At 37.2% G+C, this 144179-nt stretch overlaps 2 protein-coding genes across 2 annotated transcripts; one reads left to right on the forward strand and one right to left on the reverse strand.

Annotated features, from left to right (window-relative positions):
• The first annotated feature begins 30167 nt into the window (after window positions 1–30167).
• On the forward strand, window positions 30168–46382 carry CSRP2 (cysteine and glycine-rich protein 2). The gene is made up of 6 exons (XM_004675865.2): window positions 30168–30284; window positions 39949–40061; window positions 42541–42709; window positions 44785–44914; window positions 45528–45621; window positions 46082–46382. The coding sequence occupies exons 2-6, from the start codon at window positions 39950–39952 to the stop codon at window positions 46156–46158; spliced, it is 582 nt and encodes a 193-aa protein (XP_004675922.1). The 5' UTR covers window positions 30168–30284; window position 39949; the 3' UTR covers window positions 46159–46382.
• A 2381-nt stretch (window positions 46383–48763) lies between these two features.
• ZDHHC17 (zinc finger, DHHC-type containing 17) lies at window positions 48764–105681 on the reverse strand. The gene is made up of 17 exons (XM_004675866.2): window positions 104971–105681; window positions 84663–84766; window positions 82563–82685; window positions 76807–76884; window positions 76164–76308; window positions 71479–71543; window positions 70690–70852; window positions 65668–65793; window positions 63396–63538; window positions 62439–62539; window positions 58573–58697; window positions 57476–57538; window positions 56449–56542; window positions 55281–55364; window positions 53102–53259; window positions 52509–52603; window positions 48764–51521 (listed from the first exon to the last, which is right to left on the reverse strand). Exons 1-17 carry the CDS (start codon window positions 105061–105063, stop codon window positions 51383–51385), a joined length of 1899 nt encoding a protein of 632 aa, XP_004675923.1. The 5' UTR covers window positions 105064–105681; the 3' UTR covers window positions 48764–51382.
• Between the last annotated feature and the right edge of the window lie 38498 nt (window positions 105682–144179).

Here is a 144179-nt window from a genome sequence, read left to right on the forward strand (position 1 = left end):
AATTTATTGCTAAATGTCTCCCTATACATCAAAATAGACAGTCTGTTGCATGGAATGATCCAGCACTATCCAGTCCACCTGAATGCTACAGATCATTCACCTGAATGCTACAGATCCTTTGCCAGAAGTGACTCTTTAGTTTGCAACAAATTTGGTACCTGTTTGCTCTTTATAACAGTTATTCTCCAATAGTCAACAACTTCTCAGTGTGGTCCCCTAAGTAAAGTCAACTTTGTTTTTTGACTTAAAAATACCACAATACAAAAAAAAAAACCCATAATACTCTGAATAACTTTTGATCTTTTTTTATTTATTGGAGAATATTTATCATGTGCTGACCATATTGCAGGGCATTTCACTACCTACTAAGAAAATGAGAGCAAACAGTAGAGGTGTAGAGGTCCCAAGCTCTGCCTTCATGGAGTTGACTGTAGTGAACTTAAGAGCAGAATAAATTTTCAAGTGCTACTTAGCACTATAATTGTTCATGAGTTACTTTTACACCCTGGTTGAAGCATTTTGTACTGCAGATTTCACAGGTCATTAATCTGGTCAAGCGAGGAGAACATTTTGTTCTTGTGGAAAAGTTCTCAGGGGAAGGTATCACTAGGGTTCAGACAGGGCTTTTAGTGGAAGGACAAGTTGAGTTGGAACTATTACAGGGCAGGGACAGGTCATCCTGAACCCCCAAACCTGCCCAGTCTGAATAGGTTCTGCCATCTGCTGCATCAAGACAAAATTTGTAAGACATTTAATGGAAAGGAACTTTAATACAGTTAGTGTGCAATACAGACAAGACAAAGAATATAGTTTCTAAATCAAACACCCAAAGTTACCCATCCCCTCAAGGGTAAAAGTTCACCCAAAGGGATTGGCCCAAAGTAAGGCCTAAAAGCGCCTGCCAAACACCTAACGCACTTCTGGTGGGGAACCATAGAAATGGGTCAGAAATGGCTAGACAAGTCTGGGAGGAAAAGAACAAAATTCAAAAATCAAGATAAATGCTACCACAGTTAAGCTCCCCTCGGGTCTGTTTCAACCAGTCCAGGGCCAAGAAACAAGAGCCACTTCTTCACATGTCTCTCTGCTCCATGTGCCTCCTTCGGGTCTCCTTCTGGCTCTCCACCCTGCTTTCCTCTTCAGTCTCCTCTCCAGCTTCTTCTCCTCCCTGCTCAGCTCCTCCCTCCTTTGGGTGGGGCAAGGAACTTAGAACCTCCCCTTTTCCTGGGGACCACCCTGCTACAGAACAATTTGTTCAATTGTTCAGCCTGTAATCTAAACTGCAGGCCCCTACCAACCACAATTTGGTGGACTTTTAAGGATGTGTGATTTGAAGGAAGGGCACAGAGTATAAGGAAAGATCAGCTACATAAAAAGAAAAACAAGGCCCTTCCTGGTGGGAGGGCATTGGCAGTTAAATGCCCCAGTTAAATGCTGCAACCAGTTAAAGTGCAGCATTATGAAGCTAGCCACAGTGACTGTAGTGCGAGTTCAATCCCCAGCCAGGGAAGTGACCCACATGGCGCGGCAGACCTCTCCTGTCGCACCCACTGCTCCCCTCAGCAGAGTATTTCAGTCAATCTGCCCATTCTGCTCCCCACTCTGTCACTGGTGAATCTTCTCACCTCCTGTACACCAACTCTTGTATGTATTAATAAATAAATCTTTAAAAAAAAAAGTTAGGATAGGCCCTCCCTGGTGGCGCAGCGGGTTAAAGCATTGCACTGAGAAGCTAAAGCAACTTCCGCATGAGTTCGATTCCTGCCTGCCCCAGAGGTGACCACATGGCGCAGGCAGACCTCTCCTGACCCGCCCGCTGCTCCCCTCAGCAGTGTACCTCGTCGATCTGCCTGTTCTGTTCCCCACTCTGTCTCGGGTGAAGCCTCTCACCGCCCCTGAGCCTCTGGCCTGTACCCCAGTTCTGTATGCACAAATAAGTAAATCTTAAAACAACAACAACAATAAAAAGTTTGGATAAGTGTTGGTAGGAATGCAGGTGATACAGGTTGAACTGTGTCTTCTGGGCCACAGATAGGTATCTGCCAGTTGTTTGTTATCAGCACTTATTTAAAAGTTCTGGAAAGATGCCTCCTCTGAATAACTCAGTGACTTTATTTCCAATGATCTTCAAGACTTTGAACAAAAACACTATTGACTAAAGACCCAAAAAAGCCTAGTTTTATACTATCCTGACTTAATTATAGCTGAGAATTGATTCCATATCAAATTTCATGTTATATTTATGTCATACTTCTTAGCTCAGACAGTTCAGTTTAAATTTCACTTACATACTTGGATAAAATGAAACTGATAATGCAAAATGAAGAAAATAAAAATGCAAATTCAACTGGGTGGAACCTATGCATTTTCCAGCAAGAATAATTATGTGCACAGCATCATTAACTAGTCTTCAAAGAATGTAGGCAGTGATTGATGTAAAGTGTTTTACCAGTAAACAAAAGATTTCTTTCAAATAAAGACAATAGCACATGCAATTTACATTTGCTGGGGGGAAAATTTTTCAAAAGTATTTTTAGTTAAGAAATCAGAGTACCATACCAACATTAAATGTTTAAAATCTTAACAAGTAAAAAATGTACAGAGTTCTCTTTAAAATTACTTGAAAATTGAAAAAGAATAATAGGAAAAGTTAGCTGAGTTTGTAGGTACCCATTTGGGAAGGCTTTTCCTATGGCAGACTGTTGCGTCTGGAAATCAGATACCTATGAGAGATATCACTCTGGCAGAAAATTTGAAATTATTTCCTTTGCAACAATGATTTAACAATCCACAAAAGGGGGGAGGGGAGGGTCAGATAAGACTTTTCCAATGCTGGTCAGCATAGTAATATGGAACAAAGGCTAATAGCAATCTCATAGGCCTCAGGAGAAATGATTATCGTTCCTTTAAAGAATAAAGATTAGCCAGATTTAGGGATGGCTCCTGGAACAAGCTTTTTATAGGAGAAAGCTGCCTTAAGGCAAGGAAAACATTCAAAGGAAAGCTTTTGGCATATGAAGAAACTCCTCCTCTCTCCTGACTTTTCTGGTTTCCTCATTTTACTTCAGAATTTACAGCTAAGTAAATTCTCCATATGCATATTATTAAATTTGGTCCTTTTTCTCCTCTAGTCTATCTGATACTAATCTGTACATTCACGGAGCCTTAGAAGAACCCAAAGAGGTAGAAGAATTTCCCTCAAGTCCTGACAACATCAAATCTTCACTGTCCTACTCCATTTGGCTTTGCTTCTCTAATTGTGGCCATCCAGCCCTGCCAGCTCCTCTTTACTTCCAATCAAGCACTTTGGGATTTCACATTTGCCTTTGCCTTTGATTAAAATGCACTTCTCACAGACTTCTACATGGCTCCCTCCATCCTTTCCATCATCTGTTCAGTGAGGCCATTCCTAACATCCTATCTAAAAACATCAAGCCCCCTTCCCTTCTTTTCTCTATAACACTACCAATGTAAGCACCACAAAGCCCAGAGATTTGTGTTTTGTTTCATATTATAACACATATTGTATTGGGCACAGAATAAATTTCCAGTGAATATTTGTTGAGTGAATAATTGGGTTCTTGAATGATCTGGTTAATAATTCAGTAAAATTAACCCCATCAACTAGATTAAAAAGATGTGGGGTGTATACACAATGGAATATTACTCAGCAATCAAAAAAGATAAACACGTGCCTTTTGTAACAACATGGATGGAGCTGGAAGGGATCATGCTTAGTGAAATATGCCAGAAAAAAAAGCAAAAAATACCAGATGGTTTTACTAATAGCTGGAACATAAAGGACTTGGGGGGAGGGGAATTATATGCCAGAGACATTTTACCAGGGGTAGAGTGGGGAATGGGATCAAAAATGGGGGGGAGGTGTTCATGGGACTATGGTGATGGCACATGGATGAACTGGTGATGGAAAGTCCATGAGGATTACAACTGGGATGGAAAAAGGCACAAATTGATGTAAAAATAAACTATAAAAAGAATAAGAATAAAGTAACCCCATCAAAAGTCTCATGTCCAAGCTCTGTGTTGTTTGTCTCAAGCTGTTTTCAAGAGAGCCCATATTCTAAGACATGCATGCAGATGATATCAGGCAATAGGAATGAAGGGCAAGGAGGTGTGAGATAAACAAGAGTTTGTGAAATGGATAAGGGAGGAAAATCAAAACCCAGGACTAATAAACTAACTAATAAAATAACTAATAAAGGGAGGAGGGCGGGGGCAATGCCCTCAAACCAAGCAGTGTCAATAGATAGCGGAAGGCAGTGGTATCCCAAAGTGGAGCCAATAAACCTTGTTGTGGCAAGTCTGAAAAAGATTGGGCAGGGTTGATGTTAGACAGGGTCACAAGCCAGGCAGAGCTTCTGACTAGATTGAGTAATCTCTGATTTGGGGATCAGAACAATTGCTCAAAAAGGCATGACAGTCAGGGCTGACTTCATAGGCATGTACCTAGTATTGTGCACAGAGGCACACATAGTTGAATGTTCTTTTCTGCACTCGTAAAATTCTTAGTATTTTATTTTTGGTTTGTTTTGTTTTATAAGATTTATTTACGCTTACAGGCCAGAAGTGCAGTGGCAGTGAGAGGATTCCTCAGAGACAGAGTGGGGAGCAGAACAGGCAGACTGATGAAGTACACAGCTGAGGGGAGCAGTGGCCAGGTCAGGAAAGGTCTGCTATGCCATGTGGGTCAGCTCCCTGGGTGGGCACTGAATTAGTGCTGAAGTGATTGTGGCTAGATTCGCAGTGCTTTAACTTGTTGCACCACAGGGAGGGCCCAGTATTTTATTTTTGAATTTGGTTAAGTGTGGCAGGGTCATGGAGCATGGACACAAATAAAGGAGAAGCCTGAGTGAGTGGATGTAACTCTGGCCCAGCAGCAGCCCAGGTACTCATGGGCTCAGAGCCACAGCCAGGCTGAGAGCAGGTCAGCGTCATCCAGGAGGCTGCAGGGCGTGGGGAACCTGGAGTAGGACCTTGCTTAGACTGACAGTGGCCACTTCAGCGATACCTGAAGTGGCAGGAGCGGCAGCAGCATCCACAAGACACAGAGGGGGTTTGGGATGGGGCAAGCACCAGGACCTCCCATGGAAGTCATCTTGTCGGTCGGCCCCTGGAGTCTGTCCTTGTGTTATCTTCAAAACTACTAACTCTCCTCTGGTTGGGGCAATGGAATCATAATTGCTGGCACTCAGGTGGTAACTTTGTCAGTAAAATATTATAAAGTGAAAATATACACACAAATAGGAGAATAAAGTATAACAAGAAATTATAATTCTTCAGAGACTAGAATCTCTGGTTTCAAAAACTGTCACAAGACTGCAAAGCCAATTATATATACGCTGAGATATGAAATTAAAATTAAAATTATCACATGCAGTTAAGAGAGAACACAGCCTCCTCTGATCTGCTCTCTGCCTTGCTGGGCTCTTTTCTTGTAATTGAAGCTACACAATGAATTGCATTTGTAAATGGTTATTTGCATTATAAGTATATAATGCAAAAGTCTCTTTTGGTATCTTTGTATGCCCCCTACAAGTTACAGGAAATTGCAGAGAGGAAATTTAAATACCATTGTATAAATTCAGCTAGTGCAGACTTACTCAAAACTGATGTGTATGAAAGTTTAGAAAATTTATTCTCCAGGAATTAGTCACTTCAGATGTACTGAAATTTATATATCAAAAAGTAATTTGTCATATATGTAACTCAGTATTGTCACATTTCATAAAATACTCTTAGCATCTCCAGTAGCAGCTATATCCATAGAAATTTCCTTCTGAAAACAATAGTCAAAAATTATTTGCAATCTAAAATCTGCCAAGAGTCACTGATGTCACTTTTAAATACATTGATGGAAAAGTAAATCTTAATGATTTAATGAATTTGCAGAAAAGGTAGGCAGAAAAGCTATATGATCAAGGTTTCACATTAATAATGTATTATTTATTAATTATATAGCATATGATGCAAAATAGAATTTTTTAGTTTATAATTTGTTGTTTTTGAACTATTAACCTGATTATATTTTAAAATATTTTAAAATAAAGGTTTGTATTTTAGTAACTTTACTGTCACTTTTATTTCTTTTTTTAAAATGAGTCCCATATTTTCATTTTTACATTAGACTATAAAAGTTGATAAACAGATCCTGATGAGTCATTTGAAACTTCATTTGAATCTGGACATTTATTTGTGATAAAGGACAATCCTTTCACTGGAAAAAAAAAAAAAAGCCCTGCATCAGGCAGTGTTCCTTTCTGATTGTTTTATCTGTAGAAGCTGACTAATTAAAAAGAAGATGGGTGTGGGAGAAGTTCCCTTTTAATACACAGCTTATAAAGTCAAACCCAAGACACGTTGAGGAAAAAAATAAAACAAATAGTTGAATTCAAGAATCCACCTGGAAAATTTATCAGTCCCTACCTATAAAAATCATGTTACATTGGCAAGACTAGATAAAATGGCATAGCAGAGAGTTAAATATAAACCAAGTGGCAGAATATATATTACACATAGTATGAAAACCATGTTATGTTGGCAAGACTTGCTGAAATCTGATTTTCATCTGACTTTTAAAATCAGATGAAATTGCATGCTAGAGAGTTAAATATAAACCAAGTTCAGGATATATGTTACAGATAATGAGGTAACATGAAAGCAACCCATGTTTAAAATCAAAAAGAGGGTTCCAAAATCTAAAATTCCAGAACTTTTAAAACGTGGACAAAGATTATAAAAGGAGCTGGTAGCTGTGGCCTAGAACAGAGGGGGAAAATGCAAACTTATTTTTCTCAAATATTAACACTCTGGCTGTTTGACCACAACCATTGCTGTGTTAGCGTCAACATGTAGAAAGCTTGGAAAGGCAAACTGGGGGCAGGGTTCTTGGGCTGCTGCTAATTACCAATATGATATTGAGCACATTTAGTTCCTTTCCTAATCTGAAAATGGAGGGATTATACATAATCTTCCCACACAGAATTTGTGGAGATAACATTTGTGAAAGTGTGTTGGAAAAATAAGCAGTAGTCAATAGCTTAAATGACGTACTTCATCACTTAGAAGAGCTGTTTTATGTTTAAAAAAAAAAAAATGGTTTTCCTGGGCTCTCCCGGGTGGTTAAAAGAGCAGCACTATGAGTCTACTGCAGCCACTGCCGCATGAGTTGGGTCCCTGGCCGGGGAGGTGATCCACATGGCACAGCAGTCCTCTCCTGACTCTCCTGACTCACCCGCTGCTCCCCTCAGCAGTGTATTTCAGTCTATCTGCCTGTTCTGCTCTCCACTCTGTCTCGAGTGAAGCCTCTCATAGCCCCTGCACCTCTGTCCTGTACCCCAGTTCTGTATGTATAAATAAATAAATCTTTTAAAAAAAAAAAATGACGAGCCCTCCCTGGTGGCGCAGCGGGTTAAAGCACTGCACTAAGAAGCTAAAGCCACTTCCGCATGAGTTCGATCCCTGCCTGCCCCGGAGGTGACCACATGGTGTGGCAGACCTCTCCTGACCCGCCTGCTGCTCCCCTCAGCAGTGTACTTCATGGATCTGCCTGTTCTGCTCCCCATTCTGTTTCTGGTGAATCCTCTCACCCTCCGCATCTCTGGCCTGTGCCCCATTCTGTATAAATAAATAAAACTTTTTTTTTTAAAAAAAATGACTATCTCTGATCAGTGCTTTATTAGAGTGAAAAGGGGAAATTAGGAAATACTTGGGGGGGGGGGTAAGAATCCCTTGTCTTCCTGTGCAATTACTCTTTATCTTCTTCCTGGTCTATTTTCTTCATACCACTGATTACTTATCTCAAACTAGCTTGTTTATTTGCTTCCCTGTTTGTCTTTTTCTCTCTACTAGACTCTAAGGCCAATATAAGTAGGGCCTTCTGGGTTTTGTTCAGCTCTGTTGTCCAAGATCAGGAGTCTAAGTGCCAGACAGCTATTTTTGGAAAGGGAAGGAAGGAGAAGCAGGCAAAAGGAGAGAGGGCTGGTTACCATATCTGGGGTAAGATTTGATTGACTTCTTTGAGAAGGAAGTTGGCAGTGGTGCCTTTATACTGAATCAAAAACAGGTGAGGCAGCCAAGGATAATTAGCAATTACTTTCCCACCCAAACCCCTCCATTCACACCCAATATCTCTGCCAATTCCTACCCCTACTCATAACTACATTCTCTGAGAAATGCACTCAATCTTAAAGTATTATGCAAATGCAGCTAAAGGCCAGGGTCCCAGCTGGTGCTGACCTTTCTCTTTAGACATTTTGGAGCTGCTAAAGGAACCTGAAGTTTTTAATGTTTTATTTTGGCAAATGCTTTGGTAACTGAGGAAAAATGGTCCCAAATCTATTTGTATCTTTCCCTCCTCCCCATCTAGCTCGTTGGCTCCCTCCTGCAAGGTCAGGGATCATCCATAAGGAGAAAATAACCTGACCCTCCTATTTCCTAAGTCTGGTGAGTTCTTACATGGAGTAATCTTTGAGGGTAGGGATCATGTTAAAAAGAGATAGTCTGTTAACTGTGAACATTTAAATGTTATCCTGATAATGTGTAAAGGTATTGGGAGTCTTAAAATTGGACCCAGCTTGAGCACTGTTGACCTCTACTGAAGTTCTGAAAATGAGAAACTCTGATTTCTAGTTACTTGACCTTAGAATATATTTCCAGATAATAAATCCTACACTGCCTATTGAAGGGGGCTATTAAAAGGACCAAATATGGATATACCTTGTAAACTGGGATGAACTTCATAGTCAGATGAAATCCAAAACATGTAGTTTAGGGTCTAGTCCCTCTGTTACCGGGCAACCCAATGTGAACTGGGTTGCCTGTCTGTGGGTCTTCACCTGTGTGCTTAAAATTCAATTGTACTTCAGGCCCACACAAAAAGGGTCAATAATGGATTTATTTACAAAGGGGAAAGGGAAAGTTACAACCCAGGGAAAGAGAGAAAAAGAGAGAGATACAAGTTAACTAGAGCATCCTACCAGTTCCGCTGACTTGGAACTCCAATAACACACTGATAGCTCAAGAGCCAAGCGACCAGACACCAGCCACATGGTCCAGAGAGAGCCACAGGGCCCAAAGAATGGGAGCAAGCATCTAACATGGCTCCCTTATATACCTTCAAAAGTCCCAGAATGCCTGCTTAGCTCTGCCCTTGGGTCCTTGCAGTTCTCTCCATGGTATTGCTGGAAGTTGTAGTTTAATGGAGTAAGGGAGTGGAGTCCACAAAACTCTGCAGAGTTCCTCCAGGATATCCTTTCTCCCTAACACCTCCACTGGCCAGCTGTGTGACCTTGGCCTAATCACTCACCACATAGTATAAAGAAGGCCTCACCCAGCCATGTCCTTAATCCCTCTCAGCTATCCGATCCTATGATGGGTAAAAATTCAATCATCCACCACCATTTCCTTTTCATCTGTGGTAGCTGCTGATATATTTACAAAGAAGGGACTACCATAAACTGTCATTTTGGGTACTACTATGTGGTTTTAAGGTTTTCCTGTAAAATAACCTTCCAGAAACCTACAGAGAATAGACTGAAAGCAAAATAGAAGCAGTTTTATTGAGAAATCACATATTTGCACATCAATGGCTAAGCAAAAAAAATTTAAAGATTCTGTATGCGTCTAGCCACTGTGGATTGATTATCGGTGACTCCTCTTAACACTTCACAGTAATCAACTGTAGTCATCTGTATTAAAGCATCTAACAAAATGGAAATTAAAGTTGAAAGGGGGGTAGGGAAAGAATGTTCAAGAAACAGTAAATTTGGTCTAATCAGGCTTTGTAAATAATAAACCAACCAAAAAGAAGTGTCTGCTTTGAGTTTGATAAAGACTAGAATAAAATGAGATCAAATTATAAAAAACAGAATTATCAAAACCTATTTTAAGTAAATAATTTCACCATTTTCCCTCACAGTTGTAAATTCAGTTTTCCTGGGTTCTCAGCCCTTTTCTCACTCTAATACACTGTCCTCAACAATTTTTCTATCTTAGAAACCACTGTTATTAGAATCCATAAGGTCTTCTGGTCTAGATTAGTCACAACTCCCTAATTAATTGATAATGTGATTAAACAATCTGTTAGTTATAAAGAACATATACCATATTCTAGGCAATTATACTAACTATACAGAATTTTCTAGTATTATGATAGCTTCCCTAGTCATAACATCAAACATTTATGTTTCAGAAAATGTGTATTCTCTCTTGCTCTAACAGAGTTCAGATGATCTTTGTTCATATCACAAATGTCCTAGAGAAATAAGAGAAAACATCTTATCTCTGGGGTAAAAAAGAAAATAAAAGCCAAGATTGTACCATCTCCTATCATTCCAATCAAGGCTGAATTCCAAGCAGATTCACTTGAGTGAGGATACTTACCTCTGAATATCCACCACCATTCTAAACTAAAAATTTTGCAAATGGGAGGTCAGAGGGCTGAGTCCCAAGCAAAAGCAGGCTTGTTTGAATGGCACTGTGCTTAAAAAATTTTTGAGTAAACATTTAAAAAGAAAAGACCTGACTTCTGATTTCCTTTAACCAATTGAAAGATCTGGCAACAACAGCTGCATTTCTACTCCCTATCTCCCACTTGCCCTCTCAATTCTCTCCTTAAAAACACTGGTCCATTTCATTTATTTAGATTTCCTGCCTGGCCCCACTGGGATAGGAATTTTCAACCCCAGATCACAAGCGTAGTGGTGTCTTTGTGTAGATTTCCTTTATTTACAGTACATTTTAAAAGGTTTTCCTGCTTCTGTGTTCTTGTCTTAATGTCAATATAGTAAGACCATCTTAACAGTAAAAATAAATTATATGAAGAGAGACTTTATAGCACCATAACATGTTTAAATAAGGTACAGAAAAGTTAAGGCATTAGAAGAATAGTGACTGAAAAAAATGCAAGAAAATACTTTGGGAATTTCACCAACAGAGTCAGAAACCCAAAACCCATTAAATGAATCTGTAGTTTAAGGAAACCCAAGTCTCATTAAGCTTCTAAGCCCAAAAAACTAAGTTTACTGTGAAACCTCAAAATAAACTGATTTTAAAAATATGCTCTTATAACTGAAAGTTTCACACTGAAAAAAACAAAAAAAAACTTAAATACTGGGGCTATAACTACCCCAAAGGAAGGAGTCTCCTAAAAGTGTATGCTGTCATTAAAGTAGGGACTTGAGAGACTACGAGACAAGAGCGCAAATTTTCAACCCAAAGGAAAATTATCTGATCCATCAGGGGATTTCTTCAGACCTCCTTAAACTTGGACAACTGAGACTTGATATCCTCATTTGTTAAATGAAGACGGTAGTTCCTCCCTTTGAAATAGTTCTAAAGATTAAAAAAGATAATGTGTATGAAGCAATAATTAGTATTTAATAAATGGTAACAATTTCTTAACCCAATATCCAGTAATTATAGTTTTTCTTCAAAGTCATAGCCAGTAACTCCAATGATCTTAATCTCGCTCCTCCCTTCCATTAGCAGCAACTCCAAAAGTTTTATTCTGTATTGTTCTATAATTGTTCGCAGATGTGGTCTTACTGGATAGACAAGAGTTACTTGAGAAAGGGAAATTAAAGAGATCATTTATCAGCTTGTTTCTCATACAATTTAATGCAACTTTTTTTCAATGCAACATTTTAAGTTGGGACACTTGATCCTATTTAAGTTTTTTTTTTTCCAGTGTGAAAAAACTTTCAGTTATAAAAGCATAGTTTTAAAATCAGTTTATTTTGAGGTTTCACAGTAAACTTAGTTCTTTGGGCTTAGAAGCTTAATGTGACTCGGGTTTTCTTAAACTACAGATTCACTTAATGGGTTTTGGATTTCTGACTCTGATGGTGAAATTCCCTAAGTATTTTCTTGCATTTTTTTCAGTCACTATTCTTCTAATGCCTTAACTTTTCTGTACTTTATTTAAATATGGTCTAGAAACAGAAAATCAACAAGTCAACATTTGGGTAGAGGGTTGTAAAATAGTATTTTCCTCTTTCATGTTTTACACTCATTTGGAAATGCATTTTTTAAATTGAGGTGACATTGATTTAGAATAGACCCTCAGCTATAAGCCTGCCTGGGTTTCAATAGAGAGCAGGTCACAATGCCCGTATGTGGGGACAGGAACAAATCTTCATACAGCAACAGGAGATACACAGGTAGCAACAGCACAATGTGGCAGGCAGACCTGGCGGGAACAGCCCAGCTCAGTGGCTTCAGTGGCAGCAACCCTGTGCCACCTCAAGTAGTAACAGGTACCATCAGGCCCCTTGGAGCAGTCTCAGACACTCTCGCCATGCCCCTTGGTCCTGGCAGCGGCAGCAGCAAAAGTAGCAGCAGTGGTGGCAACAGTAGTTACAGCATCAGTGGCAGCCCCGGGGCTCAGTGAGAGGCCAGTGAGGGGCTGTGAGAGACACCCCTGGAGGGGTGGGAGGTCAGGCAAAACAGTCTGAGAAACTGAGAAAACTCTGTCTTCCCGTGGGTTCTACAACTGTAAATGGTTTAGGAATATAGGTTCATGCCTCTTCAGATGTAGGTATGTTGCTACATCATACTCACCACCAAAGCTGGGCCCTTTTCCCCCTTTTGTTCCCCACCTCACCCTCCCCTTCTAACAGCCTTAATTCTGCAGGAAAAGACAAAGTACTAGGTGATTTCACTCATATGTAGAATATGAAGAAATAAAAAAGTACAGACAAAACTAAATCAAGCAAACTTTGAAATCTAACTAACTGCAGATTTAAGTATTTTCCTCTTTAAAAGTAGAAGAATCCTATTTTGTATAGTACTATTCCATTGCAGCTGTAACAAATTACAGCAAATTTTGATGACTTAAACAACACAAATTTTGTATTTCACAGTTCTCTTTGCTTTGAAAGTAGGTAGAATATACCTTCCGCCACATATGCCACTTTGGCATATTGGTTATTAGGAGCTGTAGGCACTTGAAAACAGCAAATACAAGGAGACATTTTATCTGAACTGCCTTTATCTGCCCCAAGATAGATGCTCCACAAGAAACTCTGTTGTTATATATCCCTTCCTGAGAAGTTTCATCAACCAGTGAAAACTGACTCTTGTCACTGAAGAACAGAAGTTAACCAGACAAACTCTGCCAGACTATCATTCATCCAACTATTCCTCTAAAGACCCATTCATCTTTCCTAAAAATCATTTACTCTCCCCTAAGAGCATTACATTCCCTTCTTCTCTGTTAAGATGGTATATTATCCTGAATTCCAAAGCTCCCTCAAAGATTTAGTCATTTTTCCTGGTTTTCTCCTATGAGCGCATGAGATATATGGGTAAATGACCTGTTTTTCTTTTGTTAATCTCTCAGAGAAGAGAGATAGAAACATAGAGGGAAAGTGTTTTTCTTTCCCTGATGTTGTAAGTAGAACAGTACTGGGTTCAAAGTAAGGTACTGGCAGGTTGCTTACCTTTCTGGGGACTTGGAGGAAGAATCCTTTCCCTTAACCTTCCAGCTCCTATAGTCTGTTTCCTTGACTCTTGAGTCCCCTCTTCCGTCTTCAAAGTCAGCCATGTCAAGCAGAATCCTTCTATAATGTACCTACTCTCTGATTTCTCCTTTCCACGGTCATAACTCCATTTCACTGTCTCTTCTGCTTCCTCTGTCCACTTCGAAGGACACTTGTGATTAAAATAGACCTGTCTGAATAATCCAGAATGTAGTTCCTACTTGAAGGTTAGCTGATTAGCAATTGACTCCATCTGCTACCTGATTCCCTTTTACTATGTTGCAAAACAAACTCTCAGCAACCAACTATGGAAAGAGAAGTCAAGTAAAGCTGATAACACCAATAGTTATCGCTGGGCTCAGCCAAGGTTGACTCACCCCAATTCTAATTGTTAAGATGTGACTATCTATGGGGACCTTTATTCTGCCTACCACATTTTGAATTCACCCAGAAGATAATTAGGAGCAGGAATTTGTAAAGAGGTAGGGCCTGATACTAGAAGAATAAGATAACAGGAACTGACCAAGTCATGTACTTACAAAGCAATTTCAAAAGACAATTTTGCCATCTATCCTCTGCACCTGATCCAGACATTGCATATCAGCCAGGCACAATGGTAACATTAAGCTCCTTCTTGCTTTATACTGTGTAATCACCAATATTGTGTTAGAATTGGTGCACAACTGAAATCTATTTTCCATCCTAACCTTAACAACTGTAGTGGCAAGAGATTATCTCTCATGGACATTTTTTTAAAAAGATTTATTAATTTATGCATACAAAGCTGGGATACAGGCCAGAGGCTCAGGGGCGGTGAAAGGCTTCACCAGAGACAGAGTGGGGAGCAGAACAGGCAGACTGAGAAGTACACTGCTGAGGGGGTCAGTGGGCTGGTCAGGAGAGGTCTGCCGCACCACGTGGGTCACCTCAGGGGTGGGATCAAATTCATGTTGAAGTGGCTTTAACTTCTTAGTGTTGTGCTTTAACCCCCTGTGCCACCAGGGAGTGCCACCAGGGAGGGCCCTCTCATGGACTTTTATGGAAAAGATGAGGAGCTAGTGTTTTTTAATGATCAGGCGAAAGGAATGACAGTTGTGCTAAATATAGAGCTGATAGGACAGAAGATAAATAAAAGTTAATTCAACCCTTGACAGATCTATTTCTGTGATACAGAATATTCTAATGGTAGTTGAGAAAATCTTCAAATCATAGGCTCTCTCTGACCATCCAACATGAAGCACTTTTTATTCCTAAAGATATTTTGCTTAGAAATATTTGAATATATGTTTAGAGGTAGGCATTTGAAAACTAGTATCATTCTAAAATAAAAGTCACCTCTAATAGGTGTTATACACATGTAATCCATGACCATTACAGAGAATTCAGAGAAATAAGAACAAAAGAACTAATCATAATTCTGTCTCTGGTAAAAATAAATTTTGGTGTTTATTCTGCCAGATGTGTTTTCATTCACTCTGTTATTTAACATATTTTTATTGAGTCTATGTATGCCTTGCATTATTTGAGAATAATACAGCAGTCTAAGAAAAAATTCTATACCCTTACTTAGCTCAGTTATATACACACAAAATATTTTTTACACAAAAGTGATACCCTTTTGCTTTTATTCAATCATTTGCAATTGGTTTTTTCTGAATGTTATTTTTATACCTATTCCTCTAATTTTGTCAGAATTTTGTGTTTTTTCTTGTAGACTTGACTGAACTGCGTACCAGTATAATCACTGATTGCTACATAATTGGTGGTTCAGCCTGACTTCTCATTCTATCATGTGATGCTGTGACCAGAAGGAAACCTTTCTTCTTCCAAAAAATAGAGAATACTGTGAAATATTTGGACAGCGAAAAGCTACCCAGGAAATCAATAAAACTTCATGTCTATCTTGTTCCAGTGATCTTTTGGCATAAAACCACAATTATTTTGTTACTATTAACTCTCACTTGAAGATTTACTTACTCAGTTGAAGAGGGTCATTCTCTCTTGGAAATTTTTTTTCTCATGCAGTCTGACAATTTTTGTTATTGCAATCATCTTGAAGGTTTCTTTATTCACATAGCCAGTGATTCTGGCCACTGACTGGAACATCAGTCAAAGTTAATCTCTCTATGTGGCCTGGGCAACTTTAGGACATGGTGGTTGACATTCAAGATAACATGTCTTGAAATCAGAAACTGTATCATCTTTTTGACCTTAGCTTGGAAATCACATAGAGTCACTTTCAACCATAGTCTCAGGCCCGTCAGAGTCAAAAGGAGGAAGCATAGATGCCACATCTTGATAAGAAGAATACCAGCATTGTCAGAGGGTGGGATATAGTATGGTTATCATCTTTGAAAAATGCAAACTGCTGTGTATATGATCTCCATTCACTCAAATGGATAAAATCAGAGACAGCAAAATTTCAGTGTCACTGTTAGAGAAAACATCTACCACTGCCAAGCCTCTCTAGAATTGACATGTGGCTAGGTGGTAGATGTGGTGTGTACACTTAGGCCACTGAATCATAAACAGTGTTGTAGACCAATGTTACCTTGTTACCTTGTTTCATAAAAATAAGATAACACATCTCAAAGATTTATTTTAGTTTATGTAGCTTCTCCCAGTGATTCACATTTTAAATTATTTGTTGGTAATAAAACAACTTGTTCCTTTTTTTTCCTCTTTAACTTGCAAAATCCTCCCAGAGAAAGTGACATCGACTGAAACAATCTTTCCTATGTATGAAGCCTGGGAAGACCCATGGGTATGTGAGTTTATTAAAATTATCATGTAAATTAATCAGTACTTCAATGTAAGAAGACTGTTAAGTGGGGTCCAGACATCTGTGGGATCTCATCAGGAAGTGATAAACACATTAAATTACAGGTTACTCTTACCAAAAATGCTACATAAAATTTAGAAAAAGTATTTAATAAATACTTGCTAAAACAAATCAATAGTTGGTCCTCTTATTTCAACACCTAATGAGCACCTATAACATATCTGGTAAAAAACAATTACTAAGTACTCATACTATACCAGCTATTTAGGGTCTGTATAATGTAATATTAAAATGATTGATGCTTATCATGTTAATAATTCAAATAAAATCCTATTACAGGAAATACCATTAAGAAGGATTCTGTGGAGCAGATACATAAATATCAGGGCAGAGTACCCACAGCATCGGTACACTATTGATCTGACTGCAATACATACATCTCTTATACAGTAAATGCCCGTTCATATCTCTCTTTTTTAAAAGAAATATTCTACAGATTCATAATTGTTTCTGTAGGGGAGAAAGTAAAATTGGGTGGTACCCTTAAAACATATTTCTTTTGCCTGGATGTCAAAGAAGCACTCATTTCTTACTAGGTGGTAGAAATTCACAATTCTCACTCTAGAAGTTAACATATATAAATAAATGTTAACTATTTTATCCAGACCTGTTTTCTAACTATGAGCTCATTAAAGCTAAAGTTCTTGTTTTAATTTTCTTTATATTGTCTAGAGCTCTCTTGACTCTCATCACAGCCCACAATATCAAGCATTAATTAATCCCTAAAATCAACCTAAGAAATCTGATATTCCTATACAAGACATGCTCAGCTTTGTGAACTTAGTGGGTCTTTTCATTTAAAAGGGCAATGAGTTGGAACAGGTGAGTAAGGGTGACCACAAACTGGCAGGTGGAAGTCCTGTTTTTATTTCTCTGTTTGTTTTTTGTTTCTCAGGTTTGTGTCTGGTCAGAAGTCAGCTCACTAACTCACTATCCTGAGAAGAGACATAGTCTTGAGTAAACCACATTTCCTGAAACCACAATATTTTCTCTGAAGTTCTGAAGATGATTTGGAGAACTTAACATCCAGTTATTTTCCAGAAAATACTATTTTCTTTGTTGAATCACATACAATTCTTAAATAGGGAAAGGAAATGATGACAAAATTATCTTCCTGTTCTCAGAATAGATTTATTGCTTTCATTGGTCCATGAGTGGGGATGATAATCACTTGTGGATTTTTTAGGGACATCACTGGAATATTTTTAATTTATAAGTTAGAGTTTTAAATAAAAATAAAGTTTATGTAGTTTGAATTTTTTCCTTTTGATATTCCTTAGCTTTTTGATTTTTCCTTAGCTTTTGATAAAGATATGTAAACCACTACTCCTATTTTTAAGTATTATACACATGTTTGAGGTCTTCTTAGTCCAAAGAATTATGAGAATCTATTAGTAAAATCTTATAAGACCCTTTGATGATATAAAATAGTGGAGAAGAAAGAATAGTAGTTATAAATAATACATATATGGTATAATATAAAATATATATAATATATAATATGTATATATATATATACACACACACACACATACATACACAGAGAATATATATAATAGTAGTCTGATTCATTCTCAGCTTTTCAACTCTGTCCTAAGACAGAGGTTGTACTTCAAAGGTATTAAATAGGTTTAACTGGGAAATCATAAAAACTAAGTCCATTGGCCTTTTTATAATGGACACCATAATCTGTTGCTCTGCTTTGATTTGACTTTTTTCGAAAGTATTTGTTGTATTTGCTTATTCATTGTGCTCAAAATTTATGAATCACCTAATATAGGCCAAGTCTGGTGAATTAGATAGTATGCACAAGATGAGTGAATCCAAAAAATTATGCACCTTAAAAAATTTAAAACCTAGAAGAGAAACAAATAATAGTCACAAAACAATGTGCTTATATACCTTTAATCACTTACCCAAAAAATATTCTAGATATCATACAAGATGGAGGAGGTACAGAAGAGAATAAAAATGGCATAGGACTCTTACTTCATGGAGTTTAATTATAGTGACAGACCTTTTTAAATAGAACATAGATATGAGGTGGGTGATCTATAATTTAGATCTCTTTTGAGTTCTGTGTGGTGAAAACTCAACCCATACTGGAACAAAGAAAAAAAAGTACTTGTTGGCTTATGTGGCTAACTAAAAAGTTAAGGGTTAGTTGAAGAATAGATAGTAGGAGTTCAGACAGGTCACCCTTTCCTCATTTCAGTCCTGTTCACTTACACATTCCTTTCATCGCCATGTTCAAATCCAGTAGTAAAAGAAGAGTGTTTTTCTTTTCCTAGCAATTACCCTGGGGGGGGGGGGAATCATCATTAGGCCAAAAAAGATCAAATACTCACTTTCTAGACTAGTTCTAGGGGTTCATGGGACTCTTCACACCAGGCCTCAGTCACATACTCATCCTTAGTGTTGGGAATGGAACAATTCCAGGCGAGGCTTGTGAGTTGATAGTGGGGATGATCGTTGGTTCCCAGAAGAAACTGGGGATGCTTTACCAAAGGAGGGGGAATGGGCATTAGCAGCCAGAGTTCACTAATCTCTACCACTGCATTGCCCCACGTGGTCTGTCTCTGCACCCGCCTACTCCTGGAGACAAACACAGCAAATAAACTCGGCTGCAGGCAACTTCTACCCTTGTTGTGCCCCTCACAGACTGTCAAAGGGGATTCAATGCAGAGCCCACAGACACACATTTCAATAGTTTCTTTTTCCTCTCTCTCATTCTCACTATGATATATTCCATATCGTCCTAGGTCCTTTCTGCACTGGACCCTATTATCCAATCAAGATCAAAATTCCTTCCACCTCTGCTTCACTCATTTATTTTCAGGGTTCACTTTTCCATTACTTCTAGCTGCTCCGATGTGGATTTTCTAGGCTTACCTGTTTCTCCAGTTCTCCTTCCAATGATTACCCCAACCTGCATAATAAAGTCCAGAAGTTCCCTTAAAAGGTGATAGTGGTGGGTGGAGGGTGGAAGAGACCAGGATTGAACTATTTTAAATTTCAGAGAGTAAAAAACACAAGCCCTGATAACGTCTTTTCTTCTATCTCAGCTATCCAGGTGATCACACTTCATAGTATATAATTTACAGATGGGATAAGAGCCTAGAGTGGGGGTAGGGAGTACAGTGCACTTTTGAATTAAGTTCCAAGAATGAACAAGAATGAACTAAATGAATGGGTTTGGCAGGCGAAAAACTTTGGGAGGAAAGACTAACCCTGGAGTAAGGCAGTAACTGGAAAAGAGGGAAGTGTATTTAGAACAAGGGGAGCTGACACAGGTTGACCAGTAGGCCCTGTGATCTTCAAGCAATGGACAGGGAACAAGCAGACACCAAAGTGTAAATAAAAGAGCTCAGTCCAAAAGCTCGACTGCGTTTCAGGAAGGTGAAGGAAAGTCCTTTTAACAAGGTTCCTAAACTTCAGCCTTGTGAGAAAGAAATGCCTTTCAAATGCTCCATGCCTGGGTTATTACACTACAGCAATCTGAGTTATGTAAGCGTTCTGTGGAGAAATGAAAAGTGCCTTCAGCGCGGTGTCTCTTGGCTGAACCTCTTAGACATCTTTCTGTGATATGCTTATGTCAGAAAAGGAACCACTGCCAAGATCATTTTGCTGTTAAAATCATGATTAGTTCAAGTTTCTAAGCTTTCACTGCACAACTTTTTAAGTGAAATTTAGTGCTGACAGAAGATAAAAATTAACTTACTGGCCTAAGAGTATGGGTTAAAAATACAACCTTTGTTTATTTTACCACATCTTTACTGATATCATTGGGGTTAAAGCCACCATTTTGCCATTTGTTTCTATTTCACCCATCTGTTCTTTGTTCTAATTTTTATGCTTTTCTGTACTAAGCATTTGGATTAAGTATTGTGCATTGGGGGCGGGGGGGTTGAGTTGTTTTTGTTTTTTTAACCACACTAGCCAAGTGCAGGATTGAAGGCTAAACACAAGGGAAAAGGTTCCCTCTGCCCATGCTGCTGAATGCAGGAACTAAATTCACTGATAGAACCTTATTGCTTTTGTTTTTTTTAAGATTTATTTATTTATGCTTACAAAACTGGGGTACAGGCCAGAGGTGTAGGGGTGAGAGGATTCACCAGAGACAGAGTGGGGAGCAGAACTGGCAGAATGACAAAATACACTACTGAGGGGAGCTGCAGCAGGTGAGGAGAGGTCTGCTGCACCATATGGGTCACCTCCCTGGCTGGGGATTGAACTTGTGCTGAAGCAACTGTGGCTATGCGTTTCAACCCTTTGAGTCACCAGGGAGGGCCTAGGACTTGTAGGTTGTTTCCATAACTTGGTGCAATGAACACTGGAGTGCGTATCTCTTTGAATCAGTGTTTTTGTATCCTTCAGATAGATAGTGATCTATGGAACTGCTATATCATACAGTAGATCTATTTTTAATAATTTGAGAAACCTTCACATTGTTTTCCATAGCAGCTGGACTGATCTACAGCTCCCAAAACAGTCATGAGGAAGCCACCATCATAACCTGCTTAACCTACTTACTTCCTGAAGACCCATCTTCTCATACCATCACATTGAGAGTTAAGACTTCAACACATGAATCTTGGAGGGATGCAACATTCAGTCTACAGTATCATTGAATTAGCACCTTAACAATTCTGCTCCATAGCTGGGATAATTCTGAGGTTGTGCACTTTTTATCGCACAATTTCCTCATGAATTAAGCTCCAGTTACCCACAGTAGTGGCTAGCATAATAATGCATCTTCCACTGGCCACCTTCTCTTATATGTATCACTTCCCTATTTATCTTCTTTCCTCTACCTCCCAAAGAAAACTCCCAGTTCTTGTAAGAGTGTCTGCTCCCCATCTGGACCCTTTTGTTGACATATTGCAATGTGTCTCACATTATGTTCTATATTGCAGGGATTTGTGAATAACTTGGGTATTGTAACTAAACCATAAATTCTTTGAGAACAGAAACTTGCTTAAAGGCTATATCCCCAAAGTCTAACAAAGTAGCTTGCATACTGCAGGTATATTTAAAAAAACTAGATTAATTAACTACATTAATCACATTGAGGACTTTTAGAATAAAAACACTATAGAAATCTATTACCTCTATAGTTCATAGCACTTTTCTATGACATTAAATAAATCACATTATTTAAGTAAAATTTCATGAATGAAAACTGAAGAATCTCATAAGCTAATTGCCCAGGTTCAAAAAACTTTAAGTTAAAAATATATTTTAATATGTTTTTAACATCTTCTAATTGAACAAAATCAGCATCCACTGAGGACAAGATCTAAATTGAGTCCATATTTCCTAACATGCTAAGAAAGACTTACATAGTCTAGACCTCACCTACCTTCCAGTTTTCTCTTCCATCTAGTTCACAATTGCTATTTATACAGTTGTGTGATTTTCATGCACCGATTTTTCCATGCACTGATTGCATTTGTAATTCTAGTTGTAGTTGAAGTTTTCGTTTGTTAACAAGACTACAAATACTACAGATCTCACTTCATAAGAAAAAATACTATGTTTTTAAAAAGGGCAATGAGAGGCATGATAAAAAGAAAACAACTCATGGCTTTTCATGCTTCTTCAAATCCCATTTTTGCTTCCCTGTTATAACTATACTATCTATGAGTCTCATGAAGAAGTTGACTCAAATATTGAAAAATTTGGTAACATGATCTGAGTTGAAACAATGATTTACATGCCCTTCAGAATTATTTCTAACATCTAATTCTGTAACTTGAAAACAGATACCTAAAAGACACAAAGGGGCAGGAAAACCTCCAGTATGCCATGTAGAATCAGAAACACATAAACGGTAAGCATCATTCTTTTAAGAAATTTAATAGGTAAAACTCATTCAAGGTAGACATATCAGTCAATATAGAAAAATGAAAAGATAACAAAAATACTTCTGATCAAAGCAAAACAGTACTAAAATTTCGGTGTCAACCATTTCAGAATTGTTTAAATACATAGTATCACATATTTATGTACATACATATATATGGTCACTGTGTACATAGTTAACCCCACCACACACTAACAGTAAGTAGCAGTCACTACACACAAACTCAACACACACTCACTCTTGTAACACGGTTTCCTGTATGCCAGAGATGAGAAAGTTAAACATTTCCATGACTCCGTTTGAAGCTTAAATTCTGTATGTAACCTAGTCTCCAGTAATCCCTGATGGAAGATACAGAGCACGTGCCAGATTCCGAAGGCAGGTGAGTAATATGAGGTGATGGCCATGGTCAAGGATAGCCTGCATTCTCAGGCCCTCTGTGGTGGTGCAAGGGGTAAAAGCATAGCACTATGAAGCTATCAGCAGCCACTGCTACACGAATTTGGTCCTCGGTCCAGGAGGTGACCCACATGGTGGCCAGGGAGCTTACCCATGTGGTGCAGCAGATCTCTCCTGTCTCACTTGCTGCTCCCCTCAGTAGTGTATTTTGGTGGATCTGCCTGTTCGACTCCCCACTACCTCTGGTGACTCCTCTTATCCCCTGCACCTCTGGCCTGTACCCCAGTTCTTGTATACAAAAATAAATAAATCTTAAAAAAAAAAACATTCTCAGGTCAAAGCAACATATGTTCAAGAGGTGGCATTGGCAGCAGTGGGGTCTTCTTTGAAAATGTGTCATAGTTGCTCAAGCATTGATCCTGGTTTTACAGCATCACTTGCTTTCCTGCCCTTCCCAATTATGCTATTATCTGTTCCTAAGGACCTTCATAAATGTGAACATCTTTCTATGTCATAAAATAATGACTATTGACTATATGACTATTATATCATACAATTGCTACTAGTGATTCATAGAACTGTATAACTAGATGGAACCTCAGCAATCACCTAAAATTAGGAAAATTAAGTGCAAAGAAGTTAAATAACTGAACTGTTTCCTCAGACACCAGTGTAGGGAAGACCACAGGCAGGTTTCTTAATAACCACTGTATATGGAATTTATTCCACTCTGGTGTCCAAAGTAGAGATTGAACAAATATGGCTGTGCTATGTCCTTAGTTCAACTTTGGTGGTTTTGTGTTGCATATTATGTTCATTCAACTTTTGGCAGGCTCTAGCCCTAAGAAGATACTAGTCAGAGTCTGATGCCTTTTAAGTGTATTTGCTTCCTCTTCATGTCCCATCCATTTCTACACCCTTCCTCCCTAGTACAGCCAGTTCCCTGGACATGCTTCTCTGGAGCTCCTAGAAGACCAATTTAGGTCTCCCCAAGGCACCACTACCTGTCCTGACATCAGTCTGGTCATCTAGTGTGAGGAGCATCTCCTCAAACTCAAAGGTTTTTTGTTTGGTTTGCCCAAAGACTTCTCATGGCGTCAGTAGTCTTTAGTATCATCCAACAAGGGTATTATTATTATTATTTTTACTTTTCTAATATGACAGGAAGAAATAATTGTTCGAAGGCCCCATTTGGTAGTGGAAACTCAATGAAATCTGGATCCAGATTGAATCTGCATCCCAGCTCTGACACTTACTAGCCACGTGGCAGTGGGACAAAGTGCTTTCCCTGAATCTCATTTTAATCCTTTACGAAATGGAAAGACAGTGACCTTACAAGGCTATTGTATGGACCACAAGAAATATTCTTATAATGTTTGACATATAAGGGATGTTCGATAACTTGTTATTGGTTTGTGACGTAAGCTGCTAGTTGAAAGAACAGTGTTGCGTACTTTGGTCACATCATTTATGTTCTTAGAACTGAATTTGGTCAGGAGAGAAAGGTCATTCCCGGGTAGCCAAATGCCCATTCACAGAGGACTCAGATGTCTTTGCAAGTCTATGTAAACATCTATATTTGAGTTCAAACCCAGCCATTAGCAGGTCAGTGGATTTGGGACCTGCTGCAGTTCTCCAGTCTGCTTATTGAAGTGAACACAAATAAATCAAAAGCTTGAGTCTCTGAACACATGATGTTATTTAAGAATCAAGGGTGGGAATTAGGTGTTCTCAAAATCTTTTTGGAACAGTGTAAACCAATAATGTTTAAAGTAAAATCTAAGCCAGCTCACCTTATAAACATATAAATATAGAATTTATAGGAGCTATTATTTTTTTAGAAAACTATTAACCTTTTTTAAATTGCTCCACACTTTTCTTATGAGGTGAGAGTTGCAGAAACATGACAGCTTTTATTTTCTTTTACAAGAAAAGTTTCATTTTATAAATGCCTTTTAATCCCATATGTAAGGATTACACAAAAAACCTGGCAGGCATATACCATAAATAATTAAGCACCTATCAATTATAGCATTGTGTATTGTTTCTAAAATCCTGTTAATCCTTCTTACATCATTTCTCTGAGAACAAAGCTCCACGTGTTTTTTTTTTCACATACAGATTTAATATATGTAATCCATATGTAATGGTTGTGTCAAGTGGGCTTTTTTATGAGGTTTTCTCTGAAGTTTTGTTCAATGATCAAATTGCAGATGAAAATCTTACACTTCAGGTGAAATCTACACCTAAATGTTAATTTTAAACTTCAAACTAGATTAATTTTCTACTTAATTCTTACTGAACTGGGTAAAGAATGAAAATTCTTTAATAAGCCCCACTGAAAATTCTAATTTTTTTTTCTTGAAACTTGGTGGAAAGTGTATAATATTTTTATATAATCTTTAGCAAGGAAAAAAATTCTATGCAGGGCCCTCCCTGGTGGCGCAGCGGGTTAAAGCACAGCACTAAGCAGCTAAAGCCACTTCCGCATGAGTTCGATTCCCGCCTGCCCGGGAGGTGTCCACATGGTGTGGCAGACCTCTCCTGACCCGCCCACTGCTCCCCTCAGCAGTGTACTTCGTTGATCTGCCTGTTCTGCTCCCTGCTCCGTCTCTGGTGAATCCTCTCACCCTCCACATCTCTGGCCTGTACCCCAGTTCTATATGAATAAATAAATCTTTAAAAAAAAAATTCTATGCAAAGGTTAAAGTCTATATATATATTTCTTTTTTTTTTCTGGAAGTGTCTGGAATTTAAAAATTATTTGATACTGTAATAAAAAGTATTTAATGTAGATTCTTGAATGCACTACTCCTCATTATATCAGAACAGCATCTTAAGACAGAATATTTGTGTGAAACTTTAGAAGCATGATCTTAGAAGATTCCATTTTGTACCTGTATACTTAGTCATGTATTTATTCAATGCTGACCCATAACAAGAGATCCAGTAGGGGCCTCTCTAGTGGCTTAGTGGGTAAGCCTCAATGCTACCAACATGAAGACCCACCTGATGGCTTAAGTTTGATCCTCAGCCAGGGAGCTGAGCCACAGGGCACAGCAGACCTCTCCTGTATCATAGGCTTGCTCCCCTCAGCAGTGTATTTCAGTAAATCCACCTGTTCTGCTCCCCACTCTGTCTCTGGTGAGCTCTCTTGCCACCTACACCTCTGGTCTACACCCCAGTTCTATGCAAAAATAATAAAATCTTTTTTTTTTTAACAAAAAAGATTTATTTATTCATGCAAAGAACTGTAGTACAGACCAGAGATGCAGGGGTGGTAAGAGGGTTCACCAGAGACAGAGTGGGAGTAGAACAGGCTGACAGAAAAGTACACTGCTGAGGGGGGCAGCGGGCAGGCCAGGAGAGGTCTGCCGCGCCATGTGGGTCACCTCCAGGGTAAGGGATCAAACTAGCACTGAAGCAGCTGCGGCTAGCTTGCAGTGCTGCGGTCCTAACCTGTTGCGCCACCAGGGAAGGCCCAATAATAAAATCTTTAAAAAAAAAAAAAAAAAGGGAGCGAGAGAGCAAGAAATCAACTAGGTTTGAAAATTGGTCACTGGTTCACTTTCATTGGATAGACTTAGGTAGGCCACATACTCTGCCCTTCCCTAATCCAAACCAGGGGTTGGAAAGTCTTGATTGATTCCACTGCTCCAACCGGAACCAGGGCTATAAAAATCACTTCTCTGAGGCCCTCCCTGGTGGCGCAGCGGGGTAAAGCACAGCACTGAGAATCTAAAGCCGCTTCCGCATGAGTTCGATTCCCACCTGCCCCGGAGGAGACCACATGGCGAGGCAGACCTCTCCTTACCCGCCCGCTGCTCACCTCAGCAGTGTACTTCCTCGATCTGCCTGTTCTGTTCCCCACTCTGTCTCTGGTGAAGCCTCTCGCCGCCCCTGAGCCTCTGGCCTGTACCCCAGTTCTGTATACACAAATAAATAAATCGTTAAAAAAAAAAATCACTTCTCTGAAACCACATGAATACGCAGAAACAGAAACCCAGCCTCGGGAAAAAGAGAAATGGAGGCTGGAAGATAAGCATGAATACCTACTGCAAAAGGCAAGGGAGTTTTTGTTGGCTTTTAATACTATGGGATAGACAGCTTTAGTCTGAAAGGAAAGAGAAAGTGAAGAGAAGAGAGATTTTTTTTTTTAAAAATGATTCAAAAGCACATATAGGCAGAGTAATTATCCTTGGTAAGGATTTGGAGAACCATATGTTCCCATGAGATCAGAGACAAGTATAAACATGAAAGAAAATATGGACACAAGCGAGGAAGAAAAAAAAAAAAAAAGCACAGTGTAGCAGGGCTGAGGACATGTGGCTGGTGATGGGAATGTACATGTAGGAAAAGGCAATGTCACCGAGGGGAAAGATGGGAGAAAAATGAAATAGGGCACTTAGGAGGTTAAGCAAAGATGAATGGAATTGACTATCTTTGAGTTAAATTTAATGCTAGTTTTCATACTAGGAAAGCTAGAAAAACTCTGCTGTTAGAGGGAAGTATAAGCAGAGCTAGATAAGCTAGAAAGCTCTGGTAGAAAAGAAAATATAAATAATGTTGTAGCAGAAGATAATCACACTGGAGGCAAACTGTACTCAAGGGAGAAAAAGGGTTAAGAAATAAATCAAGTTATCAGGAAGGAGGAGTTCAAAGCAGGTTAAAAAAACAGCTATGACAAATATCAAGAGTAAGATACTCTAATCTACCTTTCAAAATTTAAGCATATATAACATATTATTCTCTTCTCTGCCAGAAAATAGTTTGCAGAGTGTTAGTGTTGAGTGTGTGTAAATTTGAATTCCCACCACTGTTGTTAAACCCTGGCTAAGAAATAAGGTGGAACAGCTGCTTCTTTTTGCATTATTGAACATGTAGATTAGCAAAGTGAAACTTTTTCCCTTTATTTAACTTAAATTAAAACATTCCTCTCTACCACAGCCTCACTGATTTCTGGGAAGGAATTTTTGCCCTACAATAAAGAGGCTCTGTTTATATTCACATTCATCTGGTTCAGAGTTTTGTTAAGAAAAAGTGGCATGAAATAAAAATAATAAAAATATTTGAAAAATCTGAACTTGTTTTACAAGGCTATGAAGAAAGGCAACCTTGGTTCAACTTGCCTTAGGACAGTGACCTTCACAAAGAACTTTGATTTAAAATTGGTTAATGGGTTCCAGGAAAAAATGGAGCCGTTGAAAGTATAACAGACATTTACAGGGAAAAAGAAACAGTCTATAGGACACATTTAACCTTTGATTTTTCCTATTTCAAGGCTGAAGGGCTCATTCTTCTCCATGAGGGCAAATTTCTCCCAGTAGCCCTGCTCTAGACACAGGAATTACTTTCTATGGCAAGGTTTTTAATTGTCTTGGAAAATCTGTAAAGTGGTCAAACTATTAGACTCTTCAGTAGGCAACACAGCAAAACACAATTTCTTTCTTTCTCAAGATACAGACAAGAACATCAAGATATCCTTGCTTAGTATAACAACTATCATTTATTGAAACTTTACTATGTGCCAAGAGCTATGTCTGTCATTTTATATACATCATCTGAAAGGTGCATAGTAATTTCATCATCGTACAGATAAAGAAACAGTTAAAAAGAGGTGAAGTACTTAAGCCAAGCTCATAGAACCAATAAGTGGCAGATATAAATTAAAACCACATCTGCTTGGTTCCAAAGCCCATGTTTTCTTTTGCACCACTGTCTACGTAAACTGATGTAATGTTTATAATTAATAGATCATCAGTTTAAAGGAAATATTTTTTCATGTTGATGATTAATACAAACAGATTTGCTCCAAACCAAAAGCTATACATCATGCCCACACTTACTATGAAATATCCTGAGAAAAATACATACAGGGACAGATAGCAGAAGTATTTTTAAGTCAGAAGAAATCCCAACTTCAAGTGATAGCATATATGTGGCTATGGAATTTAGGTTAGAAAGCAAACAGTCAAGTTATGGAGGCTTAAAGAACTCAAGTGTAGGAGAGAAAAGACAATGGTTTATTGAAAATCAGTACAGCTGTGAAATTCACTAATAATAGTTTCATTCAGTAGAAATACTATATAAACCTACACAAGAAAAAGTAGGTACTTTTAGTAGCAGAGCTAAAGCAAATGTAGCCTGACATACAGAATTTTCATGTCAGACCCTGGAATCAAGTCAGTTTTACACTGATATTATGAAAATGAGGACAGCCTATATTCAAAAAAGTTCAGAGCAGAGAGGAATACTTTCAGACTATGTCAGATGTCAGTATGTTTAGGCACAGTACTTGGTGGGCAGAGAATAAGGTTGCCATTATAATGAGTTTATTCTGCATTGATCTCAGCATATAAAATAAAACAATAAGGTTTTAAGCCAGTTCTGCCCTTTGTCATGCAGACAAACGCCAAGTGCTTCTTCACCAGGGTTTCGGCCCTGTCCCCAAGAAGGCATCTGGCAAAGGCTTAAGGTGTTTTTGACTGCTTTAAAATAGGAGGAGCATTATTGGCATCTAGTGGTGCAGGCACCTCCAAAGTACAGGCACCTCCAAAGTCCCCCCACAACAAATAACCATCTAGCCCCAAATATCATGGAGTCCTGGTTGAGAGGATCACAGGTATTTGTGGCATGAAGCCTTGGTCACTGCTTTTTAGAAGTTCTTTTCTGCTTCCAAATACCAGTTCTACGGAATCGTGGCTTCCGGCAAAGAGGTCCTCAGTAGACCTACAATGCGAGCGAAATATAGACAGGTTGTTTTTCCTTTTTCTCGAAGGCAAGAAATCACCCTGCAGCTCAGATATTATTAGGTCCCTTCGGTTGTCACCGGCATCCCTGGTCTTTTCTGATGTCAACAAAACGGACCCTCCGGTCCGTCGGCTGATTTTCTAACTGGGTTTAGGTTTGTTCCCGAGCCTCGTGGTGGGAAAGCAAGACACTTGGGGAATGAAGCATCTTTGTAACGTCATTTATTTAGTCTGGATGCGTTTACCAGTAAAAAAAAAAAAAAACCCGAAAGGTTGCTGTTTGCCCAAAATTGGAAATAGGGCCAGAGACTATCTGTCTATTGAGGAAGTGAATCATGTTGTGTTTACACATAAGCATAAAGCAAGTGATAGCTAGGATGGCAGAAACCCCCGATTTGGTCCGTTTTCTACTGATGGAGTCTCTCCGACCTTGGATTGTTCCCTCCCCAAGGAGAATTGGCGCCCGCGCGAAAGGGCTACCTCGTAGGGGGCTTTTTCCCTATGGGACAGTCCCGTGGCTCGTCCCCGTCCTTTTTCTGTTAATGACTTCTGGAAACTGTCCGGTCCCGTCGGGAGAGAGAGAGGTAAGGTCTCAGGGAGCGGTTCCGGGAGGTGGATGATGCGGGCTGGCGGGAAGCCGCAGGAAGAGGCGGGATCCCTGCCTTTTGTCTCCCGGTCCTAAGCCGGGAGCGGGGGTTGCAAGTAGCCCTAGCTCCATTCGCACGAGCCCCACACCGCGGGTGCCGGAATCCTTCCCGCGCTCTGGGGAGGGGCGCGGCAGCGGGGCGGGACGCAGACAGACCACGCCCACCAGAGGGTCTTTAAAGGGCGCCGGCGCGCAGTTGGCGGCGGCGTCTGCGCTCCGGCTCTTTGGGTCCGGTCGGTTTCGCCGGTGCTGTTCGCGGTGCTTGGTCCTGCTTCCTGCTCGAGTGAGTATTCGTGGTGGGGAAATCTCCACCTAGCCCGGAGGGAGGGCGTTTCTCTGGCGGCCCTGTCCACTCTCGTCTGACAGCCTCATCCTCGTGCCCGTTTGGGCCGCCAGCTCTGCGCCCTTGTTTGCCTACTGCCCAGCCCTCGGACACTCACCTGCCTGCTTCCCGCGGTCAGTCCAGCCCAGCTCTCGGATCCTGGGCCCTGGGGGCAAATAAGTAATCGAGCGTGACCTTTTGATGTTTCAATACCGGTTTCTCTGGGCAGTGGCGGAACAGTTTCGCGTTGCTGCTAATCCGCCTCTTAGCAGCTCTGGGCCCCCTCCACGACCAGTTCTTTCTCTGCGAAGGGGAGGGGTGGTAGCTATGTCGGGGTCTCCTCTGTGGACTGTGGCGCGCCCTGAGAGCTATCTACCCAGGGACTATTTAAGATCTGGATGAGATGGGGGTCCCTGCAACCCGATACTCAGAACCTCCCTGCATACTCAGAACCTCCGCTTCAGCGTTGAGCTCCTGGCTTGCCTTATTGTTTGACGGTCTCTGCCCACCTGGCACCGAACCTTTAAATGTTGAAGGAACCACAGTGAAACGATGGATTGCTCACCACCAGCTTTTCCCGGAACTTTCTACCATTCGGGTACAAACAGGAAAGCCAGAAAGCTTGGTTGTGAAATTCGACAACAGGTCCTGAAAATCAGATCCTGGGCCCCAAGGCTCCACGTAGGCAGCGCCCGGGGGGAGGGAGGGAGGGGTAGGTAGGATTTCCTAACAGAGAGACACTTTCCCACCAAACCAGGACGTTGTTTAAATGGTTACTTAAAATGTTTAAACTGTTTTGTTTTTAAAATCTGCAGACCAAGCACATTTTCACTTTACAAATGTTTTTTCAGTACAGAAAATCTTACTTTGGTTAGTTATTTTTTTAATCGGGTAGTAAAAAAAGGCCTCTAGTTCTTAACTTTTCTGATTAACCAGTTTTAAAGTTCTACTTTCAAAATGCTAAGAATTCAAATAAGACAACAATAAAGTGGGCTATAACTTGACTCAACATTTTCAGAAAAGAAATAGGTGATAGAATCTAAAAGGAGTGAATTCCGCATAATTTCAAAACTGCATTCTTTAACTAGAACCAATTCTATAAAGTCCTCTCTGACCCACGACCTCTTGGGTCATTGCTCTCAAAGTTGTCTGCCACTGAGACTCATCGCTATTTCACAAGGCTGGAGGAATGCCATGTTGGTAAAACTGATCTAAAGCTAGTCAAATGTTTAATGGATTCCTCCAACTGTAGTAAAACAAATATTGATGCTGATATATGCTGAGTACTGTGTTGAAAGCAGTATTCATTGAAGATCTGTCCTGATGGCAGTTGCAAATCACTTGGATTTGGGGAAAATTGTATTTTTTTCCCCTAAAACAGCAAGAGCTTGGCTTTTGGAGTGCAGGAGACAGCAACAAATGAGCTGGATTCTGCTTTGGTACTGTTAAATAACTATGGAGATCTGGGCCTGATTTTCTTCTCTGTCTCAAAAATGAGCTGAATCACAAATGAGATGGGGAGAGCAAGTTCCTTGTGGAGAGGAAGGAGACAGGGCTTGGTGAGAAGGGCAGCACTGAAGCGAATTGGGTTCATTCACATCCCAGCCCTAGTTCCCATTAGTTTGATGGCCCTATCCCTGGCCTCAGTTACTTTATCTTGTAAAATAGTTGTAATAGCACTTACCTTGTCGGTGTTTGAGAGACATGCTCACCGTTGTCTATAAACCCTACTGACGTGAAGAATTTCCTTGTAACTAGACATCCACCTGTACTTTGTTGGCGCTATAAGGAAATGTCAGTCAGTGAAAACCTCGTCGGAGGCTAGTTTTCTTTCCTTTGCAGATATTCCCAGGTTTTCTCCTTGAAATAGATCATTTTCTTGGCTGGTATTTTCATGGCATCCTTTGGGTTCCATAGGGTGGGGGTACACCCTGGGGACCTTGATCACTAAGGATGATGAAATCTGCTTTTGTCTAGACCCTCTGGCAGTCTAGTGGAACCTCTGTATCCCTTCCTAAAATGTTTCTGAGTGCATAAACTAAAATACCTTTACTGATAACCAGACTTTCAAAATATCAATGGACCCCTGGTAAAGAATTTTAAATTGAGAGTTTTACCAAGTGGATTATGGGGAGAAGTAGGGCACAAGTTCGGATTGTTAAAAATTGTAAGTTTTGTTTTTTAAGTCATAGAGGGAAACCATGGAAGTCAGTATATTGTGAATCATTGCTAAGAATGTCAGGTTTCTTGCTTTTTTGTCTACCATTTCATTGTGCAGTAGTACAACTAATTGTCCTCGACTAGTAAGATGACAAATAGCACTGAACATATTAGGGCCAAATGACTTTCCCATTCACTACTTCGAAAAAAGTAAAGAGTGACTCAAATCTTTATCCAGCACATAGCAGTACAGGAAATACCTGATTTGAAAAGAACCTGTGCCAGAGCCTTTGAAGTCAATTCTATCTCTGTTGTTAGCAGTTTGTTATTTTTAGAGACACATCAAACTCAATATACTTTTGAGTTTTACTGGTTGAACTGGCAATTTTGTTTTAGTTTCACAGTTAAGAGTCACTTAATATCAACTTCCCCACCCATAAAATGAAAATAATAATGTCCACCTCAGTTGTTGAGAATGAAATAAGTTAATATAAGTAGGCTACTTAACATTTATAAATATTTGTAATTATTACCTGTCATGTGGCAGGCACTCCACTAAGTACTTTGTATGGATTGTTTAATCTCAGAACCAACTTCTGATATAAATAAGCATTTTCTCATTTTAAAAATGAGAAAACTAGTAAAGAACAAACATAAAACCATCTGGCAAATAAGCAATCTTGGCATATAAATCTTAGTCTGACTCCATGTAGAAATCATGCAGACTTGAAATTGTCTGAATAATTAAATGTCTTCTGGTTGCACAGATTGTGGATTGCTGTGGCAGATGTGGGAGGTCAGGGTGACTGAGTTTGTAACATAGCTGCATCCTAATTGCAATGTGTAATTTGGCAAGTCTTGTACTACAAGTTGAAGACATAAATTTTAACAAGACATTGAATTCGTCGTTGAGGTGAACACAGGAGAAATAACTAGGTAAACATATTACTAGATGGTTTCCCTAGGTTACACTTAGTTTAGCAGAGAGAAGGGGAAGGGTGCTTTTTGGTTGAAAGTAGCAACTTTCATACTTTGGGGTGTGAGAGATACTCAGAGGACACATACTAACTGCTAGTTGCATACTAACTGCAGTTCCTTTAGGCCCAAAGACTGATCTTATGGGGATGTAATTTGGTAACTCAAAACTCATCATTCTCAGGTGGTTTGAATTCTTGTTCAGCCCTTAAATCAGATAGGGGGGTTTGGGGGACATTTTGTGGTTTTAGAGTCAAACTTCAAGGAGTTGAGCCTAGATTTACTTCTTTGCAAGTCACTTAAATATTGGCCTTCTGGTAACATTGTTCAGGCTCAACATGTTCCTGAAGAAGAGGAAGCTAGTGTTTGGGGAGTACAGGCCCTTTGCCAGGTACTTTACTTTGCTATCTTATTTAATCCTTACAACCAACCTATGAGAGAGTCTCAGCCATTTCCAAGTTATAGTTGAGGAAGTTGAGGCACAGAGCTTAAGAAACTTAGCCAAGATCACTGCATTGGTAACTGATTTTCAAATTTCTATCTGATTCTAAATTTATGCTCTTTCTCCTATGCCAGGGAAGTCTTAAAGATAGCATGTATATAGCAATTTCCATGGCAAGCTATTAATCCCTATAAGATTTAATGTGAAACTTTGAATTTTAGAATCCTCAACATAATTCCCAGGAACCCACTGTTAGTGGATTTGCAAGATGAAACTTTGCCATCCCTATATAAGTAAACCATGCAGACCTCCCAAAGCCCTCCCTACCTGCCTCTGTCATTGGCTATGCTGCATTGCAATTATTTGTTTACATATTTCAACCATCAAAGTAGAAGTCCCTGAGAAACAGGCACTCTTTCTTATAACCCTTTGATTCTCAGCTCTTAATCCATGATAGGACTTATAAAATGTTGAATTAATATTTACAGGAGAGCTTCATCAACAGTAAAGTGTCGTACAATATTTATTAGCTGCTTCTACCCTAGAATTACTTAAGATATTGAATTAAGGTAGGAGCTGGATGAGAAAAAAGATAAATCAGCTTCTCAGATTGGAAGGGTTTAGGGAAGTGATGAGGAATGGACCCATCAGATGGGTAGGGGAAGATGAGTTTTGGTAATATAGACTGGACATTACTAAATATTGATGATAAAGGCTACCATTAATTGATTATATTTTCTCATCGCATTCTCTTAACAAATCTATAGCAAACCATTTTCTTCATATTACATGTTAGGGAAATAGGATGATTTGACTTCAAAATCCATGCTTTTAATTCATCCTTAGGGTGAGCTGTCTTATAGATCAGTTTGAAAATTTGGCTTTGGTGGATAAAGCCAAAGGAAAATTGGAGAAGATGCCTTAGACACAAGGAACCTGTCTTTGGGTAAATGGTATGCACTTAGGTAAGGGAAATAGATTAAGCAAGTAGTTGGGGAACAGAAGAAAACATTTTTAGAAAGGGAGTTGGTTAAAAGTTAATTTCTATTTATAACTACAACTCTCAAACTTTGGCCTTCTCCAAGTCACTGTAGTTGGGATACTGCTGCTAATACATTCTTTAACAATTGATCCTCCTCCTGGATGTGCCTCAATGAAGCAGATGAGACTGGTTTATAAATTCTCCACTTGGGAAATAATAGATTCTAGTGTAATAACCAAGCCCTGGATGAAGTAATACAGTATCAGAGCTCTGGATGCATGTAGTCTGGGCCTGTAGAAGGTGTCACTGAAAGCCTTCGCTATCAGGGAGAATAACTTAGACTGCAAGTAGAATATGTAGAATTTAAATTGATGGAGACAGATCTGAACATAAAGTGGCAGGTGAAGCACTGGTGCTGAGAGAATGGCCCGAGTGGTTCCCTTTTTTTTAAAAAAAGATTTATTTATTTATGCATACAGTGGGATACAGGCCAGAGATGCAGAGGTGGTGAGAGCCTTCACCAGAGACAGTGGGGAGCAGAACAGACTGACTGATGAAGCACAATGCTGAGGGGAGCGGCGGGTCAGAAGTGGTCTGCTGTACCATGTGGGTCACCTCTGGGCGGGGACTGAACTCATACTGAAGTGGTTTTTGCTTCTTAGTGCTGAGCTTTACCCGCTGCGCCACCAGGGAGGGTCCCTGAGTGGTTATTTTGTACTGTCTTCAGTTGTCTAGAGAATGAGGTAACTTCCCCACAGGTTGTACTCAGATTAGACTATAGTCATTTTCATAAAGGGATGAGTCTTAGAAATTTTGGGTGCCATCTTAGACGTGTGGGTGGGGGCTGGGGAAGTAACAAAGAAAGTGCACGTAAATGTTCTAAAATAACCTAAGTATTTTAGTCTAACGCAGTGCCTAAATTCTAGGGATAGAACTTTTAATGACATAGAAAATTAATGAACAAGATGAAAAAGCACAATAAAGCTGTGTTTGGCTTATTTGTGAGATGTGTGCGAAGTGGGATTTTATTTCTCCTTCTAACATCCTGTAAATTGATGCAAAGGATTGGGGCAAGGCATGTAGCCCAGACTGCTCAGTGAAAATCCAGTTTGCAGTGATTAATGTCAGCTGTTGTGGAGGAATACAGCCAAGGTTGTAGGAAAAATGAAGCCTGGGATTTTTTTTTTACATGAATAGCAATGCCAAGAGTGACAGAAATGAAAGATCATCACACTTCCTCCTGCCAAATTCAGGAAACACCCATAGGGTTCACCCTAGAAGTGTAAACCTGAACTTTATTTCTTAGGTGGTCACTACAAGTGGATCTTTTGAGCAGTTGCAGTGTTATTTAATGTCCCTGCAGAAGGTTAATGAGTGGTTAAGCCACTACATTTTTTTTTTTACCCTGCTGGTGCTAACCTGTGGGTTTTTCTGTCGGAACATGGAGAGCAGTGTGTCCCCGCCACCTTTAGGCTGACAGATCCTGGATGAATGTCAAGGCATTTACTGCCCCTGTCTTATCTTTATGGTGTCTCTGAGGTTGAGGCAGCTACCTTTGCCATTTTACAGGTGAGAAAACGAAGCCCGAAGATTGACTATCCTAACAGGGAGGCTAACCCAGGTCTGATTAAGCCAGTGTTCCCCTCCTTCCTTCCTCCCTTACTCCTCCCTTCCTTCCTTCCATTAGAAAACATTTCATACAAGCAAATTAGAGAATATAAAGAATACCCATCTGCCTACTACCTAACATAAAAAATAAAGCATAAATCCAACTGAAGCTTTCTGAAGACACATTTTCTATTGTGCCAGCTCCGGTACCACAGGCAGTTATTTAGAAATCTTTAGGAAAGCCTTTAAACTGGAAGGAACTTGTAAAAAGTTAATGGCTTAGAAATTTTACTTGGGGCCCTCTCTGGTGGCGCAAGCGGGTTAAAGCACAGCACTGAGAATCTAAAGCTGCTTCCGCATGAGTTCAATTCCCGCCTGCCCCGGAGGTGACCACATGGTGCGGCAGACCTCTCCTGACCCGCCCGCTGCTCCCCTCAGCAGTGTACTTTATCGATCTGCCTGTTCTGATCCCCACTCTGTCTCGGGTGAAGCCTCTCACCGCCCCTGAGCCTCTGGCCTGTACCCCAGTTCTGTATGCACAAATAAATAAATAAATCTTAAAAAAAAAAGAAAAGAAATTTTACTTGGAATCCAAAAATATGACAAAGACAGTACCACCTTTGTCTCAGTAAGTATATATCTAAGTGGAAATTGCACAAGTTGAAAAGGATTCTTTAAAACAACAAAGTTGAATTTTGTATGTCCTGGTTCGGTATTTCTGAGATGATACCTTCATGTTACAACAGAAATTGAATTTACAAGAAGTAAATTTGAAGCAACCTGAATTATATAATTTAAAAATTTAGGCTGCTCTTTAATAGGGTGAGAAAAACATGCAGTGACTATTTTTTAAAAATGTGTTTTTAAATGTTGAGAAAGAAAGCACTATAACATTAGACTTGATAGAAATTTCAGTTCTTATTAGTGATTGCTCCAAAGTAACTGTGTGAAGTCAGCCAGGTTGATATTAAACAATACACCTTCTAGTGTGAGGAGAAATACCTCTACAATAACAAAGTTACTTTAAAAGCCAGTGGGAGCTATTGATGCTTGGGATGCAATTTACTATTTAGTAATTGTAATATCATTACCTACAAGTCTGAATTTGGCTTTTGGTTTCTCCAGGAAATATGGGGAGTACTTACAGAAGATGTCTCTTTGCATTGTGAGAATTCCAGAACAGGGGAGCAATAACTTCAGAACCAAAGGGCAAAGTCAGTATCACAACTTGCACTCCAAACTCAAACCAGTGCAGGCTACTGGAGCCAAAGCTGTGTGTGTTAGATCTTACAGTCAGGCTCAGATTTCTTTGTGGATTTAAACAATAAGAGCACCTGTCTCCAGGGAAGGGAATAAGAGATTTATGTAACTACTAAGGTAAAGCTTACAATATGTTTCACTGTGGCTAGATATTGCTCCTAGATGGATGCCTTCACTGGTATCCTGGTAACATTTGTGCACCCTTAGAATTGCTCTGTTTGAAATGGGAAAAGTAGGCATTTTGCAAGTTGAAACCCAGCTAAGTGATAGTCACATTAGTCAAGCCCCTCCCTATTTGTATATAAGTACATGTTGTTTTGTACAAATGGGATTCCTTCTCCCTGTGACTTAAAATGGGACTTTGTTGGCTTACATAGTTGAGAGTAAAGGATACAAGAAGGAATGGCTGCAACCATCTAAATCTTGTGTGTATGTGTGTGTTAGTGACTTCACTCCTACCACCACACACTTATAAACCATAGCCCTGGGTTTAACTTTCATGCACCTGGCTTGGACATGTGCCCCACACCTCATCCCCCACAGTGCAACTGGAGGCCACAACTGAGTCCCAGGCCTGGAGTTTGTTAAGTCGGTGGTATCTAAACCAGCGCGTCTCAGACTATCTGTGGTGAAAGACCACCAATGCTATCTAAGTACAGGTGGATTTTTCAACTCCTTGGTAACAAGATGAGCCATTGATAATGCCCTTGCTGGTGGTCGCATAAAATTATATAAAGCTTTCTACACACTTACCTGAATTCCCTCTAGAAATGGTAACAAGCATGGCCAATTATCATCCAGAGACCTTATGACAATAAGTAGTTCTCTAAGCTTCATGGACCAGAAAAGAGAGGGTTGTGTCTGTGGAGAGAACTGGAGGAAAATATCACCAGAAAGGTGACAAGAGAATGTTGTGTCCCAGAAAGATGCCCAACACAGCGGTTAATTCTATAACTATTTCTTTTGGAAAGGCTTCCTGCAGAGTTGAAAACTCATTCAGTCCTGGATTTTTGTAACAGGAAGGGCTCCATGTCCCACTCCCAGGAGGGAAGTCTGAAATAGATTGTGGAGAAACAAATTCTTTCACTGTGTTTTTAGATACCACTCAAGACGGGGCAAACATAACATGCCTTGTTAGCAGAACAGCTTTCAATGCTGGTGAGTCAGAAAATCATGGCTCAGACTTATGTTACCATACCATACCTCCCACCAGAGCATCCACAGTCCTGCACTGTAGTCTACTGGCACCATTGTCCTCTTGCACCCCACTCATAGCCTCAGCAGAGCTAGACATTCTAAAAGAAGTCTGGGTAGACCAACATTGTTGAGAAGGGAGTTAGGGTTATGCTGTCCTTACATTATCACAAGATAGCCTGGGATTTAAACTTCTAGCTCTACTATCACGTTGGGGCCATGTTGCTCAGAGGTTATTCATTTTCTGGGGAGGGAATTTGCTAGCATGTCCTGTATGGACTGGTGGTCTAGTTAAAGAGGAAAAAAACAACCGTTGGCTGGACTGGAGGGTCTGGGAATTAGTAAAGCATAAAAATTTAAATTGTCGCCATCTGGATATATTCGTTGTGGTTTCAGTGAGGCTCCACACTGGAGTTGCTTGCACTATTCACAGACAAGACTATTTCTATTATAATCTCTAACTTTAGCAGACAGAAAACTTGTTCTTGTCGTACAGTTCCCCTTTTTCCTCCCTAGAAAGTGTCATAACCTGTGTATCAGATGTTAGTGATTTTGTGTTGTTTCAATGAGTTACACATAAAGCCTCCAACAGTGTGTAAATTCCTAAGCTCAGTTTTAAAAAAACTGCTCATGAAGGTGGGGGGTGGTTTATCAGTGTTTGTGTTTCCACTCCCTATATTTCTTTCCTAATGCCTGTGGATTCTACTGACATACTTTGTTTTGTGCCTGGCGACCTATAATATTCTCCTGAATGCAGGTCCTTTGTTTTATAGGGGAAAAAAAAATCTTGTGCATGACGAGCCAGAGTTTCCTAATGAAATAGCTGCAGTTTGGGAGATGAGATGAGGTTATTTTGGAGGAATGCAGGCCTTTTAAAGATGTGGTTAGAGTGGCTCATAAAGAAACAAGATCTGCAGCTGTCCCCTGGGCTAGCCAGCCTCTAGAGAGCTTGTAAGACATCATGTACAGCATGGGACATTCTAATGATTCCTTTCTTCCTTCAGAATGCCTGTCTGGGGAGGTGGAAACAAGTGTGGGGCCTGTGGGAGGACTGTGTACCATGCAGAAGAGGTACAGTGTGACGGGAGAAGCTTTCACCGCTGCTGCTTTCTGTGCAGTAAGTACCTCTGCTTTTGATGGAACTTACATGTAAAAGGAAAGCACTGCAGTCTTGTCAAAAAATATTATTTTAGGAGCCCCAGCAGATGTTCTAGATATTTTTAGTGTTCAGCCTGGTGACAGGACAGCAAGGGTGGCCCTAGGCCCCTGCCCTTCCTGCACTCCCGTTGCCCTCCATTTGGCCTTTCCTGTACTTTGTTATCATGTCTGAGGCTCCTGCTCCACTAGAGGCCCAGAGTTGTTTATGATCTGGCACTCAGCAGTTTCAAGCACACTGCGTGGGCTTAGCTCCACTCTAAGTGAAGGTCGCCGCTTTTCCACCACAGCTCAAGCTGGGTTCCTCCCCTTTGAAACTTACTTATTTTTTTTTAACCACACTTACCAATGTCCAGAAAGCTCAGCTCCTCAGTCTTCAATGAAAATTCAGTCATTTCTGGTGGATATTCTAAATTTGACATAAAGGAGCTTGGGCTATGACATTCCATAAAGGCAAGTTGGGAGTTACTGTTTATAGATGGAAAAGTACCAGAAGTGGGGCAGAAAGCACGCCACGTGCTTGAGCAGTCCATACCTGAAGGGAGAGGCGGGACCAGGGGTAAGCACCCTCTGCCTGCACATCCCCTCTAATACAGTTAAGTCTTCAATTTTAAATTCTAAAAATGCTTTATTAATCATTTTCTGATTCAAATCACAAAAGATTCTTTAATGATTTATTATCTTCACAGAGGAATCCAGCTGTGCATGCAGGTATCTGCCTATCTGTAGTTCTGTACAATGAAAATCACAGTTAGAAACTCAAAAATAACTGACTACATGAAGAAATATTCAGAAAGGACCTTTCTCAGTTATGATGTTCTTTTACTCCAGGACCAGCATTCCATGTGTCTGGACCTCTTTATGGTATAACTGCTCTGTAGACAACTAGAAACAGACAACAGAAAGTTGCAATTTTGAAGAATAAAAATACAACATACCAACGTTTGCTATATTTACCTCCGTAATAGCTACCATTCCTCAGATTTGGTTTAACTATATTTCTTCTCTTAGAAATGACTTTTTAAGAAGTCCATTATTCAGTTTGTGAACATAGAGGAAATGCAGATGCTTTTGAAATTACTGTTAGTTTTATCTAGGTTAAGCTGTGATTTCTGTGTAACAATAGTGTTTACTAAAATCAAATTCATTACTGGTCCTTTAAACCACTCCTTCCTAATTACTGGTTTCTACTGAATAAAATCTTTTTAGGAGTTGACTCAGAGTAGCTTGCATGTCTGGGTGAATTTTACAGCAGAGAACAAGAATGAGAACTCGGGGAGGGATGGGTGTTTATACAGTAAAACCTTCATATCCCTAACCTTGCTTTGACTAAACGGTGTTTTTCAGAAATTTTCATATTTATTCTATCAAAGGTGTTTATACTTCAGTAGTGTATGGTTTTAGGACAACCATGCCTTTTTAGGCAGATATTTCAGTACTTAAGCTTCGACAGCAAGGTTTCAGGTTAGATGACATTGTTCTAGCTTTAGTCTAAAGTAACAGAAACTTCTTAATTTAACTCTAAACCAGCCCGGTTAGTTCCCCCCCCCCTCTGTATTCTTTCTTATCTTCTCATTTATCCCCTACTGCTTTAGATAAAGGGGGAAAGGAAGAAATCTTTCCTTTCCTACTTACTGCACTAACCTTGAGTTTCTTGCTGCCTGGTTTTGCTACCACTGAGTTTTTCACAATTAATTTTTTTTCTTAAGCTTAATTGAAGTTTTAGAAAGTGAAATAATGGCTGGATAAAACATGATGACATCTGGCAGGTTTATGAAGTGGGATACATGGAAATGTCTTGTGGCAAGAAATCCATTAAGAAAGAATGTGTTCTCCTTTGGGACAGAAGCAAAACAAATGCAGAACTTAAACCACTTAATAATTTTCAGACATACTTATCACTGCTGCAGAAGCCAGTGGGGAGATGAAAGAGTAATACTTCTCTCTTCTGGACTAGTGGCAAAAACTGAAATTCTGGATACTAAGTGTTTTATACCAGGATGAGCTTTTGGAGGAAAAAGGGCTGTAAAGACAGTTCTCTCAAGGCACTCAGCTGTCCTTTTATTCTTCATTAACTTGCTTTTTAACAATATATTGGCCGAAAAAAATGAGTGTGGAGGGTTGAGACAAGGGTTTGGGAACAAAGTGTTCGTTGTGTTCCTTTTGATTGTACAATTAAAGCTATCTCTGTCCTGCAAGAGAAGCAATTCATGAAAAGTGTCTGGCTTCAGAATATTAAGATTCAGATCCATTTCTGAAACAACTATGGTATCTATGAAAAGGCAAATGGTCTTGAATGGCAGCTGGCCAAACCAGATGCTGTCCCATGGCTTTAGAGAAACCACAAGCAAAGTGAGAGTTATCATTTGTGGAGTTGTTTTTTCAAAGAAAAATCTTTAGTATATTTTTAAGTCTGATTTTTTTTTTTCAATGACTCTCAGTGGTTTGCAGGAAAAATTTAGATAGCACAACAGTGGCAATTCATGATGAAGAGATCTACTGCAAGTCCTGCTATGGAAAGAAGTATGGGCCCAAAGGCTATGGGTATGGCCAGGGCGCTGGCACACTCAACATGGACCGTGGGGAGAGGCTGGGCATCAAGCCTGAGAGGTAAGTTGGGACCATGTTTGCTGCCTTCAGAAATGAGTTAGAACAACATTGCTTAGTGAAGAGGAGTCTGGGAGTTTTCAGCCTTCACACTTACAAAATGCGTAAACTAGAGACTATTTTAAGCTCAAATTATTGACAGTTTGGGATCTAACAAAGTTCTTATTGGTGATTTTAGCAATACTAGATTTGGTTTTAGAGTATTCCAATGTACATCAAGGATTCAGGATGTTCTTAAAAGCCAAGTGGTTTAAACTTGCTGCAGTTTCACAGTGCTTGGGAGAACCAGACATGAAATCAAAGGGAAATGTAGCATCTGAATCATAAGATACATCTAACTTTTAATTAAGAAATCAGTGACTTCCAGTTCCTTCTATGTAAGTATCTCAAGAAGTTATTTTTCTCTAAATAAATTCTCCAGCTAAACATAATTGAAATTCCAGTCTTTTGACTAACATATCAGTTTTATAATCAACTGTTATTCACAGCTTTTAAAGATAACTTTTTAAAAGAACGCATATTCAGTATGGTTGTGGAGACATTTTTAAAAATTTGCCTACTTTTGGGTCAATGTAAAAACCAATAGTGTAAAATAGTAAAATTTCTAGAGGCTACATCAAACATGATTTAAAAATAGGCTGTATATTCAACAACTTATATGCAAGTGTAGAAAATTGTTAAATAACCAGAAAGTGGAGAGTAGGAGAGATAATGAAATGCACATGAAGCATTTTAATAAACTGTTACATGAAAAGGCAATCTTTAGGGAAAATGATTATTTTACCGGTGGGAAAAATTGACGCGTAGTTACTGATTGCTTAGTGCTATAGGATACTTTGATCTGCTTATCTAATTTGTAAAGTCTTACATGAGCTTTTAAATATCCTCCATGCCCTCAGTGGTGCCCTGCATGGTGGATGCACCTGCCTATGCAAGGAAGACACAGCTTTCCCAGTGACCTATAAATCCTAGCAAAAATACCTATGTCCAGGAAAAAAGTATACAGATAAATAGATGACACAGTAACAAGCAAATTACCTAAAATATTCTCCCATACTACCAGAGAGGGAAGGTGGGAGGAGGGGGAGCGACCAGTAGACTATGGTGAACAGCATTGCTGCTTTGGTCGTGGGTGTGCTGCTTTGAAGAGGTGTGAAACCTGTACTCTAAATCATAGTTTGTAAACCAGCGGTTCTCAGTAAAAAGCTACAACAACAAAAAACTTTACCATGGAAAAAATAGTTATACCTCTCCAATTAAGAAGATACATTGGGAAGTCTGTAAAAATTATGTAAGATATGGGCCCTCCCTGGTGGCGCAGCGGGTTAAAGCACAGCACTGAGAATCTAAAAGCCGCTTCCGCATGAGTTTGATTCCCGCCTGCCCTGGAGGTGACCACATGGCGCGACAGACCTCTCCTGACCCGCCCGCTGCTCCCCTCAGCAGTGTACTTCATTGATCTGCCTGTTCTGCTCCCCGCTCTGTCTCTGGTGCTCTGTCTCTGGTGAAGCCTCTCGCCGCCCCTGAGCCTCTGGCCTGTACCCCAGTTCTGTATGCACAAATAAATAAATCTTAAAAAAAAAAAAATTATGTAAGATATATTTAAATGATCTGTAAAACATGCTTAACTACCTTAGAGTACTTATGTTAACTGACCTATCTACAGACATTTTTAGCTGCTGAACTGATTTTTATCTCATTTAGAAATAAAACGCTAGATGTGGTTATAGTTGTACTAGAGTAAATCTGGAGTAAAAACACCCAATTGGGTACTTGTAGATTTCTGTAAAGCATAGCATAATTGTTTGGTGAGGCCTGCAATGAGGATTAAAAATTTTTGATGAATTTAGACTCAGAAGGGTAGATATTATTGTTATATTTGTAACAATAATAACTCCATAAGTAGGTTAAAGTAATACTTGGTCAGTACCTGGAATTTTGCCTTTTCCATCTGCTGTCCTTGCAAAAACCCTTGGCATGAGACAGTGTAGCAGTTCACCCCAGAGATCTTATGGTCTGCCTTGTGATTTTCTAAGGGCCTCTGGAAAACCTTACCTAATACCCCCCTTTTCCTTCAGTGCTCAACCCCACAGACCTACAACAAACACAAACACTTCTAAATTTGCTCAGAAATTTGGAGGTGCTGAGAAGTGCTCCAGATGTGGGGATTCTGTGTATGCTGCTGAGAAGATAATTGGAGCTGGAAAGGTACAGACCTGTCTTTAAGTTAGAAACAGTGAATGGCTATTCTCTGCTCTTTCTCCCCTTATCCTTCCACATGCCACTCATAAAATTGAATTTGTCTGAATCATTTGTTTTTTTGAAATGATGTCCTTATTTGACAAATCACTTATGTGTTTAAAAGAAGCCTGTTTTCATAGGGATAGCCCTGAACGGCGTAAGCTGAAAAGCCTAGACTGTTAACAGATCTGAAGGTTGAACATGGCAGGTGATTCAGTATTGTGGAAAAAGCCATGAACTAGAGACAGGACACCTATGCTAAAGCAGTGTGTGGATTTGGAAAACTTAGCCTTTTGAGCTTTCGTAGTAACGGAGGTCTTTACTGAAAGAGCCTGCTAGACTTCAAGTCTAAGACTGGCTTTTCCATGTTCCCAGCTGTGACTTCTGTGAATAAAGTTTGAACTCATCGCTTAGTAGGCGACCAAGAATGTAGGTATTGGGGAGGTCCAGCTGCAGTCTTCTAATTGTGATTGAGCTAATGGACTCATTTTGGTTGATCTTCCTGAGCCACTTTTTACCCAAAATCTATATTCTACTGCAGGAAACGGGCCTGCCAAACTTACATATTTGTTTCTTCCAGCCCTGGCACAAAAACTGTTTCCGCTGTGCCAAGTGTGGTAAAAGCCTCGAATCAACAACTCTGACTGAGAAAGAAGGTGAAATCTATTGTAAAGGTAAAGTTAATTTCAGTATTGCTCTCCACACTAGCTATTGGTTAAAGAAATGTCACCAGCATTTAAAAAAACAAATCTTTGAAAATGATGCTATTTGCAAGTTGGAGCTGAGTCCATAGACTTACAGATGACAGCGAACCAGAGTACTTTTACATGTTATAATAAAGTTCCTGATCATTTAAAATTCTCTTATAAATGAACAAAGCAAAGCATGTATGAAAGTATAACTTGCCTGGCATGATATTCATGCTTGTTGTCTTGGTGGAACATAAACTGAAGACTATGGAACCAGATGCTTGGAATTGCCTTTGCACATGTTACATCTTAAAATACGTTGAATTCTTCTTGGTATACCTGAACAGGTTTTTATCAGGGTGGGGTGGGAGGGTTTGCCTGCTGTTGATGATTGCTCAGTAATGCTAGCAAACCTCACTTGCAGAGTGTCTCCTTTCTTTTGCAGGATGTTATGCAAAGAACTTCGGGCCCAAAGGATTTGGTTATGGCCAAGGAGCAGGCGCCCTTGTTCATGCTCAGTAAGGTTTAAAACCCAGAACCAAGCATCACACGCTGAGGATCTCTACATAATCTAGGCACAGATTAACACTAAACTACTGTGAAATTCTACAGCACTTAAGTACTGTATATAGTCCTGTACTTGGCTAGGTCAGCTGACTTGTAGGGCAAGAACACTATACTTTTTGCTTTATTCATCAGCTTTGTCAAGAACCATTTCTTTTACATTTAAAATAAAACTTAAGCTTAATTTGGGTGTGAAGTGTCTTTAACCTTTTGAAAGAGTTGTTGTGATTTCAGTTAGTGGAAAATCTCTACCTGCATCTTACTGGTTAAATAGAGTCCTCATCATAATCCAGTTGACTCGCTAGGTTAATGTTTTGTGTTGCAGCTTTAGGAAAAGATCTCATTTAAGTTGGCAGGCATGCCTCCAGAGTGATGGCTGCTAGGCAACAGGCCTTAACACTTTGGCTCTTCGAGCTAGAATTCATCAGTACAGCGTTTCCAGCCTGCCTGCTCCACTCCAACTTGTTAGTAACTTCTCTCTTTTGGAGAAGAGAGCTGTTTACTAAACTATGGCTCATATACAACTTGCACTGGAATCACTTGGGAGTACTTAAGCTTATTCCTAGGCTTTCCTTCAGCCCTACAGAAGTAGACTCCCTAGAAGTATAGTCATAGAAGCCCTTTTAACAAGTTCTACAGAAAGGCACAATGACCCAGGATGAGTACTTGTTAACAAGACACTTAGAAAATTATTTTTTCTATCAGTTGCTCTATACTTAAAGGTCATTATGAACAGCTGTAGAATTAGAGGTTTAGTATAATTTTTTTAAACTGTGCTCTGATAAGATTAGGTTTACTAAATTCTGGAAATGGGGTGCCTTTTTGACATATTTCAATTAGTAAAATTTAACTAGCCTGATCTGTGAACATCTTTTCCAAATACTATTTTAACATACTATACTGCTTATTTTGAAAAGCTAAAAGGGCATAAAAATATAAGCAGAAATTTTAATGTGAAGAAGTCACCTATGGAATACTAGATGAATGAAATCTCTGAAAATTTTGTAGGAATAGAACAAAAAAATAGATTGAGCATTCAATTAATAATATCTGGCATCCCATCAATAATCACTGGGCGCACAAAGTAGCAGAAAAGTCTACATAGAGAAAAATACCAAAACCAACCCAGAACCGACATATACGTGAAAATTAACAGGTGAAGATAGATAGTAAAATGGCTATTATAACTTTGTATTTTGGAAGTATGGATGTGGGAAACAAAAATGATGCAAATTAAATATTATAATAAAACATATAATGTGGGAGTTGAAATATACAGTGAATGGTATTGATGGTAGACTAGACAGGACAGAAAGACTACCCAAACTTAAAAAGAAAAAAACTAGGGGAGGGAAAAAGATAAAATTTAAATATGAATTGAGGGCTAGGAAACTGTAGGATAATCTCAAGTGATTAATATATGAGTTGCCAAAATGGGGAGGAATGGAGGAAAAATACTTGAAGGTGGGCCCTCCCTGGTGGCGCAGGGGGTTAAAGCACAGCATCGAGAATCTAAAGCCACTTCCGAATGAGTTCGATTCCCGCCTGCCCCAGAGGAGATCCACATGGCGTGGCAGACCTCTCCTGACCCGCCTGCTGCTCCACTCAGCAGTGTACTTTGTCCATCTGCCTGTTCTGCTCTCCCCTCTGTCTCTGGTGAAGCCTCTCACCGCCCCTGAGCCTCTGGCCTGTACCCCAGTTCTGTATGCACAAATAAATAAATCTTAAAAAAAAAAAATACTTGAAGGAATAATGACTGAAGAAATTCCAAAGTTGATGAAAACTGTAAACTTACAGACCCCAGATCACACACAGATACAGAAAACTCTTGTATCCTGCACTTTATAACTAAAGGCTTACTTTCTAACAAGAAGTTATGTGCTACTTGTTTTCAGGTGACTCTATAAAGCTAGGTATCTGGTAATCTGGAAAGGACTGGGAAGATCCAGACTCACAGACAGGAGAAAAGCACCTAATATAAACTTATGGCTTCATGAAGAATCTATTTTAGACATCTGCTCAAAATATTGTCACTTGGGGTTTGTGCAATTCTGGAGGCACTATTTCAGTATTATAATTACAATTAATCCAATCTGAATGTCTAATATCTCTGGGTTGTCAATCATGTGAATAGTAGTTTTGCTTTTTAATTTGTCCAATAAAGACACTGTCAACAAAGCCTCTAAAAAATAGATCAGTGTTTGGTAGGTTTCTTTTTTCAGTATTTTTACTTGTGTCTTTAAATAAAATTACTTGCAGATTCATAGAGTTCATGGGGGGTGTCCTAATAAACTCCATGGAATCCAGAATTTTTAAAAAATATATTTTTTATTGAATGTTTTTAAAGAATACCATCAACTTTTAACTTTTTCCAATTTCTACAGTCTTATGCCACCTGTGTCCTAGATGACCCAGATGTAAATAGATAGTATAATTTTATATAGGTATTACTACCAGTGTTTCATCACTTCCTGAACGTAAACTAAGCAAAGTCAAACACACAGACTTAAGAGTCAATATTTATTCTGATTAATGGTTCTTAAAAATTTTGACATTTAATTTATGTAAGGAGAGCTAATTTATTAAACACTTTACAGGTTTTTCTTTCCACAGAGTAACACGGTAAGTAGCAAAATAATACTTGGCACAGTTATAAATAAAATATAAAATAAAAATATCCATAGCTTAAGAATAATGGTGCTGTTTTACACATACTAATTTTTCAAATAAATTCCTGGGAACAACCAAGATATGAAGGGGAAAAAAAATCCAAAGAATTAATTCATGTTCAGAGCTGAGAAGTTCCAATTTTGCTAAATGTATCCAATTAAGCTGATAGAAACTATTCTCCAAAAGGGTCGCCTTTATGCACAACTTAGAACTGAGTTATTAAGTTGATTCCATACAAAACCTGTATAATAATCACACGGACAGGACACTGCTGCACAGCTGGCTCCTGGCCACTGACCACGGTTGGGTTATAGACTCTGGTGCTGAGAGAGAATTTAGTAATGAAGCAGTCACATTGCTAATGTTTCCCATGTAACGTCTAGAGTTGTTTTTTTTCTATTTAACTGAAAGATATCTCACTTGCTTTGAAAAGAATACTGTACCACAAAGGACATGGTACAGCATTCTTATCCAAACTGTGAGAAAACCACCAATTATGTTCAACTGTTAATAAAAATGTATTCGATAAAAATTGCAACTGAGTCTTCATGTGAAGTGGCTCAAAGTACAAAAAATTAAAACAAATTCTAGCCTTTTATAAATAACTTGAATTTAAAAATTATCTAAAATTTCCCCCAATTAGTAGTCAAAACTATCAGACATTTGTAAAGGTAACCAATTTTTTACAGTCTATGACAAAATGGCACAATGCTAATGCCACCCCACACCCATCTCTTCCCTTTCAAAAATAAAGTACATATGCCAATTTTCTAATATTAAAACACTCACATACACTAAGGATAATCTTTTTTTGATATGTGACTTATGGTCAAGGAACCTACTATATAAAAATGGTACTTGGAAATACTGAACATCAACTATATACATTTTCACTGCTCCTCTTACTAAGGCAAGGGGCTGTATTCCACTAGATTGCTTAATATCTGTAGTCTGCACTTTACAGGGAATACTAATTTTACCAAGCATCAGACATGCAGTGAACTTGCAGGATATAATGCCTATAAACAGCAATATTGAACATCACTAGAAGCTCATTAGTTATCTCCCTTTTCTTTTTGGTTGGATACAATGAAATGAGCAGCTTTAAATACACTAACATACAGACACAAAAAACTATTTGATAAATTATTTATATACAGATACACAATCTTTACACTGGTCTAGGATCTGTCATCAGTCCACCCTTTCCCCACCCTCCAAAGTCCATTCCCTCTCACACATTTCCCACAGGTTGCTCGAACCACAGTTTGCTACAGCACTTAAGAGGACTAAACGAAGTCTCACTCTGTAAACAATATTTATGGAAGTAGTGACTAATAGTTCACCATGGGAGTATAGAAATGCTGCAACAAAAATTGATCAGTGCATCACATTTAACAATAAAGTCTTTCTGAAATTGTCCCAGACAGCATTAACAAATACCAAAAACATTCAGTATTGGAAAAATTTGAAATAATCTTAGGAATTAAGTTCTTTCTGATAGGTCATTTTAAAAACCCAAAATATACCATTAGCTTTTCTTTTATTCACATGTACTATGTACAGAGATCATGCTCCACCTTTAAACACCATTATTTTGTCTACAACTTATTTTGCAGCTCAGAATTTTAAAAGTATATCTATCTGTTGTTGAGACTTTGCTTCAACTTACTCTGCCTCTTAAAAAAATACTGTTTCAACTCTTAAAATTGAACTGTTTGAACAAATTAAATTGTAATTTATGTTTTACTGGATATTATGTGCTAGTATACATTCTATGACATGTATCATGCACTTAGTAGGGCTCTTAAGTTTGAACAAAATAACATAACTTACTATACTCATGCAAGTGCTTTATTATCAGACCAAACAACCTCAGAGCAAGGTTACTACAAATTATTTCACTGAACTAGAAATAGATCAGCAGTGCAACAGCTGATAGCAATAAAATATTGTTAGCATACTTTTTGTGAACATTATTTTCTTGTGCCTTGAAGATACATTACAGTAGATCCCTAATAAAAACCACATGATTTTCATCACAGTATTTACATGTACATTCTAAAATGTACATAATACTAGTCTGAATCAATTTAAGACAACTCATCTGGAATTAAATGCAATACTATTAGCAGACTGCATCATAAAATTTAGTTTTAGTTAGAATTAAACACTTCTCATCAGTGTAGCATGTCTGTCAACAGAATAACTTCACTCTTTTCTTGTGAAAAATATTGAGAAAAAAAGCAAAACATTGAGTATGTTGTGAAGTCCCACATTGAGAACCATTAAGTCTTTTTATGATTTGTATTCTTCCCAGAAGTGGCAGTGTGTTCTGTCCATGTTTACATTTGTTAATAAAAGTGTTGAAAAAAAGGCTGTAAAATTCACTGTTAGCCCTACCTATAGCATGCTATTGTTCAAAGGATGTGGATTCGAGTGTGAGAGAGACACGGACAGACACAATTTTCAGGCACCACTCAGCAATATGCTTCATAGGCTAAAGATGCTGCTACACGAGCTGGTACCCAGATCCTGATATTTGGTCATATTCTATTGTATACTGCCTGGTCCAGTCCACGATAACAGGACGAAAGAGGCCACAGCATCGAAATTCAAAGAAGTCTATAACATTCCTTACACAACCATGGCTAAACAGTCCCCGCAAAAAAAAAAAAAAAAAAAAAAAAAAGATTAGTACAATGATTTAAATGAACTTAATACATCATTTTGGTCTTAAATATATTTTTTTAAACATAAAATCCCAGCTTAGTTATAATATATGCATTTGTTCTTCATTCTCTGCCAACACTGATTATTCTTTTATTGTTAAGTTAATGGGATATACAATTATATTTTTAAATTATTCAAATTTACATTTCTTATATTATTGTGTCACATACAACTTTTGATAAAAGTTTTCATTGATGGCTCCCTAGTAAGGAGACAAATGATATCCAAAATCAAGAAAGTCAAAGACAGAATAATTACCAATAGCATGAATTTAGCAGTTCTAAGATTAATAATTAAAACAAAGAATGTCAAGTTTAACTTTAAGCAATTCTAGGTATCCAAAAACAAATTTTTTGTAATTATTGTGCCCAAAGGAGAATTCTAAAAACTATCCAGTGACTATTATTTTGGTTTAAAAGTGTTTGCTTTTCAGAAGCATGTAATGATTATTAGCACTGCAAAAGCTTGAAGTAAAAGTAGCTAGAATTACACTAAAAAGTTTTAAATATTTCATATAATTAGATTAGTTTCTAAATATAAACTGAGTGCAAAATATGCTAATTTACATATCACATAGGATAAAATATATATAAAAAGAGTAGCACAAGGAATATCACGTTTATATACAGTAAATATGATGAATTCTAAGGTTACAGTAAATTAACTAGTACTAAGCCTGGCAGAAATCTTCGAATCAACAGAATTTATATACTTTACCTACTGCTGTGTAAAAAAATCAAAACACAGTTTTCCTGCCTATTATCCTCTTGACATACCTAGTGAAAATACTCTTCTTTAATGTACTTAACTAGCTAGTAAAGAAATTTACATGCCAAGGAATATAAATAGTAAAGAACTTAGTAAAGACATTTCTATGCCAAGGAAAACACTATTATTGTACATACTTGAATGGGCTTTCAATAGATGTTGTTGTGACTTTAAAGTGCTTATATCTTCTGGCATTCATTCTTTCATTTGTAGTAATACCTAAACATGATATCTAAGAAGAGAAAGCAAATCATTAGCTGTCTCTGAAATTTAGTGTAAAATAAAACAATTCTCAAGGGGACCAGAATGGAGAGATTTTAGGTTTCCATCCGGAAAACAAGCTAGTTTACATGCTATCAATTTGATGCTGGAAAGTTGTCAATTAAATTGGGAAACGGTTAAAAACCAGTCACTTGGAAGGATACTATCCCTTTCCACCATCCCATTAAATCCTTAAAAAAAAAAAAACAACAACTGTTGGAAAAAATATTGGTATTTGGTGATAAGAAACATTATTACTGAAATGAACAGAAAATTAATGGCATCATTAATCCAAGCTCACATATACACCCAGTAGAATACATTTCAATAAGGAATAATAGAAATAAAAAGGTTCTGTTTAGTATCAAAAGTTCATAATAAAAGAGGGAAGAAAGGAGGGAGGATAAAGAGGTAGAAAAGAAAATTTCAACTCGGTATACCAGAGAAGAAGAAATACATTTACACATACCTGGTACATCTGACACATGAGTAACACAGCCACCCACATAAAATGAAAAACACTGTTCAAAAACATCCAAAACATCCAAGGTGAACATGTGGCAATTTGAGTAATGTATGTCCAAAATCCATCCTTGGTGTAAGTGGTCTCACAGTGGAGTCCCCAGTCTAAAACCAGAACAGAAATACATTCACTTCATAACCATCCAAACGTCTTGGAGGCTTTATTGTATCTTAGGCTTAAAACACATGACTGATTAGCCTAGACTTTAACTGATGACTTTCAATGCAAAGAGTGTATACTCAATATTACTAGGGGTAGGTGGGGAACATTTATGAAAGTCATAAATGGAAAAAGCAACAGGCTATCTTAAAAAAAAAAACACTATGGTAGCAATACAGGCTTGCTTTTTGAGTGGTAGTGTATACATATAATAGTAAGGGACAAATTTTCTTTATACAAAGCTAAGATTTTTTTTTTGAGAGGGTATATAACACAAATCGACTCAGAGCAGCTGCCATTAAAAAAAAAAAAAACTGTTGGGCTCTTCCTGGTGGCGCAATGAATTAAAGCACCACATTACAAAGCTCTACAAAGCTCTACAAAGCCACTGTAGCACAAGTTCAATGCCTGACTAGGGAGCTGACCCACATGGTGTGGCAGACCTCTACCGACTCACCTACTGCTCCCCTCAGCGGTGTATTTCAGTAGATCTGCCTGTTCTGTTCTCCACTCTGTCTCTGGTGAATCCTCTCACCCCCTCTCTATCGCCCCCCCACCCCGGCCCCCCCCCACACCCCTCTGGCCTGTACCCCAATTCTGTAAGCATAAATAAATAAATCTTTAAAAAAAAAAACACTGTCATTAACAGGACAATAGTTTCTCTGAAGTGTAATGGTTAAAAAATTAGGTCAAGATCTCTGAGCAAATCATTCTCTACCTATGCTTGTGGAAGTAGCTCCCTTTTTCATTAGAGCAATAGTAGAGATTATTCTTAGTATATGTGAAAGTAGGAAATCATCCTTTCAGAGCCTTAATTTTTTTTTAATTTATTATTTATACATACAGAACTGGGGTACAGGCCAGAGGTGCAGGGGTGGTGAGAGGCTTCACCAGAGATAGTGTAGGGAGCAGAACAGGCTGACAGACGAAGTATACTGCTGAGGGGAGTACCAGGTGGGTCAGGAGACGTCTGCCGCGCCATGTGGTCACCTCTGGGGTGGGGAGTGAACTCATGCTGAAGTGGCTTTAACTTCTTAGTGGTGTGCTTTAATCCACTGCACCACCAGGGAGGGCCCTTAATTTTTTTTTTTTTTTTAAAGATTTATTTATTTATTTGTACAGAACTGGGTTACAGGCCAGAGATGCGGAGGGTGAGAGAATTCACCAGAGACAGAGCGGGGAGCAGAACAGGCAGATAGAGGAAGTACACTGCTGAGGGGAGCAGTGGGCGGGTCAGGAGATGTCTGCCACGCCATGTGGTTACCTCCGGGGCAGGCGGGAATCGAACTCATGCAGAGGTGGCTTTAGCTTCTTAGTGCTGTGCTTTAACCCGCTGCGCCACCAGGGAGAGGGCCCTTAATTTTTAAGGTAGCCTCTAGTACAATTTTATGCTAAGTGCCACCAAGTCCTGAAGCATCCTAACTAATAGCTTTATTTAAACTATCCTCAAATTATGTTCTCAAATGCAATTAAAATAACCATTTCTTCAAAAATGTTAATCAACTCAATCAGATGAATGACACCTTGTTCCTAAGAGTAATTTCTAATCTTTTAATATTCTTTACAATGCAATTATATCTAACCTTTCAAAATAACTCAAGGTCTGCATAAACTTAACTTCAGTTACATTCTTCCAATTGTTTGATAAGAAAGAACAAGTAGCACAGCTACAAAATCTATAAATCAACAGAATAAAGCAAGCATGTAAAAAATGTACTTTACTCAGAGGATTTTGAAAGCTTTAAGTCAACACATTTTGAAAGGATACACATATTAAAAGGTAAACTTAACAATTCTGTTGCTCATACTATATACTGAACATCTTTGGTAAGTTTTATATGTATTTTTCCTTCTGCTTCATTGTGGCAAGATGTCCAAATTATAACATTTAGTTAAAAGACTTGTCATGAGGAATACAAGCATTTGTGTTTTAAAAAGGTTAAAAAAAAAACCAAATTGTACTCACAAGAAATACAACCATAAATCATCCAGCAGATCATAAAAAGCAGGAAAAATAGGTAGCCCATAAAGTATCTATGGTTGCCTGCACCTAAAGAACAGAAGTAATTTTTTTCAGCTAAGAAAAAAATATCTGGAAATATACCTTTGCAATCAGGAGGTAAAGGTGGGAGATGCCCTGAAAGATGTAAAGCAACTGGGACAATAATCACACACATCATTTTATAAAATGTTCTTTAAGAAAAAGTGTTTCAATGTCTAAAATAAGAGTGTGAAGGAATTATGCTCAATGAAATAAGCCAGAAGGAAAAAGAAAAATATTGGATGGTTTCACTTATAGGAAGAATATAGAGGAACCAAATATGGCACCAGGAGAAAATATATAACTAATAATAAATTTTAAAAAATTAGCAGGCAACTACTATAAGAGACATTCTGCAGGGAAGGGGGAGAGGAATCAAAACAGGGGGAAAAAGAACACAAGGGAGTATGGTGATGGCTCTTGTGCGAATTGGTGGTGGGAATTTTTTTGGGATTACACCTGAAATGAGAAAGCAAACACTGCACAAAAATTAATAATAATGTAAAACTAATAGATGTATAAATTTTAAAAAGGCGTGCATAAGTGTACTTATGCACAAAGATGTGGTGACTGCAATAACCTTCATTCTGAAGGCAAAGGAACCCAATAAATCACAATTCTAAGCTTTAATAACAAAAGTAACTACTATTTGCTTTATGAAGTATAAAACATTCGTTTCTTCTTTACAGTCATAAAAGACTGTATATAAGTCTTCTGTTATGCCTCTGTACATAACATCCTTTTATGCATTTTTATTGCCTTACTTGCTCTAGTTTAACTAAAAAGCAATACTATTTGTTTCCTTATTGACTCATACTGTACAATGGAAAAAACAGGAGTAATTGGACACCAGGAAGAATTGATAAATGATATCAATCTTTTTTTATAATAGTGATTTTTACACCCCGCCCCACCCCCCGACCGAACTGTTGTTTTGTAGGTAACTGGAGGAATGGAGGGGAGGAGGGTACAGCAGGGTGCACTAGCCACTTTAATACTGTACTTCATTATTTATCTAGAGTAACTTAAATGGAAAGTACTTTAGACATTCCTAAACACATCTAGAAATACACTTAGAAGTACTAAAACTTACCTACACAGTTACCAACCCATGGGCAATGGTGATCAAATTTCGCTATACAACGGTTACAGACACCACAATGTTTGGACCTCACAGGCTTTCGTATCTGTTAATAGGCAAGTTAAAGATTATGAAAGACACTATACCTAAGGAGAAAAACTAAATATATATATATATATATATATATATATATACACACACACATATATATATAATCTCAAAGTACTACAATCATGAAAATACATTATTCTTGAAAGGTAATTTTTTAGAGAATTATACTATGGTTACCAAAAGAAATCAAACAAAAATCACAAATTGCTTAGTTTAATGAACTATCAAATGCAACAAATATGAAAAGGATAAGGCTACTATAGAAAGTAAACTGTTAAGAATGGAACAGAAATATATTTTAAAACCCAAGAATCAAAAACCAATTTACTGTTGCAATGAATGGTATTATATTTAATGTACATTCCGCAAATTTCTGAATAAAAAAAACTTTACACTCAACTCATCACTCTTCAGGTTACTAAATGAAAAGTCATTGTGATTAAGGTAGTAATATTGATTGTAGAATGAAGGGAGCTTTTAAATTTCAAAGCCATTAATAAAATGTCTTCTCAAAGTTAACAAATACAGCAAAAACAGTTAATTGTACACACCTAATTTCTCTTTAACATTCCTCCTGAGATTATAGCAAGGAATTACATCATTTTTCCCTGATAAAACGTATGACCATATCTGAGAAGCCCAACATGCTTAGAAGCATAGGTAGTTCCTATTTCGTGCAAAAACCCATAAAATACATTATTTACTTCTTGAAACGTAATAAAACAACTTATGACATTTCACTATTTTACATGTTATACACACAGGAAAGGAGGTATCCTTTTAGTATCTTTCCTCTTATGCCATTACCAAAAAGATACTTTTTGGTAGAGCATGAAATATGCTCACTGAATGAAGCCATTCTCCTTGTTTCCTACACTCTGTATACTAGGCTACAAGAAGAGAAAAATAAAGATTTTTAAAATACTACCAAACAGGTACTGCAGAATATACTGAGGTCCAGGCTTCCCGTCTCTGCAAGTTCAACTATTGTCTGTGAATTGAAAAAATATATATATTTTATTAAAAACTGAATGTTTATCAACTAATATATTCAGGATATTCATCTTTAATGAACTGATGTTTTCAGTTCCAAACAGTAAAATCCTTTGCTTATTTACTTTTATTTCAATGAAGTGTGAATATAAGAAATTTTATTCTTGGATATGAAAAAAGGTAATCCTAAACTTAGTTTTGGGAGAACTCAATGAGAATAAAACTAAATTCTTAAGAATTGGGCTATATAATTTGACCAAAACATAAAAACAAACTTAAGTCCAACAAAAAAATGAATGTTCAGAACTCGTTTATCACTAAGAAACCCTCACAAACCAATTAACAATAATGTTTGTAAAAGACTAGTATCACAGAAGCAATCTCTGTGACACATTCTAGAAAAAAGACCAGGGCACAAGAGATAGCCAGTCTATTTTTGCCAGAATTTTGTGTCTTTTGTGGACAGAATAATTCATCTGTATTTGTTTTGTGTTTACAGACTCAATAAAATACCTGTTAAGATAGTATAACTCCCTTTAGTCTAATTCTCTACTTATGTGACATCTTTAGATTTTCAATTTGGTTTCTGAATACCTGGCTTAGTGAGGGATTCACTGGATCATACATACAAATATTTCAGTTACTGGAATTACTATCTGCATAATCAACTAATTCACTGGCCTCCTAGTTGACATAGCTATTCAACAATTACCAAAAGCACACTCTTTTCTAATGTTTTATGGAGATGTTTAAAATATTTTATTTGTCTCATCTATAAGAGGGAAAAATTAACTGTAGTAGTAACTAAAGCAAATACAGTAGCCTTATAAAGGAAATGAACATGAAATTATAAAGTATCATGGACATGAAGGGACAAGTATTACAAATGCAACAAGTATAAGCACCAACTACTATACACACTCACTTGGCTTGAAACATCTTTACATTCTAAATGAGTTTCTTTTATTCTCATATCTGCTATAAATTTGATAGTTCCGCAATTAAAACACTAGAGAGATTATATCTTGCTACCTTTTTCTTTTGTTCTTCTGTAGCTTTTATAATCCCTGGATCTGATTTCCATGATTTTCCAAAATTGTAGAAAAGTGCAACACTATTGGCAAGGAATGGAAGATGGATAAATAAAAAGTTGAGATGTGCCTAAAGTTAAGGAATCTAAAGACGCAAAGGTAAGTGAGTTGCTATTACAAGTAATCCATAAAATTGTACCCCCCCAACACACAAATAATGATCAAAAAGAAAAAAAAAACTGTTTTTTTTTTACTGTATCAAAATAAATCACACCCGCTATACAACTTGGTTTTCCATGACACCAAACCACTTAGAGGTACATGAAAATCAAGCTTTTCTATTATGTTCATAACTAAATATAAAGATGTGGCTTTTACCCTTTCCAGAGTAGCAGTGGGCTACATTACCAAAAAAAAAAAAAAAAATCATTGAATACACTATTCTTACAATTATTTCATCTGACGCAAATGAAAGGCCTTCTCGTGTTAAAAGTTATTAGTATTCTAGCTATATGCACTATAATCATTACACATCTACTAATACTTCAGACATTATATTTATATAGTTAAAAAACTGCTTTTAAATTCTGTGTTATCTTTTGGAGAACCTAGTCAAATACACTGTCAAATAGACTTTTTTTTTTTTTTTAAAGATTTATTTATTTGTACATTCAGAACCGGGGTACAGGCAAGAGGCTCAGGGGCAGTGAGAGGCGTCACCAGAGACAGAGCGGGGAGCAGAATAGGCAGATCGGTGAAGTACACTGCTGAGGGGAGCAGCGGGTGGGTCAGGAGAGGTCTGCCACGCCATGTGGTCTCCTCCAAGGCAGGCGGGGATCGAACTCATGCAGAAGTGGCTTTAGCTTCTCAGTGCAGTGCTTTAACCCGCTGCGCCACCAGGGAGGGCCCAAATAGACTTTTTATAAAATTAAGTCAAATAGATTTTTTTATATTAATTTTAGGGAAAGTATTTATAAACTTCTTAAAACAGTACTATTTTTTATGTTCATAATTTTTCGAATGAAAACATAAGAAATGTACCAGGTGCTTATAAACCTAAGCGAAAAATCAAAGACTACTTTAAATAACACTAGGAAAAATGAAGCAGTGTGCTATAGCAATACCCTTCCATACCCCTCCAAAACAAAATATCTGTAATATTCAAATACCACGGACAAGACTTTATGTAGATAGAAGAATTTTGTAAGACTTTTTGGCTATCATATATCTATTGTATAAGTTTATATTTTTTATGAAGGGCAGATAAAAGTTTTTTGAAGAAAATGATTTTGTATTTGTTTGGTGAATATCAAATAAACAAACTACTTACAGAAGGAAAAGAAAGGAAGAAAACCTCAAATTTTCAGCTGTTTCAACAACTAAAAATCATCTGAGACTAAAACTAGGTAAATAATGCTGAATCTAGTACTTTTCAAAGGATAATATTGACATTATAACAGTTTTTAAAAAGTGTTAACATGTAAATAATCATAGATTACTGAATTAACCTCTTCTTATACAAGCATATTTCTATCAGATTAGGACATTGTATTTATAATTTCATTTAACCATAAGTACTTTCTAAATAATACCTCCAGATACCATCTCATTAAAGGTTAGGGCTTCAGTGTATGAATTTGGCGCCGGGGGTGTTATATGATCACAGTTTAATCCATATAAGACAACCTGAAGGGAACTGATGAGTGTCTCATTTACATTACTTACTTTGCTTATTGACAGAGGTAAGAACTACTGCAGGCAGCATGCCACAATCTTTGACCTCTAAGTTTAAACATAATGTTATGATGTGACTTTTCCCCTTTCCAGAGTTGTTGCTAGTATTTATCAGAACAGTTAAAAGTTTATTTTTCTGGGGCTTAAGGTTGATCTTCTGTTTTTATTTTCTTCTGTTGAGTTTTATAAAAAGTAAGAGTTGATGTTCAGAGTAGGCATCAAATACCCAATCCATCAAAGCGTTAAATGTGAAAAAAGGAAACCCAAATACATTTAAGAACATTGATAAGTGTCCTATCTCTAACTGTAAACTGCTTAAGCATAAAAGAATAATTATAAATTAAAATTTATAGACAATAAAATAAAGCTACTTTGCCTCTAAAATTGGCAACACTTTCTCTTTACTCAGTATGAATGGTAATTAAATAGTAATTAAGCAATGCTTTGTCAGTAGGTTATAAATTTGTATATCTTTCTGGACAAAAATCTGACTATAAAGATTTTATAGCAAGCCTTAAAAATGGGATTTTATTCTCAGAATATTTAATGACCAAGAATATTTTGCCAAACACTTTGGAGAAGCAGAATAGCTTAAATATCATGAACCACTTCCACCACTAAAAATCAAAGCTATTCGTGAATCTACTCATTTTAAGCTCTTACAGTTTATCCATTTTAAAATCAGAATCACTATATAGCTATAACAGCATTTATCACTTACTAAATTCTTAGCATGAGCCCATATGATTGTTTAAGGAAAAAAATTTAATGGCTTATCTCACCAAATATCATACGTTGCATAACTAGTAAATCTATTTCTTTTTCAAGTTGGATATTTTGTTTATTTCCATTTTCTCCCTATTATAGTGTTATGATAAACAGACTTGTAAATAAATCTATAATTTTATCCTGATTATATCCTTAAAATAAAATGATTAAGAGATCAAAGGGTATTTTTAAAGTTCTTTTAATAGGCTTCCAAACTACTTTTCAGGGATGTCTACCATCTTAAGACTATATTCAGAATATAAAAAAATATACATCAGGACAAAAAGCTGAGTTCCACACCAGATTCTCAATAGTTAGAAATCTATGTTACAAAATAAATGTTATCTGAACTTGTTTTTCCTTTATCAGTATTAGCATTATGATATGTGTGACTTGTTTCATTTAATCTCAAAAAAAAAAAAAAAAAAAATGACCTGGCATACAAATAAGGTATCTGAAAATACTATAAAAAACTGAACAAAAGTAAGGTGATAATCATTCACTAAGAAGAATAAGTCATTTATTAAAATAGCTTATATTGTTATAAAATGAATTACCATAAAAACACTAAATTGGGTATCATAAAAACTAAAGTTTATGTAACTGACCTTACGTCTACTTACTAGAATTTGTGTATAATCCCAAAGTTCAATACCATGTTTTACAGTCATTCATGGCTATAGTCAAGGTAGTAAGAAAATGAGTCACTCTAAACACATTCCAGCTGAGTTGAACAAGGAAATACTCTGCTTTTTTCTTCCATCAGTCCTACTATAAACAAGTGTCCTTTTCATGGGCTATTTAAGCATAGACCATGTTTGTGACTCTGTTGTTTAAAATGGACTCCAACTATAGCACAGAAGTGTTATCTAATGCCCCTATACTGGGAAAAATATCCTTTATGGCGAAAAAAAAAATGTGTTAGTGTGTTTTGTTCATGCACAGGTTATGTGGTACCAATGAAGTGAATTCAAAGTTAATAAATCCACAATACTGAATTTGGAAAATTTCAACAGATATTTATGTTTAAAAAGTAATTAAAAAGTAAACTTTCTGAATGTAATCATAGGATAATAATATAAGAATTAAAGGTGAAGTTACAATTCTGTCTTGGTCTCAAAGGCAGTAATTTTTTTCAACTAAAACAAGAAAAAGGATAACTTAATAACATGCAAAAGTGAACCACATTATTAGTCAAAATCACTCAGAATGTATTAAATATGAAACATTAAAAGCAGTATTCATCAGTCCACACATTCTTTTTTTAGGAATGTTTTACTACAGCAAACAGTGAGTAGTCCAAATTATTATTAAACATTTGTTTAAATAAGAAAAATTGCTTTTGATTTTTGATGCAAAGGATATCATTCCAAAACCAGAAGAACCATGTCACATACATCCAGAATTTGGTTGCCAAATATATCCCCAGGGGCAATGCACTATGCATTGAGTGATCAAAAAAGGATCTGTGAAACAAGTTTTTAAAGATATGAGATATACATTCAACATAATAAACAATAGATAACTGTAAGATTCTGAAGCTACTTTTAATTCACAAGTAATATTTCATGTACTTTTTAACTTCAAAACTTTTGAGTATACCTACTCTCTTAAATCAATAATTTACTTTAGAATATATACATTCACTCAGCATATTATTCACAAAAGACATCTTATCATCTTAACAATTGAGAACATGTTTTTCTTTATGTTTCACTGTAGTTTCTCAATGGCTACACCTCCCCATGGCAAATGTTTCAATTTGGCAAATCTTTCAATTACAACCCACTAACTACAATAGTCAAATTGAACTGTGCATGTTTGCTGGGTAGAAGAACTTTCAGGCAAAGGAATTTTATAAAAAGAAGGGAAAAGACAAAAAAAAAAAAAGAAGAAAACTTAACACTAACCTACTGCATACTTCAGACCCTACCTTGCTATTAATATAAAACATCCTTCTTGCAAACTTCCTATGACCAAAGATAATATAATTCCTAGTGAAAAGCAAACTCAAGGATTATAATCACCTAGAATAAACTATATATATATACATACAGTTCAACAGACTCAAATCCACTTTCACAGAATTTTTTTTAAACTGTATTTTAATCTGAAAAAATATACACTGAACTTTGTCATCGAATACACCTTAAACGATCTCAATAGCAATGTTAATTTCTGAAAGATTTCACATAGAAATTTGCCAGAATTCTTAAATATTAAGATAAAATGTTATATTAAATGCAGTGTCCTAAACATGAAACAAACTTTTATGGCAGGGTACAAATTATACTTTCATATACAATTCAAAATAGCACTTACTTTGAAAGAAACTGTACTGTAGCCCAAACACCACCATACATTAGCCCTTTAATGAGCCAAGAATCAATATTTAAGTTTGCTATAAATCCAACCAGCCAAATAACTAGGAAAGGAGTTCCTAGCATGACTTTCTGCCGAAATTCCTGTACAGAAAAATAGTTATTGAAAGTTTTACATATGTAAAGTAACTTCAGCTGAGCCACTGTTATTTTTGTGAAAATGTGTTGACAGAGTGTAAAATTAATTCATGCCAATTTGCCCACTATGTGTCGGAACTACCCAAAGGGTTGGTCTCTGTCTTTTGGTGACAGACATTTAAACAAACAACTTAAGAGCACTTGGTTAAAAGCAGACGATGATTAAGAGTAGCTGTGGAAGTCAGATACAGAGGATAGTACTACCACCTGCTAACATGTGAAAAGGGTAGAAAACAGTATTTGACAAATATCACTCTACTTTAACAGCTGATAACTAAGAGACAAGGATGACCAGCAACTTCAGGTCTTCAAAAACATTAATCTGATACCTGTCTCTATTTTTCTTCCCCCTGTAGAACTGTCATATAAATAGAATACTGAATGCAGTGTTTTAAGTTTGGTCCTTCACATATGGACTGTATTAAGACATTCACCCATGTTGTTGCATGTATCATAGTTCTTTCCTTCTAAAAGCTGAGTAGTATTCTATTAAATATGTATCACAATTTGTTTATCCATCCACAGCTGAGATTCAAATTGTTTCCAGATGCTGATGATTATGAATGAACCCATTATAAACAAATGCATGTAGGTTTTCGTGTAAAAATAAATTCACTTCACTAGAATAAATATCTATGTGTGGGACTTACGGATCCAATATACATTTTTTTTTCCCAACTGGCATTTAACTACATATTGAATTATAAAGATGGTGGCACACTGCTTTAGTAGCTAAGAAATATATTTTCTTATATCATGCAAATTTTCAAATGTACACTACATTTGAATTTCGTAGTGACTACCTGTCAATATTAAGACAGGACCTAATTCTATAATTCAGTTATCCAAATTTCAGATTAATCCTTTTATTTTAAAATAACCATAGTTTTACATGTAGTTGCAATAAATAAGAGAGGTATCTCCAATACCCTTTACCTGGGTTCCCCCAAGGACTCTCACCTTGCAAAACAATAGTATAATATCCTAACCAGAATACTGACATTGAATTTCCATCACTACAAGGATATCTTACATTGCATCTCATTATAAGTTCCTTCTCACATCCCCAACCCTGGTCTTTAATCTCTAGCAAATAGACTAGACTGTTCTACTTTTCTATAATTTTGCCATTTCAAGAACTTTATAGAAATGAAATTATACATCATGTAACCGAACTGTTCTATGGGCTGACTTTTTCATTCAAAAGAATCCTCTGGAGATTCATTCAGATTACTGCAAGTACCATTAGTTCATTGTTTTTGTTGCTGCTGCTAAGGACAGTTCACACTATAAATGTACCAGTTTATTTAGCCATTCACCAAATGATGGACTTTGGGAGTGTTTCCAATCTGGGGCAATTATGAATACAGGCTCCATAAACAGATACAGGTTTCTCTGGGATGCCTAAGAGGGCATTTCTGGATTGTATAGCTGAATGCATGTTCAGTCTTAAAGATACTGTCAAACTTTTCTCCAGGGTGCTGTATTATTGTGCATTACCATCAATAATGAGTAAGTAATCCAATCTCTCTGAATCTTCACCAGTATTTAGTGTTATCATAACATTTTATTTTAGTTATTCTAAGAAGTATATGATAGTAAATCATTTTATCTTTTCACCCTATTAAAACACAGATCTTTCATAAACAAGCTTTCAATTATGACAATGTATTTGATCAATTTTTACTTTTATGTGCCATGTTTTTTCATATATAATCTATGTAGGCCTAGATTCTAATGATTTTTTCCTAAATATTTTATGGTTTTATATCTTACTTTTAAGTTAGTCTAATAATCTGAACTAAAATTTGTATTAAGTAGCCTATGGATATTTAAACAATTTCACCTATGCCCATCTTTCTTATATCTCAGAGTATACAAATCTGGCACATTAACCACATAGGCAGTCTGAGAAACTTTACTATGTACCTTCATTTTCTGGATGAAATAGTATTTTACAAATTACATTGGTCAGTGAGAAAATTAAACACCATAAATACTCATGCTAAGAATGTTTGTCTATGAATCTCACCTAAAAAATCTTATGTACTAAAAATCTTCAATCATGAATTTACCTTATCAGCTTTTAGCTTTCTAAGGAAAGATGGATTGTCATATCCTTTTGCTTGCCTTGCCTCCTGCAAATGGTTGATCATCCATACATTTTTTCTTTGCTTTGCCAAATCAAGTGCAGATTCACCCTGACAACATAAATTGAAGAAAATCACATTAAAAATAAAAAACAGAAAACTTAATAGCTATTAACTTTTAAAGCATTCCATGAAAATAAATTGACTACTCTATGAATTAATTAGCTTTTTTATAATGGCCAAAGTTATTTACCAAAAGAATAAATCATTGCATATTACTAATTATGCTTTCTCATTCAAAGTATAATCAGAATGTGTTTTTATTCATTATACTCCATAGATTCATTTTCACTTGTATTGTGTCCTGTATTAGAGAGTAAATCAAAAGGTATGTTATCATCTGCTGGATCAGAAGCTATCACTGTTTTAATGGTTATTTTATACTTTTTAAGGAATTCGTTAGTAAAAGTTATTTTTATAAAACATTCTGCTATAATACCAAATTATATTAATTTCAATGATTACAAAAATACTAATATGAAAAAGAGAAGTTCAACTTCTATTACTATTATGTTGATGTTCTTGATCTATATGAAATTTACCCATCCAAAAATTTCCACAGAGAACAAGAGCAAAAACAAAAGATGGAAAACCTCAGGTTTTGAATGTGGTTCCTTTAAATCTCCAGAAAAACAATGCCAAAGAGAGTAAGTGAATAAAATGAAAATGTTTTAAATGAAGAAACAAAAAATAAGCATTCCCAACTATAGATCTATGCTTCTTTTTCCTTTAATAAGTTTCCTTTTACAAACTATATACCTACATTTCTATTTATTAAAAAATTACCCACTACTAACTTCCTTAAATAGAAAAGTATAATATAAATTTGTTTGCTATAATTTCAAGAAAGTACAGATGAATAGTCAATTATTTTAAAAACACTGAAATTTAGTTTGAAAAAACTTAATGAAATCAAGAAATGAGTTTTGGGGTGTCTTTACTTATTGAGAGGATGATTATCAGGTGTAGCTTTTTTAAATAAACAACTGAAAAACAAAAATAAGCATACAAAATAAACACCACTACCACCAATAAAAAAACTGCAACAGCACAGTAACAATAACTCAAACAATTTGTGGAAGAAAAATATTTGGTAAGAACTGGGCTGATCTAGGTGTGTCTTCCACAAGGAGAGAAATTTACTTTAAAATATCTCCTTACCTATTTGAAAATTCTATCACCTAAAGTTGTTGGAACCAGCTAATTAATCCAAACTATAAAGATTACCTGAATAAAAGCAATCCCTTGAGTAACAACTCCCAGAGAATATCCTGCAGTTGCCTCGGTCCAGCTGAGCATCCCTTCCACTAGAGGGCCATGTGACACCTAAGGATTGCCTAGATAAAAAGATGGAGGGAGCTTTAGGAAATCAACTACTATTCTAGTCACCTGGCTATTTCTGTATAGTTCTTTTATTCAGCTGGTAATATAAGCAAGCAATTAATTTAAAAATTACACTAAAACGAGGTTTGCAAATCAAGTCTATATCTGATCACTCCATGTGTAAATTAAAAAAGTCAATGAGAGTCGTAATAGCAATAACCTCAAGTATCATGGAGTATTGATAGACTATATAACTGGTAATATTTTTTTCAAGGGAGAGAGAAACATGGCGGGGTAGAAGACCAGTCTTGGCTAAGTGAGGTTGAATTTCATGATTAAAACTAAAAAAAAAAAAAATTCTTCCCTGGACACTATCTAGGTCGGGTACTCTTAAGAGGTAATGAAAATCATTTTCTGAAAAGTTTTTTTAACCTCATTTCCAAAAACCATCAAAGAATCCTTCAAAAACTTTATCTTTCAATATATTAGTAATTTTCATTCTGCAACAAGCTAAAAATTACGCCCTTTGATGATTTTTAGGAAAAACAATTTATAAATGCTTAAGCAGCACTCAAGAGAGTGTTTGCTCAAAACTCAATTCATCTGTGTAACCAAAAACCATGTCCTAGGGGATAAAATATTACTTTTTAAAAACTTATCAATGAGATGCTACCATAAAAAGAGATCACTGCATATACATTTAAACAAAATAAATCTCAGTATCCCAAATCACTTTTAATTACCCTATTATCATTACTTAATAAGATTTGAATATTCTATAAAACTACTACCTGAGGCCAAAGTACATAAAATCTTTGACTCACATCTGTTCAAAGTTTGGCCCTCTTCCCCACAGAAGTTCTTTCCATAAAACTTACAACAATATCAAAGGTTCCTAAATAAACCTTACTAATGGGTCCTAGATTAAGAGCCTTTAAAAGTCTAGGATTTATGACCATCCCTGATCCTTCTGAAGACCAAAACTGACATTTTAAAGTTATCTATAATTTAATACTATTTTCAAAATATATACTATCTTATTTTTATTTTAAAAAACATATCCATTTAATACTGTAAAGGAGATAACCTCCCTCCTCAAACATCTAATTTATGAGGATAAATAACTAGTTTAAAGTAAAGACAGATTTCCGTAAACTAAAGCTTTATCCTATTTAGGAAATAGTTGTTTTACAATATGATCAACTAACAGTTCTGTAACTATAATACAAAATGTAATTTTTTATAGTCTTTGACTAATGTAACTTTCACTAGCCTTTTAAAAAGTCATAGCCAGATTGCAGGCTACATATTTTTGCCCTAGTTCATGATTATCAATCAGACTCTTTCCTAAGACCTAAAATCAAACATGGAAAAAGGTACAGATACAGACAACTCTATTTGTCAACTTCCCAGATAAAGAACATAAGATTTTTTAATTAATGAATACTTTCCTGGTGGCATTCATAATGTAGCAGAATACAGATGTTGAACTACAATGTTGTACACCTGAAATCTGATTATTTTAAACAAATGTTACTTCAATATTATAAACAAATGTGACTTCAATTATAAAATTTTTAGAAATAAATTTTCCCCTCAAAACTTACAGCAGTTAACTATATTAGCCTGACTTCCCACAGCTAAAAAAGCACCACACATATTAGTTCTGACTGAAACAGAGAAAGTTCATACTACATTTATCCTTTTTCCTTCAGTCTTCACAACTGCAATATATTCAAACCAAGGTCACTAAATCATCAATGGTTTCTTTCATTCTTTAATCTACCTTTTCATTTCTATTCTAAGCTATAATTTCCAAATTCATTCATTTCTCTCTATCTCTACTACACTTAGCTCAACTAACATCAACACTTGCCTGATTTGTTGCAATAGCCTAAAAGATGTTCATCTGTCCCTTACATTTTTCTTAATTTTTTTGATGTATTCTGTATACAGCCAGTGAAAATAGTCTCTTAAAAATACTTAAAACACAAAGATTTATGTAATCAGCCTCCCAACTCTTTATCAGTGGCTTCATCCCCCTGCTTGCTGCACTTTATCCAAGCTGTCCTTATTTCAGCACCTCTGCAATGAAAAATTTATTCTAAGCCTTTGGTTTTGCACTTTTGGGTTCCTCTACATGGAAAATTTTGACTCACATTATCTTTGATTCCCTAATCCCTTCTTGTCAGACAAGTCTCAAAGAATTCCATCTTCAAGTCTCAAAGAATTCCATCTTCTCAGAGGCATCTGAGGAAGCAATGACTCTCACATAATGTGACACTCTCCCACCCTCTCAACCTTCATCACTCAACCACATTTGCCTGTGTGGTCTGTTTGTATTAATTTACTATTGTCTACTTCCTTAATAAAATGTAAGTTCTGGGAAGTTTCATTTGTCTTAAACATGCTGACACCCCAGCACCAAACACATATTTGTTGCATGAATGAATAAATGGTTTACATTAGGTGGTGATGACTTAATCCACACAAGTATATTAACAATGCCAAAGCATCTGATGCTTATTTTATTTTACCCTTTGAGTTAAAAAAAAAAAATCACTGTAATACAAAAATTTCTTTTTCACCATGTGGACAGAAAGTTTATTTATACTCTGCCAGTATAAGTGTTACCCAAACAACTCCTTAGAATTTTCTTTAAAAATAGTATCACTCCAGAAGTAAACAGGAATTATACAAAACGTAACTTATTTTTATCAAGTCAATCTTAATTATGTATCAGATAAATTAAAAATTGGTTATTATCTTAAAACTATTAAGGTCCATGTAAAATAGTCTAAGCTATTTTAGTAGTTTAACCTTCTTGAAATAATTGACTAAAGAACTATTTAATTGAAACAGAAGCCCTGATCCAGCAGGAGATAACCTACTTTTTGATTGCTAGTTGATTATTATGTGATTTAAATCCCTTTTATGTTTAATTAGCACATATTCTTAGAAACAAAAAAACACAACTCAGAAAATACTATGATTTACAGTTAAAGCATATTTGTTAATGGATACAAAATTATTTATGAATGCACATAAGAGGATGTTTGCAAATTTAGTCATTTTAAGAAAGAGTCTGTTGTTGAAAAAGAATTTTCTTTCAGGTAGATACTTATAAAATGTCTATAATTTTGCATTGCTCTTAAAGAATTCTGTATACTTTTCCTGGATTCGGGAAAGGAGTTCTCCTACAAACATCATAAATATGTTCAAAGTTAAAAGGCCTTGACCTTTAAAAAATTAAGACAATAAATGACCAAATCAAAGAATTACTAAAAGTTACTATGCATGTGGCTTAACTACAAATTATTCAGTTTCTGAAAGGATATTAAAGAAACCAGAAAACTATTCTCTTTAGCTACAAGGTTACATATAAATTTCCAATGCCATTAAGATTTCACTTTGAAATGGCTACCAAATTCTGAAAATCACTTCAATGCTGAAAGATTTAAGTAAATAAGTCCTTTAAAACAAATTCCTTTATGGAAGCAAAGGGCTGAATAAAGTTTCTGCCATTTTTAACAGTCTGTGAAAAACCTATGTTTTATCAAGGAATTCACATCTTAGTAACATTAGTACATTTCACATAGCATAATCAATATAAGATATTTTTACCTTGATATTCTGAGCATCCACATTAGCTCCAGCTTCCAGAAGAAGACTAATGACTGTGGTATTCCCTGCTAGCACTGCCCAATGCAGAGCAGTATTTTTGTGATACTTGTCACCAAGGTTAACTGAAACATTGAATGTTAAAAGCAATCTAGTTGGATCCACACTGAAAAGGAAAAAAAAAAACAAACAACAACAACAAGCCTAATTTCAATTATAGAAATCATTGCAGATACTAAACTGATTGTGGTTGCATTTATATTCCATCTTGGAACACTTCTATTCTAACCTATTCTCAACAACTTTATAATCAGTAATGAGAAAAGACTCTGATATGAGGTATTAAGTATGTGTTACACCACAAAAAGTAACATAGTTCCAAGAGGGAGCAAACTTGCTGCTGATACTGTATTTTGATTTATCTAGAGATTAATGTGATTAATCTCTACATAACTAAATTTTTAAAATTAAATTTGGATTATTCTGAAAATGATTTAATGCAACTTATCACAGTACATTAAATTCCCAACATACAAATCAAGTGAAACGAATTACATTTTTAAAAGAAAATAATGGCTTCCATTTTTGGAAACTGTTAAAAGAGGAACAGATTAAGGATACTGCAGTTATTAAGGTAAAGGAAACATACAGACTCAAACATCTAAAGAGTCATTTATGCTGTTATATATTCTTAGTAAAAATTTTTAAGTATTAGTGTATTAATTGCTTTTTCTCATCATTTATATTTTATTGTGTTTAAAATTATCTGAATATCTTATAATGGTTACATACCTATGTGTTCTATATGCTGCCCACATTAAAGGAGTCATCCCATTCTGATCCATCATATCTACATCCTGATAGAATAAAAGGGAAAAAGTCAGTACAAATTTCCAAATTCCTACCACATTTACTGGAAATAATCTAATTTATACATCACAGGAGAACTCAGTACACTACTCAATTGAGGATGATCTATGAAACATTTTCCTTCTTAACTTTAAATTGTCATTAAATCTTTTGATGAACAAGTATATATTTAACTGATGTATATTATTAATATTTAGTGTATATATTTATAATTTTCCCTGTAAGCTGCTTTATCATTTTTTCAATGTTTTACATTTAAAGTTCCTTAATCTTGATCTTTCAACCACAAAAAAATAAGTTAAATGATTTAAATACCAGAAAAACATATTTATACTAATTTATAACAAAAGGGAATTTGTAGGCAATGTTCCTGCTTATTACAAGGCATTCAAAACAAATAATAAAGACCTGTCTTGAACTACTTTTGATTTTTCAGTTTTAGGCATCATTTTTAAGACTCCTCAGTGAAGTTTCTGTCCTCCCTGCCCCATCACATCAAATGGTTATATAAGCATTTGATATCTGTATTATAAATGTATATGAAGATTAATCTCAACAAAATCACACAGTAAATAAATCATAAGTTTTTTTCTTCAGTCAGCTTTTTGCTATCCTTAGTACTATCTTTCCCCCCCACTTCTACTTAGCATTCCTTTTCAGCAAATTGGAATTAAAACTACCACATCCTCAATGAAAACGCTTTCCTAGTTACCTAAATCTCCTCTCAAGATATTCTGCTACATCAGGGATTCTATTAATTTCACTTCCCTAAAAGTATCTCCCTAGGTTACTACAATTTAAGAGTGCATACTCTATGTCTAAGGAATTTGTCTCATTAAATTCATCTTTGATTTTCAGTGCATAGCAGAGCAGATGAACTTGTTCAATGAAAACTCATATTTACCTATCTACTCTTCTAAGTTTTGGGAAAGAGCTGGGCTTTCATGTAAGACAGACACAGTTTTGGATTCCAAAATCTATCAATTTATTAGCTGCAAAACTACTTTAATTCTGTGAGTCTCAGCTTCTTCATCTAAAAACATGAATACATATGATGGCATTATAAGACACTTGTGATGATCAAATGGAATAATGTATGTAAAGTCCCTAATCCATAACCTAGAATCTAACTGTTGATAAATGTTAGGTTTCTCCTTCCTTTCCCATCACCCAATTCAGGTTTACATTAAGCAGCAGTTCAAATTCAAATTTGTGCTATCTAATTTACCATTAACAGAAAGAGGACAGAACCACATGAGTAAATTAAAAACACTTCACATTCCTATATGGCATTTCTCTGTAAGCCACTATTACTGATGAGAACATGTCTCAAAACTATGAATGTAATACAAGTGTTCTGGGGCAGAATAAAAGCTGAGAAACAGTACATTAGACAAATTAGAATATATACTCTTGGACAGCAAGAGTTTTAGTCACCCATCATGAATCTTAAAATCAAATTTCATGTTTTAGCCATTATACTTCTGGATTTACTACAAATGTTGCTGGGAACATCTTCTGTAACCTTACTCAGTGTTTCCAATATATATATTATGTTTTCAATAAAAATCTTTTTTTAAAAAAATCTGATGACAAACTTCATTGTTCTTTACATGAGAGTTAAGTACTATAACTTATTTTACTTCCTTCACTGCCCTGGTTTCAAGAAAGCTCAACCAAATTTGATGTCCAATTAAATCAAACAAGTTCTTATGTTTAACTTTCTTTTTCCTTCTTAGTTGTGATTCCTTTCATATCCTTTATAAAAAGTGATAGTATTAAAATATCAATAAATAAAATCAAAATTAAAATTATGCCACATCTCTAGAGTACTAAAAGAAAAATGAAATTCAACCTTTTCTCTCTTTGGGTCAGGATTTAAAACTTGGTACTTCTTTTCCAAGTTGAGCCTGGACGTATGGGTATTCTTTCTATTAGGAAGAATTAACAAGCCCAGATCAAAAGCTTATGGGAATTCCATGATCAACAGGGCTCCATAACTTAGCATTTTCCCCTTTTTCTCCTGAAAATCATCCAAAAGAATTGGTAGTGAGCACTGAATATATTTAACAATATAACTAAAATGAAATAATTGTGAAGAATAGAATGACAAACTGAATGGAAATGTTGCATATCTTAAGAATGTAAAATTGATACAATTAACAAAAATGCGGAAAAAATGGAAAAAGAAGTTTGAAAAGAAAGTATGATAGTGCCTAATCTGTAATTTTTATGAATCAAAGCGTATTATTTAAAGCTGAAAAATCAAGTAATAGAAATGTAGTTATACTGATCAGAATCAAGCTAACACTCAGAAAAACAGTATCATTGACTCAAGTCAGTAAAAGGGAAGAGAAAGAAATATACACTAACTCTGTATTATGATAATTAGGACCTAATCAAAAACAAATGAAATTTGAGTAAACATCTGACTAAAGTAAAAGGAAAGAGAGATCTATGTCACTGAGTAAAAGGATTTATCAAGCAGAGAAACAGCAAGCACAAAGGCCCAAAGACCACAGCATCAGAGATGCTCAATGACAGCAAAGCAGAGTGAGGGGGAGATGACAGAAGATGAGGTTGATGAGGACCTGCAGCTAGACCATACATGGTTCTACAAGTTGGTTCTGCAGGTCAGAGAAGAACTTTGTATCCCATTCGAAGTACCATGTAATGCATGCCAGAAGTTCTTTTCATCTTTTTTTACAACCGCAATACACAGCATATAAGTGGAAAACATTCTAGAAGTATATATACTAAAATATTCAAGGAAGTGATCTCGGGGGGGAAGGGGATTGAGGAAGATAGGATTTCATTTTCCAAGTCATACTCTTTCCTTAATTTGTGTGAAAATTTTAAATTAAGTATGTTAATTTTGAAAGCAGAAAATTATTCATGAAAAAGAAAACTGACAGCATTTATTACCATCCTTACAAATTTATTGCACAAAAGATACCTGAAAGATAGAAATCTCTGCCCTTTAATAATTTTATAGTTTGTATACTTTGTCAACTAAAAAAATTAGTGTTATCCAAACTCCAACGTCAATAAGCTAACAAAGAGACCATAACTCAAAAATTTGCACAACTTTCCCTTCCCAGTTAAAAACTCTAACCAAAAAAAAAGTGAATACATACTGCAAGTATATCTGCAGTACAGGCCACTGCAGACATCATCTATGCTGCAGTACCACATACTGCTTCAACTTCCATCTACAAAAGCCATGGAATAATAATCTCCTTTGGTAGTTGGAATCTAAAAACAGCCTTCAATAACCTCACTTCCTGATATTCACACCCTTGTGTTCCATAATGGAAAAGGGCTAACTCTGTTGCTTATTTTAACTGACAGAATGGTGCAGAAATGCTATGCTAGATCAACTTAAGGCAAAACATCTTCTACTTTGGTTCTTTCAAGAGCTCTGAGACACAATGCAAGTTTAGTTTCCTTGCCAGAGAGGCCATATTCAGAGGTATTATGGAGAAAGAGAAGTTCTGAGACTGCATGGAGAAAAAGAGGCCTAGTTGTCCCAGCATCCCAGTTAAACCCAATCTTTTAGTCAACCCTATTCAGACACAAGATGTGTGAGTGAGCCATTCTATAGATCAGTTGAATCCCCAGATGATCGCAGTCTACAGTAATTAACCACAATGAGAATAACCAGGTGGTTAAGACTTGATTCAACCCACAGAACGATGAAATATAATAAGTGGTTGTGGTTGTTTTAAAGTCATTAGATTTGGAGGGTAGTCTGCTCACAAAGCAACAGATAATAAACTTCCTCTAGCAATTAATCAGTCTATGCCTCTTTTACTGTTATAATGCACACCATGTTAACTGATTGGCATTACAACAACAAATACCTTAAGTAATTTATAAAATACTATCAAAATTCTAATTTGTACCTAACTTTAAGTTGAAATAACTAATACATTAACAGCAATTAAAATTGTTTTTCTTCTACAATGAGATCCTTAGCTTTAAAACTAATGGGTAAGTATAATTAGAAAAAACACGTGAAAGAAAACTGGGTGACATTACTTTTAACAAAATACATTTATTACAAAAACATGGTACATATAAATTGGTCTTATCTAAGATGATTACAAGTACATTCAGGAAAAATCTGGAAGAATCACTTAAATCATGAGAAATAGTTTTCTGACATGTAAGCAGCATTATTTTATATAACAGAAACTGAGAAATGTAACTTGAAGAATTTATACTCACTCAAAAGACACCTCGTATAGAAAGTAACAAGTAATGTGTCCAAAAGAGTTTTAAATGAGTTTAGATGATATATTCAAAAGACATAACTAAGGGGAAAAAAAGATGACCTAAAATTTCTTCCTTATTTTTTTAGGCTCATCTTTCTCACTCCAAAATTAAGAAAAGTTAATGGATCACTATCTGGTTCATGATTACCTTTCATGTTTTTCTTTCAACTATATTAAATAGTTCAATATCAACTAACTACAAATTTATTTAAATTTCTCATCAATCAAAAAGTACTATTTATATACCACTACATTATTACATATCTAACAGCATTAGGCATTTAAACCATGAAGGACATGACTAAAATTCACATCACTGTAATTTTTTACCTGTCCTTTTGCTATGAGATAAGCAACAATTGAGGTATGTCCAAACTGAGCAGCCAGATGAATACAGCTACATCCTTCTCCATCAATTAATGAAGGATCTGCACCATATTTCATTAGTTGCACAACCATAGATAGATGGCCTTGTCTAAAATATAAAAGAATAAGCACTTAAGATTCAAGGGTTCTTTTGAAAGATCATTTTAAAATGGTGAAAATATGACACAATATTTAGAAGTTATAATAAAGTAGGTAATGCTTAGACACATGTAGAAGTTTATTATATTAAGTCTCAACAATTTCATGACGATATTCATAACTTTTCTAAATATGTAGTAGTTAACTACAGTCTATCCTATTACAACATGACTTGGCTGTAAGGCTGTATTATATATGCTGCAAAAGTATATCTACAAATCCAAAGTTTACCCCAATCTTACTATTAACAGAATTAATGTCAGCATGGTTAATTCTCGAACACTGGACAAAAACTTTGCTTCCAATTCAGATAACACTGGACACAATATATTGGTATACTAATGATATTAACTATTGCCATAAGTATTCCCATTCACTTTAGAAAAAGCTGCTTATAAACTAATAAAAGAACCAAAGGAAAAAAAAAATTCCAGAAGCAAATTTAAACCTTGTGGCCCAGTGCAATGGAGTTGAATTTAGGTCTCCTCCAAGTTGATCCACAATAGCACCTTTCGAAATATAGTATCTATAAAACAAAATTTTAAATAATTTAGACAACTTTCATTTTCAACTTTAAGAAATTATGTGACAAGTAATGTGCCACATAAGCTTATTTTCCATTTTAGATTTTATGCTCACTTATAGCTTTGAAGATTAACAACCTTTTGTGATGATATAAAAATAGTTAGCCAAATTTTTATTTTAATCACACAATTTTTTTTTCTAGGACAAAAGGAAAACAGCATTAAATTACATAGCAAATACCAAGGGCAAGTAATAATCACACACAAAAAGAAGGTAGTCAGAGAGCCACAAAAATATGAATCAGATAGAATCAGATGGTGATAGTAGATAGAATATTAGGCTCACGACAATTGTAGAATAGGCAGACACTACCATGGGTAGTAGCTCCACTTTTTAAGTTTTACTTTACGAAATCAAACAAAACATATGAAATAATTTTGTAAATTATAAAGTATAACATAAATGGTCTTTAAGATGCCTTATATGCTATGCTTGTCCTTTAGCTTAAAAGCATTTCTTTAAAAAAAAAAAATAAATAAATCAATGCCTAATATATCATAGTATCTTGCTATCCTGTGAAGTGAATGAGACCTAGCTGCTTATTACGCTTGCTTTGGGACTGATAAAGTGAATCTTGAATAAATTATTTCAAGGAATTTCATGCAAATGCTTGACAAATGTGTGTGTATTTTTCGGAGCCTTTTACACTGCTGTGATTGCTGCCTTAGATCACTCTTAATGTCCACAGTTCTAATCATTAAATATACTCATATATACGACTGAGTCAGATATTTTCTGCTTTGAATAAATACTTGTTGATATTTTTAAAACATGCAGTTTTTGATAGGAAATATTTTCTTAAAAATTCCAACTGGGACTTTTTAAAAGAATTCACTCCTTTTTTTTTTTATAGTCAATATATCTGACCCTGACCCTGGGGTTATTTTTACTCACATTTCAAATCCTTGCTAGTCGGACTAAGGCAATGACTAATTTCCAAACTAGGTCTACACTTTTAAACTGTAAGAACTTTATTTTTATAAAATATTCTTTGTAGCTTTAAGAGTTTAGCTAAAAACTACAAATTTCTATGAAAATCAAGTATTTTTGAACTCAAGATATCCCTACAATATACAAGTAAAGTACTATCAAGGAAGGCCCTTACAGGTACAAGTGACCTCCAGGTCTTGGGACCTCTTCAATGAACAAAACATATCAACAAGCACTTGAAAAGTAAAAAGTAAATAGCTAGATCTTAAATGTACATAGAATAAGATGCCAAAGAGAACCAAACCAGAATGTTATAAAAACTAGGAAAGGATAAGGAATTAATGGCAATTATCTCCTGTGAAGAAAATAATATTAAGTTGAGCTGTAAACGTTGAAAGTCAGTATAAGTTGCTAGAAAATTGTTTTTGAACTCAGTCACATTCAAAGTGAATATCTAGCATAACAAATAAGCATTTTAGTGGTAAAAAGCAATTAAGCAATTGCAGTGTTAGCTACGCAAGTATTCTTTCTACAATGTAAAGTCAAATCTTAAAGTGATTACTCAAATTTTATATTACTGGTATTATTTTATAAAATACATAAATTTTAGGAGAAATTATTTACTGTAGAACTGAATGCTCTGTTTCTTGTAGCCCTAATTGCACTGTATTGTTTTTATTTCTGGCTTTAGTGGTTAGGCTCATGTTGATTTTAACATCCAATCATTTGACATTTGCAAAAGGTATTTCAGATACATCTTTACCAAAGAAGCGTCCGTGGGATTCAGAGAATTTATTTAGATACCCCCTTACCAGAGAAATGTGAGATTCGGGGTATTAGCTCAGTTGAGAACCATTTAAAAAACAGTCCAGAAAGTGGACTGATTCAATGAAGATCACATGATGAACAAAAAGAACTCCAGGCACCCCCCTTCCTTGCTTTGGTCAATGGCAGTCACAGTCCTTCTGCCACAGATATTATGATTCTTCTCTAAAAGAAACTTAATAGCCCCTAAGAAACACCTCTAGAAACAAACATTTGGGAGTTTCCCCTGCATAAGTCTCCAAGTCCCACAACTTCCCATTAGTTTATCTCTTAAACGTGAGGTCAAATATGACCAGATTATGGAGGAAAGCTTCAAATCTGGAAGGATACCAAAATAATTTGCTGTGTAAACAGACATGTAGAGGAAAAAAACTTGAAAGCCATAAAAAATTATAATTGATACCTTCCCACAAACCCATGACAAAAGTCCATGCTAAAAGAATGAAATACTAAAAAAGAAATTTAGAAGAGAACGGAGATAAGAAGAATGTTTGAAAGTTGAAAATTAAATAGAGAAAAGTAGAAATTTAATAAAAAAGGTTAGAAAGTAAATTTTAAAAATCTCCCCAAAAGATAATAGCTACCCTTGGAGAAAAAAGGCAGCTAAAAAAAAAAACCTTAATGAGTCAATCTGAATGGTTCCAGTATCAGACTAAGTAACAGACATTTCCTAAAAGAAAAAGAAGCAAAATGAAAAAGCAAGACACTTCTGAGGCCATAATGCAAAAATACTTCCATGAATTCAAAAGGCAAGTTTCTAGATTAAAAGTAGCCATTTAATGTTCATAAACTAGATATATATTTTTTAAATCAAATGTGGATGAGAGATCCGTGTGTAGGTTAACTATGGTACCATTTATCTTGATTTTTGAATATTGTTCTTTTCCTCCCAGACGTGTCTGGCCATTTCTGACCCTTTTTATGGCTCCTTGCTGGAAGGTGCTTTATACTCATGGTGGGCTTTCAGGCCTTGCTTAGGGCCAATCCCTTTTGGGTGGACTTTTATACACAAAGGGATGGGTAATTCAGGGTGTTTGATTTAGAAACTATGTTCTTTATGTTAGCTGTATTGCACACCGATTGTATTAAAGTTCCTTTCCACTAAAGGTCTTACATGTTTTATCTTGATGCAGTGGATGACAGAACCTATTTAAGAGCAGGCAGGTTTGGGGGTTCATGGGTGTCCCTCTCCCTGCCCTGTAACAAAACCATAACCTGAAATCAAACTGAAATCTTAGATTACAAGCATTATCAGCTGTTGTTAAAAAATTGTAGGGGGACTAAAGATAAGACAGTTATTCCTTTTTTCTTTTAATATAAATGGTAAGATAAAGTTACACTTGAAAATAAGCCTAATCCAGGTTAACAGTGAAGGTCTCCTCTTCTCCAAATTACATTAAATTTTATAAAAGTGACCCAAAGAATTTGGTCAAATTTCTTTAATAAATTTCAACGGAATGTAACTGTTCAGACACTTCTCTATGGGTGTCTAATGTTCTTCCATGTATTGCTGGGTATACTAAGAATGCAAGGCTCTGGGTACTCTTTACAAAGGCCATTTCTCAGAATTGTATTTACATCAAGCAACCTTGCAAACTTAAGTAAAGGTATCCCTCTAGGACAAAAAGAAAGTTTGCATATCACTACAAAAGCATGGGATCCCCTAAGCTACAAGTCAAACCCATGTGTGCGCCACATCCATCTGGGCCATTGTAAACTGCTTCCATAAGGCCTCGGGCACAAAAGGAGCCTGTGCAAATATGATACTAATGCTTTTCTCTGCTGTGAATAATAAAAATCTTTGTCTCTATCCGAGTTAGCTATCTTCCACCAGCATTCATGAAATAGTAACACCTGTAGCTTTTAAACAGGGTATAAATCAAGACCCAATCATAGAATTTAAAATTAAAATATTGAAGAAATGAATAGCTACGAAAACTGCACTTATTTGCCGTATGTCTGTTTCAGGAAAGTAACTTTCTAGACTAAGTTTTGGAGAAATTAGGTTTAAACACCTGAAGATATAATATATAGACAGATCACTGTTCTAGTCTATAATTCACTATTTTATTACCTCACAAGCCCCCTAGTAATTTATAACAATTTGTATGCCAAGCAGTATTCAGATTTTTTTCTATTTCTTACTTTATACTTTCTAATTTACCTTTAAACATATGACAAATATGAGTATTTTTGATCAAGAGAATGAAATCAAATCCCATGGCTTTACCATGGTTCTCAGTCACCTGATAATTCAGCTAATCCAGAAATTGAATGTTGAGTCTAGGAGAAAAAAATGAAAATTTCATCCTAGGTTTCAAATTATTCAAATGCTAATGTCAGGTATATTTTCAAAGAAAGTCAATCATGAGAAAGAAGAAAATTACAGATGCAAACCTGCATCAATTCCAAATGTCATATTTTCAGAAACAGAGTATAAAATACCTGTATTCATTATGTTTAAGTATACAAAATTGAAAGTTTCAGCAACAAAAGTCTAAATCAAGTTGAAAATTAAAATTCTATAAATGAAAATATTAAAAATACATGAACTAGATTTAATAAGATTATACATAGAGAATAAATGAATTGAAAGATAAGTTTCAGAATAAAGCAGAGAAAAAAGGATAGAACACACAGTAAAGAGGATAAGAAATAGAGAGCATGTAATGAAAGGTCAAATATGGAAGAAGAGCAAAAAGAGAATGGGACAGAACTAATACTTGAAGAAACTGAAAGGCTGAGATTTAACCAAAAGTGATGAAAATATCAATCCAGAAAATACATAAGTTGGAAAATAAGGATCTGGATAGTCAGGGTAAATAAAAAGAATTCCACACCTTGATACATCACGAAACTGCAGAAAACTGAAACAGAGAAAGGCTTTCAAGCAGCTTTTAAGAAAAAAACACAAATCCTTCAAAAAACAAACACTAAGGATGATTTCTTACAACAGAAGCCAGAAAACAGTGGAATGGTATTTTTAGTGGGTAAAAATAAAAATGAAACAAAAATTGTCCACCTACATTTCTGTATCATGTACAAATTTTCTTCACAAACAAAAGCATTTCTAACAAAAGAAATAGGTACCAGGGCACCCATATTATAGGCAGAAGGAAAGTAAGAAATTCAAGAAGAAAAAAGGAACAAATAAATGGAAATATGCTTTCTGGAGGAAAGTGATTCATGTAGTTCAGTGCTTTAGTTACAACTTTTCTGCTCTAACTTTCGGACATTAAGGGCAAATCTTGTTATTTTTAGCTGGTATTAACATCCTATTTGCATGCTGTATTTCAATATACATCTGCTAGCAATTCATTTTAGGCTTGTGTCTTTCTCTAAAGATCTTAAGTGCAAATTCAGAGAGCACTAAACCATGTTTACTAAAGAAAAACCTGTCATCCTGACTTTTATTTAACTACTATTTATTAATATTAAATAAGGACATATATAGTGAATTGTTAAAAATTATCTTATGCTTACTTTGTATGCATCACTTATATTAGTGTGAGTAGTTAAATCAAATTATTACCCATTATCTCTTTAACCTTCTTTTGTAGCTTCCTCCCATAGAATTCTAATTTAGAATATGAGTTCCTAGTTAGATTGTTTGAGTTAAAGTCCTGACCTCAAAATTGGCTCTGTATCATTTAATCTCTTTATGTTTCAGCTTTCAGATGACTAGGGCAGTGATGATTGTTATTTTTCACATAGAATTATTAAAACAATATACATACGTGAAAAAACACTCATTAGAGTACCCAGCATATTATTTAATATATGTTATAGACAATTTTTTGGAGGGGAGGTGAGATATCTACATTTTAAAAGTTACAGTTACTTAAAGATACAGGAATAACATACTTGACTAAATCTATTCTATTATTGATGGCGGCCCAATGGAGAAGTGTAACATTTTCTTTGTCTGGTTGCCGTACATCGTAGCCTGCTTCCACCAATTCTCGGCAGCGTTCGTATATTCCGTATCTTGAAAAGAAATGAGAATGTTATTACTATTTGATGAGTATTTAAAGCTGAAAATAACATTTTCAGAAGAAAATAATACTCTTTGATTAAAATGATTTATCAACATAAAATGTTACTTTTAAAATATCAATGTTCCAAGAGCTTTCATAAATACATTTTACAATTTATTTATTTATTTTTAAAGATTTATTTATTTATGCATACAGAACTGGGATACAGGCCAGAGGTGCAGGGGCAGTGAGAGGATCACCAGAGACAGAGTGGGGAACAGAACAGGTTGGTTGACAACGTACACTACTGAGGGGAGCAGCGGGCGGGTCAGGAGAGGTTTGCCATGCCACATTTTACAACTTGTAAAGGCCACATCTCTATGAATGTTATGTCATTAGAGAGAGAAAAGGATACCAGAAATAAACCCTCTACTAATTGCTTCTTTTTATTTATATCTCCACTTAAGTTATTCTACGAAACAGATAAGGCACCTTATAAAAGTACATATAATTATGTTACTAAGTATATAAAAAGTAAACATAGAGCATATCAAAGACAAAAGAAAGGATATTTACAAGACTCAAGATTCTTTATTCATAAATTTAGCATTGATATTCCTGAAGGCAAATAAAAAATTTATGTGTAGATGGGAAGTAGGTAGAGAAAAAATCTTTTGAATTCAAGGTAATGATACATAAGAGAATATACAGGCAGAGTTCTAGGAAAGATTTTTTTTTTAAAGATTTATGTATTTATTCATACAGAACTGGGGTACAGGACAGAGATGCAGAGGGTGAGAGGATTCACCAGAGACAGAGCGGGGAGCAGACAAGCAGATAGACAAGTACACTGCTGAGGGGAGCAGCGAGCGGGTCAGGAGAGGTCTGCCGCAACGTGTGGTCACCTCCAGGGCAGGCAGGGATCGAACTCATGAGGAAGTGGCTTTAGCTTCTCAGTGCTGTGCTTTAAACCGCTGAGCCACCAGGGAGGGCCGGAAAGATGTTCTTATTTGATTAAGAAGGAAAGCATATGCAGATCTAATCTTTTCTGGTTCTTGATAATAATCATGTGGTAACATGAATTAAAAAAAAAAATTTATTTATTTATGCAGACAAAAGCTGGAGTATAGGCTAGAGGTGCAGGAGGGCAAGAGGATCCACCAGAGACAGAGTGGGGTACAGAACAGGCAGACTAAATGAAATATACTGCCATGGGGAAAAGGAGGCAAAACAGGATAAATCTGTTCCACTAAATGGGTTAGCTCCCTGATCAGGGATAGAACTTGTGCTGCAGTACAATGGCTGTGGATAGTTTTCATAGTGCTGAGACTTACCCTGTGCACCACCTGGGAAGGTCCTCCCCACATAAAATTTTCTTATTATAGAGATTTTTAAGCATAAGCAAAAGTAGAGAGGGAAATATAATAAAGCACACACACAAAAAATCCATCATTGAGTCTCAAGAATCATCAACTTTATTCTGCAAAAAATACTGGGTCCTTGTTAATATGAAAACAAAACAAGCCTAAGTTGAATTTTGAATATATTTGCAATTTCTTAATCAGAGTGGCCTCCAAAATGGTGAATGTTCATCATGGGGTGAGCAGGTAGAGTAGAATGGAACACAGCATTTAAAAAAGATCAACTCGTGCCATTATCAACAACATGGATTGAGTTTCAAAGAGATTAAGCTAAGTAAAGTCAGAGGAGAAATACAAATACCAGATGGTGTCACATGTGAAGTGTAGAGAATATTGAAACAAAGGATCAGAAAAAGGGAAGTTCACTTTATATGTAACCCCTGAAAGCTGACTATAGAACTTCGGTATCCAGAGGAGAGGGGTAAGAGCAAAGTAGGGAAGAGGCACAATGGACTATGGGTAATGCAGGGCAGGTTGAGGGGTGGGAATGGGGGTGGGGGTGGAATCCAACAATGTAAATCTACTTTACCTTAAAAGCAAACAAATAAACAAACAAAAGTTCTTACTGTGTAGCCTTGACAATATCCCATGTGCTGTAATCATCAATATGTGTTTTCCGTCCAAGAGGTTCACCATATCCATGGTTATAATGGCTTTGAGGTTTGATTTCCTGTTTAAGTGAAAAAACATACAAAAGCAAGGACTGAAAAATGAAATAGAAAACATTTAAATGATTTACTACTTTTTTTTTAATGTCTGAAAATGCTCACTATTGAAATGATTTTTAACTTCTTCTGAGTTCTGTATACTTTAAGAGAAAATAACCTACCCCCTATATATGCTGTAAGACTAGAAAATTAGTGAACAATTAAGTAACTGATATCTTTAGTTTCATAGAACCCTTTCCTCTATCAAACCAACTTTAATTCTCTCTGACCAAATTTTCTATACTGGCATAACCCCAACTCCAACATTCTACTTTAAAATCTTCATCACATACTAAATAAACTCTGAGGTCCTCAAGAAAATAACCAGTGATATGATTCTTCTATTATTCTCAGATAGTACCTTTTCTTATACGCCATCATGCTGAGGATTTGTTAGGCAGCTACTGTTAGATGAATAAAGAGCAAAGGGGCCAATATGATAAAATGTAAATTATTAAAATAGCTCTAAAAAAGTCAACACACTTAAACTAATTTTTAAATAAAAATCCAATTAAACAAGTTTTATAGAATATGTACATTCAAAGCATATATGCTGTGTACAATTTCCTATCAAAACAAAATTTGTGTATACATAGTCAGTTTCCTCAATAAAATAGTGTACAAAGGCCCTCCCTGGTGGCGCAGCGGGTTAAAGCACTGCACTGAGAATCTAAAGCCGCTTCTGCATGAGTTCGATTCCCGCCTGCCCCGGAGGTGACCACATGGTGCGGCAGACCTCTCCTGACACGCCCGCTGCTCCCCTCAGCAGTGTACTTCATTGATCTGCCTGTTCTGCTCCCCACTCTGTCTCTGGTGAAGCCTCTCACCACCCCTGCTCCTCTGGCCTGTACCCCAGTTCTGTATGTATAAATAAATAAATCTTTAAAAAAAAAAAGTGTACGAAAATACAATTGTTTCTTTTATATGTAAACAGAAAACTTTAAGCATGTTGAGCATGATCTAACTTCTGTAATTCTGATACACTCATTTATACATATAACACACCACATATACAATACACAAATGTAAATATAAATAAAAGGATAAGACATAGCAAGATCTCTAGAAAGAATGAAATCCTTTTAACAATTCATGCCAAGATACCTAGCAGGAATGAAATCCTTCTAACAATTCATGCCCTCTTGGTCCGTGATCTTAATAATGCAAATTTAAAGGCATTTTACTAGATGAAAAAAGCTATTATGTTTACAGTACTGTGGCCAATTTGTAAGGGAAATTCCAAAATAAATTTAGAAAGACTATCAATTTGAATATTCTTAATGATAAAGAATGAATTCTTCACAAAATCAAATTCTTTGTATATAACCTTTAAACACAGGTAAATGCTCAGTTTATTTTAAAATGCTATAGCAGATAATAAAATACCACAGTAATGATCACAGAATTATATTAGCAGTAGAAGAAAATAATTATTAGTTTCAAAATCAGATTCACAATATGCATACTGCATATAGTTTACTAAGTAACTGTATGAGAGAATGTTCTCCATTAAAGCATTGGTAAATTCTGAATATGGACAGGTACTACACAGTCTGAATAATAAAGCAAATCGATACATAAAATTGCCCATTTAACTTTTAAAAAACCCTTTTCTATTTAATTACTCCATTGCATTCCAATTCTCAGCTTCTCTATGCTCTGTATTCAGTGGAGAGAAGTAAAGAAAGACATCTCAACTACAAACATTTGCATCTTTCTACATTTTCTTTTCCCCTATCACAAGGAAAATCATTCTTTAATTTCCTAAAGGGTTATAAGACAGCTACAGAAAAATTAAAACCTCTTTCATAGTTTACAAGCAGAATGGAATAATATTGTCAATAAAACTGTGGAAAACATTTTACAATGTACTGGGGCTCCAAGACAGGGCAGGGAAAGGCAAGTGCATTTTAAGTGGGTGCCAAAAACCTAACAATCATAATTTTTAGAACATTTTAATGAGTTGTCATTTAAAAATCAAAACCAGTGGGGGGAAAATGCCCTGATGAAGCATACACCAACATTTCAAACACAGAACCATCATTACTACTGACTTGTACTTTTTCAGAAGGTTCCACAATGATCTGTAAAGTATACGAAATAGATTCTCTTAGTGGCAGGACAGTTGAGACAAGAAACTTAAAGCAAATAGTGGAAGAAAGAATCTTCCAATAGATGCTAAACTGAAACATACATAATAACAATGTCTGAACAGTAACAATGTAACTTTTTAAATCATTTCAGTTTTTTTCCCCTCAGAGGGGGGAAAATATATGTTGTTAAATATTGTTATGTAAGACTGTTCAGCACTTCCACTACAATATAATGACCTTTGATGGCCATGTGCAACAATAATAAATACACAGCAAAAAAAAAAAAAAAAAGAAGGATAATTATCATCATTGGACAAGACTATTTTAGAAAACAGTTTATTTGGCTAATAAATTCAGAGTCAGTATATCTCAATCTATTCAAAGAATTCCCCTTAAAATCTGCTGGGGCAAACCACTCTTCTTGTTTACTAAGGATAGACTTTTTTTAAGGCAAATAATGAATATTAATAAGTACAGTAAGTGTTTAAAACACTTAATATTATGTTTACATGTAATTTTAATTTCATATTCATCCTCACAGACCTCATCTATTGCATATAATAATTAAATTGTACTGTTTTTCTACAGTCCAGTTTATCTCACATTACTAAAGGCGATTCTCCAAATATACTAGAAATCACTTATTTTCAGCAACATTTTTAAATGAAACCTGTACCAGTTTGTTTTATCCCATCTTTAAGGTTTTCACTTAGTAAAAGAAATCTAATTTTTTAAAAGATGGCTTTAAACCTACCCATAGAGTACTCCTAGCAAAGTAGTTACTCCCACTAAAAAGAAGAAATGGCATTTAAACAAATCTCCAATCTGCTTAATATAAAAAAATTATAATACAGTACTTAAATCATTCTCACTTTTAAGCAAAATAAAAATGTGACTATGATAATACTCTATATATCAAGATAACCACCACTATCCTAGCCCTACAAATAGCAACTGTAATTTGAAAACCTTAAAAACATTAAAAAAATCTTCTGTTCATGTAAGTAATCACCTAAGTGTCTAGATGATATTTTCTTTTCATTTAGATTTGCTCTTTTATCAAATACATTTCAACATGCAATATTTATGATATCCTAAAATTCTATCATTGTTGCTAAGCTGTAATCAACGAAGTAATTTATCTTACCAAGAAAAGGAAAACTGATTTAAAAACACGTATGTATGTAATTATATCTTGTAATACATTAATTCCTTTTGGTCTTGAAAGGCAGGCTACTGAACTGAAAGGTTTCTACTCTTTCACCCAGGCTCCACCCAGCAAGGCAATTAACCTACAAGACAGATACCCTATTTGTAGAATGAGTTCAGCAAAGAGTTTCCATGATGTACCTCAAATACCAACACCAGGGTGCCAGTAAGTTCAAAGGTTAAAGCCCCAACTATTCATTCCTTTTTTAAAGGAAGCACTTTATTTACTCTGTCAGATACTAGGACTTATGGAAGATTGGATTTTTTAATTAAAACAATTTATAATTAAAAAAATACCTTTCTATGGCTATCATACAATTTTATATATTGAGGTTAAGAAGGAATTTCACAAAGTACTTAGGTGAGAGTCAAACATTTTGCAGTCCTGACAGTTGTAGAAGAAAACTAGAAGGGAAGAACACCTCCAAAATCTGCTGAAGTCGTAGAGGAATGAGAAGAGCTAGGATAAGCTCAACTGCTATGCAATGCTAAGAGAAATCAACCTACACAGCAGGTATGGGGCAAATGTTGGCTCTAAGTCAAGATGACAGATGCCAAATACACGTTTATTCATATGCCCAGGTGGATTTAAGTAACCCATCAACTAGTTACCAAGTGCTTTTGTGTGCAGTCTAGTTAGCGTTTCTAAACTGTTAGACCTAAATCTTTAGTTTGCATTCATTAGAAAGGGAAGGCAGTTCTGACACCAAAGAATTCTGTATAGCTCAGCACTTCGAAGCTTATTACAAACCAAATATAGAGGTTCCATAATCCTCTATCAAAAAGGTCCTCCAAGAATCTGTTCTACAGTAACATACATATGAAACAACAAACATGCAAACACAGCAAGTTAAGAAATATTCAGAAAGAAGGGTAAGGGAAAAGAATTGCCTGACCAGCAACTACAATATAAAAGAAAGCAAATAAATGTAAAATAGGGGTTCTGCAGAAAAATACAGGACAATGTAATAGAGCATAAAGAATTAGTATAAGGAAGAAATGAAAGATATTCAATAAATGAACATCTGGTTAGCCAGTGAAGATTTTTTATAAGCCATCAGGCTCCAACACAGAAGGGTGATGTGCTTGACAGACAGACACAAACTAATACAGCCAAGGATATAGTTTCCTTAACAGTAAATGTGCCTGCAAATAACAGGGCCACACAAAGCAGATTTCAGGGCATCATGCTCCTACATGGAGATTTCCCAGGGTCAGCCACAACTCCAGAGAATATATAAATGCCTATACCATTCCCATGTTAAGAGAAGACTGTTCCCTGTTATTAGGAGAGAGTTTGTTTTCCATGGAATCTCTGGACACTTGTCACCTGTCTGATGTTAGTCAGGTCTAAGTAACTTGTTCAAAATGGCTTCAGGACTTTCCTAAATGTTTACTGTAAGACATGAGAAAATGAAGATCAAGGCCTCACAGAGTCTGATTATCCCGTGAAGATCAAGTCTCAGTAAGACCAAGGACTCTCTTAGATTCCCACCTTAATTCTGCTAGCAGATAACTTCCAGCCAGACCAAAAATATAAATATAAGAACATTGGCAATAATAGTTGTAATCCAAAAATAAAAAGCTCTGAGAATAACAAGAAAAATAACTTACCTGGAAAAGTGCAAAGGATTTGAAAGATAATTCAAAGAATAAAATATAATGCTAAAAGATACTGTAATTCTCCGATAACAAAATAAATGGATTTCCAAGACAAAAAAGGGGGATAGGGGGCACAACTCCATTCAACACAATTTTAGGGCTTGGATATGACCTGCCTGTCTTTGGTGCACAGCCCATATGCAGGGGTGAATTACCAAGCCAGTGGGGCTTAACCATATTTATAACTTGTACTGTGTACCTGCTGTCAGGCATCCCACTCTAACAAGCTGGACTCTGAATCAAGAAGTCATGTGTTTAATTATATACTTCTGACACTTCAAATTTAATCCCATTAAATTTATAACATGAAAATGAGAGCCTTACAAAAGGCTGTTGACAGGAAGAAAACAAAGGCAAAAGGTCTTTGTGTACCACTAAAACTGATACGCCAAATGTGACATGTCCGCATAATCTGAAATAATGATAACTTAAATTCTAGGGATATCATCATGATTTTTTTTTAATTGTTGTAATTGTATATTATGGGGGGAAAATAACAGCATAAGTAGCCTCCTCAGAATCTTAAAACTTTCTTTAAAAGTGTATTTCGTTAATAATGCCAGCAGATAGCACTACACTCAAGACAGAGTCATTACCAGCTTATTTGCTGTGCCTGCCCTCTTTTAAGGGAACATTGGAACAAAAATGACTTGGTTATATAATGGAGATGCTTCTAGTCAATTTTTCAGTAATAAACAAGTCCCCTATTTTCTATGTATTCTAGCTAACAGGATACAATCATTGTGTCTAGTAAGAGTCCAACTTGATGCAGAAATTAGTGGGACAATACAGTCATCCCTCCTTATATATTCCCTCTATATTCCCCCAGCAGATAAAACTAAAACTGCAGAGAGTACTGAAGTCTGTATACACTATATTTTTCAAATACTGTATAGATTTATAAATTAGGAAGAATAAAAGATGAATAACAATATAGATTATAACATAGTATGAAATACATAATTAATGTGGTTTTTGCTCTCAATACTATAGGTAATATTTTCAATCTCAGATACCTGGAACACCCAAAAGCAAAACCACAGATAAGGGTATACACCCATTACCTCAGCTCAAAATGTGAAATTAAATTTTTGCTTCCAACAAGTTTGACTAGATGATAATAAAGGAAACTTTTAGAACAGAAAAATGTTCATCACCTAGTTTCTTCAAAAGCTGTTTTATACTTCTTTCCCTCCTAGCATTAATCCATACAATATAAATATATCTATAACAATATACATACATTTGGCATAATTTTTTTCTACAGATATTTGGTGATTAAGCAAATGCCCATTATATTTCAGAAAATAAACTTCATATTTTAGGATAGCTTAAGATTTACAAAAACAATACAGAGTTTAGAACTACCATATTCTAGTTTTCTCTATGATTAACATCCCAAACTAGAATGGTATATTTGATACAGTTAACAAACCAACATTGATATAATTAACTAAAAGTCTATATTCAGTTTTCCTTAGTTTTTTACATAGTGCACTTTTCTGTTCCAGGAGCCCACTTAGAAAGATTTCTCAATACATTTAGTTTCCCTTGGCTCCCTTGACCTCCCCCAACCCCGTCCATTTTATACTATTTGAGTCCCAATATTAGATTGTTTAACATATTTGAAAAAGATACATATGTACCTAGATTAGATATAATCTAATCTGAGAACTATGCTACTACATACTTATATTCATCTTAAATACCTCTTTCATTTTTAGTCATTTAGGCTCTCAATATATTAATTTCAAAGATTATACTTGTTATAGTCACAAACTATTTTTCTTGGGCTTTTCCTGGTGTTGACTTTTATATTTAGACAGAGCTACCCATCAAATATTTTCATTTCTCTTTCTCAGCACGTGCTAAAAATGTTCATTTTTGACCCCCTTGAAAAATAAGTATCTAAGTGATTTTTTTTTACCCAAAGATTAAGAATAAAAGGAATATACTATTTTCAGATAATAGGTTGTAAAGTCAGTATGCAATCCTTACTTTCTTCCTCTGCCATGGAGACTGACAATATTCCAGATAATATATATCAACTGGCGACTGACTGCTCTAGGTTACCAACTTGGTCACATTTCCAATTAGGCCCCACAAAGGTGGGACAGACACAAAATTTCTCCTATGTCTGGAAAAAGTTTATTATATTTTTTATTTTTTACATCGTTCGTTTTGTGCATTTTTTCATCTCAGTTGTACTCCCCATGGGCTTCCCACCACCAATTCATCTGTGTGCCATCACCACAGTCCAGTGCACTCTTTCCACCCCAGTTCCACTCCCATTCCCCCTTAGACCACCATAAAATGTGTCTGGTTTACACTAAAGACTGCAAATAGCCAAAACTCTCATGACTAAAAAGAAGGAGAACGGAGGTATCACAATCCCAAGCTTCAAGCTATACTACACAAAGTCATAATAATCAAAACTGCATGGTACTGGAACAAGAACACACACACAGACCAGTGGATTTGAACAGAAAACCCAGATATAAACCCACAGGTTTATGGGTAGCTAATCTTTGACAAAGGAACAAAGAAGATACAATGGAACAAAGAAAGTTTGTTCAGCAAATGGTGCTGGGAAAACTGGGAAGCTATATGCAAAAAAATGAAACTAGATCACTATCTCACACCATGAACAAAAACCAACTCAAAGTGGATTAAGGACCAGGACATAAGAACGGAAACTATAAAATACCTGGAAGCAAAGAAGGGTGAAACACTGTATGACATCCACCTCAGTAACATCTCTGAAGATACAGAATCCAATGCAACAATAGTGAAGGAAACGATAACCGGGGACTACATCAAGTTAAAGAGCTTCTGTACAGCAAAAGAGACATTACAAAAAACAGACATCCAACTGGCTGGGAAAAAAATTCCTCACACAAAATTAGTGATAAAGGATTGATCACAAAGATATACAAAGAACTGATGAAACTCAACAAAAATAAACAACCCCATCAAAAATGGGCATAAGAGCTAAAAAGACACTTCTCCAAAGAGGAAATGCAGATGGCCAACAGGCATATGAAAAAATGTTCAACATCACTCGTAATAAGGGAGATGCAAATTAAAACCACAATGAGATACCACCTCACCCCAGTGAGAATGGCACATCTTCAAACAACTAGCAACAACAAATGTTGGCGAGGATGTGGAGAAAAAGGAACTCTCCTACACTGCTGGTGGGAATGCAAACTAGTACAACCACTATGGAAAACTGTTTGGAGGTTCCTCAAACTGCTAAACATGGAGCTTCCCTATGACCCAGCAATCCCACTCCTAGGTATCTACCCAAAAGACACAAAAACACTGATTGAAAAAGATACTTGTACCCCCATGTTTATTAATGCTTTATTTACAATAGGAAAGACATGGAGTCAACCCAAATGCCCAAAAGTAGATGATTGGATTAAAAAAAGATGTGGTACATACACAAAATGGAATATTCCTCAGCAACCAAAAAAAATAAACACATGCCTTTTGCAGCAACATGGATGGAGCTGGAAGGGATCATACTTAGTGAAATAAGCCAGAAAGAAAAGGAAAAAAAATACCGGATGGTTTCTCTCATAGCAGGAGTATAAAGGCCCAGGGCAGAAAATAATAATAATAATAATAATGAACAATAACACACCAGAGACATTTCACGGGGGTGAAGTAGGGAATGGGATCAAAAATGGGGTGCGGAGGGGGAAATGCACTGGACTACGGTGATGGCACATGGGTGATTTAGTCATGGGAAGCCCACGGGGATTACAACTGAGATGGAAAAAGACACAAAACGATATAAAAATAAACTATAATATTATTTTTTAAAATGTTTCTGGTTTATAGTTGTTCATTGTTTTTATTTTTACTATATTACATTTGTTTGTCTCTTTCTTTCTCTTTTTATTCCCCTCCCTCCATCCCCATCCCTTAAGAGCCTGCTATGAGTGAAACCATCTGGTATTTTTCCTTTTCTTTCTGGCTTATTTCACTAAGCATGATCCCTTCCAGCTCCATCCATTTTGCCACAAAAGGCATGAGTTGTCTTTTTTGACTGCTGAGTAATATTCCATTGTGTATATGTACTACATCTTTTAATCCAGTCTTCTATTTTTGGACATCTGGGTTCATTCCAGTCTTTTCTATTGTAAACAGAGCAGCAGTACACATGGGGCTGCAGGTGTCCTTTAGAATCAGTGTTTTTGTGTTTTGGGGTATATACCTAAGAGTGGGATTGCTGGGTCATATGGAAGCTCTATTTTCATGTCTGGAAATTTTTGAAGTAGTACTTTTTAAACATTGTAAGTAGGTGTTTAATTTTTTAAAAAGATTTATTTATTTATACATACAGAACTAGGGTACAGATCAGAGGTGCAGGGGTGGTGAGAGGACTCACCAGAGATAGAGGGAGGACCAGAAAGGGCAGATCAACAAAGTACACTGCTGACTGGAGAAGAGGGCGAGAAAGGAGAGATCTGCGGTGCCATATGGGTAACCTCCTGGGCCAGGGATCAAACTCGCACTGAAGGGCTGCAGCTTGCTTGCAGTGCTGCATTCTAACCCACTGCACCACCCAGGAGGGCCCTGTTTTGTTCATTTTATAATGTATGAATCAAGTACACATGTAAATTGGTCTATTTTAATTTAATTACAAGAATACAAATATGGCTGGCATGGAGATTTCTTTGAAAAAATATACAAATCCCATCTTCAGCTGAAATAAAGGCATTTGGGAATCCAACTCAAATAGACACTCAGTGCAAATGACAGACAATAGGAGTACAATTTAAAGGATCATGTGATAACTTTTTCTTCCTACCCAACTCCATAAGTCTTCCTCTTTCCTATCCTACTGATATTTACTTAAAGCAATTTCTACCTCTCAAAATGTCTAAGCTAAAAACTTAATCAAACGCATTCTCACACAATTTCTGGTAAGTTTTTTCAAGATGGGTCTAGTCTGTCCAGCTCCTAAATTGTTTGCTTGGTCCAGAGAAAAAGCCCTAACTGAACATCATCAGACACAAAAGGAAGCCCCTTCTTCTGATTCTTGTTACTGCAAGGTTCTTTTATGTATCTCTTACCTATACACTTGCCCCAGGAAAGTAGCATAAGCCCTCAGTCTCTAGGCCTTCAGTAACTCTAGGGAAATCACACTTTACTGAGAATTCTCTAACACTCCGCTAAAACAGCATCCCAGAGACATCTATTTTCTACAACTCAGCAGGCATTCAACTGGAATATTTCTCTAAAAGTTACCTCTTTCAGGCCCTCCCTGGTGGTGCAGCGGGTTAAAGCACTGCACTAAGAAGCTTAAGCCACTTCTGCATGAGTTCGATCCCGCCTGCCCTGGATTAGATACACATGGCGAGGCAGACCTCTCCTGACCCGCCCGCTGCTCCCCTCAGCAGTGTACTTCATTGATCTGCCTGTTCTGCTCCAGACTCTGTCCCTGGTGAATCCTCTTACCCTCCGCATCTCTGGCCTGTACCACAGTTCTGTATGAATAAATAAATAAATCTTAAAAAAAAAAAAAAAAAGTTACCCCCTTTCAAAGGAAATATTTGCAAACCACATGGAGGACAACACAAACACTACAGCTCCCTCTGGGTTGGTATTTCTGCAAAGTATCCTCTCTTCCATTAAAGTTTATCTTATAAAGGCTATCAGAGTTCCAAAACAAAAAGTCCCTGCCCAGAAAACTCAGCACCTTGTTATCCTACAACAGTCTGAATGGTATCCTTAAAGCAGAGAAAACTCATACATGTGGACACCAGAGGCACGTGTGCACACAGGAAAAACCATGTGGAGACACAGCAGGAGGATGGCCTCTGACTTAGAGTGAGACCTCAGAAGGAATCAAGTTTGCCAGCACCTTGATCTCAGACTTCTGGATTCCAGAACTGTGAGGAAACAAATTTTCATCATTTAAGTTACCCAGTGTGTGCTATTTTTTTACAGCAGCCCTAACAAACTAAAACCAGGAGACATTTCATGGCAAATAAGCAGATGAAAGGATGAGTTGGTAACATTAATCATTAGGAAAATGTATTAATACAAGGAATTATTATCATATATCTATTAAAATATGCTACAATTAAAAAATGATATTACCAAATGCTGGTGAGGACATGGAGAGATCTCACTCATACACTGTTGGTTAGAATGTAAAATGGTACAGCCACTATGGAAAACAGCTTGGCAGTTTCCTTAAAATGTTAACACACAACTACAATATGATCTTATTATTTGACTCCTGGGTATTTATGCCAGAGAAATTTTAAAAATTATGTTTACTTCAAGACCTATACACAAATGGTTAAGGCAGCTTCATCTATAATAACCCAAAACTGGAAGCAACCCAAATACCCTTCAATGTAAAAAGAAATAAACAACTGAACACACTACAGTCTGGATGACTCTCCAAGGAATTATGTTGAATGGAAAAAAGTGAATCTCACAAGGTTACACACCAGAAGATTTTACTTTAATAACATTCTTACAATTACAAAAATAGAGAATTGGAGAATAGCATAGTGGTTATCAGGGGTTAAGCAGATCAGAGACTGAAAGGAAGATGGTGCAGGGATGCAAAGGCAATATGAAGGATTTTATGGTAATGGAAATCTCTATCTTAAGTATGTTAACAGCAAACTCTTAGTGGAGATTACCATAAGGAGGACCCAGGGTAAAGGTACAAAGGAACTGCATTTTTTCCTAACCACATGAGTCTATAACTATCTCAATATAAAAAACCAAATTTAAAGAAAAATTAGCAATTAAACATTGAAAAATTGAACAACTTATCATAAATAAACCATTCCTCAATAGTTATGTTGTATATGTGAATAATATATTTTCTGCAAGCCTAAAGCTACTCTAAAAATATAATGTATTAAAAATTATCAATGGTTTTAAAAGCAAAAGAAGGAAATGTATTAGCTAGCACTTCGCAAATAGTATTCAATCAACGCTATACCATCACTACCACACTGTGCAGCTTGAATTCAAGTTCATTCTGCCACTCATCAACAAGTTATTCATCCTCTCTATTAATCACCTTCTTGACTTGTAAAATAGGAATGAGGATTAAAAGAATGAATATATGTACAAAACTTTTCTATGGTCCCAAGCTCAGTTATAATTTAAGTATTAGCAATTAACATTATTAGCTATCAGATTGAAAAAACAACATGAAAAGCATACTGTACAATGTCTCAGACAATCAATGTCAAAATGAGCTTCCTTCTTCCTCCTGTAATAAAACTTTCCTATATTATCAAGTGTGCTACCAGAGAATAGGGGTTAAAATATGAGAATGTGTGTCAGAATTACCTTTGGACACTTTTCAAAATATACACATCCCATACCCACATATTAAATCAGAAACTCTGAGGTGTGTATGGAAGCATGTGTATTTATCTAAGTTTCCATTAGACTCTAATACACACACACACACATACACTCTCTCTCTCTCTTACTTCATACAACCCATCTCCCACACAAATCCAATTTTGATGAAGTTATTGCACATCAGTAGTCAATGGAATTCAGTAAGCTAAAATGTATATTTTAGCATAAATTTCTTGGGAGTTTCAAGATTAGGTTTGGTAAATATAGATCACAGGCCAAATTTGGCCCACCACCTGATTTGATAGTTTTATTTGAACATAGCACACCCATTCATTTCTCTATAGTAGTTGCTAAGAGATTATGTGGCCTACAAACTACATGCCAACATCCTTCTTTAAGGAAACTGTTTCTCCAACTTCAACCAAGTGATCACAGTCAACTACAGTGCCCTAACCCATGGTCATAAGCATGACCACATAATCTACATCAGGGAAACTCAAGGCCACTTTTCAAAGTCGAGTAAGAGGAGAGATGCAATCCCTTTATAAAGGTAAGTTGAGATGATAGATATATCCATGTTCCTATTCACCCCCACCAAGGAAAAAGTTATTCAATGTTAGGAGATAATTAAGTTCAAAGGCAGAAATTAGCATAGAAGACAGAATGGTGACATTGTCAGCTGGGGTTTCCGTGATCCTTGAGCAGACCTGCACTCCTATATTTGGGTTATGTAAGTCTGTATATTCCTTTTTTTGCCTGAGTAAGTTTTAAAAGGGATGGTGACAGTTACAATCCAAGAATTCTAACTAACACAACAAGCAAATTCTGTCCTCAGCTCACAGAAGAGTTGTTTCACTTTTTTGTTGTTTAATGAGAATGAAATGGGAATAGAATCAGTCAGCTTTGTTCATCCTTCACTAAACCCTGTAAAAAAATAACAAAAATTTGGGTCTTCCCTGGTGGCGCAGCAGGTTAAAGCACAGCACTGAGAAACTAAAGCCACTTCCACATGAGTTCGATTCCCACCTGCCCCGGAGGTGACCACATGGCGAGGCAGACCTCTCCTGGCCCGCCCACTGCTCCCCTCAGCAGTATACTTCGTAGATCTGCCTGCTCTGCTCCTTGCTCTGTCTCTGGTGAATCCTCTCACCCTCCACATCTCTGGCCTGTACCCCCGTTCTGTATGAATAAATAAAATCTTAAAAAAAAAAATAACAAAAATTCACAATCATAAAGTTATTTTTAAAAACTAAAAAAGGACATACAACAGCAGTTATAATTTTTCTTTTTATTTTTCTTGGTATAAAAGAATTGATAAATAAGTTATTCGAGATAACACACAAAAAATTTTTCAAGTAAATTTAGCCCTATCATCTACATCTTTCTCAACAATAGTCACAGATAATCTGAAAGATGATCTTAAAACACTATAATGTTCTGATTAAAGGATTACATATTTAGTATGTGTTAACCCTAGAAAAGGAGTAAATCACTCGGAAAGTTTTCAGGGTATAAAACAAAAGCTGAAAGACATTCTATCTAACCCTCTAGGAAATTAAATTCTTTGTATCTCCTACACAAAAGACTGAAGTTTCACTTTACTTTCCTAAGGTGCTGCCTATAGCTCTACATAAAGGAAATTATCCTACACCTGGATAATTATTTCACTGGGCAAAAGTTTTACTTGCTCACTTTAGAGACATAATAGTGACATGACCTGTAATAGAATAGAATCATAAAACTGGAATCTGATCATATCTAAAGGAGAGCTTCCCATAATCTTGATATTGAAATTACATGGTTTTGAATTACATAATATATGAGGAATTCTGTTAAGAACACACTATGCCAAGACACCTAACTAATCAACCCTAATTACCCTAACATATCTTAGGATACTCGAAAAAAAGGAAGTCCAAAGTGCATTTTTTAAAAGATTTATTTATGCATACTGAATTTATGCGTACAGGCAAGACGTGCAGCGGCGTTGAGAGGATTCACCAGAAACAGAGTAGGGGGCAGAACAGGCCAAGTGACTAAGTACATTGCTGAGGGGAGCAGTGGGCGAGTCAGGAGAGCCATGTGGATCACCTCCTGGGTGGGGATCAAACTCATGCTGAAGTGGCTTTAGTTTCTTAGTGCTGTGCTTTAATCCCCTGTGCCACCAGGGAGGTCCCCCAAGATGCATTTTTTAAAGAGGTTTTTTATTTATGCATACAAGAACTGGGATACAGGCCAGAGGAGCAGTGCATGAGAGGGGTCACCAGCGATAGAGTAGGAAGCAGAACAGTCAGACTGACTGAAATACACTGCTGAGGGGAGCAGCTGGTAAGTCAGGAGAGGTCTGCTGCACCACGTAGGTTGGTTCCCTGGCAGGAGATCCAACTCTTGGGGCAGTGGCTGCAAATAACTTCATAGTGCTGAGATTTACCCCCTGCACCACCAGGAAGGGCCTCCAAGGTGCATTTTTTATTTTTTTAAAGATTTACTGATTTATGCTTACAGAACTGGGGTGCAGACCAGAAGTGTGAAGGATAAGAGGATTCACTAGAGACAGAGTGGGGAACAGAACAGGCAAACTGACAAAGTACACTTCGGAGGGGAGCAGCAGGTGAGACAGGAGAGCTCTGCCATGCATGTGGTTCAGCTCCCTGGCCGGGTATTGAACTCATGCCGCAGCGGCTTCGGAGAGCTTCATAGTGCAGTGCTTTAATCCACTGCACCACCAGGAAGAGTCCACAGTTTTAGTTTCTAGTGAAATGTGTATGGGCATACTGCCTATGTGCATTCTCTCCCCACTTCTCTCACCTCCCATTTCCCACCACCCCCATACTCAGTAACTTACCTCTGCCTGTCATGAGAAACCTGAAAGTCTACATTTAAACTTCCTGTTTTACCAAGTGTTATTTTGTTCTTATTATTTTGTGGCCCAGTAAATTAAAGACCATACTTTCATGTTCAATAAATATTTCTCAGATCAAAGCACATATCTTAAGAAAAAATAAGTACAATAAAGTGTTCTCTGCCTGTCTTCTCCTCAATCACCAGATAACTGATTTTAATTAGCCGATCAGTTGCTCCTATATGTAAATTTCTACTGTATGAGACATTACTAACTTCTTACATTAATAGCTAATGTTTATGAAGATACTAAGTATATATTCTCGTTTATTCTTCGCAACAGTTTTATGAATTAGATATTATCATCATATTCCCCAATTTAGTGTGGAAAACGGGGACATAGGATAATAACTTACCTGGGGCTGGGATCACATAGTTAATAAATGGCAAAATTAGGATTTAAACTCAAGCAGACTAACACCAGTACTCACATTTAAACTTCTATCTGCTTTTACATAAACCTATTTCATAGTTCACTCTTAACACTCTTGGATAAATATCTCAAGTTTAAAACATTAGCAAACAAGTAAGTCAAAACAGCAAAATGGCATTTCTCACAACCAACTACAAGTGATTAATTCTACCGGCCTTTGCACAGTCCATGAAGTCACCAGTGAACTGTATTTTCGTTATACATGTTGACTCAGTGATTACTATGCTTAACGTACAGGATTTTAAAATCTGTATTACAATGATATATCCTATACCATTTTGGTGAACTTTAAAAAAGACACCAATTTCTAAAGACCGGAGAAAGCTATGTTTTAAACAGAAAGAATGTGCTGGCAATCTTTTAAAAGAAAAACAATTTTCAAGGTGACTTTATATCTGCTTTCTGGAAGCAAATTTATATATATATATATACTTTTTTTTTTAAAGATTTATTTATTTGTGCAGAACTGGGGTACAGGCCAGAAGCTCAGGGGCGGCGAGAGGCTTCACCAAAGACAGAGTTGGGAGCAGAACAGGCAGATCAATGAAGTACAGTGCTGAGGGGAGCAGCGGGCGGGTCAGGAGAGGTCTGCCACGCCATGTGGTCACCTCCGGGGTAGGCGGGAATCGAACTCATGAGGAAGTGGCTTTAGCTTCTTAGTGCTGTGCTTTACCCCGCTGCGCCACCAGGGAGGGCTGCAAATTTACATTTAATTTACAGGTGTGTACACCTATATATCTCTACATATGACCAAAAAATAACAAAATTTAATATTTTCTATTAAAAATAGTAATGAAAAAAACAAAATCAGCTTGCACTACAGAAAAACTTCAAAAGATAGAATTTATAAAATCAAGACAGTAAACAAAGTAATGATTCAGTTTATTTTTTTTTTTTAAAAAGGATGCGGGCCCTCCCTGGTGGCGCAGCGGGTTAAAGCACAGCACTGAGAAACTAAAGCCACTTCCTCATGAGTTCTATTCCCGCCTGCGCCGGAGGTGACCACATGGCTGGCAGACCTCTCCTGACCCGCCCGCTGCTCCTCTCAGCAGTGTACTTCGTGGATCTGCCTGTTCTGCTCCCCACTGTCTCTAGTGAAGCCTCTCACCGCCCCTGAGCCTCTGGCCTATACCCCAGTTCTGTATGCACAAATAAATAAATTTAAAAAAAAAAAAGGATGCATGGAATCATGGAATATGGAAAAAAACTAACGTTAAGCTGGAAAAAAATACTCACCATTAAAAAAAGTCTAAGTTAGAGAAAAAGCAATAATAGAAGTATTGAAATTGAGGGGAAAAGGAAGCAAGCAAGAGATGAAAGCCCTAAATAACATAAGCAATCCAGTTCAAAGCTCTGAGTCAGATCTCACTGCAAGAGAGAGCCCCTCATAATGATACTCTGTCAGAAAGGGGTACTATTATGTGACCTCCTTCTATAAAGGAGTTGTTATGGCTTACTAAGGATATACCAATGTATGAAAAGGAAAACTGGTGATACCAAGTCACCTGGACCTGAATGGTCTCTATCCCATTACCAAAGTCTTCACACTGTCCATTCGGATGACAGGTTATAGGTTACTCTATTTAATTCAGCACCTGGAGACTGCCTAGTATTTTACATGCATGTTATCTTCGGAACTATATCATTAACTTCTGAAGAGCAGAAGCTATCCTATTTATTCAATTTTTACACACATAGTCTACAGCAATGTTAATGCATGAAGTAAAAAGGATGTAAACCCTATCAATCTTGGGAAATCACAGCATACCATCAGAACATTAGTTTGAAGAAATCTTAAGAGATCATCTAAGCTAGCCTCTTTATCTTAAAAAGCAAAGAAACTACAGGGCTAAGTGTCCAGTAACCTTAAGTGTGATTAACACCCTAAGCCCCTGAATAGACTGGTTTAACTCTTTCCAAATAACCTCTAATTTCTTCCATCATATAAAATAACCACATATTTTATGAAAAAAAAACAAAATATTCACTATAGATGTTCCTTGACTTACAAGGAATTATGTCCCAAAAACCCATCATAAAGGTAAATTACATGGCGAAGTGAAATGCATTTAATCCTTAACCTAGCATCACAGCTTAGCCTAGTTTCTCTCTGAAGTGCATAGAACATTTATATTAGCCTAGAGTTGGAGAAAATTATCTAACATAAAGTGAATTTTCTAGTAAAATGTTAGCATCTCATGTAACTTATTGAATACTGTACTAAAAGTCAAAACAGTTTGTACAGTATCTTTGTTTACCCTTATGACCTCACAGTTGACTGAAGCCATAGCTCACCAAGAAAACTGTCCAACATACTACTAGTCTGGGAATAAAACAAAATTCAAAGTACAGTTTCTACTGAATGTATACATCTTTCATATCGTCATAAAGACAAAAAATCATTGTTGAGCCATGGTGGTAAGTCAGGGACTATATGTATATGCCAGCGCTTTTATAAGATTGGATGTGCCTGGCAAACTGTGTGCATAGCTACATTTGTAAGAAGTACTTTTTAAACACACACAATAACTCTTAAAAGGTTAAGTACTATTAACCCCATTTTACAAATGTAATTTGACCATGGCAGAACAGTGATTGTCATTTTCTAATGAACTAACTGAGCTTTAAGTATTTGTCTCAGGTCACTTAATTACTGCAAATCCAGAAGTGAAACCCAAGTCTGTGTGACCAAATGTCTATGTTCTCTCCAAGAAAAGGATTTCTATTCAAAGAAGGCCGAAAACAATGCTAAAAAGTAAACTGCTTATTCTAACACCAAAATATACATACAGTATGCCAATCCTCACAATAACCTCTTATTAGGTTATTCCATTACTACGAAAGATGACGCTACCTCAGAAAAGCCCAGAATGTACAGCAAGGAAGCAAAACTCCACGTTAACACCAGTAGTTGAATACAGACCACAGGAAAAATGCAAAGACCTTAGACAGTGGAGTTATCAGCTCAAGATTCAAAACCTAAACTAGTCAGATCTTCTGCTACATAAAATGGAAAGGTAGACATTAATGTCAACTTTCACTTTCAATAAGGAGGATGGCCATTTAATATCCTATTAAGTGGCAACCTAAAGACTAAAGATTCTTAAAGTAATGAACAACATACTACTTCACAGAGCAAAGGTTTTTGGAGGGCAACACCATCAAATGAATTCAAATATACTCAAATAAACACAAATATATGAAATATTTTCACAGGACTAGATGAAAAGAAATATTCCATAGCAACATTTTAGTGCAACATCTGAAAAATACTTTGCTACTTCTTGACATATTTTCAGGGCCTAAGTGTGAACTACAAGAGAAATTGCGCCAATGCCAGTTCTGAAGATGTTACCATTTTGATTAAAAAAAAAAAAAGTTTGTCTTACTGTCTGAAGTCTAAAGTAGCCTTTTCTACAGAAACTGGCCTAAGCAGATTCGTAAGGCACTGTCCAATATGTTTTGATAAAATGATGAAGGTAACAGTTAAATTCAAGCATGGAACAAGTCAAATTCCAGAAATAAATATAATCAGTCCGGTGCAAAGTAACCAGGCGGAGACTTCCATGTTTGTTCAACCTACAGTAAAACACCTATGGTCTTATGCTTTAACCCCATAAAAACTACAGGCGTTCCTCAGGAAGCTTGCCGCTGCCTGATCCGCACATCGTTGTGGATCATTAAAAACCGGAATGCATCAAGAATTGCTTCCAGACTTGAACTAGCCCTAGCTCAGTTATAAACGAAGAGGTAAACAAGTACAGACTGTTCTGATTCCGGAGCCAGCACTGTTTACTTACACGGAAAGATACTCATGTTGTGATGGGAAACGTGTTGCACTGTCTTCCCCTGGCACCAAAACAAAACAACAAAAAACGCCGATACTTTGATAAGCTAATGGAAGCGTGAGTCTAGCCCCAAAAGTTCTGACCTCTCTTTTTAATAGCTTAAGGGCAAATATTCAAATACCAACATCCGACACAAGGCGCCCCGAGGTGCTGCCTATGGCATAACCTGGAAGGACATCACTTTGTCCAAGAAAGAATGTTCTTACCCTACACACACTCCCCCACAGTGGCTAAATGGGAGACTTTAGATACCGTCATTCACCCTGGCGAAAGAAAAGAGAAGAAATCAAAACCAGACGCGCTTCCTCCTCGCCCCCGAACTCGGAGGAGCAGAACTAGAGGTTTAAGCTGCGGTTCCAAACCAGCACCAGGCCCCCGCCACCCGGGCAGCCCGAGCAGCACGGCTACAAAGCCGAACCATCAACATCTCCACCTCCGTCCTCCGGGCTCAGCCAGGGACTGCGTCCCAGAGCCCGCCCCGGCGGGGCCCGCCCCGCTATCTCCTCCCCCGTTATCCGCTCGCAGCCGCGCTCGGGCCTGGATTTGCTTTCCCAACTTCGAGATGTTCCACTACCCCATTCGCGTAGGCCACCGGTCTCCGCGAGTCCAGGGGGGAAAGGCCGGGGGGCCGCAGGGAGAGGAATGCGCTCGGCGCGGCACCTCACCTCTGGATGGAGAAGGGGCACGCAGCCCGCTTCGGAATCGTACTCATCCGGGCCGTCCGCCATCTTGGTGTTAAATCCCTCCTCCCGCTGCATGCCGGGAGAAAGCGTTTCACCCTCGCGGGGTTCGGGCGAGGCGGAGGGCGAGCGCTAGGGCGAGCGCGAGCCCCGCCGGAGGCGACGCGGCCGCCTGCTCCTGCTTCCCCTCCCCCCGTGATTCCCCTTCTGCCGCCCTCCCCGAGGAGGGCGCGGGTCCCTGCACGCGTGCGCACGAGCCGGACCAGCCCGAGCGGGCGCGCGCTCTGCTGCACTGCGCCGGGGCGGGCGGGCGGAAGGCTCTGGGAGTGGGCCCCGCGGCCCGGGGGCGGGCCCGAACCCCGGCCCCGCCAGATGTGCACCTCTGGCAGCCTGCGGGAGGTGGCCTCGGGCCACTGAGTGGTTCACGTGGGAAACCTAGCGGTGGCGCGGGAACTAGGATAAAGCCCCGGAGCCGCGCGGCTGAAGTCGGGGGCCTCAGGCGATCGAAGCGGCCCACGCCCAAGGAGCCTCGCTGTCCGCCCCGGGACCCTGGGGATCTCTCCTCGGAGACCCGGGGCGAAACCATCACCTGCCTCAAGGTACAAGATTCTGAGCTCTCAGTACTGAATCCAGGTGTGCAACGACCTGAAGGCGAAAAATTTGCAAACCCTTTTTCCAAACACAATAAGGTCACCCCATTATTTATGCATGGGGGGGCGGGCCCCTGTAAAAACACGTATAAAACTTGGGACTGCCCCTAAAGAAGCCTTTGACAATGGTCCCGACCTGATCTCATTGGTCTTGAATTAACAGTAACCACATTAAAAATACACCCCTTAAAGCCCACACAGTCCTTTCTACTACATTTTAATGCACTCCAGGAATTCTCATTTTAAGCCCATTTAAAACTGAATTCGCGGAAATGCGAGCCAGATGAAACGACTAAAGCCATTTTTAAGCGAATGTTAGAACTTTATGAATTGGAGTGAATTTCTTCCTGAGAATATAGTAAGTAATAGGAAAATTGTAGGAGGCATTAATCTTTGTTTTCAGCTGTTGAAATTTGTAAATCTGAAAGGAAGTTTGGTAGAGTTGGTGACAGTCCATTAGAGATCCCGATACTAAGCTGTCGTAAAACCAGATCAACCAAAGACTACTAGGAAGCAGCCTGCAATCTTCTACATCAGATTTATTTGTAAAGTGGGAGGAAAGACAATCCAGAGGAAGCGTGGATATCGCTGGTAAGAAGGCAGCGCTCTAGTAAGATTTAGGTTCCCGCCTAAGGAGTCTGGAGGGCTCTAAGGAGAGAGGGAGGGATGGGGATCAGTCTGGATTGGATGCTGTTTCTGAGGCGGCATTAGCAAAAGCAGGGATTAATCGGGGATTGGATGCTGTAAGTGAGAAGGTTCTTTAGTGATAGGGTATGCCCAGTCCTAAATGGAAACAGCATTGTGGCTTCGGAGTCACTAGTAATAGAGCAGTATCGTTCAACGAGGGAGTGGATGTGGCATTTTGCAGATGCATTGTGTGGCAGTGGAAAACGATGTTTTCTGAATTTTACAACTGGCATTTGCAGTGCCGTTTCCGCCTCTGCAGTCTTAGCTAACTTTCCTCCTTTTGGAATCGACTGAAAACACAAATCTTCATTTTGATTCTTTCCCCACTAGGCAGAACTACAAAGAACTAGGATTCTGCCTTTGGAATAGCAACCTCCTTTGAATTCATTCTATCATGTGCAGAAGTAATTTTCACTGAAACAATTAAAATTCAGTTTTTATCTTGTCCTTCATTACCTATGTGTTATGCATCTGCTGGCAATAGAGAGGCTCTTCTGAACCTGTGGCTGCTTTATTCATTTTCAACTCTTTCCTAACTGCTGTAGACATTTTTATTTGTGACTTCTGACAATTCTATAACATAAACATAGAGAAAATTTAAAAAGGAGAAAAGAAAATTAGAAAAAAATTAAAATAACTCAAGCAGGGATTGTGTCCGTCTTGGTCACTACTATAAAGCTGAAATAAAGTGTTTACATGAAGAAAGAAAGAAACCAGTAGCAAAAGCATCCATTCTTGGGAAATATGTTGAAGTTTAAGGTTTGAGCTTAACCAAAATGAAACCTAAACAATCAGAGTCCATTTTAGTAACTCTAGGGTTTTACTTACATACAGATTTAAGACAGTATATTCAGGGTACTATAAAGAGCAACCAAGAAAGAGTACATCAATGGCTATGATGGAGGAAAAGAGTAGAAGACCTGAGAGAAGCATCACAAGTTTGGAACCTGAGCTTGCAAGGAGGTGGGGGCAGAAGGGACTAACATGACCATTAACCCAGTCGTAGAGACTCCTGTATCAGACTGCTGTAGGGAATATCGGAAGCACAGATCTAGAGTAAAGATACAGAGATTGGGCCCACTGTGAGATTCCACATAGTAAACCAAAATCAGCAGCAAACAGGCCACCCCACAAAGGAGTGAGTGCCCCCAAGGAGAAAAGGACTATATCAAGGCAGTCTCTACTCTAGCTAGCAGTCCTCTACCCACCTGTGACTATGCAGATGCTTCTTTCCACCCACTCTCCCCACTTGCAGGCCAGCAGCCTCCTGCCTGCCAGTAATTTGTACAATGCCAGGACTTCTCCGCACTGACCTCCCTCAGTGGAGGCCACTTTCCTAAGGCTGCCTGAACCTTACAGGCCTCTCTCTGCCTGCTTGTGCCTATGCACAAGTAAAGTGTCTTAACTGCTATGTCCTTTTCCCTGATAAACCTGCTCTTTAAATATAACCGAATCTCTGTCTCATGGGGAAACGCACCTGGGGAACTCGCAGCATGCTGCTGAAAGGGGAGTGATGGTGAAACCTTTCCCAGAGTGAACTCAAGAACCCAAAATCCAAAAATGACATCAGCTAGATTGTCAAAAGAATAACACAATTATGGAGGAATGCAGAATCATTGTTGAAAGAGAATAAAATATTAAAAATTGACCTTGTTAGGGCAGAATTATAAAATGAATTTAGAAGCAGCCAGATTGGAAGGAATGTATAGATGTGGCTTTATGATGTTACTTCAGCAACTACTGGAACTAAAGATAGCATTAAAGATCATCCATTTCTAGTCCAACCAACATTTCACAAGTGGGAAAATAATGGCTAAGAGGATTTAAGAAAACTATTTACAGTTACAGAATTAAGTAACAGTAGAGCCAGGTCTGGAATCCTCTTGACTTAGCCATCTGCTACTCTTATCTCTATCCCATATGTAACTCTCAATGAATTGTTATTTTGTCCATTTACTAATTACTTACTAAACATTAGTTCTGTGTAAATATTAGAATTAGTCATATCATAAAGAGTATTTAAGATACCACTCAGGTTATTTGACCTAGCTAAATGTTCCCCAGTTAAGTTTTGTTCTCCGAATTTTAATCAAATATTTTAGTGGTAACATTTTCCTATAACAAATTTCAATGTCTTTTTAGAATTCTGGACTCTAGAACTAAGTGAAATATTGAGTACTTAATGCTTAGAATAATTACAAACACTTAAAATTAGGTTGGGGCAAAGGGGTGCTATTTTAACAACAGAAAGCAGGCACACAAATCAATGTTATTTTAAGTGCAAACTGTAGTTTTGCATTCATATTCTGTATGAGTCATTGATGTGATAAAAGCAAGCTGGAGAATTGGCATGCCTGATAACCAACTTTTAAGGGGGCCTCCAATGATAACCTATCCCCTGGTATTCACAGCTTGGTATAGTGCCCTCCCATTCTGGATAATCACCTGTGCAACCAATAACATATTACCAAAAAATGCATGTGACTTTTGATGTCAGATATGAGACCTTGTGGCTCCTGCCATGTTCTTGAATTACCAGCTCTGGTGGAAGCCAGTTACCTCATCATGCAGACATCATGTAGCCCCACAGAGAGGGTGACATGGCAGGGAACCAAGGCCTCCTGCCAATAACCAGCATTGACTTGTCTGGCATGTGAGTGAGCCTCTTAAAATGCCGGTCCTTTAGCCTCATTCAAGCTCATATGAGAAACTGTGAGCCAGAACTACCCACCTAATTGGAATTGAGGTACAATTCCTGACTTACTAAAATTGTGTGAACTGTGTTTTTCTCTAAATTGCCAAATTTTGATTACTGCTTAATTGAACTTGTATAATTTGTTGCAATATGTACAGCCTGAAACCCTTGAAGTCATTTACAAAGTTGTGTGTTAATAATAAAGCAGCAGTATAAAACATTCCATCTGATTTAATGGAACTATTTAATTTATTCCTAAACTTGCTCTCTTAGAAGAAATGTACAACCTATTTTATTATTTTTGTGGGGGGAACATTATGTATGGTATGCAAACTGCCTGTGCAGAGAATATTGAAAAACTGAGCTAAACACACCCCTAGAGAGTGCGAATAACTTGGAGTTAACTTTCAAGAGCCATCTGTGTCTCCAAAAAAATGTGAGCATGTGATTTAATGTTGAAAAATAATAAGGGTTGAAAATGACAGTGCATATATTGAAGAGGATTTGGAGAGAAAGGATTGTCTAGGTAGCAAGAGTTTGGATTGTGGGAACTTAACTTGTCTAAGAAAATTCCTGCTGCCAGGAAATGTGGGATGAATGCACTTAGTGAAGCAGAGGCAATTCCACCGTGACAGTATGTACAATGCCAGGAACCTCATGGGTCATAGCCCTTGCAGACCCAAGGTCTCGCCTTATTCTGTATGTGGAATCAGATTTCCCATGTAACACACTATCATTGTGCTTTGGGAATAACTCAGGATGTAGCCATGCCAGGAAGTGCCACTCTTGGCCTTTGACCCTCACTTTCTACAATGTTCCAACCCAAAGGTACCTTCTGAGCACCTGCAAGCTGGAAGACTGGAGAGTATCTGAGAAAGGTTCAATATAACGGTGATCGATGAAAGACTTTCTTGTATGCATATATACATTTTTCAATACATTTTCAAGTGTTCCAAAAAGGTTGCTCATATCTAGGAAAACTTGAAATGTAAAAAACTCTACTTTTTTAGAATTACAAAAAGGAAAATTTATACTAGAGATTTTAAACTATGTTATTTTATGTTTATTTAAATGGGTGGTTTGTAAGCAGTAATCTCAAGGGCAAGAATCCCTGCCTGATACATAATGCTGATCATAATTGCTTATTCAAAATAGCTATTCTGTATTTGTTAAATGAGTGAACAATAAATGAAGAAGGTAAGAAAAAAGGAAGCATATAAGCCTTCATACAGACAAAATTCCACATAATTTGGTTCCCCCGGGAGAAAACAGTCAAGTTTACTAACTTTTTTTCAGTTTCAAATAGTATATTTTGAATGAGAGTAAAGCATGAAGCAGAGCAGGCTATTTGACTTGCATTTCCCCTTCTCCCTTGTACAAATTAGAGGGAAATCTGAAAAAGTCAACACATGTTTTAGTGATTCCCATATATTTTCCACATCTCTACCATTCTCTGTTTGCTCCTGGTATTCTGCAATAGAGTTAAAGTGATTTATGTTTTTCTGCAGTGGCTATAGAATTAAATTCTGCACATTTTCACTAACATGCTGAGAATATTCTTTACACATTTTCTTTAAAAAGAAAAAAAGGGCTTTTGATGTGACTGTGTGACACTTAAAGGAAGTGACCCCAACTATGATTTCATTCTCTCCTTTCACACTGATTCTAGAGAGGACGCTCACACTCCAGGCATGCTTACCTTGGTATAGAGAGCGTGACTTGTGTGGTGCTAACTGCCTTAACTCATTACACTATCCATCCAAGCACCCGCTGCTCACGAGCATCTTAAAAGAGGAGGCTTTAAAACCATGGCTTCGTGGGCCCTCACTGGTGGCGCAGCAGGTTAAAGCACAGCACTGAGAAGCTAAAGCCACTGCAGCATGAGTTCGATTCCCACCTGCCCCGGAGGTGACCACATGGCGTGGCAGACCTCTCCTGACCCGCCCGCTGCTCCCCTCAGCAGTGTACTGCGTAGATCTGCCTGTTCTGCTCCCCACTCTGTCTCTGGTGAAGCCTCTCACCGCCCCTGAGTCTCTGGCCTGCACTCCAGTTCTGTGTGCACAAATAAATAAATCTTTAAAAAAAAACCATGGCTTCGTTAGGATAGTAAGGATGTGTGGAAACTATTGTGGACTAGACTGTGACCAGGTTACTTCCATAGTGTTCCCCAGTAATACTGTCCCTGACCCAATTCCCCAAGCTCCTGATCCATTTCAGGAATATATCCTGATTGATTTGTGTGCTCTGTGGCTGTTCCAACAAGAACCAGGGGGCTTTTCTCTCATTGGTTTATTTACACCTAAGAGTCAAACTGAAAGTTAGAAATCTATAGAGTTCCTTCATCTGCTTTATTTAATAAATCAAAATGTGACCACCTGAGTTTGAATACCAATTCTAACATCTTAAATCTATGTCCTGAGAAAAGTTATGTAACTTCTCTGGCTGTAAGCTACTTGGATAAATGCCATGTCATTTCTTTCCATCTTGCTCAGGCATAGATAACTAACAAATATTTTATTTGTTGTGATACAATATGGTAAGGGAAATTTTTTTTTCTTTCCTCCATATCTGAGTCAATTTGGTTTCTACCCTTAGTTTCTTTCTATAGGGATAGAGAATTTCATCTTCTGTTTACTTTGCTATACCCTGAGGAAATGGGGGAGATATAAACTCAATTGAGGTAAGATATAGCCTGCATTGAAGACCTGAGTTATGTTATCTTTGCTGAGTTTGTTCTTTCTACCTACCTGAAAATTATATCTCATTCCCATAGGGAAATAATCCTCAGACAACAGATAGTTTCCCCCTCTTCACTACCATTAGATAATCAGCCTCACTATTCACTTTTTCCATATCACTAGCCTTTCTTGAGGCTCTTTCTAGTAGAAATGTAAGAAAATGAAAAAAAAGTAAGAAACTCACTGTTTTGTTTCTCTATGAATTTGGGAATATTAGTATGAATCTCAAAATTTGGTTTGTCAGAATAACTTAAGATGACTGAAGGGCAGAATTTGGATGCATACCCATTCATTCTTCTCTGTTCTGATTCCATAATGTTATGTTTCTTCGTGTGCTTGCCAATTTCTTATTTTCTGTTTTGAACTTTAGAGTATGCCCTGCCCCTTGTTTTTGTTTTTTCGTGGTTTTTTGTGTTTTTTTTTTTTTTGCTGAAGTTTTTTGAACAGACATTAGAAATATCTGTTGGGTAATAATTGGGTATCTCAGAATCTCAGAAATCCCCACTACATAAGAGTTTTCCTCCACATCCTGTCAGCATTTCACATGCTGATATATTCAGGTACTGGGGAGAATATTCCCAAATCGTGAGAAGCACCTTAACCTTTCCACTCCCTGTTTGAGGTTAGGTTCTTGCTATCACTGGTTGCCTCATTCATTGCATGGTTTTTCCTCATTTCATTATCTGAGATTAATCTCAAATTTTACCTTTGGGTATTTGCTGTATTATATTTGTTCATCATGAGAAGGTACTGGGACATACATCCACACAATTTTGAGTAAATGTCATCGGTTCAGGATTTCTGAGAATGATGCCTGGAACCCCGGTGAGAAAAATCCCCAATTAAAATAAATTATAGTTTTTGTTCTTAGCTAATGTCTTTAACCTATAAAGCATTTTGAGATGTTGTCTAGCTTATTTGCTGCATTTAGACAAAGTAGTTCTCAATATATGTGATATAAAAGAAAGAGTATTATAAGAAACCAAACACCATTTCTGGTGTTACAGATAAGTAATTAGATGATACTTGTTATATTTCTTTGCCTCAGTTTTGTCATCTGTAAAATGAAGGAGCTTGGATAGATGCTCCATAAAGTCTCTCATCTCTATGATTCTAATGATAGCAATAATAATAATATCATCCTAGACAATTTCCTCTTAAAGTATCATAATGATAAGTCTACAATATCTATAAGTACTGTTCTATTCTGGCCATGATCATTTTTAGTATCAGAATATTCTTCTGGATTTCTATCCTGTATTCCTCACACTGTTGACTTTTATTTTCATCTTCACCCTTCAAGCATTCTTTTTTCTTAAATCATTCCTAGACATAAAGTCTTCCAATTGAAATTCAAGGGAGGATTTCTATCAGTAAGTTCCCTTTTTCCCACTTCTAAATCATTAATGTACATTGTAAATGAGATGAGGCACAGTCCTAACACCCAAAGGCAGTCCATTAGACATTCTATCTCTCAGAGAGATAAGAAGGGCTAAACTGTTGTAGTTACAGTATCTGCTGTTCTCCACTATTCTGTTCTAGATTATATCCTACTAAGGTTAGCTCAGAGATGAGGTGGCATTGTTCGAGTTACCATATTAAGAAAATAAAGTAGAAGTGAAGCTATTTAATTGAATCTAGTACCTTAACCCAGTCTAGGTCTCAGCATTGAGCTGCTATCTCTTTAGATTCCTGCAGAATCCTATTTAAAAAATCTGCCCATCTAGAAAGTCAACAGTTTTCTCTGTTTCTTTGCCTTTTTTTCAGCAGCTTTTCAATTTTAAAATAATTGCACGCCCTCATAAAATCTTTAGCAAGATAATACCTACCATTAAGGTAGTCTCTCTTTCTTCCCCAGTTCATCCTAATAACACCTCTCAGAGTTAATCGTGGTTATCTTAGTCTTCCCCAAATTTGAAGATAATGTCTTAACTGCAAACTGATCCACACTGTGCTTTTGTTCAGTTAGGAATTTATTTTTAATGTTTTTCCATTGCAGCATTTAAAGTTTCTCTTGTATTTAATGTCTCTTATCTGGCATTCTCCTGTGTCTATATATATATATATATATATATATATATATATATATCAGTTAAACCATTTTTGGCCATTTTTGGTCTTAAGTAACAGAAAATTTGACTAAAGGTGGTTTATATGATAAGAACCTTTATTTTTCCTTCAAACAAAAATCTAGAGTCAGGTTAATTCAACAGTTTAGTAATTCCACAAAGATTCAAATACATTCTGGGTTTATTCAACAGATCAGTAATATAACAAAAATTTAACCAGATTCCTTCCTTCTGCAGTGCTATTCTCAGGAAAAAGGTGAGAAACATCACACTCAACATGGCTCCAGCAGCTTTAGGCATTACTCATCTCAGAACACTAACTATAGGCAATAAAAGGACTGTTCCTTCTTATGTGACTTCTTACAAATCAAGGCAGATCTGCAGAATACTACTTCTCAGATCACATTGCTCAGAATTTAACTACATGCTGATGCAAATATTTAGCAAAGGAAATGATAACACTCTGATTGGTATATTAAATTTGTTGGCAAACTATGACTTCCGTACCAAATCTGGCTCATGACCTTTTTTTTTTTTTTTTTTTGCATTGTCCATGTGCAATAGAGCTTACATTTTTAAATGGTTACCAAAAAAATAAAAAATGTATACATACACACACACATAAGACATTCAATGTCCATAAAGAAAACTTAGGTAGTCTTAAAAAGACTACTTTCAACTATCACAGCAGAGTTGAATAGCTGCAGTAAAGACCATATAGCCTAGAAAACCTAAAATAATGGCTATCTGGTCAAGTTAAAGTTAGTCAACTTATACTTTAAACTGCCAGTGAAAGTTAGAGAACCTCTACCCTGAACATATGACAATAAGGACAGTAAGCACAGATAAAATCAGGCTTGTCTTAGAAAGGAAGGAAAGGGAGAGAAGAAATGGATTGGGCTAGGCAGTGTTTATGTTACATTTCCTCTAGAAATTTCAACCATCTCAGAGCAAACTCATTTTTAAGTGATAGGTAATGGCAGTTAAGTGTTGGAAAGTGAACTGGTTTTCACATTGCTACACGTTAGGCAGGAGGTTTGCCTAATATAGTTGCTTTCTTATTTTTTACCAAGAGTCCTAGCTAGCATTGCACATAAAATCTTCTGTCTCTTCAGTCCTGCTCAACTCTCCAAGACATGATTCTGTTGTGAAACACAACAGGCCCTCAGTTGTAGAAAACCCTTTTCTGCCTGTTTCCTTTTGTCCATGTTGTTGTCCATGTTTTTCCCTCTTGTTGACCTGATAATTTCTTCGATAAGACCTGAAAGTATAACTCAACTATTTCCTTTGAATACCTTATATTACCATATTTGAAGTTCTATCTACTTTGTTGTCTTTGCTTGGATTTCCTAAAAAGAATTGAAGACAAGAATTTTCGCATAATCATTTATTTTGAGGTATGATCCCAGGGAGCATCAGTTGGAACAACGAATTAGGAGTAAGACAGGATAAGAAGAAAATCAGTACAGAGGTACATTATTGAGATAGTACTTTTATAGGTTGGAGGGTTCTGCCCTGCTGTAGAGTTTCTGAGGGTCAAAAGTCAGAATTTGCTACGGCACAGAAGAAGGGAGCATCTCGTTCCTTATTGATATATGCTTGCCCTGTGATTATTCATCTTTTCATACTTTGATATTTGCAAAGAAGAGAAGCTGCAGGGTGGAAAGTAAGAGGCATTGGTGCAGCCCTGGTTCAACTGGCAACTATGGATGTGAGAGGCATGAGAGAGATCTGATATTCTCCACAGTGTATGTGATATCAAATGTGCATTATATCAGAGCTCCTTGAAGGGGGTCACTGACAGCAGTGCTCACAAAAGTTTCAATAAAGGAGTGTTAGAGGAACAAGCAACATTCTTGAAAGTTGTAATTGGTCTAACTGATAATTGATAATCATCCTCTATCCATGCTACTATTCTGCTTAATCTAGATTATTCACCTGTTGGGTCACCCATTTCTGCCTGCTTGAGGGACAGGAACCCTTAGTTTTATTAGCCTGAATGTGAGAGCTGTTACAATTATCCATTAGAGGTTATTATTGGGTGTGAAAATGTGAACCATTTGATATTGGAGCACCATGCTACTCAGTGCTTAGCAGGTCTAATCTTTAAAAAATATTTTTTAAAAAATTGATAATCCCGGCCCTCCCTGGTGGCACAGTGGGTTAAAGCACAGCACTAAGAAGTTAAAGCCACTTCCGCATGAGTTCGATCCCCGCTTGCCCCGGAGGTGACCACATGGCGTGGCAGACCTCTCCTGACCCGCCCGCTGCTCCCCTCAGCAGTGTGTTTCCTTGATCTGCCTGTTCTGCTCCCCACTGTCTCGGGTGAAGCCTCTCACCACCCAACACCTCTGGCCTGTACCCCAGTTCTATATGCATAAATAAATAAATCTTAAAAAAAAAAATTGATAATCCCTCACCACCTGCATCACCAAAAACAGTAAACTAAAGCTACAATAGTTAATTTGTTCTCCTGGGCGATCCTATCTTGGTGAGCTACTTAAATTGCATTTGCTTTATTTTATTTTAAGATTTATTTATTTATGCATACAGAACTGGGGTACAGGCCAGAGGTGCAGGAGGTAGTGAGAGAATTCACTAGAGACAGAGTGGGGAGCAGAACAGACAGACGGATAAAGTACATTGCTGAGGGGAGCAGTAGGTGGATCAGGAGAGGTCTGCCATACCATGTGGGTCACCTCTCTGGTAGGGGATCGAACTTGTGCTGCAGTGGCTGCGATAGCTTCATAGTGCTGCACTTTAACCCATTGTGCCATCAGGAGGGCTCCTTAAGTTGAATTTAAATAAAGGTAAATAAGCCCTTGGTTTATTTATGTGGCTTTCCAGTATTCAAACTCACACCACCACTAGAGCTTTTCTCCTTTGCATATAACTGCTGCGTCCTGTTTCTGTTAAGATCTGTGTCAATCCCAACCTTTTAGTTTTACACATGGTATAGACATGTTTCTTACCTCCTCTTATATAACCTCTGAAAAGCTGCTTTCTGTACTGTTGGCAGTGAACCAACACAGCCTCTATGATTTTTATATTTTGGAGCCTTGGTGTTACAGTAGACCATATTGTCATGTAAGGGTTTTTTTAAATCAAATTTTATGGATTTGTCATTTATTTACATAACTGTAAAATTGGGGGAGATAACTCACACCTAACATCAGCAAATGCTTCACTTATCCTCCACCTGGTGCACACCTTTTTTTAAGAAGAATATGAATATCTGAAATGGGACTATTTCTCGTTTCAGAATTGGCTATCTTTTTCCTCATCAAAAATCATTTTATTATATATGATCCTGGTACCAGTCTTATTGTTTTAGTTGTATGCTTTAGAATTTTCATCATTATTTCTTGAAAATTATCTGCAATATAAAAAATCCAGTCACAGATAAAGCTACAGGTATAAGAAAAAGATGTGTAAATAGTTAATAAATGTATGATAATATAAAGGATCTCACTTATGAGTAAACAAAATCTTATTCAAGTAACAATGCTCTACAATGTTTTTACTACCTGATTAACAAAGGCTAAAAAACAGATATTCTCAGACACGTGCTGCTGCTAAGAGACTGGCACATTTTGGAAAGGCATTTTCATAATATTTGACTAAATTCTTAATACATCTCTTCGAACATTTTTAGGAATTTGTCTTATAGATATATAAGCATGAAAAAATATGTAACAAAAAGTAATTCATTATGGCAATATTTATAAGGGTGAACATCTAAATATAGTACATTCATACTACAAAATATCCATGTGACATGGACTAATAGCTAAGTGGGAAAGGCTGTGTATGTAAACATAAGCTCATTTGTGAGATTTGTGGGAATAATTTGTACATGCTTACACAGTGAAGTGACACAAAGAAGTTAGTGTGAGTGGGAAGCAGAATTAGAGGGGAAAGAATGGGTAATTTCTTCTTAGTTTTTCCTGTTTGTGCACTACTTTTATAATAAAATATATTTTTGAATCAGTCACAACTTTGCAATACTATACAATCCATAAACTAATACATAGTTAAGCAGTAAAATTGAGTAGTAATTAAAGCTTAATGCCACTGGTAGGTATATATATATAAACATTTTTTTTAAGGTTTATTTATTTATGTATACAGAACTGGGGTACAGGCCAGAGGTACAGGGCTGGTGAGAAGATTCACCAGAGTCAGAGTGGGGAGCAGAATAGGCAGATTGAGAAAGTACACTGCTGAGGGGAGCAGTGGGCAAGACAGGAGAGAGATCAAACTTGAACTGAAAGTGACTGGCCAGCATCACAGTTCTGCGCTTTAAGTTGTTGGGCCACCAGGAAGGGGCCCTTAAAAGATTTCTTTTATGTATACATAATAGAACTGGGGTACAGACCACAGGTGTGGGGAGTTGAGCGGATTCACCAGGGACAGTGGGGAACAGAACAGGCAGATTAACTAAAGTACACTGCTGAATGGAGCAGCGGGTGAGACAGGAGAGGTCTGCTGCACCATGTGGGTCACCTCCCTGGCTGGGGATCAAACTCGTGCTGAAATGGCTGCTGCCAGCCTCTTAGTGTGGCACTTTAACCAACTGCAACACCAGGAAGAAATCAACACTGTATGATTTTTTTTTTAAAGATTTATTTATCATTTGTGCATACAGAACTGGGGTACAGGCCAGAGGCTCAGGGGTGGTGAGAGACTTCACCAGAGACAGAGTGGGGAGCAGAACAGGCAGATCTACGAAGTACACTGTTGGGGGGGAGCAGCAAGCGGGCAGGAGAGGTCTGCTGCGCCATGTGGTCACCTCCGGGGCAGGCGGGAATCGAACTCATGTGGAAGTGGCTTAAGCTTCTTTGTGCTGCGCTTTAACCCGCTGCGCCACCAGAGAGGGCCCCAACACTGTATGATTTTGACTAGCTTTTACATGATTGTGTTATCACACCATACCCACCACCAAAGTACCATTAATCCTCTACCTTAGTAATGGTTTCCACATCCCTTTGCCCCAGATCCACCCACCATCCCCATCAAATAGTCTCAGTTATACAAATTTCTGTCAGTCTACTCAGATATTAAAAATACTAATGTAAATGAACTAGTAAATTCTGTTTTGTTATGAGAGAAAATTTATTTTATGTAATTATACTATCAATAGCCAACAGTGAAGTCATTTAATAATTTGTCTTCACATATCTTCTACTGCCCTTCCATCATCATCTTTGGTAAAGCAATACTAACTATTCTACGAAATCAGGGATTTGAAATTCTTCCATTTCCTATCCTTGTCTAAAGAAAGCCAGGTTCTCTGGCAGTATAGCCAGGGGCTTTTTTTACTGTGCAATGCCTACAGAAGAAGACATTATGTGTCAAAGTTGTCGACAGTTCTCCCCCTGCTTTGTGAACAGGGAAAGAAAGAGGTTAGGAGTTGCTAGAATTTGCCTATGACTAGAAAATTAAACTAAATGTTTCCAGCTATATCCCTAGAAGGGAACTGACTATGTAACACGGGAAAGAAATGGTAGGAAACACTGAAACACCGAGGAAAATTTGCCAACTCAGCCATATCAAGGCTTGCTAAATGGGCTGAGTTTAACAATTATTTATTAAGGAATTTCCATATCTGTCTTGCTACACCCAAAAAGCTGGAATTCAATTAACACAATGATTGACCCATTGTAGGTACTTACTACATTACATTGATATGAATAAATGGATGGAACAATGGGTGATTGTTCAAGACAGTTAGGGAGGACTCAACAGACAGTTGCACAAACTCTAAGTGAGAAGAAAGAATATACATACAGGTGAAATGAACAAAAGTAAGTGACAGAAGAAAACACGCCAGGAGGATTCCAAATGGAAATCTTGAACTGCCTCAATGATGTGGCACACTTAGAAGATATTACCCTCCTTGGTTAACTTGGAGGAAAACCCAGAGATATACACAATTAAGAGCCAGATAAGACAGAGAGTGCCTACTTATCCCCACACAAGTGGAATCTTATTTCCCAGAAAAGAAAAACTTTGGAGAAGTCAGCCCTTGGTCAAATGCTGTCAGAGTTGGCATAAAGTAACTCAACAATTTCCTCAGGTTCTATTATTCCACAACCAGTTATAGTTTATATACCATTTACTTTCTCCCTGAGCCCTACATAATTATGCAAATGATACCTGAAGAAACTTCAGGACTCCCAGGTACCATCTGGCACAACCAGGAGCAGAGCAACCACTGCTATTATTATTATACATATTAATATTCCTGTCACTACCACAGCAACCATTAGCTAAAGTGAACTCATCCAAGAATATGTCATAACACTATGCCTGGGATCCTGAACAATCACTATGGCTTTTCCTTTTCCTCTTTCGGGTAGTTACAGGAGAGCTAGCAGAGTGATGTGAAAATTCTCTGTAGTTATTTTTCTGTCTCAAACTCAAGTCTGTATTATTAGAAACACACTAGAAAAATGTTGAGAATTTCACAAACCAGGTAGATCCTAGAGTTTGAAAAATTCAAACCAAGACACAAAACCCCCACAATTTTCTTTCTTCCTCATTCTCTCTCTTATGTCTAATTGCTTCTGCTTGGCTTCATCCTCTCTTATAACAGATGGGCTTTTTCCACTGGCAGAAAACATATCTGCCAGCAGCTTTGTGCTTAGATCATTCCAGTTATCTTTCCCAGAAAAGGATACATTTTCTCAGCTCCATTTTGAAAAATTCCAGGAAGAACTGTGAGTGACATGAGTCATTTACCCAGCCCCAGACCAATCCTTAGGGTCAAGTAGATAGTTTACTTTGATAGATCCTGCCTACATTACATGTCTGCCTTTAGAAAACTAAAGGGATGCATAGTGGGGATGATACCTAGCACCCAAAGAAGGGAAAATATCATTGAAAGATGCTAAATAAATATATATTTTTTAAGTTTAAAAAAAGAAAAGATGCTTCAAATGCTTCATAAAAGGTAGATCAAAGATAACTAGATGGGAAACTAGCCGATTGGGTGGCTCTGTAGATGATTGTTACATGTGTTAGTGATCATTTGTAGAATGTAGTATTTGTTCCCAATTTTTTACAAAAGATTTCCGGGGGTGGAGGAAGGGCAAGAACAAAGAGGGAAGGAAGCACAATGGACTATGTTGTGGACTATTTGTTGGTGGGTTCACAACAGTGGTAATACCTGATGGGGGTATTCAGTACTAGCTCAATTAAAAATTAGTTTTATGGGCCCTCCCTGGTGGCACAACAAGTTAAAGGTCAACACTGTGAGGCTAGCCTCAGCCACTTCAGTGCCGGTTGATACCTGGCCAGGAAGGTGAACCACATGCGTGGCGGACCTCTCCTGTCTCGCCTGCTGCTTCCCTCAGCAGTGTATTTCAGTGGCTCAGCCTGGTCTGCTTCCCACTCTGCCTCTGATGAATCCTCTCACCGCCCCTGCATTTCAAGCTGGTACCCCAGTTCTGTATTCATAAATAAATAAATCTTTTTAAAAATTTAATTAATTTTGTGTTTGTCTTAATTAAAATTTTATCACTATTCTTTCCTGTTCAATTATCCAAATGTCTTATAAAATTATTATCATCTGCCAAGTAAAGTAGAAAAGCCTATTGATATCTTAATTAGAATTAATGACACTTAGAAGTAACTTGAAAAGGGCAGACATTTTTGTAGTCTTATACTTTTCATTCAAGCTTCTATTTATTCGATATTTTTTTTCAATCTCCTAAAAAGTTTTTGTAGCTTTTATGTAATAAAGGTGGGAGATTATTTGCATAATCGCTAGAACCAAAATAATGTTGATTTGGAAAATACATGAAGTTGAGGCAGGGCTAACACATTCTACTGCTGAATCTGTGTACTGCCCAACTCTAGGGGACCCCTTTCCATGGACGACAACATAAGCATGGCCCCTGGGGTTAGGTGAAGAAGTTCTGAGTAAAAAATGGGACTTGATAGAACCCAAAGGAGTGAGAGGAATGGCTATGTTTCTTTGTTTGAGAATGTAAGAAAACTTTTATTTAGTTCTTAAAAGAACAGAAGAGGAAAAAGACCAGAAGGGCACAGGACAAAGAGAGATGCGTATTGTGATTGGGGGTGGGTGGGTGAGTAGAGTGGTCATTGGGTGATGCAGCCAGTGAGGAAAACTTGATAATGTGAACAAGAGATATTTTAGAACAGTAATGTTGTGCAAAAAATATTCAGTTGTTTGAAATGGAATATGTTGACTCCTGTCTCCACTAAAATTTCTACCTGATACAGTTTTTATACAAGATACCTGTGGGTTGACAGAAGGGAACGGAAAGTATGGGCTATGCCCGAGCTTTTCTCAGTCACAGCAGAGATAACAGAATAGACACGAACATGCAGGGAATAGAACAAGAATTTAGGGCATTTTAATAGGGATTTTGAGACGATCATAACAGGTACTCAGGATTCCAGGGTGAGTGTATTACTGCTGACACCTAAAATGCATTCATAACAACTCAATAGCAGTGTTCTGGAAATTACTTTATGGTTTTTTTTTTCTCTTGCCCATATATATATGACACTTTTTTCTATTTTCCTCTGTTTTTTGCAGATTTCAGAATATCTATGTTTGTCTGTCTGTGCATATTATATATATACATATATATATATGTAAACGAGTCTATATACATATATGTACACCTATGAAATAAAAAACACCTATGATACAGAAACAGAAAAAATAGATCCTATGATGGTTTTTAGGCCTTTCTACTGATCTGGCTTAGAATTTATCTGCTATCATCTCCCTTTAATGAAATAATGTCTTTTAGCATTTCTTGTAATTTATATCAGCTGTCCCCAAACTCTCTTGTTTATGCTAAAAATGTCTTTATTATTATTATTTTAAGATTTTATTCATTTATGCTTACAAAACTGAGGTATAGGCCAGAGGTGTGATAGATAAGAGGATTCACCAGAGACAGAGTGGAGAGCAAAACAGGCAAATTTACTGAAGTACACTGCTGAGGGGAGCAGCGGGAGGGTCAGGAGAGGTCTGCTGTGCCATGTGGGTCAGCTTCATGGCAGGGGATCAAACTTGTGCTGCAGTGCGTTCGGAGAGCCTCATAATGCAGTGCCCTAACCGGTTCTGCCAGCACCACAGAGGAGAACCCCTTGTATTTCTTTTTTTCTTTCTTTCTTTTTTTTTTTTTTTTAAAGATTCATTTATTTGTGCATACAGAGCTGGGGTACAGGCAAGAGGCTCAGGGGCGGTGAGAGGCTTCACCAGAGACAGAGTGGGGAGCAGAACAGTTAGATGGACGAAGTACACTGCTGAGGGGAGCAGCGGGTGGGTCAGGAGAGGTCTGCCAAGCCATGTGGTCACCTCTGGGGCAGGCGAGAATCGAACTCATGCAGAAGTGGCTTTAGCTTCTCAGTGCTGCGCTTTAACCCACTGCGCCACCAGGGAGGGCCTGTATTTCTTTTCAGTGGATCATTTGGGGTATATTGTAGGTTGAGTTTTTTTCTTTCAGCTCTTTAAAGATGTAGTTTGACTATACTATATACATGTGTTTCTGTGTATTTATTTTACTTGTTTGCTGAGCTTCTTGATCTTGTGTTTAATGTCTTTTTAAAATTCTGGAAAGTAATTGGAAACTTCCCACTCTTTGATATCTCTTAGGCTCTAATTTGTTTTAAATTATTAGAATTATTCCAGAGGTTTTAGATATTATAGTCTGTCTTTATTTTAATGTCACTTCCCTTCCTGTTTTAGCTGGGTAATGTATATTGACCCAAATATCTTCAAGTTCAGTGCCCATTTTCTGTACTTTCTTCAGACTACTTTAAGGCCATAAAATCAATTTTTCATTTATAGCATTTTTTTAGTTGCCACCTCTGCTGAAATCTTCCATTTGTTTATAAGTTGTCAACTTTTCCAACTGTATAATTACACATACACAATATATACAAAGATTGTGAGTGTAGAATAACATATAGTATATGTGATATAGAGTGGGTACATAATAAATGGCTATGTGTGTCTTCTCTGTATACCAGAGCCTTCTTTGGTTGGTTTATATTAAGATGACAAACCACTTGCTTCAGTTTTGAACAATTTAAATAGATAATCCTCTATGTTCCCACTCCTCATCTGTATGATGTGGAGAATTATAAAAATGTCTTCCAGTAGGGTTTCTGTGTGTTTTAAATGTGACCATATGTGGACTATAGTCCACAGAGATGACCCTCAGTTAATACTGGCTGTTTTCTTTCCCTTATACACTGCCTCATCCATATCCCTTTCTCTGCAGACTGAAAGAACAGAGAATGGGTTTTATCTTGGTCACTGATTGTATCTCTGACATACATACCATTGCAAACACTTGTTAAGTATTAATTGAAATAATAACTAATAAAGTTCTTCTTTGAGTAAGGCAATCCAAAAGGTTGGACTTGCCAAAGATCAAACAATATTTCATAAGCCATCAAAAAATGGGAGTATTTTATCAGACCAGATAAAACAAATTATTATCAAATTCAGTTCAGAAATTCCTGGCTTGCATCTCAGTATCAGCACTAAGAAGCAATCTGCAGCCATTGGCCAGGGAGTTCAATCCTTGCCCAAAAAGGTGGCCCATATGGTGAAGCAGAACTCTCCTCTCTCACATACTGCTCCTCTCAACAGTGTATTTCTGTCAGTCAGCCTGTTCTGCTCCCCACTCTGTCTCTGTTTAATCCCCTTACCCCTGCCCCCAACCCTCACCCCTCTGGCCTACATGCTTACCCCCAGCTTTTGTATGCATAATAAATTAAATTTTTTTTTTAAAAAAAAGAAATCCTTGGCTTATATACAAGCACTTTGGGAAAAATTTTCAAGGTTATGAGTAGTGGCAAAAACAGTAGCAAATAATTTTATCACTCTATAGAAAAAGTACTTTTGAACATTTCCTTCATTCCATGAATGAGATCCAAGAATGTACGTCTATCAGATCAACATAGTGTTTTAGCTGACAGTGGAAAAATAAGACATTGGGATGATCAACAAAGCATATATTAGTTTATCTTTCTACATAGTTCAGGTCAGCCTTCCCTGAAGAACAAGCCTAATTATATGCTAATAAATGTTAAATGATATTAACCCACCACTACAAAATAACTACAAGTGTGTCTCTTTGAGTCATAGAAGTATGTGAAGTATGTGAAGGAATGTGAAGTATATGTTCACTGGTAAAGAGGAGTTAGTCATTTTATAAAATACTTAAAAATCATTTTATTTTTAGAATGTTCCCTTTTGTCATTGACATCTTAATGTACTGTAATTTGAAATGTTTGCATGTTGAGTGAACAGAGCACAAGCACTTTGCAGCAGTGAGAATAATTGCTACTTTATGTGCTATAAATCAATATATACTGTAAGAAGCACAATAGTGGACCAGAACAATTGCTGCACTTTAATAAAAAAAAATTTAAAAATGTTACTGAATGGAATACTCATTTAGATGTAGTCTCTGGTTCTTTATTTATTAACTATTTATTAATGTTATACTCAAAACAGTGAAATCCATGATTTAAAAGAGTGTGTACATTTCACACACTTTAGAGACTCTCAGGGAACTTCACATGTAAATATGAATTAGAATTTAAAGGAAAATAAGTCATATTGTTTCTAAATTTAAATATCTCTATGCTTTAATAATAATTTGTGCATAGTTGAAATCTTTCTTTAAAAAATGGGTAAGTGGCCCTCCCTGGTGGCGCAGCGGGTTAAAACACAGCACTGAGAAGCTAAAGCAACTTCCGCATGAGTTCAATTCTCGCCTGCCCCGGAAGTGACCTCTTGGTGTGGCAGACCTCTCCTGACCCGCCCGCTGCTCCCCTCAGCAGTGTACTTTGTAGATCTGCCTGTTCTGCTCCCCGCTCTGTCTCTGGTGAAGCCTCTCACCACCCCTGAGCCTCTGGCCTGTACCCCAGTTCTGTATGCACAAATAAATAAATCTTATAAAAAAAAAACTTAAAAAAAAATGGGTAAGTGCAAAAAACTATAAGCAAAAGAGTTTCTTTAGTACCTGTGACCTGTGGGATGACAAACACATTCCAAAAATTGGAGGGCAGAAAGAGGTAACATGTTAGATGAAGTAATATTTCTGAATTTTAAAGTTTAATGTTTGGGAGGGTATAGAAAAATTTTAGAAATTGTTTAAAAGAATACACCTATTCAAAGGATGAATTTTTCTTCTTCCTATAACCTCCTATAGTCTGACATACCAGGCTATCATAAGATAAAAAGACAGATTCTCTCCCTATTATCTAAAAGTCATGAAATAGCAAATATTGGCAAGGAGTTGGAGAAAAGGGAAGTCTTGTCTCCTGTTGATGGGAATATAAATTGGTACAACTATTATGAAAAACGCCTTCCTCAAAAATTTGAAAATGGACCTACCATATGATCAGTAATTCCATCTTGGTGTATTTACTCAAAAATATGAAAACACTAACTCAAAAAGACATATATACCCTTATATTTATTGCAAAACTATTCACAATAGGCAAGATACGGAAACAATTCAATGCTTACAGCTGAAGAATTGATAGGGAAGATGTGGTATATTACACAATGAAATACTACTCTACCATAAAGATAAAATCTTCCCATTTGCATTAACATCCACAGGGACTATGTCAAGTGAAATAAGGTGAGAAGTACCATGTGATTTCACTGATTTGTAGAATATAAAGAAAACAAATCTTTAAATTGGCAACACAATGGTGGTTATCAAAGGAGAAGGAAGGGGGAGAGAATGGATAGAAACTATTTGCTGGTAGACATAGTTTGGTGGTAGACATCCAGTGATAATTGTGATGATAAAATGTAGTGCTGGAATCTTTATAGTGTTGGAAACTAATGCTACCTCAATTAAAAAACAAAGAAATACTCATAAATAGGCCCTCTCTGGTGGCACAGCGGGTTAAAGCACAGCACTAAGAAGCTTAAGCCACTTCTGCATGAGTTTGATCCCCTCCTGACCTGGAGGTGACCACATGGCAGGGCAGACCTCTCCTGACCCACCCGCTGCTCTTCTCAGTAGTGTGCTTGGTAGATCTGCCTGTTCTGCTCCCCACTCTGTCTCTGGTGAAGCCTCTTACCCTCCGCATCTCTGGCCTATACCCCAGTTCTGTATGAATAAATAAATAAATCTTTAAAAAAAAAAGAAAGAAAAACTCATAAATAATTTTGACTGTTAAACAGTCTTGATTATTTTGCACAGAACCTTTGAAGACACTGAAATTTGTTCACTGATCTCTACCCAGCACATTTGATCTAGCTGCTTAATTATGTCACTGAGGTTAGAGACTCTTTTCATCTTTCTACTCTCATGCTCAGCATATCATATTGTTTTCCTCATAGAAACAAAATGGCTGACTTACTTCCAAACAAATTCTCAAAATAAATCAAGTCAAAAGGCAAGCAAGAAAGAAGGGTTGAGAGCTTCTCTTTATTTAGTTCTCTTTTTATCAAGAAGAAAAGGTATTTTCTGGAAGCTTCCCACTCAAGTTCTCTTTTTTCTTTTTTCTCAGTTGGCCACAACTGAATCTCCTCAGACCAATCACAACAAAAAGCAATGAATTCGTCCTTTAAATTAGTACACTCATAATTTTCCCCTGGGCTAAGGGAGGATCCACTTCCTCTGAGTATTTTACTACCAAATCTCTGAACAAAATTGCATTTCTGTTTGGAAGGACTAAGGTCAAGATAGTGTTTTTATCAGTAACCAAGATACCTACCACACTATATTGATAAATACCTGGATGCCAATTTAATCACTACACTGAGAAATGTTGTCAAGAAAACTGACCACTTGAGTTCTCTGGTCAACATATTCTTTACTTATAGGAAAAAGAATTTCAAGTGAAGTTTATTTACGAAAAGAAAGCTACTAGGTGAATGCAGAATCAAACTCAGAGGAGTAGTTACTGTATGCTCAGGTTGATTCCTCTTCCTGCAATGTCTTTTTCCCTTTTTAACTCCCACATAGCTTTGAATTCAACTTAAGCATCATCGCCTCTAGAAAGCTTTCTTTGTCACCCCCACCTTCTCCACCTGCAGTTCCCACCCCCAAGCTGAATTACTTGCCTCTCTCTATTTCCATGGCATACTGTGTATAAGTCTATCATTACACCTACTCTAGTGTAGTGTGCTTATCAATTTATGTGTCCTCTTCACTTAATATGTGTTCCTTAAAAGCAAAAGCCAGGCTAACTGGTTTTTATAGATTTAGTGATTAACACAGAATTCAATATACAGATTGAGGTCAAGAGGTAGAAATTTTGGTGAACAGATTGTCCTCACCCACCCCCTCACAAAGATGTCTTTGACCTAAAGATAAACCAAAGTAAGCCAAAAAGTGTCTAGGTTCTAGTCCCTGAGACATGTTATGCTGGTTAATTTTATGTGTTAAGTAGAACGGTGTTTGCCTTCCTTATGTAGGTGGTCTTCATCAGTTAAAGTACTGAATAGAACCAAAAATCTAGCCTTTCTGAGCAAAAGCGAATTCAGCGAATTCAGACGTTACCTGCTCCACCCACACTTGAACTTGCTGTTGCACACATCAGATGTTGGATATGCCAGTCTCCATATTCAGGTGAGTCAATTTTTCATAATAAATAGCAGGAATATTTTCCATACACACACACATATTTTAACATTTAGCTTCTGCATAAATAAATTATATTAAGTCAGGAAGTTCTTTAAGTTTAAGCCAAACTGTCTTCATTTTTTTTTTTTTTGGCTTAGAGCTATTTAAACATTCTTCAGTGATGTATTTCTCAGAATATATCCCCATTGTTAGAACATGCATGACTATAATGAATATGTATACACACACACACACACATATAAGGATTTATGCATACAGAACTGGAGTGTAGGCCAGAGATGCAGGGGTGGTGAGAGGATTCACCAGAGACAGAACAGGGAGCAGAACAGGCAGATTGATAAAGTGCACTGCTGAGGGGAGCAGCTGGCGGGACAGGAGAGGTCTGCAACACCAGGGTCACCTCCTTGGCCATGGATTGAACCATGTTTAAGCATCTGCGGCTAGCTTTTTAGTGCTGTGCTTTAACCAGTGTGCCACCAGGGAGGGCCTATGAATATATATATTTATTATGAATCTAACAATATTCAAGTTTATCATTAAAAGAATTTCATTACTTAATATTGAGATCACTGGATGAAAGGGATATATTTCATAAATTAATTACTTTAAGTGTTGAACTATCACATGAAGCCATTGATGAGGATGTATTATGTATTTAGCATCTTTGACTAAGGTACCACTAATGGGTCTTACTTCACCACTTCACAGCTATTTCTTGAGAATCCTGTGTGCCAGTACTATACAAGGCTGTAGGAACACTGGACCTGGTACACAGTAGGTAGATTTTCTATCCTAGCAGAGTTTATATTCACTGGGAAGATCAACAAGAATCAAGGAAATGAAGAATAGATAATGTTGTTTCAGAAATTGCCAACTACTATAAAATAAATAATATATGGAATCAGGGGTTAGGGAGGAGCCCAACTTTAGTTAGATGATTCAGCATTGGGATTGCAATGATGGTTCTAAAGAATGAGAAGGAGCAATAGGAAGATCAGGATGAACAGTGGTCTAGATAGAGAATGAAGAGAATATAAGAACCTGACATGGTATAAGTGTGAATAATATAGAAAAAGGAAAAAGAACAATACGGTATTTTACAGTGAAATGACTCTGTGCTTGTACAAAAGATCATAATCACTTGAACTAGAGTTTCAATGATGAAGCTTTTAAGTGCTTGGATTTAGTATATTTTGGTTGTTCCATCCTCAGGACTTGTTGTGGCCTGTCAGGGTATGACCAAAAGAGGGGCTCCTTGGTTTTTTACTTAACTGCTTATATACTAGAGCTGTTTACTGTACAGACTACTGGAGGGAGTTCTCTTCAGAATTCCTTTATTTCATTTGGAATTCAATAAATATGCATCCCAAGAACATTTGTCAAATAGGAAGTTCACTAAATGAGTAATCAAGAATACTGAAGAAATGCCAGGACCAGAACTACACCAATTATTTCTCTGTTACGGAACATTGTATTATGTATCAATTAAAAGTTCATGAGAACCCTGCCACCTGCCATATGACATTGCTAGATGGCCAAAGAACTAAGACCACCTGTGTCAACAAGACTTAGTTATTTGTTCCAGGAAATTTTTCCAGAGAACCATAAACTAATAAATAACTTCACTGTTTGCTTCAGGAAATCCCTGCAAATCAGTTTATCTGAGACGACAATAGTGCCCTTTATCAAACCATAATTTATTCATCTGACTCCAAGCTTCTTGTCTCACCATAACCACCAACCCTAGGCTATTATTTCACAAAATTTCCCTATCCCAGTCTGTTTACTACCTTGAAATACCTGTCAAAATCCCCTTGAACCCTGGTCTCCCCGCCCTCCAACATACCATGTAACCCTTCCTGACCCCCTCCCTTGATTGTGTTAATGTGCTGTTTTCTCCAACAGCAGCAACTTCTGACAAAGGAAGTTTGCTTTGTTTTTTTCTGTTGTTCAATGTTCTTTACTATTTCTGTTCTACTGCCCTTATAATAAGTGTTGGTCTTGTAAATAACGACTTATCCATCTTCTCTGAAATTTTTAATTAGTATTATGAAATTTCTGAAGTTGGGATATCCAATAGACACCTATTCTCATCAGTCTATTTTACAAATGGGAAAACTAAAACCAGTGTATTGTGACCTGCATAGAGTATCAGACAATGAATAGCTATTGGACCATGCAACTTATAAGTCCCAACTTGGCATTAAAAAAAATTACTTTTAATTGAGGTAGTATTACCTCAATTACCACTGCAGGTATTACCACTGCAGTTCAGGTGGCAATTTTGATGAAAAAATATGTAAGTTCATGTTAGCCAAGATAAAGTAAATTCTTTATAGTCTTGTCTATTGTAAACTTACCAGCAGGGAAGAAAGCAGTCTGGCTGTTTTGCTTTTGTTTGTGATTGTAGGACTGTTGTACCGCCTGCTATGCTGGCTAATTCACCAAGTGTATGTCTTGATAATGTGCTAGTAAGTTTTAATTTACATTTACAAAAATTCAAATATTGAAAGCTCATTCACTAGCAGAAAAATATAGAAACATCAACTGCCATATCAAATAAATCTAAAGGTAGCTGCAGTTTTCACCTTTAGAGAGGAAAAGAAGAAAAACAAAGCAAAAACAAATAAAATTAAAAGCCTCCACCAGCTCACCAAGGTAACTGTATATGCTTTCTCAAGAGCAACATTTGCTATGTAGACTATTCAAGAAATTAGAGCATCTTTGAATGCTCAAGATATGAAATCACTTTAAAGAATCTTTAATACATAAATTCGTTAAGAGTATATTTCCCCACTGTCTCAAATCTGGTAAACATTTAGAACATCTTAAACATTGTCTGCAGTATACTGTACTGATGCAGCGGATAACTATAGCATTTCCATCTCCTCCTCTCTAGTTCAGAAGTTGTCTGATTTTATCCATGATAGAGGGATCTGCACCACAGATACTTTGTGACTCTATGCCCTCATCATGGTTGATTTGACCAGAAGTGGTTACCTGAACAGAAGAGAAGGGAAAGAATAGATAAAATAGTTTTCATACTAAACACCCAAGATTACCCAACAGGGTCCGTCTAAGGCAGTGCTGCTGGACCCAAAAGTTGTCACAAGTCTAAGGCACCCTTGGTGGGAACCCATAGGAAAGAGATAGAAGGGCCAGGCAAATCTGGAAGGAAAACAGCAAAATCAAAATCAAGATCAAGGTTGCCATTGCTAACCTCCCGTTTGTCTCTCACCCATGCCTGTTTTGAGTGTCTCATTCCATGACCTGCAAGTCCTGGTATCAGCCCAAGACAGAGAAGCAAGTGCAACTTCTTCACATGTCTCTCTGCTCCATGTTCCTTTTCCAGGTCTCCCTCTTGATAGCCGTCCTTCTTGCAGTCTTCTCTCCAGTTTCTCCTTGCTACTCAGCTCCACCCTCCCTTGAGTGGGGCAGGGAACCTGAAGCCTCCCCTTTTCCTGGGGACCACCCTTTACAAAGAGAAGGCATCTCATCTAAGGAATTCCTTTACAAAACTTCCCAAGGACTTGCCAGAGGGATCTACATGAAGCCAGATGCTGTAGTAACTGTCTAAACTGTAGGAGTCTGGTGCTAGAGAAACTGTGAGCAAAAGTCTTATGTGCTGAAAGAACCAGTCCAAGAACATCAGAATTAGGAAGCAAAACTTCTCTTCCTGCACTGTTTCCACTGACAAAGTTCTCTTTGGAAAAGAAAGAAAGAAAACTTTTTGAGAAAGAAAACTTACGTAAAGGGCCTGATCCACTTGTCAAAGTACAGACCAAAAGGGTGATTTGAAACTAAAAGTGCATTAATAATCACTCATTGAAAACCAAAGAAATTTAAATCTTTTACCATATGATCAACTCATCTTAATTAAAGGGAATATCAAACAACCCAAGACTCTTATTTCTTCCTCTTTCTCAGTTATTTTTTTCCTATGCTCTCAATGCCACAATTTCCACTGATGCTATTCCTCTATTCCTTTTGCTTCACATTCCATTATTATTTTATCCAATTTTCTCAATTATTTTATAAATATAAAGCTTACAAAGTACCCTTCAGATATTTTCAAACTAAAAGTCTAATATCTTGTCTAGTTTTTTTTATTTAAAGATTTATTTATTTATGGATACAGAACTGGGGTGCAGGTCAAAGGAGTGGTGGGTGAGAAGATTCACCAGAGACAGAGTGGGGAGCAGAACGGGCAGATCGACAAAGTACACTGCTGAGGGGAGCAGCAGGTGGGTCAGGAGAGGTCTGCAGCACGACATGGGTCAGCTTCATGGGGGCTGGGGGGAGGGATTGAACTCATGCTGCAGTGGCTTCAGAGAGCTTAATAATGCAGTGCTTTAACCCATTGTGCAACCAGGAAGACCTCCCCCCCCTTTTTTTTTAAACAATCCAAAATGGCTTTCAAGTTGTAGTTAAAGTGGAATGTTCCCAAGACGTCTATCCTTGGCTGGAGTCTAAAAATGCTCCTTGCTAGTCCAATGCCATTTGACATTAAAGTAAGTGTAACAGAAGGGAAATCTGAGTGGAAAGAATCAGTGGTTGAAATATCTTATTTTTGAAATCTCTATTTTGAAATATTTTATTTTTCATGTAAAGCATGTAATCATGTACAATGATATAGCTTTGGAACAACAGAACTTGACCACCAGCTCTTCCCTTTTTCCATCAGACTCAACTCTTTGTTCTGCCTACCACTTATAAAGTAGGCTCTCTACCATCACAAGTCCATAATTGGGACTAAGGCAAAAAGTCATCTCAGGTCCCTGTATAAGCATGTGCATCTGCTCCACTATTCTCAACTCATGGTTTTCTAGAATCTGTGGGTTCCATTCTATACCATATCTTGATCTCATTCTTTGATCATCCCAGAGACAGAATTCTTTAACATTTAGAAGCCAGATGGGTATTATAATTTTAAGCAACGACTCTGTTGGGAAAGGGGAACTTATGAAAAAAGAAAAGGTGTGCCCTGTTGTGAAGACTACTATTGTCATACAGAAATAGCCACCTAGATGGCACATGGGTGATTTGGTGATGGGAATTACAGCTGAGATGGGAAATGCACAAAATGATGTAAAATTTAACTATTATATTATTTAAAAGAAAACAACTTTTTGACAACAACAAAAAAGAAATAGCTGCCTAGCATAGTTACATCTTCTGATTTTTCCAGAGAAGGTAAAAAAATCTGGATTTTTATATGAAAACTTCCAAATATTAATAATTTAAATATTTAAGACACTGTGGGTCTAAGGGCTTTCTTCTGGAATAAATATGATATCTGATAGGCTACTCAATCAAATGTGGCCATCCTCTGCCCTCTCTCACATTACAATTCCAGCATCATGCTCTATTATACTAATAGGACTTATTACTTCTTGATATTATCTCAGCAACACACCATGCAAAGAATGCCCCTTAAATAAGGACCTTGTGTAAATTGTTGTTATAAACCTAGCACCTAGAACTGCATCTGGAAAACTATATACTCTGTATGTTTATTTAATGAATGATTTGAACTTGTCACTTTTGCTTCCTTTACAGATGTGAAGACTTCCCTCCAGTCCTAGGGACAATGACAGCACTTTCCCACATGAACTTCCCTTCTTTCAGGCCCCAGGCTGACGAGAAGCAGCAAATATAACATCTTCATCTCACCTCATAAAGTTTTAAGGGGTTGGGGGGGTTCTTCCCTGGTGGGCCAAGGGTTGGAGCTTGGCACTGCGAAGCACAAGTTCCATCACCGGCCAGGGAGGTGACCCATGTGGTGTGGCAGACCTCTCATGACCTGCCCACTGCTCCCCTGAGCCGTGTATTTCACTCAGGCTGTCTGTTTTGCTCCTCACTCTGTCTCTGGTGAATCTTCTCAATGCCTGGTCACCTCTGGCCTGTAACCCAGTTCTGTATGCGTAAATAAAATTTTTTTAAAAATTAAAAAAAGCTGTAAGGGTTTTAAGACAAAACTCAAAGTTGAGTTATTAAATTTAGATTTCAATATTTTTTAAGATGTATTTATTTATGCATACAAGAATTGGGATGTAGGTCAGAGGTGGAGGTGGGGGTCTGCAGGGTGGGGGTTGGTGGTGAGACAATCACCAGAGACAGAGCAGGGAGCAGAACAGGCAGGTTGACTGAAATACACTGCTGAGGGGAGCAGGGCAGGAGAGGCGAGGAGTGCATGTGTGCTGTGCATGTGGGTCAGCTCTTGGCCCCACATGGAACTGGTGCTACAGGACTGTCAATAGCTTCATAGTGCTGAGACTTCATCCTTTGCATCACCAGGGAGGCTCTTCAATTAAATTTTTATTGTAATTCAACAAAGAATTTTAGCATGGTAATTGGAATCTAAGACTCAGACCATTTTTTTAGCCAAAAATAAAGATAACTGGTAGACAATACAATAAACATAAAATCAAAATTATCCCATGAAAATGTTTTTGTTCTTGAATTAATTACTGTCTGTGTTTCTCATTATAGATGAAGTTTTAAAATTTGATGAAGATTCTTGAATTTTTTTTTTAGAATAGAGTCGAGTAGGCTGAAGGATTCATTTTGTTTCACTTTTTGAAAAAATGAGATAAAAGTCTTTCTCTATTACTATTGGTGGAATTTATGAAAAGAGTTTTAAGATGAAAGACTTAGATTTGCTATGACTGTATTCTTCTCCTTAATGCTGAAGCCTAATTCATAGTATTGTAACTTGTGAGAAGAGAACAGGTGAAGGAAAATCTAAGGACCTTGTGTCACCAGCACACATCAGAAGAAAGAGTATCAGATACCTCAGGCCTACAGTTCTGATCCCTATTCAGCAAACTCTCCTTTTTTCAGGTTTCCCAAACAGGTTTGCCACCCTAAAGCACATCTGGTTCTCAGTCTCATTTATCTATCAGAATTCCCAAGGGAGCACTTAAAAAAATAACAATACCGGACCCTCCTTGGTGGCAAAACAGGCTAGGAAGCAGCACTGCAAGCTAGCCACAGCCACTCAGTGTGAGTTCGATCCCTGGCCCCACAGGTGACCCACACGGCGAGGCAGAGCTCTCCTGACCCACCCAAAACCAGAGTCCCTCCTGAGGCTAATTGAACCAGAAAGACTGAGGGAGGAGCACCACCTTGGTATCTTTCCAATGGAATTAGTTTTTGAAGTGTTTCTTCATTTTTCCCCTTTGTAATTCTCTTTCCTCCTCTACCTGCATTCTTTCGGCATTATTATAGTCAAGCTCACTGATTCAATCTTCCATTTAGTCTATTCAGTTCCAGAACTTTCTCCAGAGTGTTTTGTCTCCTCTATTGAGCTTTTAATATCCTGCAACCTAGATATTTTCTTATCTAAAGGTTCAGTTTATATTTTGTCTTCATTAATTTTATTTCTTACGACATCCATTTGTTTTTCTGAATTTTGTTGCATATCTTTAATTAGCTTTTCACTGTTTTCTTGCTTTCTGCTATTTTTTTTCCAGTTCTTTGAATCTCTTATCAAATATGAACTCTATTGAAAGGAAGATAAAATCTTCCATAGCTTTGAGGTTGGGTTCCAGAAAGTTCTCTCCTTGTAATGTCATATTCTGTTGAGGTCACAAGTTGCCATGTGTTGTGGGTTTTGGGCTACTCATTTCACTGCTTTAAATTTTCTTTCTTTTTTTTAAATCTACAGCAGTAACGTAAAGATTTGAACTATTTCTACATTTCCAGAAGGTGGCACTGTGGTTTTTATATGATTTTAGATGCTATACTTTTAGGGGCTACTCAGGGCTAGAGACATGATCTTGCATCTGCTGAGTTATGAGGTGAGGGAGGAACCTGAAGGAGTCACACTGCTGATGTGAATGCTCTCAGGGATGGGGGGGAGTGTTCCTTTCTGTGACACTGCCAAGAGCTTCCTCTCTGGGCATCTAGATCTGTAACTGCTCTCTATGCTATCAATGAGAGGGACAAGGTCAGTCCCAATGGTGCAGGGGAGGCCAGCCCTTTGTTCTTTCACCAGGTCCTGACCTGCTGAGGGGCCCCCAGTTTCTACACACATACATCCCCTCAGTGGAGGATATGTACTCTGCACCATTCAGCTCTGCCTTCCCCAGAGTTTTGGCCATCAGCAGTGCCACAACTGGTACTACAGCCTCCTGCGTCCAAGCGCAGGCCCTAGGCTTTTCTCTCTGCCCACCTCTTATTCAATGAAGCATGAATCTCCTCTGTTCCATTCTGGTGCTGTTTTCCTGGTTTCTGGTGTCCAAGAGATATTCTAGTTTCATCCCAAGACATGAGATCTTCTGGGTGCAGATCCACTGTTTAACCTAGATGTTCCTCTGGGGGGCAAGACAAGGAACCTCTTCTTGACACCATCCAATTGCCCATATTTTCAAATTAGCCCAATGAGGAAGGACCCAAGAATAACTGGGATCCTAGTGGAAAAAAGAATAATATGCTGGATTATGACAAAAACACTAATTAAAGCAAAGTGATATCGGTAAGAGCAACAGTAACCAATGGGATAAAATAAAGAATTTAGAAGTAGAACCATAATGTACAAATACTTAATATATTACAAGGCTGGTGTTATAGTTCAGTGGGGGAATATAATCCCTCACTGAATGTGTAGAGGCTCAGACATTCAGTAGTCCAATTCAAAAAAAGGATTAGCTCATACCATATACATATTCTCGTATTTTTTCTAATGACTTCAAACACCCATTCATGCAAATTCTCTTTGAATCAGTTTTACTTTTTTTTGCTGATTACTTCATTAATGATTTGAATAAGTCTCTGATACATGTCCATCCCTTGTATGAGAGACATCATTTAAACTTTGAAATTTATTCTTTGCTCAAGCTAACTACAGAAGTGAAAAGCATTTTTGTCTGGGCTCCCATCCTTTGCAGTCCAGATCACAGGGATTCATGTTAGAGCAATATGTATTCCCACCCATCTTAGATGTTAGGTGCCACCCAGCTGAAAGAACATTCTTCAGTCAGTTGTGCACTAGTAGGAGAATGAAAAGGCTAGGTTGAGAAGCAGTTGAAATAACAGCAGTTTCCAGTCTCCAGAGAATGGTGGGAAGGGGGTAAAGAAGAAAAAAGAAGTCAGGAAAAAGTAAAGAAGATAAAATAAGAAAGTAACTTAACTTTCCAAGCGCCAATAAAGGCCTAGGAGTGATACAAGTCACCGGATTTCAAGATCTTTGTAGAGATTTTTGAAAAACTCTTGATATGGGCAAAACAAGGAGTCAATAACAAAAAGAATACTCATGAGTCCTCCCTGGTGGCTTAAGGGTTAGGGTTAGTCTTAGTGCTATCACGACTATAATCTAAGTGGATCCCTGGACAGGGAGGTGACCCACATGGCACAGCAGACTTCTCCTGTCTTACCCGCTGCTCCCCTCAGCAGTGTACTTCATCAGTCTGCCTGCTCGGCTCCCTACTCTGTCTTTGGTGAATCCTCTCATCCCCTGCACCTCTGGCCTGTACTCCAGTTCTACACATAAATAAATAAACCTTTTTAAAAAGGAAAAAAATATATTCAGTTCACTTAGGTAAGCTGACAAAAGCAAGCAGAGACATGAAAGAATAAATATCAAATATGACTGATTAAGATCTAAAGGGCAGAAGTCATAGGGAATTAAAGGAATAGCAGATATTTATCAGTAACTGAACTTTCATTCAAATGTTTGGTGAATCCAGATATAACTTCATCCACACCTGCATTAATCTCTTTTTGATCACTCTTCTTCCCCCATCCCCATACTTCAAATCTTAAGGGAAAAATAATTTATCACAACCCGAAATCAGTGAGTCACCCCAGCTGTGTAGCCACTACCTCACTACCTTTGCTAAGCAAAGGACAGATGATGGGGGGAGAGGGAAGAGGACAGAGGCATCAGAAGGTAAAGCAGGCACTTCCTTGTGTCTCCAGAGCGCCATCTTCAACAGTGATTTATGTTCACCAGCTTCTTTAAATTGTTGCTTTAAAAAAGTCACTGTTTTTCAGATGGTGATCTGGTAGCCAAGCATAATCACCTGACTCCTGCCTTAGATGTCACTGTATTACGCTGCTTAGGGCCATGGTCATGGGTTGCTTAAAGCTCAGTGAGTTATTTCTGTTTCTTCCTAGGATGTTGATAACATTAGTGACTGATGAAACCCACAGGTCACTCTAAACTGATAAACAGAAGAGAGCAGCTACTCCACAAATGTTATTAATTATCTTGTGATTCGCTGCCCCTAGTCTACCTGGTACCCCCTGAGACCTGAGAATAAAGAAACCTCATGTCTGCACACTCCTGCAGTCCTTTCTTGAGTACTGACTCCGCCATCCTCCTGACAGAGCCCTGCTCACTAATAAAAAGCTTCCCTTGTGAAAACAATCTCATGGCTGAGAGTCTGGCTGAGCTGAGGGCAATATGACCTGGTTTAGGAAGTAGCCCATAATGCAAAGTGTTGCAGAAAGCAGTGTCTGCATCAGGGAAGGAAAGGGCCCAGGGGAGGTGCAGCACCTATCCCCACCCGCAAGGGTCTGCACAAGCCCTCCACCCTCTGATGACGGACCCTTACTAGGTCCCAGATCACTACCAGGCAAAAGGGGAAATTATAGATTAAAATTTGACATCTCCTTAAGCTGGAAAAGATCATGCTTAGTGAGATAAGCCAGAAAGAGAAAGAAAAATACCGGATGGTTTCACTCATAGCAGGAGTATAATGGACCAGGCGAGAAAATAACAAAAATAATGAACAACCATATACCAGAGACATTCTGTGGGGGCGGAGTGGGGAATGGGATCAAAAACGGGGGGGGGGGAAGAGAGGGAAATGCACGGGACTATGGTGGTGGCACAGGGTGATTTGGTGATGGGAAACCCGCAGGGATTACAATCGAGATGGAAAAAAAAATGTGCAAAATGATGTAAAAATAAACTTTGTAATTAAAAAAAAAAATTTGACATCTCCTTGAAAACATTCAACTGGATTTGAAAATAAAAAGATTAAGTTTTAGAGCCACCAAAAATAAATATAGAAAAATAATTCAAAGGCATTATTTAAGTACATTTTAAGTTAATAAAGGGATGAGCAGAAGGACCCTTTTCTATAAAGTTATGCCCTTGGTGTCACTGAATTTAACACCTAGGTAATAAAATTTCCATTCAGTAAATATTTTTCTACTTAGGAAGCATTTCTAATTCTATTTGAGGAATATTGATTGGTGATGAAATTCAGAGACCAATTGCTTCTCCTTATCCAAAAGATTCAGATCCCCCTATCTGGTAAAGCATACTGTACCGTATCTTTTTACTCCTCATTGGTTGGAAGGGAAGGAAGAAAATCTTTAAAACAGGTAAAATTGTTTATTGTTCATTGTTGCCACAAGGGAATTCAGATTTATCTCCAAATGCTGAATTCATCAATACAGTGCTTTTCCCCCTCAGCTGGAATAACACAAATGATTTGCATTATTTACTTCCTTGACAGCTAAGGTCCTTGTTGTTCTGATTAAATAAATGAAATATGGAATTTCTCCTTGGAAAGAATGTATGTCAGAAGTGCAAATGGTTAAATGCGCACAGATGCTGGGCTCTAAGAGCTCACAGCTGATGGCACAATCACTGTTTACAGTTTACTGCTGGCATCTGTTGCCATTTGGCATAATGCTAATGGGAGTTGATGCTCTCCTAGTAACTCACTTCTAAAATCACCTAAGCAAGTGAAGTCATTTTTATTTGCCAGCATGAATTATGCCACGGGTGAAAGTCATGCATTCATGTCGCTAACCAATGTGGATTTACTCTGACTTCTGAGGGATAAGAAGGCAAATGCCTGTCAAGATCCAGATGTCAACATTTTGGCCTAGAGTTAAACACAACAGGTAATCATTTCAGAGAACTGCCTAAGTCAGCATCCACCACCTCACCCAGAGGGCTCATTAGCTTGGGCAACAACGAAAACTATTTTGAAACCCACCTCTTCATTCCTGCTGGTCTTTGTTGGCTCACCTAAGTGAACAGTTTATTTTCTTTTTTGTGCTTGGATACTCCCAAAGGATGGTGTAACATTTACTTGTGTTTATTTCTCACCCACTCCAGAGTGGGTCTGTCCTCTAGGGTACACAACCAGATTGCAAAAAAGAAAGAACATATCAGGAGGTATTTCTTAAATCCTTATTGCACAGAGAAAAGTTCCTTTTCTGCATGTTATGTGCCCAAATAGCAAGAAGATGGACTTTGGGTTTCCAATGAAACTTGCTTGCCCATAGCTAAGCAGAGACGAAGAGCTGAGAGTCAGTATTAGGAATGGAGTGTAATTTAATCCGGACCACCTCTTGCCTTAACTTAATTTTGGAAGGAATCCTACTTTGAACCCAAGTGAATTCAGACATTTCTGGATTCTTCTGGTGAAACACAGGTGCAAGGCTCCATGAAGTCTACTTGGAAAAATAGAGGAGGCGTCTCCTGGAGAGATTCACTTCCTGTAAAAAGGGAATGGCCTTCAAAGAGGTGGGAGAGATGAAGAAACTCTGTGTAATACCTGATGTCCTCACCTCAGATACACTATATCTGTGTCATTGGGAAAAGGTATTTTAGAAGGTTTCCTAGGGGGCAGTCTCCCTGGTGGCATAGGAGTGAAAGACACCATGCTATAAATCTATCACCAGCCACTGTATCACGAGTTTGACCCGCAGACTGGCCAGGAACCAACCCATATGGCGCAGCAGACCTCTCCTGTCTCACCCGCTGCTCCCCTCAGCAATGTATTTCAGTACATCTGCCTGTACTGCTCCTACTCTGTCTCTGGTGATGCCTTTAACCCCCCATTCCTCTGGCCTAGACCCCAGTTCTTGTGTGTATTAATTAAATCTTTTTTTTTTTTAAGATTTTTTATGAGGCCAATAATGAAGAAAAGTTTGAGGGGTATTGATATACAACACTCCACAAAAGTTTTTTTTCTTAAATTCTATTCCCCTTATATGATCTATTAAACACTTTGCGCCAGCTCTTCCTCCACCTGCACATATCAGCTGTTTGATACCAGGCAATGAGGCATCCCTTTCACAGCTGTTTTTCAAAATTGCTTTAATTATTTATAATGTATTTAGGCTTTTTATAAATATAAGTATGTTGAATTTTTAAAAACTCCTATTGGAATTTTAATTGGGACAGAATTGAATTTATAGGCTAGTTGTGTAGAACTAGCACCGTTATCTGTTGCCACTCCTTCTATGAGCATAGTATAGCACTCTATTCATTTAGCCCTTAATCTTAAATAAAGTCAGATTTTTCTCCATAAAGATGTTATGTATTATTTATTTGGTTGAATTCATAGTTTGTAGGCTTGAGTGCTATTATAAATGACAGCATAAAATTTATTTTTGGCTGATGATTGCTGATGCAGAAGAACACTATTGATTTGGTGAGTGAGTCTTGTTATCTTATAGTCTTACTAATTTCTCATATTAGACCCATAGTCTTTTTTTTTATTCTTAGTCTGTTGGGATTATTCCTTTTTGGGAAAAATAGAAAGAAAAAGGAGGAAGCAAGGAAGAAAAAATGGAAAAAGAAGGAAAGAAGGGAAAGAGAGAAAGAAGGAAGAAAGGTTGGTTGTGTACTTCTGTGAAACAAATGAGAAACTAATAATCTAATGACCTTCATATAACAAGAGAAACAGTGAATTGAACCCGAGTGGAACACACTATAATAATCAACTGGTCTAGTTTAATGGTACAGGTAATTTCTGCTTCACATTTCAATGATTAACCTATTCAATTCTGCATAATAAATATCTGTAATTACTTTGGCTTCCTTATTCATATGCTTGATTCTCTTTTGCCATGTAATTATAAATTTCAGGAATGCATTGTTACAAAAGGGTCAAACCACTTGTACTGCTTTTTCTCAGTGAGTAGAGCAGTAAACAATATTCTTTGGCTCTTTAAATAGTTGTACTTAAAAACTCTGAATATTCTCACCAGCACTCACAAAGGAAAGAAAATTTAAGCACGTATATCAGAAGGGAAATAATTTCTTCAATAGTTTCCTAAATGATGTATCAAAAATAGCTAAGTCAAGGCCCTCCCTTGTGGCGCAGCGGGTTGAAGCACAGCACTAAGAATCTAAAGCCACTTCCGCATGAGTTCTATTCCCGCCTGCCCCAGAGGTGACCACATGGCGCGGCAGACCTCTCCTGACCCGCGCGCTGCTCCCCTCAGCAGTGTACTTCGTTGATCTGCCTGTTCTGCTCCCCACTCTGTCTCTGGTGAAGCCTCTCGCCGACCCTGAGCCTCTGGCCTGTACCCCAGTTCTGTATGCACAAATAAATAAATCTTTTTAAAAAAATATAGCTAAGTCAAAGTGCTCATTTTTGCCTAATGGTATAAAAATATTGCTTAATAAGAACTTCAGGAGATCAGTTGCATCAAAAAATATACACCATTTCCTGAACTGACAAATGTACCAAATAAAATTTTGCTCTGTCATAATAAACTTGCATAAGGTTTCCATGAAAACACCTAACTGAAGAAGCTGGAAATATCTCAAAATAGTCATAAGAAATCTAGATGCATTTAGAAACAAGTTATTGAAAATAATGAAATCTTTTAAACTGAATATTTCTTTATCACCTATAATGTCCAGTGTATCACTTGACCAACAAATAATTTCTACCAGGGTAAAAGTATGGTTCTGGCATAATTAAAGCCCAAGTGCTTTAAACACCACCGAATATAGTTCTATATAAAAGTTTTTGTAAACTAAACAGAATTCAGAGCTAAAGCATACAAAAGAAACATTAGGATTAACCTTTACTAAAGGTAACAAAATTCTCTGTATCCATTATGTGAGACAGATAGAAAGATAAGTTTATAACAGTAGGATAATCTCAGCTGCCATTAATGGAGTAGGTAGGGCTGAAAGTAAAATATAATGCCATAGCAAGCAGAGAGAGAATCATAAAAACTTGTTTATGAAGGCGATACTGAGCTAGTCTATCAGAACACTGGAGACCATGAGGGTTAAGGAAAACATTTTCAAATAAAACAATACAGTAGTGATTTATTGTGGGTTCTCATGAAAGCCCCCAGAGCAGCCAGTGGTAATGTTTATTTGTAGCACCTGTATATAGCTGTGTAAACACAAATTCATACTGTGTCATAATTATGCGTGACACTGAGCAATTGGCAGTCAGGAATTCTCTCTCCTTCTCCTATTTGTTTGATTTTTTAAAATCGTTGGCACCCAGCACAGTGCATGGGTGTGTTGCAGATGTTCAGTCTTGGAAATACTTTGCGTTTAAAGCAATGAGACTATGATTGAAAACTTGACTACTTCTGATACCGAAATGCAAGGTTTTCAGGCCTGGTCTCCCAGGCAGGAAGGGATCCCTGGCTGCAGGGGCAGCACTCAGTGCCAAGTCCTAGCCACTAGACCACCAGGGCTGGTATCTCAGAAAGCCAAAGCAGGAAGTTCCTTGAAGCTCAAACAAACGCAGGGAGGGGGGTTGGGGGGGGTGCAGAATTTGTTTAGAGAAAGAAAATGTTTAGTAAGGAACAGAAATAAAGTGTGCCTTGGGGAATATATACCCTTTTTCCGAATTACTCTAAACCTCCACAGGCTTTCTGTGACTGGTTAGTTCTGGATGGTCTCACTGTCTTAATGTCTCTGTGTCCCAGCCCTTACCTTAGAGTTCTTTTTCTTTACTGTCCTTGTTCAGGAAGGTCCTGTTGCTCCTAGGCCTGGGGTGTTTGATTAG

The sequence above is a fragment of the Condylura cristata genome, unplaced genomic scaffold, assembly GCF_000260355.1.
Source record: "Condylura cristata isolate star-nosed mole 26May11 unplaced genomic scaffold, ConCri1.0 scaffold00004, whole genome shotgun sequence".
NCBI classification, from domain to species: domain Eukaryota; kingdom Metazoa; phylum Chordata; class Mammalia; order Eulipotyphla; family Talpidae; genus Condylura; species Condylura cristata.

Bases quoted from the DNA above. Each gene is read 5' to 3' on its own strand.
- CSRP2 (XM_004675865.2), top strand. From the start codon at position 39,950: ATGCCTGTCTGGGGAGGTGGAAACAAGTGTGGGGCCTGTGGGAGGACT. The intron at 44,915-45,527 runs GTACAGACCTGT...TGTTTCTTCCAG, and splicing joins AGATAATTGGAGCTGGAAAG to CCCTGGCACAAAAACTGTTT. The intron at 45,622-46,081 runs GTAAAGTTAATT...TTTCTTTTGCAG, and splicing joins AGGTGAAATCTATTGTAAAG to GATGTTATGCAAAGAACTTC.
- ZDHHC17 (XM_004675866.2), bottom strand. From the start codon at position 105,063: ATGCAGCGGGAGGAGGGATTTAACACCAAGATGGCGGACGGCCCGGAT. The intron at 76,885-82,562 runs GTATGTTATTCC...TTTGTTTTATAG, and splicing joins AATAGAATAGATTTAGTCAA to ATACTATATTTCGAAAGGTG. The intron at 51,522-52,508 runs GTATGTACAATA...GGGACTGTTTAG, and splicing joins TCTATTGAAAGCCCATTCAA to CCATGGTTGTGTAAGGAATG.